The sequence below is a fragment of the Rattus norvegicus genome, chromosome 8 (genome assembly GCF_036323735.1).
Source record: "Rattus norvegicus strain BN/NHsdMcwi chromosome 8, GRCr8, whole genome shotgun sequence".
Taxonomy (NCBI): Eukaryota; Metazoa; Chordata; class Mammalia; order Rodentia; family Muridae; genus Rattus; species Rattus norvegicus.
In genome coordinates, this window is record NC_086026.1 from 96,811,210 (window position 1) to 96,955,388 (window position 144,179).

The 144,179-nt window shown below is 42.1% G+C and overlaps 2 protein-coding genes across 9 annotated transcripts; both read left to right on the top strand.

Annotated features, from left to right (window-relative positions):
- The first annotated feature begins 43,183 nt into the window (after positions 1-43,183).
- On the top strand, positions 43,184-47,754 carry Ripply2 (ripply transcriptional repressor 2). Of its 3 annotated transcripts, none has more exons than XM_343444.9 (4): positions 43,184-43,613; positions 43,851-43,929; positions 44,260-44,324; positions 47,475-47,746. In XM_343444.9, exons 1-4 carry the CDS (start codon positions 43,528-43,530, stop codon positions 47,629-47,631), a joined length of 387 nt encoding a protein of 128 aa, XP_343445.2. In that variant the 5' UTR covers positions 43,184-43,527; the 3' UTR covers positions 47,632-47,746. The 3 variants fall into 3 exon arrangements, with proteins under 3 accessions (XP_343445.2, XP_063121861.1, NP_001385671.1); XM_063265791.1 differs by having other exon boundaries at positions 46,859-47,618; NM_001398742.1 differs by having other exon boundaries at positions 43,299-43,929; positions 47,475-47,754.
- A 1,451-nt stretch (positions 47,755-49,205) lies between these two features.
- On the top strand, positions 49,206-114,580 carry Cyb5r4 (cytochrome b5 reductase 4). Of its 6 annotated transcripts, none has more exons than XM_039080740.2 (16): positions 49,206-50,499; positions 54,394-54,547; positions 64,348-64,448; positions 67,169-67,250; positions 74,711-74,740; positions 82,058-82,118; positions 83,644-83,701; positions 84,973-85,066; positions 86,133-86,165; positions 87,200-87,322; positions 98,667-98,807; positions 99,950-100,102; positions 101,687-101,837; positions 102,141-102,227; positions 110,594-110,758; positions 113,998-114,580. In XM_039080740.2, the coding sequence occupies exons 2-16, from the start codon at positions 54,421-54,423 to the stop codon at positions 114,050-114,052; spliced, it is 1,461 nt and encodes a 486-aa protein (XP_038936668.1). In that variant the 5' UTR covers positions 49,206-50,499; positions 54,394-54,420; the 3' UTR covers positions 114,053-114,580. The 6 variants fall into 6 exon arrangements, with proteins under 6 accessions (XP_038936668.1, XP_063120880.1, XP_017450917.1 ...); NM_133427.3 differs by having other exon boundaries at positions 49,880-50,093; XM_017595428.3 differs by lacking the exon at positions 99,950-100,102 and having other exon boundaries at positions 49,864-50,093.
- Positions 114,581-144,179: the final 29,599 nt, after the last annotated feature.

Below are 144,179 nucleotides of genomic sequence, written 5' to 3' on the forward strand. Positions count from 1 at the left end.
TCTGTGACAGACCTGGCCAAATGATTTTTCCCTTAGAAAAATGTTAACAATAATAGTCCGTAGACAGAAGTTACTGGTGCAGAATGCTACATACTTAGCAAACATAAATCATGAGATCTTGTTCTTAAGAAGATTCCAAGTCATTATTTTGCAATGTACATGTTTATTTAATCTTCAGAAGTTGCTCCTTGATCACCGGGGTTATTATTAATGACTTCCTCTTGAGATTTTTTTTGAAGACCTGTTGTATTGGCTTTTGGGGTTACATGGTGCACTCTAGTGGGGTCTACTTGAATTACAAATAGTCTTTGTTCCAACTCTTTCCCACCATTTTTCGGAGGTTGGAGCATGACTTACAGAAACAAGAATTGATTAAAAATACACTATCCCAAAACGTCCGGAAAACTTTTGTTGAGTAAAAGAAGCACAATTTATAGAAGAGACGGAGCCAGCTCCTTCTATTGCATCTAAATATTGCTTTGCTTGTGTTAGTCCAGAGGAGAGATTTCCCATCATACATCGGTGTCTGAAAGAGAGAAATAGATTATGCAATGCAATCGTGTTTGTGTTTGCTTGGGTTTCAAACAGATGTCAAACATCATTATCACCAAACATTTATGGAGTGTGGCTTGTGTATTTGAAATTGTACTTGCTGTTATAATTTTCCTGGGTAATTACATTTGTTATAATTACTGACTACTGTATATAATTATCTCTGTATGCGTGTGCACTTGTACCTAGAAAGGGGGAAGAGATTGACATGGAGTTACTTCTGTCTCGCTATTTTTTTCATGCAGGATCTCTCACCTGAGTCTGAAGCTCACTGATTCAGATTGACTGACCAATGAGCTTCAGGAATGAACTTGTCTCCACCCCTAGTGCTGGGGTTATAGCAATTCACTGTCACATTTGGTTTTTACATGGATCCTATAGCTCTGAACTCAGTCACGCTTGCAAAGCAAATGCTTCCCCTACCAAGCCATCCCACTGAGCCATCTTCCCAGCTCTATAAATTTATTTTTTAAGTTGAATTGAGCAGCTATACTAGAACTATTACAACCTGGGCAACACCACAATATTGTAAGAAATAGTCAAATTTTTCTGCTAATGCTCAGGGATTAGAGATGTTCAGCGTGGATGTAAAGTGCTGCACATCTGGTGAGGAAGATGATTCTAGGGACCTGACCTTTATCTTGTGTTGTTGGGAGTCTGGGCAAGCAAGCCAACAAACCGTCTGGGCCTCCCTTTTCTCATTTGCAAAATTACAGGGCAGCCAAGCATTTCTTCATTGTTTGGTTTCCTTACTCAATACTATCTGTGATTCTGCATTGTTCATAAGTACAAAAAGTAATCATCAAAATCCCTGAAAATCCACAAAAATTTAACATAGTCTAACATTCATATTAAAGTCCCATCTGTATTTTGTCATTTTAACCCTACAAGCACTAGATATTTATTGATCAAACTCAGAAAATAAGGATGGCCAAATAGTATTCTTTGAGCATTTCTATCTATTTTCCATTGTTTTGGATCATGGGAATGTAGTGGTCATGGGAGGATGGCAGAGCTCTTACTATGTACTTGGAATGGGCATGAGAAACCATTGTTTATGACCCTTTCTTCATTATTAATATTAAATATATAAACGTGTGGAATAACAAGCACTTCATACATGCCCATGGTTTTGTATAGATCCATACTAAAATATATACAGATTCTGAATAATAACTCCCAGTCCACGCAAGACTCCTATAAAAAATATTTCCTGTTAACTGAGACAAGGCTCAGGTAAGAGTTGATAACGTGGGAGTTTCCTTGAGAAAGATGAAGTCCACTTTCTACTCGGCACTAAGTTTCTATATTACACTATTGGGCTCGTTAGAGAATGCTGATCCAATTTTAAAATGCCCATCCATGCAGGTTCCTCAGTCCTGCAAAGTAGTGCCTGCATCCCTGTGTCTAACTGCATCTGCAGACTCCACTCTCCTCTCTAGGGTACAATGTTCAAGAACGTAATTGAAGGATGAGGAATTAAGTGCCATTTGGTACATAATTTATGCTATAAAGGAATTCACATTCCATGCACATGCTTCCGTTATTCTCCATCTCCCTCTTAGCTGGCCATGCTCATCAAATGGCTGCAGCACCAAGAGTCAGCCCTTGGTTTAAATAATAGTTATTAGCATCTCGTGGGTGCTGGAGAGTGTATAAATGCCAGGGCTAGAATCTAGTGATTTGTAAGCTTTTAAGTGTAAGAGAATTGGTCATTTCTTTTCCTACAAACAGTTTTAAATGGCTGTGTACCTGCGTCTCCTCCTGTTTTCTCTTCCCTAAAATTCTTTTTTGCTTAGTCCTTTGTCCGATATGCTTGTGTGACCAGGTGCAACCAGCTACTGGAATTCTAAGCATCTAGATGTAGCTAATTCGAAATTCTCCTCTGACCCTCTGTTCTTGCCAGTCAGTTGGGAACAGATGGTGAGGATGAACCTTAGCCAATGAGGAGCATCCAAGCCTCCCCTTGCCTTAGGGATAAAAGAAAGGGACCTCCCGTAGCCAAGTGTTCTGCCTCCTGGTAACTCTGGGTGGAACACTCATTTTTGTGAAAAGATTGCCTTGCTGGGTAACTGGCACTTCGATCGTATGCTTCTTTGTACAACACTAATAATATTTACTTCTAACACAAGACCTAAACCTATCCATTTTTTAAATTTATAAAACGAATTCTAATTATAATCAGTGGCTTGATATTAAACAGCTGATTCAGCCATATAGTTTCTGAAAATATGTGACCAAAATTTAAATAGAAACCAATTTGAGAACAAAACCAATTAAGGAATGATAGATAAAATACTATCAAAACTATTTGGACTCACACCAAACCAAGTATATTGTTTTGGTGCAATGTAACTTGTTTTCATATATATATATATATATATATATATATATATATATATATATATATACATACATATATATATATATATTTGTGTCTAGAAGACCTTTTCAAGATCAAAGGCTGCTTTTGCTGAGGGCCTTTTGCCATCATACATGGCAGAGGGCATTATATATAAGCAGAGGAAACATGAGCAGCTGCATTTTGTCTTACAGCAACCTGCTCTCCCCAAAACAAACCAAATCCCTTGACAATGGCATTAAGAATCCATTTATTACAACAGAGCACTCAATAGCTAATCACCTACAGAAGTTCCAATTTCTACCCCGCTACAAGTTTTGATAATTTCATATAATATACAATGTATTTCAATCATAGTTGCTCTCTCATATACCCTCCCAACTCCAGTGGCCCCTTCTTCTTCCCAGCCGGTTCCGACTTGTCATCATTTCCTTTTCGCCCCTGCAGGTATTATGCAGATATCGCAGCTGCTTTGTGTGTCCGTGGTGGCAATGGTCACAACATATCCAAGAGATAGTGCTTCATGACATTCGTCCCCATTTTCCAGCTCTTGGAGTCTTTGCATTCTTTGCTCTGAATTGCTCCCTGGGTTTTGGAGGGCGTTATATCGAGTTCTATCTAGGGCTAAGTACCTGACAGTCAACTTATTCTCCTCACTTGACCAGTTACGAATCTCCATATCAACCACATCACTGCAACAAGCTTTTCCAACCAAGGCTGTGAGTAAAAATAGACTTTGCATACAAATGTAAATAAATACTTAGAAGGTAGTGCGACAACATGCCCTTCTAAGCAATGCCATCTAGCAAACCCCAACAGTGGCTTCACCCTTTAGAGCCTGTGCCCTCTCTGTCTTAGGCTTTAACAAGGTTACACTACAAGGTATGTACTTTCTCTCATTGAGAAGAGATGTGATTGGTTATCACCATGAGAGCACATGCCACTATGACACGAGCGGGTATATCCTGCTAGGCAGTTCAGTGTTGTAACATGCAAGAACCACAGCTAGATAAGACTGTTGGTGGCTTTTCTCCCCCAGCGACATTCATAGTATTTTACCAAAGTGAATCAGCTGGAAGGGTGCTTCTAGTTCTGTGCTAGCTTAATTTCTTTGTGCTCTGTATCCAAAGTGAATAATGCTTTCAGTCACAAAGTCTTTCCATCTAGTTCTGATGGGAGCCAAGAGCAATAACAATACACTATTTAGGTTGGATGACCTCAGACATCTTCTTGGACAATAACTTATAAAGAAGTACCCCGGGGTTGGGGATTTAGCTCAGTGGTAGAGTCCTTGCCTAGCAAGCGCAAGGCCCTGGGTTCAGTCCCCAGCTCTGGGAAAAAAAAAAAAGAAGTACCCCATACCCCGCACTGGGATTTTCATTTTAAATCCTATGATTTCTGAGAGGAGCATTAGCCAACCAAATAGGATACTGTGGTGGCTTCAATGCTAAATGCCCCCTATAATCTTTAGCATTTGAATAACTGGTCCCCAGTTAGTGTTATTTGGGGAGGCTTGGGAGGCATGTCCTTTAGAAGAAGTATATCACTGGGGGTAGGGGGTGGGCCTTGAGAATTCAAAGACTCATTCCAGGTTTGCTGTCTTCATGGTGCTTTTGGTTCCAGATGTGACCTTTCAGATGTTCCTGCCATCATGCTTGCTTACTGCCACACTTCCCTGCTGGATGACAAGGAGCTCTTGTCCCTCTGGAACCATAAACACAAATAAGTTCTCCCTTCTATAAGTTGCTATGGTCATGGTGTTTTATCACAGCAATAGAAAAATTATGAAGACAGCTGCCTTGGTTGAAACTTTTTTCTCTTAATACTGTTATGATAGTGGTTAAAATTTAACATGAGTTTGGAGATAGTGTTCAAGCATAGTAATATTCAATGTCAACCCACTCCAGAAGCTTAACAAGCTAGGCTGCAGTACTATATGAAGGAACAAGCCAAGTGTAATTGAAGAATTTCCCATGTAGACACTCAGAACAAGTTTCTAAATTTAATTAACTCTAAAAAGACACTATATTTAGTTCTCATCTCTCAGGGTTCTTCAATTATTATCTGTCTACTAAAAATATTGGTGGAAATGAATAATTTTGATAATCTTTCAAAAATAGCCTAACTTGGCACATGCCTTCTAAAAATGGATAATATGTAGGCTTGCAGAGGAATTATAAAATACTAGAAGAGAACTTAAGTACCCAGAAATTCACGTGCAGTCCATCTCAGGAGAGAATTGTTCTAAGCCCAATAGTAATTACCTCCAATGGAGTTCTTGTCTACCACAATTTACTTCCTGTCCTTGAGGTACATTCAGATTTTGTAAATAAAATCCTGCTTACAAATGTCACAGTGAGGCAACCTCACTGGCATTTCACCTTACTCAAGCAATGAAATATAATCCCAGACATTTCACAAGAAGGATAAAGTCACAGCCATCATCGAGAAATACTCTACTGACAAACATATAGGATGTCTTTATGGTGGTGGAGGCGATTACAATAAGGAAGGCCTTGGGGGAGAAAGAACTTATATATGGCAGGAGTTCACATTGCACTGGAGCATGCATTTGCCGACTTGTTTTCTTCCTCTTACATAAGGACATGGGAGTCAGCCAATGGACATCTTGACACAGAGAATTGACAGATGTCTGTTGAGTAAAACTGGAAACAAGTCAGCAGTCCAAACTGGCACACTTCACATTGACTATGGACCAAACATTTGCTTTAGTGAAAGATATTTCACTAGGTTTCCAGTTTTGTTGTAGGTCTTAAGACTTTATGAATGCATTTAATTGACCATAACTTTGAGATTTCTTAGTAGTAATTCATACACTTGATTTCAGAAGTACAACGCTGCATTGGTTATATATAAAAACCAACTGCATTATGGTTTGTGGGCCAAAACACTCAGTATCTTTGGATTATAGGCAAATACCGTCACTCTTTATATATGTGTGTTCTCATGAGAATAACGGGTAAGCAAAATTAGCAAAAAACCCCATATTTTTTGCAAATAATCTATCCCTCAGTGTTACATTTCATTGGAGGAGCGTGAGCTTACAGTCTTCACCTTGTCCCCATCAGTAGCATATTTCCAGCTGCACATAGGGTGTGGCAAGAGGGTCCAAGCTCTGAAAGGTGGCAAATTTCATCAGACCCACCTCTTCTACTTACCATATGAGTGACCTTGGAAAGTGGCTGTCAATTCCATCATTATACAACAAGTATAATGAGGATGAAAATCAAAATAAACTTGTCGCATTTAAGGGATAAGTGTTCAGTAGTCATTATTTCTCTTCATATCCCTCTTCTGCCTTCATGAAACCAAACAGTGAAACCGGGACTTGTTAGAGTGTGTCCTACTGTTGGGAGGTATACTGCTCAAGAATACGAAACCAGCTTTTTAAATGCTGATGTTTAAAGATATCCATTAATGCTGTGTGTTAGAAATATGGTCCATAATGCAATGGACTTAGAGCTGTGTGGATGTTTCAAGGAGGAGTTAGCCCTGAGGCTCGTATCCTATTCATGGGTTCATCAGTTCCTAGATTAGTGAACATAGTAGTGACTATTGAGAAAGTGGCTTTGTTACAGACAAGAGTTCTCTTCGGTGCTCTTGCTTCATCACCCCATGCCCTCTACCATGTCAAAGTGTATCAGAAAGGTTCTCTCTAGACATAAACATAATGCTCTTGGGGTCCACAGCTTACAAACTGGGAGCCAAACTTCTGCTGTTTATAAACTCCCTGGCCTGTGATATTCAGTTGCAGCAAGAATAAATGGAGTCATACAAACAAGGCTTGTCCGTTTAGGAAGAAAACATTAATCATGTTAAAGTTTTTTAACTAATTAAAAAATCTAGAAGAAATATTAGGTGTTTGGAACATACAACCTGTCATCATTATAATAACATATTACACACTACTAGGGTGAAGTTCACAGGGAAGGAGAATGGTCCTATAGACCGCTACAGTTAAGCTACTTCTTGAGTTCTTATTATAGTTTGGATATTAGCCCTCTGTCAGATATAGGGTAAAGATATTTTCTAAATCTGCAGGCTTCCATTTTGTCCTACTGATTATATTCTTTGCCTTACTGAAGCTTTTCGGTTTCATGAGGTCCCATTTATCAATGTTTATCTCAGTTTAGTTCCTGAGCTGTTCCCCTAACTGGGCTGTCTTGTCTGGCCTCTGAGGGAGAGGATGTGCTTAGTCCTGCTGTGACTTGATGTACCAGGGTTGGGTTAATGCCTAGGGGGCTTTCCCCTTCCCCTAGAAGAGAAGGGGAGGAAGAAGGGGCTGTGTGAGGAGGGGACTGGGAGAAGAGGGGGGTCTGCTATAGGGATACAAAGTGAATAAATAAATTAACCAAAATGTACAGGGGAAAATAGACAATAAAAAAATCTAACCAGGGGGGGAAAAAAGATGTTTTCCTAAGACAAAGCTGATAAGCATGTGCGTACAGAGCTGGGTTCCTTCCTGAGCTTTGCATAGGTCTTTGAGTACCAGGGGCCCTTAACTACATGAGAGTCACCTAAAACTCACCTTTGCTGAGGATTTGTAGTCAACCCTCCTTCCCTTCCTTCCTCAGATTCTGGCCACCACTTTGGTTTAGTTACTGTGCTCCCTCTATTCAGACCTTTCAGTCTATCACAGTCAGAGCTTGACGCTTTGAATGCGAGTCCAAGCAGCTTTCTCACCAGATTTGACCCGTTGTCCTGTTCTAGGCTAATCTGGGCGCGCTTCTGCCGTCCCTGCAGTCCTACTGACCCGTTGTCCTGTTCTAGGCTAATCTGGGCGCGCTTCTGCCGTCCCTGCAGTCCTACTGACCCGTTGTCCTGTTCTAGGCTAATCTGGGCGCGCTTCTGCCGTCCCTGCAGTCCTACTGACACGTTGTCCTGTTCTAGCCTAATCTGGGCGCGCTTCTGCCGTCCCTGCAGTCCTACTGACCCGTTGTCCTGTTCTAGGCTAATCTGGGCGCGCTTCTGCCGTCCCTGCAGTCCTATTGACCCGTTGTCCTGTTCTAGGCTAATCTGGGCACGCTTCTGCCGTCCCTGCAGTCCTATTGACCCGTTGTCCTGTTCTAGGCTAATCTGGGCGCGCTTCTGCCGTCCCTGCAGTCCTATTGACCCGTTGTCCTGTTCTAGGCTAATCTGGGCGCGCTTCTGCCGTCCCTGCAGTCCTACTGACCCGTTGTCCTGTTCTAGGCTAATCTGGGCGCGCTTCTGCCGTCCCTGCAGTCCTACTGACCCGTTGTCCTGTTCTAGGCTAATCTGGGCGCGCTTCTGCCGTCCCTGCAGTCCTACTGACCCGTTGTCCTGTTCTAGGCTAATCTGGGCGCGCTTCTGCCATCCCTGCAGTCCTATTGGCCTTCTCCTTGCTCTGCCCTGTGAGTTCTGAGCTCTTTCAGCTCTCGTCCCGACCCAGGCCTGGGCTGTCTCTAAGCCTTAGGCCCCATCCTTCCCTTTCATCCTGGCCTGATTTCATTTTCCCATTCTCCTTAGCCAATCAACAAACAACACGCACCAGGGCTCTTCTTAAATTTACCCCGATTTGTGCCGACCTATTTGTAAGACCTAGTTATCTACTGACATGAAATTGTGTTTCTCTCAAAAGACTATAAGCTTATGTTCCTCTTCTATTTCATCCTCTTCATTCTCCTATAATCTCCTAAACTGAGCTGATCACATAAATTGGTGCCTTTAAAATACTTTATTGAGAAAAAAGAAAAAATTTTAAAAAATAATTCAAGGATTTCTTTTAGATGATTAGGGTGGCACTGTAGTCCGTTCCTGATAGCTTCGCTCTTCTTCCTTTGCCTAATTTGACTTTGCAAGCTTAATATTTATTAAATTTTCAGGAAATCCTGACACATGGGGGCGTTACCACTAAAAATCATAATGGCTTCGGCCCAATACTCTAACCGAATGGTTCTTCATTAAATGGTAAATCTGTGAAATGCGTCCCTCTGCCTTCCAAAGAATTGTAAAATTAAAAACACAGTTAAGGCGGTTCAATTGATGACTCAGAGCAAGGCAACAACAACAAATTATGTGGTGAGCAATGCAGCCTGAAACCACAGCACAGCTGGGGATGGGGGAGGGGGAGGGGGAGGGAAGGGGGAGGAGGGGAAGGGAAGGGAACGGAGGAGGGGGAGGACAAGGAAAGGAGGGGGAGAGAAAAGAGGGGAGGAGGAGAGGACAAGGAGGGGAGGAGGGGAGGACAAGGAGGGGAGGGGGAGGACAAGGACGAGAGGAGGGGGAGGTGAACGACGGGGTGGGGGATAAAGAGAGGAGGAAAAGGAAATGGGAGGAAGAAGGTTGAGAAAGAAAGAGAGGGTAGGAAAGAGGAAGAGAGAAAGTGAAAAACAAAGAGGAGGAGGGGACAAAGGAGGGTGGTTGATGACTACCCAGTTGCCAAGTACAGAGCTAGCAGCCAAGAAGATGAAGGAGGGAAGGATGACTAAATTAGGCCTCATCATTAGCAACCTAGTGCTATTTACGCTTCAAGGAGTATTTACGCTTCAAGGAGTACTCTTGGTTCTGTGTGCTTCTGTGCCATCGGGTTTCAGTCCTTGGCAACATCTGTGATCCAGGGCAGAGAGGGGTGGGGGGAAAAAGATGAAGCCTGGAGGAGCTCTGAAGTCCTGTAGGAATAAGCTCTGCCCTTCCAGGCCCTTCTGATCCGTGGCTGACCCAGCTCTGGACACTGATGTAATTGACCAGAGTTTCTTCGCACAGAAAGAACCCATGAACCAGAAACAGTTATGCGATGACCGACTTCACAGCTGAGACATCAAGGCCCACGGAGGCTAAATAATTTACCCAAGGTTTAAACAATTTGAAAAGCTAAGGCCCAGGGTCTGAAGCCAGGCAGTCTGCTTTCAGACTTCCTGCCGTGGTGAAACCATCTTCATCCTCGTTCTGTAATGTAGTGTGGTCTGTTGTCGTACGCTTTAGTCCATTTAGTTAGCTAAGAGGCATAATGTGAGCCAGTTTTACTGTTAAATATCCAGAAAACCGAAGGTTCAGAGAAAGTGGGCACAGCTGTCACATAGTTGCCCCCCTCTCCGTGAGTGTGTGTGTGTGTGTGTGTGTGTATGTGTGTGTGTGTGTGTGTGTGTGCGCGTGCTCGCGCGCATGCGAGTGATTCCTGTGTGTCATATATCTGACTGTTCACCTCCGAAGGTGCTAGTACAGGCCAGAGGATCAGAATGTCTTCCTCAGTTCCCTCTTTATATGTGTTTGAGACAGAATCTCTCATCGAATTCAGCAATGGCTGTTTTGGTTAGATTGACTGGCTGGCCAGTGAGTCCCCCTGACTCACCTCTCTCTGGCCCCCCACCCCAGTTTTTATGTGAGTGCTGGGGATCTGAACTCAAGTCCCCATGTTTGCAAAGCAAACTCTTTACCACTGAGCTATTTCCCCACCCATACCCCCCACTTCAGGGGTTACAAAATATTAACTATAGCTGAAGGTTTGTGTAAAGTATTAGCAGACTTAAATATTAATATTTTAATCTCCCAAGTTATCTCAAATTTCATGGAATTTTACAGTTAATTTGAAAATCTTAGCACGTACTTACAGGTTTTTTGTTGTTTTTTTATTTTATTTTAATGCTTTGTTGAAGGTGAAAACAATACTCTGCTCCTGAAGAGAATTAAAATAGGCAAATTTCATTTAGCCCTGACCTCAGAGGGTTTGGAAAGGATTTTTGAGATGTACGTGGTTGAGAGTACCTGGCACCAACCACATTTAAAAGATTTCTTTTCAAATGGAATGTAATAAGCCAAATTTCTAATAAAGCCTGATCTCGTGGGACCACCCACAGACAACCAGCCTTCCACGATGATTCAAGTACAGAAGTGGGAGACGATCATGAACAGAAGAAAGGAGAAAGCGGGGAGGGGAAAACATCCAAGAGGGATGCTATGGAACCACACCCCCAAATCCTGTGAGCCAGGACGACCAGCCAGGCTGGAAGGAGGGGCCACTTCCACATTTACCATTCCCTCCTCTAGATCATCTGTTCCATGGCAGTTCTGTGAGGGATAACAAGCCTGCCCCTTGTCATACCTGTCATAAAGGGGTTGGAAGAGCTCGACAGCCAAAGAGTAGGCACTGTTACCAGAAGCCCAACCACATCAGGGAGTGAGCCAGGAAGGACTTCCCCCAATCCCTTTCAAGCCAAAAGGCATCGGTGTTCTGTTTGCCTAGATGTTTCCATACGAACAGCATGTATTCTCGGAAATGAAAAAAAAAATCAAGGTATGCAGTGATTAGAACCCCTCAGCTAATGGCTGCGACGCTTTCTCACCTCTATATGGACTCCGACCCTCTAAAGCTGTCAGCTAGATTGAATGCTTGCTTTAATAAGTTGCCTTGGCTGTGGTGTTTGGTCACAGAGACAGAAAAGCAGCTAATATATCACCTACGTTTAATTCCAGAACCCATGGTGAAAGGAGAGAACAAATTGTCAAACACTGTTCTATGTCATACACACTGGACTGCGACACACGTGCACCCCGCCCCCACATCATATATACAGCAATAATAAAATAAAAATTAAAAATCAGAGAGAAAGTGGAGAACAATAAAGGAAGATATCGGATGCTAATCCCTGCCTCCACGTTGTCTATGCATGTGCATAAACATGGAACCCTCTCCATACACCTATGTGCAAACATACAAACATATGTAACACCACACACATAAAGAATATATTTTTTATTTGTCCTAAAATGTTCCCAACTCCTTGTTGGGAGCAAATATTCTCCCTATATTGGGAGCAAAAGCATCATTCAAGAAAGTAATGCCATGATTTCTACTCTTCTCCTCCTCAAAAAGGACTAAAGGTAGGAAATCATTTGTTCAACTGAATGTGACTTTTTAACCCTTCTTCGGTGCTGACGAGATCTCTTGGAAGAAGGGGTCAGTTAAGCATTTTATTTATATCTCTGTACTTTGAAATTGTTTCCTAGCCTGAAATTAGATCTCTGTGTTCATGCAGACAGGAGAAAGGGTCATAGTACTCACAGGAGACACTGGATATTCTTAAAAAATAAACAATAAGTATGGTGTCCACCTTCTGGGTATCCTGAAACACTGGGTGCTAAGGGGAAGGTGCAAAATGCCTTCCTTGTGGTCCTCTTGAAGGCAGAAATGCTGACCAAACACTGAAAGGTTGAAAGGAGGGTGTTACCGCTTTCCATGAGCCTCACCTTCAGGTTGGTTGTGCCTGTGCGCATGCGTGGACCTTCGAGAGAGAAGACCACCACAACGGTATTAGAGAGTTGTAAATAGATTCGTGTTTATTTCTCTTTTATATATTTAGAGAGGGAACCCACAAAGGTATGAAGAATATGAACAGAAATGACGTGGAACAAAAGAGCAAAAGACAGCAACCCAAGGGTTCCGTTAAACCATCCCTTTTTCAGATAGCGTGCTTTCCCGTACAAACTTTCCCGGGGCACCATTGATATGTACTGCTGTGTTTTAGATGACGAGAGCATGGGTGTCAGTGAGCACTGATTTAGGATTGCCGAGAGCATCCTGCTAGTCTTGGGCTTGTTTACTTTTGCTTGGTTGAAAAAGTATTTCGTTTATTTATTTAACGGTCTTTGAAATTTGCACTGTAACACATGTCTGTGTTTATTCTCGAGTGCCAACACTGCCTTGGAGGCATGTATTTAGGACAGAAACTTTATTCATAACTATGCAACATGCTGTCTGCATAATAGACATAAATGCTTAAGGTAAGCAAACAAAACAAATGCCAAGGCTCGCTTTCCCCAGAACTACGCCTGGCTTTCTTTCATATCATAAGCAGGCACTTGGGATTTGAGGGATCTAGATCCTTAAATATGAATAAAATATTATGAAAAGATAATAGCACATTTATAGACATTTATAATTGTCAGAAACATCTGAGAATAGTGGTGAATTACCATAGCTATTTCCAGCAATAATTAACGGAGGTGAAAATTTGAACAGGAACAAAAGAATCAAGGTGTAAGATTATTTAGGCATTCCAGAGAGTCATTACAATCAGCAGGCAGAAGACTTCTGCCCACAGTTTCTGTTCTGTGAAAACATACCCCAAATCTGCAGAGCTGAAGGCTCCATTTGCTGTGACCTTCACACACAGTAGCCTTTGGCCTCATGCAGCCTGTGGAATGCAGGCAGTGCAAAAGAGAGACAAATCTTTAAACTTTGACTCATCCTAGGAAACTTAAAACATCCACATGCAGTTACCATGGTTACCATATTGGGTACTATAATTCTCCGCCCCCTCAAAAAGCTACAATGGTGTGGTAGAAGGGATATAAAAATCAGAGAGTTGAAAACCAATGAGTATGGTCTGGAAATATATATTAAATTTAAATCAGGAGCCAATGTCAAAAGTTCAGAGATTCTATTGTTGAGAAAATACGAGGGTGTTTTTTTTGTTTGTTCATTCGTTTGTTCTGTTTTGTTTGAGCTTCTGTTTTTAGGGAAATAAACATTCTCTAACCCCCTTGTCTCTTCCACAAACTTGGAAAACACTGTCTTAGGATTTCTTGGCATCTGGCTTTTACTCAGGTTCAGGTGGTTCAAATTCAGACCCTAATGCTTGCACAGCAAGTGGTCTTACCCATTGAAGCATCTCTTCAGTGCCAAGGAAAGACTCTTGAGTAGGGATCTCAGGTAGTGTCTGCCCATCTTCTATGTTCTTTCTCTGAAACTGTGGCTTCCTTGAAGAGAAAAACCACATCAGGGTACAGCAGAGCATGCAGTAGTCTGAAGGACAGCAGCCATTCAGTGAGAACTCATTTGATGCGTGCACCTGATCCTTACCCCTGGCGTGGGCATTCCCATAACCTCCTCTGTGTCTTTATTGTGGGTCCGTTTCAGAGTCAGAACAAGCTACTGTTTTGTACGTGAGAAAGCTCACAGCACACTGTGAAGTAGAAAGATACGAATGTAACAGACTTTGCTTGGATTCCCACAAAAGCCTGGATACAAATTTTTGAGAAGTGGATTTGTTTTTCATGACTTTTCTGCCCAATACAAACATTGTGCCTAAAGGGAGAGTCCCTTAATTATCTTTTCAGGAATCCTTGATGAATGGGTAGATTCTAAAGTTACCAGCCAGAGCAGCCCCCTGACAGCCCATGCATCTTCTAAACACAAGTTAACTGCAAATCACAGGTCTCCTCCCTATACATAGTACTTTTCTCAACACAAAGTAATTAACGTCTCCATCAAGTAAAATCTCCAGTTGTATCATATGGTCCACCTTACTCTCAGGCCACTCACCCATCTGGCTCCATTATTCCTGCCATTTGCCAGCATGTGGGTCTGTATGTGCCTGAGGGGCGAGGGGCGACAGAGGCAGCTGGGTGTCTGGAGTGACACGTTGCCACATGTGCATGGTCAGGTTTTAACTTGTAGCCAGTCACTTTGTCCTTGTAATGAAGCAGGGCAGCTAGCCTTGATCACAGTACTCTGGGATCTCAACTCTGATCCATGCCCTGCTCAGGGTCTCTGGAGGACGTCACAGTGTGGAAGAAGTAAATGTTTGTGATTAACTAGGTGGCAAGTTAGAGCCTGGAATTTTCTCAACTGTGAACGTAAATTCTACAGATCAAGGAACTCTTGGTGATTCTGGACGAAAGGCAGAAGTTTTTGAGCCATTGAAGAAAAACATATATAGAAAACTAAATGTGAAATTTCAGTCTTAATTTATGTGTCTTCCAAATACATATGAGGTTAACTTGTACATAGTCAATATAGTTAGGTCAATGTACTACTCAATATAATTAGGTCAATGTAGTACTCAATATAGTTAGGTCAATGTACTACTCAATATACTTAGGCCAAAGGTTGAACTCTACCCTGACCTCTCAAGGTGATTTAGTCCTATGGCATTCTACATATAGGTATTTCTACCTAACTTTTCATTTTTCTTTAAATTGCTTTGAAAATGCATAAATATAATAAAGAGAAAAGTAAAGCTGTAAGGAGAAAGAGTTGAATTTATGCACCACTTGGCACTGTATCTAGGGAATATTAAACCTAGAGTCTTGATTATCTATAGTTACTATTTATCAAGCTGTCCATAGAAGTCACTGGAGAATGCCGGGAGCATAGCACAGTTACTATGATTTGTGAACAACCATTATTATGTACTGAAAGAAAGAAAGGAGGAAGAGAGAAAGAAAGAAAGAAAGAAAGAAAGAAAGAAAGAAAGAAGATAGGTAGCCATTCTAATGCATGCTAATTATAACACTTTGATGGATGTCAGTCAGCCCCAGAAAGGGCCTTCCTGGTTACACATTCTACATGTTCTTGTTTCAATGTACCACTTACATTATTTTTCATTAAGGGAAAAATAAGAACCCAAACTGAAGTAAACATTGGATATAGTCTCCTCATGGAGTCCAGTGACCTTGTGAACTGTCAGTTATGGCTGCTGAGTTGGGGTGGGAGGTGCTGTGACGAGAGGCCTAAAGGAGAATGGTCAGTGGGCCCTAACACAACATGGAGCTCAGCTCACCATGTGCTGCTGTTGGCTCTGACTCATTTGGTCCCATCTAACCAGATATCTGTTCACTGAGAGAGATGTGGGACATTAGAACAGGCTGTGAAGGCAATATGGTGACTCCACTAATGGAATCCGGTCCATCAGTCTGGGTAGCTTGACCACATCATTTAATCCCTTGTTTTTTCTTATCTTTTATTTGCAAATTGTGAACAATAATTGAAAGTGTCTGACAGGCTTGTGGGCACATTGAACACAATCATCATAGGACATACTGGGCCCGTAGGTGTGTTGGCAGGAGATAGAGGAATGGGAACGGAATTGCTGAGCCTACAGAGGACACCAGCAACCATTCATTTCTTCACTGATTGCCACACCCTGAGTGCCTGTTCCCTTAGATGCACATAACTGCTTTGGGCAATTGTAAAATTCTCAGGCAGGTGAAACTGGCTTTGGTTTTTTTTCACTTCCTGTTCAGCTGTCCTTGTCTAGTTTATTTCTCTTCTGCTGCTCTCGTGGGTCAGAGCCACTTAAGTCCACAGGTACAGCCTAAGCTGTTACTTGAACTATTTCATCAAAAATCTGCTGTGGGAAGCCCTGTCCACTGAGAAAGAATGACAGGGATGGTAGGGGGAGACAGAGAGAGACAGAGAGACAGAGAGAGACAGAGAGAGACAGAGAGACAGAGAGACAGAGACAGAGGGAGACAGAGAGAGACAGAGAGACAGAGACAGAGGGAGACAGAGGGAGACAGAGGGAGACAGAGGGAGACAGAGGGAGACAGAGAGACAGAGAGACAGAAGCAGAGAGAATGCATGGTATTACTGAATGAATTCATATTGCTCTGGTAGCACACCGCATTAATATCATAAGCCTGAAGTTCTAAAGAGCTCCTTTGGAGACCCTGTGCCTGGTGCAAAGGAACTTTTAAATAAAAGAATATCAGACAAAAAGTAGGTTCACTGGGTAAAGAAAGACCTGGGACAGACCAGGTATCTGGCACGGTCCAGCCACTCCCTATAGGCAGTTCTAGCTACGTATAGGGAAGGTTCTGTGTAGGGATCCAATGCTGTGAGTGGTTTAGCTGGAGGGACAGATGCATCCATAATGACAGATAATGACAGTATGAAGCCAATGCTTAATGACGTTCTGAGAGCACATAAAAAGGCCACAAATCATTTATTAAGAATAATTGACAGTTGCTGAATGCATATGATGTGGTGGAGTATCTTGTGATTAAATATAAACACTGTAAGACAGCATTAGCATCTTTGAATGTACTTGTCATGTCACAATTACAACTATTCAGAATCTTTACATCAAACCCAAAGGAATCGCCATTATAGTCCCCATTCTTCCCTCTACTTTAGCACCTGAGAACTACTCTCTCAATAGAAGCTGACTTGTACAATATGTTCTTTAGCCAACGTCTTTTGTTTAGAATAGAATTTGTAAGGGCCATCCATGTTGGAGCATATATAAGTATCTCATTTATTTTATGGATGAATAATATTACACTTTATGGATGTACTTCAATTTGTTTATCTGGTCATCAGTGGTGGACATTAGGATTGGTTCTGGGGATTTTGTTGGTTTATTCTGGCTTTTTGTTTGTTGTTGTTCTTGCTGTTTCGAAAAGTGTTTCTATGGACATTCACGTGGCACTTCACGTGAGTACCTGTTTTTGCTTCTTTGGGCTGTACGTTCAGAACTAGAATTGCTGGATTAGGTGCAATTATTTAATTTAACTGAACCACCAAGGGTTAAGTTTCCATTGACTCATCATTACCAATGAACGAGGGCTTTAATTTATCTAGTTCCCCTCAAAACTGGCTCCTTTTCATTTTTTCAAGAACATTCTAGCCCTCGTAGGTGGTACGGAGTGATGTCTGATTATCATTTTTATTTTTCAAATGACTTGGGACATCAAACGTCTTTTTGTGCATTTGTTGGTCATTGTATGGTCTTGTGCTACAGTTTTTAAAGATCTTTATCACTTAATTCGTATATAGACTTGGTGAGTGTTTTATAGATAAGTGACCAGAGGCTTTGTATGTAAGATTGAGTGTCAGGGACCATGACAGAATCAGGGTCACACTCTGAAAATAGGGAAGCTTGCCTAGAAAGTGAGGAAGTGGGGATAGAAGAATATTTGACCCTCTCAGGTAAAGACAGATCTCCAGGGGCCATAATATAGCTCTAACGATGAGTGACTGCAGGAGGCCTCTTCCCTATAGTCAGGCCCTAGCCACAGAAGCCAAGAGCTGGGCACTGCATCCCTGCTTAAACAGGTTGGCCTGAGACAATCAGCTTTCATAGTGAGGCTTTTGAAAACCTCTATGGGACACCAGAAACCTGTATCTTTATTTGTAAAAGGAACTAGCTTGTCCTAATTACACTCTGTCCAAGATCTACTCTCTTTCGGAGAAATGCCTTTTTATTTGATTAGCTAGCGCTCTGTGATCAGAAATATAAAAAGATGAAGTTAGACATGAATAACCTAACAGGAACAGAATCCAAGGAGTTTCAAAGAGTTTCTACCCTGGTATGAACCATGAGATAAAGCAGGTGAACAGAGACCACAGGCTCGAGAGCTTTTCTATCCATTACCTGGTCCAGCAGCCCATGAGAAAGGTGCATGAGCACACACCCATGTCACCTGAATTACATGTGTGCATATTATACTGAGGCACATCATGGCCATATTACACTCATCATTAACCACTAAGACACCACATGTACCTTGAGATTATTCTCCCATTGACTGGGGAAATCAACAAGGCACAGAAACAAGAGCTCCCATGGAGAGTCTGAGAATTCCAGAGAATTTCCCATAAAAGATGATCAAAGTTACACATGCGCTGGGTAATGTCTGAGTTTGTTTTCAGCTTCAAAACTCTTGTATCCCCCAACACTGCATGATCTTTGGTGGATGGAGGGACACTGTAAGTCAGGAGTGAAGAGAGTCAGCGCTCACTGGGATCAGACAAGGAAAGCAAAAGTTAAGATTTAGGTTAAAGTGTTTGGGGAAGCCAATTTCCTGGTCTGTAGCTTGTTGCCTCTGCTCTGCATTTTCTTGGGGACCCTGCGAGTAACACTGGCCTGTCACATTGCCCTGGGCCTGGTGGGTGTTTTCCTTAGCACACAGAGGCAAACCTCCAGCAACCCTGGGCCTTGCTGTTTACTTTAAAGGAAGTGCAAAGTACAGATGTTTACCAAACTTACCTTGTCTCTGCTTTCGGTTGTGTACTTAAATGTGTTTCCCTACTAATCGAACAATTGGGAGCAGAACTGCCTGAGGATCCCTCCCCCCACACCCCCAGGATCTCCAAGTCCCAAAGAATGAAGAAATCGGTGAGAAATGTTCAACTAGACACAGCGACGGTAAGACGACCTGTCTGTAGTGTAGACTGGTGCTCTTAAGAAATGTATTTCAAAGAACATGGGCTTTTTGCTGTCCTTTACTTTTTTTTCAGACAACTGTGTTTTTAAAAAACATTTGCTCCAAGAATCTTCTTTCCTCTTATTTAAAAAAAATAAAGTCCCACAGCAAAAGCCACATCTGCACAGAGACAGGCCCTTGTGGAGACAACTGGGCAGCATTTGCTGAAGTCCTGACTGTATCTGTAGCATTTGTTTCCTGGAGAGCAGCGTGAGATAAGGTGAGATCTTCTAGACACGGCTAAACCCTGCCCAGGGCTCTGCCAGACATGGGGCTGAATCCCAAGGGCATGAGCATTTCAGAACACGATCTTTTTATTTAAGACTGATTGGGATGTAAGAAATGTTCTCAGATGACCCCACCTCCTGAACTGTGTGGATATTGGAGTGTGTGTGTGTGTGTGTGTGTGTGTGTGTGTGTGTGTGTACAAATCCAAGTTCATAGGAAGATGCAAGCTATCCCACACGAGTGCATAGAGGAAGCTATAAAATGTGGACATTACTGATTTATCTGCATCTTCTTTCCCCTAAAGCATAGAACACTTAGGGGAGCAGCACACAGTGGAAATGAGCCAAGTGCTTGGCTGCCTGAGGCCAGATGCTGAGGTTTTGTGTGTGTGTGTGTGTGTGTGTGTGTGTGTGTGTGTGTGTGTGTGTGATGAGGATTGGTCTCAGGTTCTCACCCACACAATGCAGGACTTCCCCCAGACTTATGCCCTCAGGATCTGACTTTTTATATTTTAGTTTAACTTCATTACTGTTTTTGTTCTTGAGAGAAAATACTATTGTTGAAAAATAGACAATTTTAAATTAAAAAAAAATCTATTGGTGATTGCAACCCTAGCCACAGCAAAGTTTTAATATTTTGTCCTTAAAAAATAATCTCTTGTCTATGGTTGTATAAATGCACTGCATCATATCTAGATATTGATTTATGTACAGAACTGAATTCATACCACATATATTTCTTGTTTCTATTTTCATTAAATGTTATAAAATGAAATCTCTCACTCAATATTCTTTGAGCCTATGACCTACTTTTTTGTTTGTTTCCCGTTTGGGTTTTGGTTGCACTTGTGCAATACGATCATGTGTGAGCGTGAGTAGGGTTGTGTTTACCTGAGCGTGCACATATGGATACTAGGGGTCAACTTTTAGCATCTCCCTGTATCACATTTCATTGTACTTTTTGAGATAGGGTGGCTTTCTTAAGCCAATTTGGCTGGACTGGGTAGCTGCCAGGAAGTTCCAGAGATTCATGTCCCCACCGTCGCTTCTGTGATTTCAGATGTGCACTGCCACGCCTGACTTTTACATGGACACTTGGGATCTGAACTCAGGTCATCATGCTTGCATGGTAGCTATTAGCCAACTCCCCAACCCCTGACCACGGAGCTTTAAATGACTTGGGAGCATTGGGTGAGCATTGGTTATATGACTACTGAGTATTTTAATGCATACCCTTTGCCATAGGTCTTTGATTATTGTCTTTATATAGTTACTGGAATAAGAAATGATGAATAAAATATAAATGTACAACTCATAAAGGTTCCCAGTAAATTCTGCCCTTACTGCTCTGAGTGAACCTGCCATTGACACCTGTGAAGAGTCCTATATTGTTCTGTGCTTCATACTGTGTAGTCATTTAGCACCCTAAATGGTCTCCAAAGGTATGTGCAAAAATAAAAGAGCAATTCAATATCCCTTTAATTTGCTCTTTTCATGTCTAAGTAATTACACTGTAGAATTGGTTTTTTTTCTTTATCTGTAAATGGAACTGTAAATAAGTCAACTGAGATGTTCCAGTGTGGGCTTCGTGGGACTGCCAAAAACAAAAGAACAAACCAAAAAGTACACTCTTTATTCATTTGTCATCTCCTTGATGATCCTCACTCATAAGCCCTCAGTTCTGAAACTGATGTGGTTCATTTCACTGTTTATCTGTGCACGCCCTTGTCTTCGTATGTTATGCTTGCCATGCATGAGGCTTTGATCTATTCCTGTGAATCTGATTCAATGTAGAATATGGATATAAAATTTACTCTTCTTCTGAGGGCAAGACCTTCTGCACTGCAGCCCGGGAACATAGTTCTCACCAATAAGAAGAGCTAAGGGTACAGTTGTCCTACTCTCTACATTTTTGCCATGACATCACGATTCCTAAAAAAACATGTGTGTGTACACAACTTCGAGTGTTGGGAGGAAGAGATGGGAGGGAAGGGGAGGGGGAGGAGGAGAGAAAGAGAGAAAGAGGAGTGACTTTTTTAGTCTCTTCCCACCAGAGCCATAAGTAGTGTTGCCACAGAGCAGGGGAAAGAGAGCTGAGGCTGTATGCTGCAGCCTGTCCACTGCTGAGTTCAGAGGGCTGTTACAGACTGTGTGGCCACACATGGGGCCCCTTTCTTGCATAAGAAAGCCTAAAACTCAACATAACTAATAGGCTCTTGGTTTCTGCTTCCAGGAATATCTCCAAACCAAAAATCCTCCAGAGCCCAGAGGAGACAGAAGCTGCTAAGCCAGTCCTATAACATCTCCTACTCTATACACACCAGTTTGGTCTGCCTCCAGGGAGAGAGATACATGAACACATCCACGAATACACCTACTCATTCATAACTTCCGATGGAATGAGCATTAAAATAGCACTAACTCATCTGGAGATGGGCACCTCTGGGTGTAAAGATAGGGGAGTAGAGGGCCTTCAAGGACGAACCAAAAGTCCCTAGACATTTTGGTAGTCAGGTCTGTATACTGGTACCTTAAAAACAAATGAAGGGTTTAAGAAAATCCACCAAAAAATTCTAATTTGAAATGTAAGTTTGATGAAATACGCACCACAGATTCAACTACAAGATGGTGCACAGATGCGTATAGAATTAATATATTCCTGTAAATAGACATAATGACTTTCTATCAAATCTCAAGAAACTTAGAGTATTCAAAAATCTCTCTGTAGCAGTTACTTGGAGAGACAGAGCATGTGAGCAAGAGAGGGCATGGGGAACAAACATGCAGGTTGAGAGGCTCTGAGAGGAGTTGGGGGAGAGGAAAGAATATGATTAAAATATTTTGTATCGAAAACATTTCATTTAAAATTTTCAAAAAGAAGTAGAAGAAACGAAACAGCTAGCTCCATACTCATCTCTGTGGCATGCCCACCCCACATAAACAAGCCTGAAGGTCTGGGATGTAGTGGGGTAGAGTATCTACAGTGTAGACTTTTGACCCTTTGTGAATAGAGGCAGAGGTAGTGAGAGAAAAAGGGAGGATGAGGGAAAAGAAGCAAGAGAGAGAAAGAATGAGAGATGATTTTTAATTGTTTTTTTAAAGATTTATTTTATTTCTTATATATATGAGTGTTTTACTCATCAGTCTAAGTAACAGGATGAATTAATAATCTATTGATAGAAGAAAATGGTAAGCCTTTGTCTTAACTCTAGGCATTTTTTTTTAAGTTACAAAGTATGCTTGCTCAATATTCATACCCAGGTATGTCATGATATACTAATTCAGTGTGCATATGAGTGTTTATGTATATGAGATTTTAATTCTTTTTTTTTCCTTTTCTTTTTTTCAGAGCTGGGGACTGAACCCAGGGCCTTGCTCTTGCTAGGCAAGTGCTCTACCACTGAGCTAAATCCCCAACCCCTAATTCTTTTGTTAAAGATTTATTTATTCTATTTTTATGTATATGAGTGTTTTGCATGCACCTATCGGTGTGTACCACAGACAGGTAGTGCCTAAGGAAGTCAGAGGAGGGCATCAAATACCCTAGAACTGCTTTCTTAAAATTTCCACAATTGCCTGATACTCTAGGGTACTTTAGTGCATAGGCCCGTGGGTGGGAGGATTGTATAACAGTTTCTTCCAAGTTGGAAACTTTCATCAAGGAGGGAAGCTCATTAAGATGCAGAATGTTAGGACAGGGGTGGGAGGTTAGGAGTGTGGGGTGTGGGTGTGTGTGTGAAACAATAGGGTGTGCTGAGAGGAAGCAAAACATCCCATCCTACAGGGAAGCTCATTAACACAGGAAGTGAACAACTCAAAGGCTTCAGGAAATCCCTGAAACTAACAAAATTCACTAGCTTCCTCCCTTCACAAGCAAAAGGATTGAAGCTGCCTAGAAGAGGCTCTGATAAACTAAGTTACCTGAAAGAAGCAGAAACCAGTAAAATTGCCTGGAAGAATCAGAAACCAGTTGAATTCCCTGGAAGAGTCTCAGACCAACTGAGTTATCTAGAAAGGACACCTTCCAACCTGTAAAGCTGTCTGGTAGATTGTGCAGTAGCTCAGAGTTTACAGATTTCATGAGCTATCAGCTGTACTGAGGTGGGTTTAAGAGATGCAGCTGTCTTTGAGACATTTCTACTCCTGTAAGTAACTCTGTCAGTCATTGGTTCACCAAATTGAACTTTGCTGTCATCCATGCTTTGGTGTGTAATCACTTCCATGCCTGGGGTCAGTAGACATTTGTTCAAGTATCCCCAAGTGTCATACAACAGAGGGGCATGCAAAAAAATCCATAACTCCTCCAACAAAAATGTTAATAATCTGTAACATGAAAAACATTATTGATAACTTTTTAAAGACTTTCGTTAGAATTTACATCTGTATGAGAAAAATTCCTCTTGGTTTCGTTTATCTTTTTTTTAAATTTCATATGCATTGGTGTTTTTGTTTTCATGTATATTTGTATGAGGGTAGCATATCCCATGGAACAAGAGTTATAGCTGTGATCTGCCATATGGGTGCTGGGAATTGAACCCGGGTCCCCTGGATGAACAGTTGGTACTCTTAACTACTGAACCATCTCTCCAGCCCCTCCCCTTATGATTTTAGTAATAGATAATTTCTGGAAAATGAGAACAAAATAAGTATATATAGACATGCCGTTGTCTAAATGTACTTTTAATGGAGTAGCTTTACTTTAGTTTATGACTCCTTCCACACTTCAGTACAGCACTTATTTCTATTATCACATCTCCTACTTTCAGCCCCCTGCTTATCTCTTTCAAGAATCTCTAATTATTAACCTGTCCCGATGACCCAGAGTAACCTTCCAGCTGGACACTCTTCATCACATCTGCACAGCCCGTTTGAACATGTATGTAAATACAGCCATAGGTTTTAGAGAATTTGGATTTGTATATTATTATTGCTAAGCATGGGTACCATGCTGGTGAGGATTCCTGGATTACAGATTTCTAAATGATGAAGCACTTGAATCAGTTTTCTGTTTTATCACATTACCTCTGCAGAATGAAAGACTGGACTTGGAATAGTCCAGACGAAGACGGTAGGGATCTTGGTCTGTTAGAAGACAATGGGGATGAGGAATAATGGCATTAAATTTTCGGCAGAGTGTGGATAGTTGGTCATTTTGGCTATGAAATATTTTATTCTTTCTCCTTTCTTTGCTGACTTAGAGGGCTGGAGTGTAATTATTTCCTCACTCTCTGGAAGTTTTCAAAGACTGAACCCTCCATGCCCTTGAAGAAAGGGAACTGTCTATTCCTGCAGCTTTGATCTATGCTCCAGACTTAATGAGCCACTGAAGTCTGCTGGGAGTGTGCAAAAAGAGGGATAAAAAGGTTGTGGGGTGAAGGAAGACTAAGGGAAGAAAAAAACCAAACAAGGACAATACCAGACAGGACCCGAGGTGCTGAGAAACCGATCTGGGGGAGTTCTAAGAGAGTGGGTCTGGGGAGCAGAGTTCTCTTCTGTGATGGCTCTGTGATCACCTAGGGGAATCCTCCCAGCACACAACACACTTATCCCTGGGCTTGCCCAGACATAGTGTTTTTCTTCTGTGCACACGGGAGCTTTCAGACCCAGAGCTCTCTGATGGTATGAATGACATTACCAACAGCCACAGGTTGAAGACATGAGAGCCACTTCCGGAGCAGGAACACGGAACACTGTTTGTCCCTGGTTTCGCTCTGGCTCTGCATTTGCCCCGAGTCAAATCGACTTGGGATACATCAAGCTGCTGAAGCTGCGGATTTATTTGTGAGCGTGGCCCAGCTTAGCTCGTCATGACTAATACCCAGATGTCAGGGCCAAAGCTGAAGGCAGAGCTCAGGCTGGGTGCTCGTGAGTCACGGCCCTGCAGGTGTAGAATACACAGCCTCCCCCTGACAGCCGCCCAATCTCACCCAGAAGAATTCTTGGAGGTCAGAATTCCTAGCTCTGCTCTCCCCATGTCCCAGAAGCCAAAGCCTGAGGCTGCAGATCTGCCTGACCTAAGCCCATCTGCTTAGTGAGTGGCTAATGCTGTATATACCTCTGAAGGCACACACACGACTGGATACAATCCAGTCTCTATGTGTGTTTCTCACCTTTGCAGTGTCTGTGATAAAATGATCTGGCAAAAGCAACCTTAGGGAGGAAAAGTCTGCTTTGGTTCACAGTTTGAGGGTACAGTCCACCATAGTGAAGAAGTCACAGCAGCAGGAGGATTAGCCTGGTGGCCATGACAGGTAGAAAGCAAGAACCATGAATAACAATGCTGAAGGGCTTTCTCCATTTTTACACAGCCCAGTGTGTCCACTCCAGGCAGTTGCGATGTCTTCCAACACAATTAACTTACTTTTGATAATTCCCAACATAGGTCCAGAAACACATCTCCCAGGTGATTCCAGATTTTACCAAGATGATAATTAGCAGTAACCATCACACCACCCAGGAGGACATGAATGCAGTTGCCCTTGGAGACCAGAGACATAGGAGTCCTGGTCTTACAGGTAGAGGTCTGGGTGATTGTGAGCCACCTGATGTGGGTGTGTGGAACTGAATTTGGGTTCCCTAAAAGAACAGTATGTGCTCTAAACTGCTGAGCCATCCTTTTTAGTCCCTGGATTTGGTAATAGAGCCTTTCAGTGGCTGAGTTGAGATGTAGGATAGCTACAGGTCTTAAATCTTGAGACTCTAGTGACAACAGGCCATCTGACAATGGGCCTTTCACAACAGTGCCTTCAGCTGCAGCACTCTGACCTTTTGTGTAGACTGATATCCTTGCTCCAGCTTTTCAAGTCTCCTTGGGTCTCACCATTCCCTAACTAATGCTTTTCAGTCACCTTCAGTTTGTGCTTCTAGCAAATTCCCCTCTGGTAAGCAGTAACTAAACTTTGAAGGGGCAATTGGTGGCAAGATAGAAGAAAAAGCTAGAAGTGGGGCATGGAGAAGCAATGTCCCCACCCTATTAAAAGATATGGTTTTCAGGTGGCTGGGGATGGAGGAAGAGAATGGTGGGAGAGATGACTGGAATTGGGTGGGGGGTGAATTTCAGGAGCAATGGAAACTCTATGGAATCTAGAAGGGGTAACACCAGCAAGGTCTCCTAGTAATGGTAAGCATGGCATCTGAACCAGCCATCCTCTGCAATTAGGTAAGACCTCCAGTGGAGGAATTGGGACACCAAAGCAGACTCTTCTACCTACAATTTATCCTGCCTGCATGATGTGCTGGGACCAGAGCCTAGCATAACCATCATTAAAGACACCAGACAGATTTCATCCAGCAGCTGGTGGGAGCAGATGCAAGGTCCCACAGCCAAATATTATGTGAAGCTCAGGGAGTCCTGGGGAAGAGTGGGACGAAGGATTGGAGGACCTAGGAAGATCAAGGACACCACAAGAACACAGCCCACAAAATAACTGACCAGGGCTGAACGTGGGTTCACAGATCTCAGGGAGCTTGTATGGGTCTCTGCATATTTGTTAATGGTTGTGTAGCTCTGTGTTCTTGTGGGACTCCTAACAGTGGAAACAGGACCTGTCTCTGACTCTTTTGCCTGCCTTTGGGATATTTTTCCTATTAATGGGTCACCTTGTCCAGCCTTGATGTGAGAATATGTGCCTGGTCTCATTGAAGATTGTTATGCTGTATTTAGTTGATGTCCCTGGAAGGCCTGCTCTTTTCTGAGGGGAGGGGAAGTAGATTGGATCTGGTAAGGATGGGGAATAGGGAAAGGGGAAGTCTGGAGGAGAGACTAGGGGGAGGGGAGGGTGGGTAGAAAATATGAGAGAAGAATAAATAAAAATAAAAAAGGAAAAATTCAGTTTTTATATCCACTTGTGATTCCTACCAATTTGTATAAGAGCCTACTATATTCAACCCCCAGGAGGCATTGCGTGTGACGTGTGCCTGCATATAGTAAACTTGTGATGTTCTTAAACAGACTTCTATATAAATCCAGCTCTTGTGCTATCTTACTAGAACTAACATTATTAAGGAGGAAAAAAAATCCTCTCTAATTTCCTCTTTGGCAATATGATCAAATGATCAGATTAGAAAGAGCATCCAATTCTGATCTAGATGGACTGATCTAGAAATTCTCTTGATTCAGCTTTAACATGACTTGAGTTTAATGATATTTTGAAAAGGGAGTCTAGAAATGCAGACTGAACAGACATGCTTTTCCCAGTCCCCTAATAAATGCTGCTCAAAGGGTGGTAAGGAAGCCAAAATAGGCCGTGTGCACAGACACAAAGGGAAGAGGAGGGGATGGCGGGCCGTGACTGACTCATCACTGTGAGGAAAACTGACACCTGAGCCAGCAGTGGGAGACAGAAACAAGCTGACTCATGCTGCAGAACTCTGGGGAGACTCAAGAAGGGAGCTGTGGGGCTCCTGGGAGAATGAGAATTTCGGGAGACATTTAAACAGAATGAGATGAAAGTGTATTTGCCATGGTTAGATACTGTTCCCCACAAAACAGGAAAATTCCCCCACTGTTCACCACAGCAGCACACTGAGAAGGTCAACACTGATAGCTCTCTGGGTCAGAGCATAGCAGGCACAGCTGAGGTACTGTCCTGAGATAATGGGGGCATTAGTTAACCCCCTATCTTGAAACGATGGGGGCACTAGTTAACCCATCCCAAGCAAGCATCGTACATTCAAATTCAGCTGTACTGTGGGCAATCAGTTGTCATAAACATCTCAGAAATTTCAGAACCTAAATGCTACTATTGTTGAGGCCAAAGACATCCCCTGAGGATTCATACTTTGAAGGCTTGGTCACCAGCTTTTGGTGCAAAGGGATGTGGTAGAATGTTAAGAGATGACGCCCAATGACAAGAAGTTAGGTCCTTAGGGGTATGCACTTAAAGGTGTCAAGATCTTAGTCCTCCTCCTCCTCCTCCTCTTCCTCCTCTTTCTCTTCCTCCCCCCTCTTCCCCCCTCCCCTCCTTGCTTTCTGGCTTCCATGCAATGTGTTTCTTCCCACATGCCCAGAAGTCACAGGACCTCCTGGACACGGAGTGAAACCTTTGGGGTTATAAGCCAAAGCAACCTTCCTCTATATCAGTTTATTATCTCAGTTTGTAATGACAATGAAGCCTGACAATGGGCACATTATCTGCTCCAGTATCCTTGTCCTTAGATGACAGCTACAAATACAACTTCAGGGTCTTTAGAACCAAGAGCAACCCTTCTCTCTGAGACCCAGAAGAGTGAATGGCCATAAACTGTCGGAAAGGAGCCAGGCTCTCTGCAGACCAGCCATCTGGAAGCTGGGTCTTCCAGGGTACGTATTACAGGGCCCCACACTGGCTGTTGGGTACTTACAACACGGTGGCTGTAAAATACAGTCCTGGAGTCATGTTGCTTGAGACCAAACCTAGCTCTATCAGTTGTCTGCTAGGACAACCTACTTCCCTAGATGTTGACTTCAGTGTATAAAGCAAAGTTTTATAAGTCTCAGACATCTTTGGTGCAAATACCTAGAATTACTTCATTTTTTAAAAAATCCATAAGCACCGTGTCTCTCTCTGTGGTGGCTAGTCACTCTTGAGTATCAACTTGGCAGGGGCTGGAATCACTGAGGAGACACTGCTCTTAGATATTCCTGTGAGGCTGTTTCTAGGAAGAATGAGCTGAGGGGAGAAGATCCTCCTTCAGAATGGACAGCACCTTCCAATGGGTAGGCTGGGTACTAAAAGGTATGGAGAACTTTCTTTTGTCTGCCTTCACTTGTTCATGAGTGAGAATGTTTATCTCTGCTGCTGCTGCTGCTGCTGGTGGTGGTGGTGATGGTGATGATGATAATGATGATGATGTTAGCTCCATCCTCTACAGGCTTGAGATACCAGCTTCTTCTGCCTTCCCATGTGGAGCATCGGTAATTCTCAGGAACAAGGATTTCAGCATCAGATTTAGACTGCTGAGGCACCCAGCTTCATGCACTGAGCAGCCACAGAGGTTTCTGACTCCACAGCATATAGATGGCCATTTTTGGAGGATCTAGTCCTTGTTACATAAAGACAATCTTTAGTGTGTGTGTGTGTGTGTGTGTGTGTGTGTGTGTGTGTGTGTGTGTGTGTGTGTGTGTTTGAATATGCTTGGCCCAGGGAGTGGCACTACTAGGAGGGTGTGCCCTTGTTGAAGTAGGTATGGTCTTGTTGGAGGAAGTGTGTCACTGTGGGAGTGGGCTTTGAGACCCTCCTCCTACCCACATGGGAGTCAATCTTTTCCGAGATGCCTTTGGAATAAGAGGTAGAACTATCAGCTCCTCCAAGGCCATGCCTTCCTGGAGGCTCCCATACTTTCTGCCATAATGATAATGGATGGAGCCTATGAGCTGTACGCCAGCCCCAATTAAAAGTTGTACTTTATAAGACTTGCCATGGCCACAGTGTCTCTTCACAGAAATCATAAGACACACACATACACACACACACACACACACACACACACACACACACACACACACACACACACGTTGTACATATATATCAATTGAATAAACACATATCGAATCTGCTCCTATGAGAACTCTATGATAGACCCCCAGGTAGAATTTCAAGGGATTAATTCAACTAATACCACCATGTTAATTACTTCTCTCATTATCATGAGCAAAAGTGTTTGCCAAAACAACAACAACAACTTACAGTGGAAAAGATTTATCTTGGCCCATGGTCTCAGGGAAAACAGTCCCTTGCACTAGAGTGGCCCAGTCCAGACAAGAGGAACTTGGCTCAGCCCCTCATATCACGACAGGTAGGAAGCAGAGGTCAGTTGGAACTAGAGCTGTACCAGTTTCAAGGCCCACTCCCAACCACTCACTTGCTAGCTAGGCCATGGTCCTATCCTTCCCAAACAACACCAACAAGGGCACTGGGTGGTCAAGAGCATGAGTCTGCAGGGGACATTACACCTTCAAACACAATGCTGTGACTCAGAAAACTGGGATTCGGAGTATGGTCACTAGAATGTTTTTGAACCTAAACACTAGAGGCCCATAGTACCTTCTAATGTCCTAGGAGGAGTCATGGAGCTAGAAAGCATAATTTTGAAAACAAATAGTATTGAACATGGCCATCTCCACCTGATCCCTTATTGATCACTAATGGAAAGCAACTGAACCAGTTCATGGTTCCAGATCGACCCGAGAACAGGAAGAGAAGAGGTATAAAGACAGCATGTGACCACTGGTGAATATTTGAATATTGGCTGAGAATTAGGTAAGTCATTATTTTGTATGAAAGAGATTGTCCTTAATTTTAGAATACAGATTGTTTTAGTCAGGGTTCTCCAAAAGGACAGGACTCAGAGAGTGAATGAGTGTCTGAGTGTGTGTCTGAGTGTGTGTGTGTGTGTGTGTGTGTGATTAAACTGGCTTACAGGATGCAGTTCCTGTAGTCCATCTGTAGTTGTCTTACACTGAACAGGCTGAGTATCCAATAATTGCTCAGCACACAAGCTGGACGTCTCAGCAATCCTGGTCTGGCATTGAAGGCCTGGAGAGCTGCTGGCCTTAAGTCTACATGAGAATACCAAAGACATTAACTTCCATATCAGTGACAGAATACAACAGCAACAGGATAGAGGGACGTGCCTGTAGAGGGACTCTTTTGTGCAAAGTGTGGAAGCTTTACCTGTCCCCCCCCAAAAAATGCCTATGGCCAATTAGATGAGGCAGGATTAGAAGGTGGGACATCTGGCAGTGTGTGTGTGTGTGTGTGTGTGTGTGTGTGTGTGTGTGTGTGTGTGTGTTGGAGTTTATGGGATAGAGACAGACATGGAAAAGGAGATTCCACTGAGTTATGCTGGAGGAGATGGTCACATAAACCTGAGGACCAGGTAACCTGCTACATGGCAGAACTTAGAATAAATAACAGATGGTTAAGTTATGAGCTCGTCAGGGGACAGAGCCAAGGCTTTTGACCTAAGCAGTTATTTATACATAAGAAGTCTCAGAGTCATTATTTCAGGAACCATGGCATAGGTGGCAAAGCCAGATGAGGGCAAGCAGGCAAAATCACTTCCTTTTATCTGGGCTGTCACCAGAGGTGCCATCTACATTTAGGGTAGCCTCCCCCCCCCTGCTTTGAATAATGTGATCAAGATCTCTTATAGAAATGCCAGCCCTTGGAATTTTAGTTGATTCTAAATGTAGTCATTTAGTCTTGTGTTGACACACAAGATTAGCCTAGACAATGGAGTATTTAGAAATAAAGCAATATGAATTCTGTAACTTACTATCAAGTAGATGAAGGGGAAAGTGAACATTAAGATAGAATTCATCTAGGTGTCAGGAATGTTTAAGAATGAATGAACCCAGGGGAAAGATAGACTTTGTTGTGGTATTTTCACACATACATGTCTTATTTTGTTCTAATTCTTCTCCCTACCTGTCTCATGCTCCTTCTCTGCTCTGACTGGTCCCTATCCTTCCCCCACTCTGTCCACTTTTCTTTTCTCCTCATCCCTTAAGACTTAAGACCTGTCCCTCCCCTTTCTGTCTGTCTGCCTGCCTGTCTGTCTCTCTCTTCTCTGTCTCTCTCTGTCTCTCTGTCTCTCTCTCTCTCACACACACACACAGACACACACACAGACACACACACACACACACACACACACACACTTATGCAATATTAAATCTAGCTTCTACATTGTTGTCTTCCTGAGTCCAGTTCCCTGTAGATGTGTAATGATTAATTTATATAAGAGAAAAATAGACAACTTTTCTTAAGTCCCTCTAAGTTTTAGTTATACAGTTTGTCACCAAACAACACTAAGGAAACCAGGCCCCAGCTTCCATCACAATCTCTCTGACATTCGGGAGCTGGTTCACTCCTAGACACCAGGTGCCATCAGTGTGTCCTCCTGAACCTCATTGTCTTCACAGAGTTTCAATTTAGGAACATCGTTTTGGAACCAACAAGGATTCTTTTTTATAAAAATGACTTCAAGATGCTAACCTGTAACAGCTATGGAAGTTCAATCCAAAGTTGTGTTCATTGTTCTTTGCCTTTAGAAATATTACAGTAAATGTAATATTTGATATTTTTCTGGTCTTCCAGTTTGCTTAAATTGTAAACCCTCCCATTAAACTTTTACTTCCACAGTATGCTTAAGTAAAGGGTGATGACTTAACATGACTCAGCAGGTGATGACGTAACACGGCTCAGCAGGACGGGCTGAGCTGGTCCCAGATGTAAAAATCCCCAAGTCCCACTGCCTCATAGAAGCAGAGATTTGTGGCAAGAGCGATGGCTCAGTTAATACAGTGCTTGCTGGGCAAGCATGATGGCCTGAGTGCACTCCCCAGCACCCACGTGAAAGGTGAGCACACTGTGACTCATGCCTGCTCAACAGAGAAGAGGGAGAGCTAGGACGCTCCCTGGAGTTCTCTGGATAGATGCCTAGACCTGGTTGGTAAGCTCCAGATTCACCGAGGGACCCTGTCTCAGAAAATGAGGTGAATAATGAGAAGACACCTGACCTGGCATTGACTACGAGGTTTATTCCAATTTAGTAGGTGCATCTGTTCCACATCATCTTTATTGAAACTGATACCATCTCCTCTATGCAGACAGGGAAGGAAACATGGCAAATTGCCCACTGTTGCCCTCCCCCCTCCTTCTCCTCCCTCCTCCTCCTCCTCCTTCTCCTCCCTCCTCCTCCTCCTCCTCCTCCTTCTTCTTCTTCCTCTCTCTCTCTCTCTCTCTCTCTCTCTCTCTCTCTCTCTCTCTCTCTCTCTCTCTCTCTCTCTGCCCGCCCCCCAGTGCATGTGCCTGTGCCCATGCATGGGCGTGCGCATGCGCACATGTGGATGGCCATCACTGAATCAGAAGCTCACTGTTCCACCTAGGCTGACTGAATCACAGGCACACGTAGCTTTACCTACATTTTTACATGAGTGCTGATGATTCAGGTCCGGTGTCTTCTCAATCACTCCCCACCTCACATTTTTAAGACAGAGTCTCTTAGTGCTCACTAAAACATTAAGTCCAACCCTTTATCACCTCCAGAAAAATGCTCGTCATCCTAGCCCGACAAGCACTCTCACCCAGTTACTATCTCTCTGGCCCCATGCCCGTGAGTTCTTAACACTTCTAGCCAGGAGTGAGACATCCCACTTCTGTTTATATTTTGTTAGCTATAATTAGATGGCTACATGCCTAACCCAGGAGGTCAAGAAGTAAAACCCCATCCTATACACAGAGTGAAGACGTCAGAATGTGGAGAACGCCTCTCACCTCCAGGTACAGATCTTTCTGAACTCGTGACTTCCCACATCAGCCTTCTTCTGGGTTTGCTCTCAGTTGTTTTTAAAGCTGCAGAATCATTGATTAATAGAATTAGCCAGATGTGTTTTGTTATGGTTCTAGGAAGGGCATTTTTCTTGAGGTGATAGCAGATTGGACCAAAAGCTCCTGTTCAGCTACATTTGCTTGTGAATATTTGATGATAAAGTCAAGTCACCTTGATGCTTCAAAGTCTCACTGGTGTAGTCTGATGTGATACCTTAGATCGTGGGAGAAGTAGGCAGGACTCTTGGGGATTCTCCAGAACACAATTAAAGAGGCCACGAAAACCTTCCTTTCTCGGCCATACTCATTTGAGAACAGATTTTCTCCATCCTTTAAGCAAGATGACATATTGTAACAGGCCAAATACAAAAACGTCATAAGAAACTAGGAGTCTTTTTTTAATCCAAAAGTTAAAGAGATTTGCAAAAGAAGTTAGTTCTAAAAATATTTTTGTAATATATAAAACATTTAATGCCGATCTATAAAAATACTTATTATTTTGCAGAAATTAGAAAGTAAATATAATTTTAAACTCTTCTCTATTTTGATTAAATAATCCATATTAATCCTTGGAGTTTGGATATCCTCAGTAGATTAATTTTTACGTTAGAAATAATTATTCTCAATATATTTTTTAAAGAATTTAAAAGGTTTGGAAACCATTTTCTCAGGTAATAACTTCTTTGGTCATTTCTGGCTTAATCTAGCAAAGGAGAAAATGGTGGATAACATTATCTCTGTGGACATTACAAAGATAAGTGAGGGGGGGGAAAAACCTTGTGTTTCTAAAGACAGACTCATTGTGAAGACACACCCCATTGGTGGGAAAGACAGTTTGACCATCTGTGTTGCAATACCAAAATCAATTGCTTTGTTCTATTATAAGACGCATGTTCAGTTAATCTTCTGAATAACATTTGGCTAAAACTAACTGCTGACTGGGATATATAACACAACAAGTAGGAAATTCACTGAAGTTGAAAAATTAAAATAAGCAAGTTCGTATTTTCATCTACAGAGAAGCACAGGTACCAGATATGGCAAGTCCATGGGCTCAAGGGTGTCAACAGAGTCTGGAGACTTTTACTTCTTCCCAATATATTACTCACAGTATATCAGCCCTGGAAACTGGCTTCTCCCCTGAGCCCTACTCCTGGGTATCAAAAGTGTCCCAACCGCACCTCCTTTTCTGTAGCTGGGGAAGCAGCCCTCCCAAAGGCACTTGATTCCTTGACATTCACACAAAATCGGGGTTCGTCTAGCAAGAATGAAGGTTGGGGGATATAAATTGGGTAGCTGAATAATATCTTATTCTACTGTTGTCACAGATGGGATGTCTCATTGCAGTGACTAACACTACCACAAAACACTGGGCGAGATCCTCAGTGTTAGCAAGATGGACGCTCCCTGTGGCTCAGAAGTCCCTGAGAGCCCGAAGTGTGCCTCAGAGCATCATAGCATGCAGTCATGTTTCCTTAAATGCTCATAGCTCATTGACCGTCAATTCCTAACATATTGTTCAACAATAAAGCACAGTTCCATTTTAAATATAAATAAAAATAAAGTGTAGTTAAGTCATCCTGTAGTTGTCACTGCTGAAACACCCCATTCCTTTAAACATACCGCTTTCAACTAAAACCTGGGAGTCACTTACTAATTTAAGGAATAAAAATTGTATTCTATAACCCAAACAATTCCCTAGATTAGGTCACTAATAAAAGTCAGAAACAAACACAGACATATATTATTCAATACAGCCTTGTTTTTTTTTTTTTCTGCGACAACCCACACACCATCTGTCTTATCTACTAATATGAGCCAACCAGAAAAGGAACGTATTTTCTATGATGATTTTTGCAATAGTGTATAGATCATTTAGGAAATGGTCCTTGGTCAGTTTCCTTCAGGTCTCGATTTAAATCTCTTTGGGAATCTTCCCTGATGACTCTGTATAGAATAAGGTATTATTCTCTGGTTACTTCCTACCAAATCTTGTCTAATTCTGTCCATAGAACTCTCGTGGATCTGTAATTGCTGGTGTGCAGTTATAGACTTCCCATCTACTAGAGAAGTGATTCTCAACATGTGGGGATTGACCTCTTTGGGGGATCACATATCAGATATCATGCATATCCTATATCTACATTATAATTCATAACAGCATCATAATTACAGTTATGAAATGGCGGCCAAATAGTTTTATGGTTGGCAGGGTCAAACACAGCATGAGGATCTGTTTTAAAGGGTCACAACAGTAGGAAGGTTGAGAACCACTGGACTAGAGGGATGTAAGGGCCGGATGACATGTTGACTTTTTCCTCGGCCATTCATTCCACACTTACTTGGTGCCACACTCATCATGGCTGGTCAATAAGTATCTGGTAATTGGATCTACTTTTCTGAAACGTCTCTTAGTAAAATGTCTTATGTTGTGTGCTGAAAGCAAACTTTAAAATACAAATATCCTGGTATGTATGCTGTTTTGGTTAACGATGCTTAGTGGCATTGGGTTTTAAATTTGTACCATTAATAAACATTTAATAGAAAATATCAGGTGTATCAAAACCAATCAAGCATAGTTTCATAGGGGAAAGACAAGTTTCTTTTAATGTCTGTGGGTAGATTTTCAAAGATATGGTGTTTTATATAAATAATTTATTATGTATGGAAAATTAATCTGAGACTAACAGAGAAGTTGAAAACTGTCTAGAAGTAAAGCCTTCGAGAACCCACAGTTATTTTTCTGTTCAAAACTGAACTTCTAAAAGTTGTTTTACGCTCATAAACTTTGGATTGTAACCCTGCTCGTGGACAGTCTCTTTGCCTTAGAGGTCTGGACAACACACACTTAATCGTAACTATAAAATAAAGCATTAGATATTCCATGTCCTCAAATATTACTCCTTCTTGTAGTTATAAGTAAGAACTCCCACCCCCCCCCCCCAGAAGAGAGCCCAGGGAACCGTGGCTGTCTCTGGTGGAGGTGTTCCCATGCATGAGTGTGATTAACACAGACTTGCTAAATCTCTCTCTGAGCCATCTGTGAGAACCTTCTTGCTTTAAAACAACACACGCCAGCTCTGCTCAGTTCTAAGTCAGTTTCTGTCACAACTGCTATCTTCATCTTAAACCTGGGAACATTCTTCAGTGTCTAATGACTTGTAAATGATACCTTCGGTGAAGAAAATGGTCCCCGCAAGTGAAAGAGGATTTTTTTATTAAGCCGATTATCTCAAATGAAGTGTTATTGCCATAAAATGCTGATCACGAAAACCCATCTCGTTTGTGAAAGGGGAAGAGAAGGGAACGTTTTTGTGTGTTTAATCCCTTGGCAGTCTAACCAGAAATCCCACATCACTTGGGCTTACTGCTTGCTCTTTAACTCCAGCTCTGGACTGATATAAATGCTTCTTTCACGAGGGTAGCCTTGGCGTGAGGTCCTGGCCTAGCAAGTCAGCAGTAATCAGACTTGATGGACAAGACTTGGCAGTGACTAATGGGCTGCTGGATTGGAGACCAAGTTCTTTGCTGCAGATCCAATACTCTCAGCGGGAAGTACTTGCTCTGATTACCATGACAAACCCGGCCATTCATGTAGAGACTCCAGACGGTTGCTACAGTGAAGGCACCTAGAACAGCCTGGAGACCAGCACGAACACAGACTATACTTTGAAACAAATACTAATGTCATCACAGGTGTTATAGCCATGTTCTCTACTATAGATGTGGGTTCGAACTCTGATCTTTTAAAATAAAAAAGGGTTATTTTCGCTTTTATTCATGTGTATATTTGTGGGTGTGCTCAGATGCTTGAAGAGGCCAGAAAGGGACCTGACTCCCTGGAGCTAGAGTTATAGGTGATTGTGAGCCATCAGTCATGGGTGTTGGGAACTGGTGCTCAAGTCTTCTGGAAGAGCAGAAAGTGCTCTAACCATTGGGATATCCCTCCAACTCCCAAAATGTGTGTGTTTAAAAAAAACTTGCAAATCTGCAATATTTAAAACAGGTTTAATAGTTTAGTTCGTCAGGCCCAACTTGAGAATAGCCAAGGAAGAATCTATCCTTTAAAGTTTATCATTTTGCATATAATTATATAATGATACAAGTTAACAACATTGAATTAATTCACAGAACTGTGCACCCCTCACTACAGTTCAGTTTTACAACATCCCACTCATCCCACACATTAGGTTTAGGGTTTGAATTCAATTTCTCATAAGTTTTTTGGGGGCAAACAATAATTATGTAATTAAAACAGAGTATCAAAAATGTTAATAAATTTGCTCAATTAGCGTTCAGATAGAAATAAGTAATTTGCCTGGCAAGACACACATTTTCTATGTGCAGTGTTCAAACAATGTCAAGTTCTTTTAGACAGGTGTGCATTCGTGCTCAACTGTACAATCTTCATAAAATCACTGAAGGGATGATATGAACTGACCTCTGACCCCAAGTGAAGCTGGCATTGTGTGGCGGTGCACGGTGGCAAGCAGCAGTGAGTAGTAGTGATTTCCCAGCCCTTCACATGTCTCTTTTCAGCTCCATTTCTAAGTGGGGAATCAGTCACATCCTGTGAGGTCATCTTGTCCCTTGGGAAGTGTTGTGCCACAGCAGGACATGATCAAAATGGCCAGTTAGTTCAGATTCCATTTTTATCGTTTTGTTTGTATTTTTCAGACATTCTTGATGCTCAATCTGTTTAAAGCGTGGTCTTGCTTTCTTCCTGGCTTTCTCCTTGGGGACCATCACCCAGCACTTCCCCTCTGGGGTATACTCTCTTTCTCATATTAGTCTTGCAATAATAAACAAGAAAACAGGTTTGGCACACATGCGTAAGGTAAATTTATAATTTTCCTCTAGTAGAATGTAGAGTTCAGTGGCTTGGACATATGCAAAAATATTGCTTCCTGAAGTATGGCCATGGTGACCTTTTGTTCATGAATGGAGCCCAAGGTGTGGGAAATGCATCTGATACACAGTGGGTGTCCAGTAAATGCTTGGAGAAGTGAACTTTTTAATATTTTAGTCCTAACGGTTTATGGAAGTTGGCCTCTAGATCGTGAGTATGTTTTGAAGAGTATGTTTGATATGTTATGGAAGGCATGTACTGCAATTGTACTGCTGGGATCAACATGGAATTCTAAAACCTAACTGTAACATATTTTGTTAGACCATAGACAATATTATAAATCTGTATTTCTTTCTAATTTATTTGAAATTTTATGGCATTTAATTTTGTGTGTGTGTGTGTGTGTGGTGTGTGTGTATGTGTGTGTGGTGTATGTGTGGTGTGTGTGTGGTGTGTGTGTATGTGTGTGTGTGGTATGTGGTGTGTGTATGTGTGTGTGTGTGTGGTGTGTGTGGTGTGTGTGTGTGTGGCGTGTGTGTGATGTGTGTGTGGTGTGTGTGTGGTGTGTGGTGTGTGTGGTGTATGTGTATGTGTGTGGTGTGTGTGTGGTGTGTGTGTGTGGTGTATGTGTGTGTGTGTGGTGTGTGGTGTGTGTGTGTGGTGTGTGTGTGGTGTGTGGTGTGTGTGTGGTGTGTGTGGTGTATGTGTATGTGTGTGGTGTGTGTGTGGTGTGTGTGGTGTGTGGTGTGTGTGGTGTATGTGTGTGTGTGTGTGGTGTGTGGTGTGTGTGTGTGGTGTGTGTGTGTGTGTGGTGTGTGTGGTGTGTGTGGTGTGTGGTGTGTGTGTGTATGGTGTGTGTGTGTGGTGTGTGTGTGGTATGTGTGTGTGTGTGGTGTGTGTGTATGTGTGGTGTGTGTGTGTGTGTGTGTGCATGCGCACTCGTGCCCATGATTCATGCATCTGTGTGCCACAGTGCACCTTGTGAAGGTCAGAGGACAACTCGCTTGCAGAAGTGGGTTCTCAGCTTCTATCATGTGAGTCTCAGGGATCGAAGTCACTGATCACAGCCTCTACCTGTGCCATCTCCGTCTGGCTGTTTTCTAAGACTCTTCATCCCATGCCGAGTTTTGATGTTCTGGTAATCTATATTTTTACCTCTCAGTTTAAAACAAGCTTGATCAAATATTATTCTCACTATATTCTTTTTAGCCAGCTCTCACCTTTCCTTCTGAGGATGCAGCGTTCTGTCCGGGTTAAATATGTCATTAGCACACGATGCCTCTCCTTCTCCATGCCAGATGGAGTCCCCTGGACTGCACCTCCTCAGGTATTTGATTGTGCTCAGCCTCCCACTTCGTGAGGATCTCCCCCCAGAGTTTCTGAGCTCATTTCAACCTTCCTCTTTGCCATAATGCAGTCCTTCCTCCCCAGAGGACCCTCCTCTCCTGAGCTGCATTCCCCTTTCACTCTTTCTTCTCAAGAGAGCATCCTCAACGTTCTGCTCCTCTGAGGCTATAAACCAACTTGCAGGGGAAAGCTTCTGTCCATATGTGTCCAAATGAAGATTTCTAAAGTCATGTAGAACCCTTTAGTTGCTGAATCCGATGAAAATCTGTCATATTTTGTTTGGCTCTCTTCTCCCTTACTATGAGAAGTCCTTACCTCATCTTCCGTGACTCTTGCACTGATCACATTTACCTGCCACAGGTCCTCCTCATTGAGAGTTCTTGTATTCTGGGTCATCTAAGAAATGTCAGCCTGCATAGCTCTGGCCTTGGTTTGCTCCTACCAGCTACAACATTTCCTTAGGAAACTAATTAGTTCCTACTGTTGATCATGTTTTTTGGCTGATGCTCCCACATTTCAATTAATTTTAAGTTTTCTGCTGCATCCATGCACTCATATCTCCAGTTGCTCTCTGGTTATTTCCATCTGTGTTCATCAAGACTACTCAGAAGCCACCAGATCCATCTGAGGTCTTGTCTTTAGTATCACCGTTTCCCCATGCTCCCAGGAAGGACAGTGAACTGAGTATCAGTTCAGCAGCAGCAGGGAGAGATGCTACTCCTACCCTCCGATGCTGTTTGTTTCTCATTGGGAGAATACAATGGAAATGTATTTCCCTTCTCCTTTGAGATGAATGTGTTATCTCACTGGTGAAGAGAAATGTTTTGGAGGTGACATTTGTCACTTTAGACACACAGTTTTACTTGTGTCTCCCTGTTGTAATAACTGGCAACAGTCCAGAATTATCAAACATCATCATCTCCTTCGAGAGCCAAGCTTAAAAGCCAACTGTCCACTAGACGAACCAGGGTGCATGCAGAGTGCCTGGGAAAATCACTTCTGCTATGTTAGTCCTGTGAAGTTTTGGAGAGATTTCTTACTGCCAATATTGCCCAGACTCTCCTGATTGATTGACAGACCAATATAAAATTACTTTTTTCTTTTCTGGGTCATTTGAAAAACTGAATTATAGGAGTATCTCTTGTGCTCTGGCTTTGTTGTGACCTTGACTTTGCCTGATCCAGCACCACCCACCTCTAATACATGGGTTCCGTATCTCAGCTCCACTTTCACGAACACTTTGTCTTTATGACCCAGACAGTCCTGTGGATGCTAGTTCCTAACTATCCTTCAAACCCACCCTTTGTGAGTATATGCCTTGTCATGGCCTGCATAGACTATCATTGAGCCTTTCAGGGGATTCCCTGTTCTCACCGCCAGCTTCAGTGACTCTAATCTTACACTGTTGTGTCAAAAAGACTTTTTAAAAAATAAGATACAAACTGTAGTCACCCCACTCTCCTGCTTACCCTTAGTCTTCTGCCAGTACTTACAGAACGAAGTCAAAATGTCTGAGCACAGCATACTCCATGCAACCCAAGACTGCCCTGTCTCTTTCGCCACATCTCTGTGTCAGCAATAACCTCACCCCATCTCCTCTTAGCCAGTTTCCACACAGAGACGATAGCATCCCTTAACCCACCCTCTAGAATCCCTGTGTAGGTTTCATTTACTCTAAGTGGGTTTTCCTCATTGTACCTAAAAGACACACCAAATCCTCCCTACCATCATTTCTAAATGTAAACTGCTCTTTAGCAATTTAATATGTTCTTTTTAAAGAATCATTGGTTTTGTGGTCACTGTAATGATCATAGATTGCAGTCTTCCTGGGTAAGGAGGGAACATTTATTTCATCATTTGTAAAAATTCAGGATTTAGTACACTGCAGATACATTAAAGATATTTATGCAATTAGAATAGGTCTCTTCAGCCAATAGGTCACATCTGTAAGGCCATAGTATTTTTATTATACTTATCTAGTAGTAGTAGTAGTAGTAGGTGGTTGTGGTGGTGGTGGTGGTGGTGGTTGGTGGTGGTGGTTGTGGTGATGGTGGTGGTGGTTGTGGTAGTGGTGGTTGGTGGTGGTGATGGTGGTGATGGTGGTGGTTGTGGTGGTGGTGGTTGTGGTGGTGATGGTGGTGGTTGTGGTGGTGGTGGTTGTGGTGCTTGTGGTGGTGCTTGTGGTGGTGATGGTGGTGGTGATGGTGGTGGTTGTGGTGGTGGTGGTTGTGGTGGTTGTGGTGGTGATGGTGGTGGTTGGTGGTGGTTGTGGTGGTGGTGGTTGTGGTGGTGGTGGTGGTGATGGTGGTGGTTGGTGGTGGTTGGTGGTGGTGGTGGGTGTTGGTGGTGGTTGTGGTGGTGGTGGTGGTGGTAGTGGTGGTGGTGGTGGTGGTGATGGTGGTGGTGGTTTGTGTGTGCTCGCACATGTGCATTCACAGTACTATGCTTGGGTGTGGATGTGGTGGGTTCTCATGCCCCTATTGTGTGTGGTCAGAGGACAACTTGTGGGAGTCAGTTTTTTCCTTCTACCATGCAGGCTCTGGGAATCGAACTCGGATGGCCAGCCTGGCAGCAGGCATCTTAACCTGCTGAGCCAGCTGGCCATGATATTCTTAAAATAATTTTTATCATCTGTTAGGGAAGGGCTTACTGTGTGCCAGACATGCTACACGCATTTAATAAACATTGTTACTCTGAGCCATCAAGAAAGGCAATAGGCATCTATCTTCACTGATTTCATTATCTGAAGAAAATCATATCTCATCCTTCTGGTAGTTACATCATTGTAGCTCCCTGGGTAATAATTAAATGGATTCTTTTCTTATGAAGTAACAGAGTATTCACAGAAGAGGTATTAAGGCTTATGTTCAAGATTTTCAATCTGCAGTGTTTGAGGAAACTCATTTCCATCTTTTAAAATATCTTGGAAAGAAATTATAAAATTTACAGATCATATTTGCTTTGAAACAGAACATATTGTGGGGCAGGTTTAATGAACCTCTACAGGTAAACAAGGGGGTAACTCCCAAGAGAAGAAACTAGTATAGAGAGAATAAATAATTTATCTCATATCAAACCTTCCAAGATTCATTATCATCCTCATCTTCCCCAACCACAAAAGTATTTTCTAACTACGATCTACTGATAAAATACCAAGTGATGGCAGAGATGCAGAGATGATACGCCCACCCAGGGCTTACTGGAGAGAGATACTGACCAAATTTTGAGAGAAAATCACCACGAGACTGTGAGAAGGCACTGAGACCACATGACAACCGTCTCAGTCCCCCTTGGCTGTAACAATCAGGTTTTCAGGATTCATCTCTTCTTGCCCAAGATTTTCTATCCCTTTCAAATAATAGGGAGCTTGTGAACAGAACTTATCAATAAGTTTAAAAAACATACATTTATTATTGATCCATATTTCTACACATATTTCCTATGTGTCTTTGCTTGATGTTCGGGGGAGAGGGGGTGGATTAAGGCTATTGTTTTTTCTTCTCATTCCATATCCAGTTTGTAGGACACAGGCTGCGGCAGAACCAGCTGCATTTGCTGTTGGCCAAAAAGCCAAGCCAAGTGTCAGGCCCTGGGCATTTTTGCAGAAATACACAAAAACGTGTAGAATCGTTTAATTCTATCCCCTCCTAACCTCTTCACATGGAAATTGGCTGCTTTGGGCGCATGCTGTTTTTCTCCCAGGCCGTGTGTCAGGGGGCTATTAACACTTGCTCCTGCAGCCGGTCCCTGGGCCATTTGGAAGGTTGCACGCGTTCACACCGGCGCGCGGCCCGCGGCGCCTTCACGCGCTGCCGTTTTGTTTATGCGGAGCGAGGGCGGCTGGGGTGCGAAGGTCTGCAAGGGCTAGATAAAGCCGAGCTGCGACGCTGAAGCGGTCGTCCGGCCATGGATACCACGGAGAGCGCCGAGAGCGCGCACAGCCCAGCACGTTCGCCCTCGCGCAGCCGCTGCCCGCCGCCCGCGCAGCCCGGGTACCTATCAGCCTGGATCCATCCCCGCGCATTCTCCACCCTCGCCCTGTGCCTGCCGACCACGGAGCCCGAGGACCGCCTGGCCCCGGCTCAGCCCCGTGCACCCTCTACCTCCGCCCTCGCCCCGTACCCGTCGCCCTTGCCTTTGCCCGTGCCCAGTGCCCTAGCTAAGTTCGAGTTGAGTCGGGTGGCTCGGCTCACGTTCTTTGTGCGCGGCTTGCGCTTGCTATCCTGCAGGTCCGAGGGCTTCTGGAGACCGTGGGTTAGAACTCCTGGCGAGAAAGAGGAGCTGGCGGAACCTCGTGCTGCAGAGGTGGTGAGTGACAGTGTGGTCCGCTGTGGTTCAGGCTGCAGAGCATTCCCACTCCAGAACACCAATCCAGGCCTGGGGAGTGAGGGCCCAAGTGGCTTGTGCTCCCAATCTGCCCTGTGCTTAACAGTGTGCCAGCCCCAGGCCCTGTGGGTATGAACACGGGCTGGGACATTCGCTTCAGTGCTGCAGCCATTTACTTGCAGTGGAAGAGTTGGGTTGTAGAGAGAGGCTCAGGGTCACAACCCCTACCTGAACCAGAAGCACTGGGTCACACACCTTACCAATTTCTACAAAGAGATGCGTGGTGACTGCGATTACTCCTTTTCTTCCTAGTTGCCCAGCGGCCCGGGAATGATTGAAGCTTCCAGGAAGCTTTTGCAATACCAACACCCTGTCAGGTGAGTGACAGGCCTTAATGGAGGTCTCCTTCAACTCCAGCCCTAAGGAGGAGGGAAATGGGGCATGATCACACAGCTTGGTTTAATAGCTGGCACCCCAGCTTCTCTCTCTTGGAAAACCTGCCTTTAATTATTATGCGTTCCCACCCTGAGGATTCTCTTACTCACAGAATGGGAAAATACAGGACTTACCACGTAAAAGACATCCAGTTGGTGGATGGTGAGTAAATGCTAACAGAATTGGCTAAAAAGAAAGAAAGCAGGCTGATTAGAAAAAAGAAACGTTGGGGCTGGGAATGTAGCTCCCTGGTAAGGGCGTTTACCTGCCCCGAAGGAAGCTCTGGGTTGTAAGACCAGAGACCTCTTATACCTGAAAAGTTGTTTTGCGTTTTTATTTTATTATTTTTAATCCTAAAGGGGCACTCTAAAACTGGCTTCACTGCATGCAGAGTGCACCTATTACTTTCTTGCAAACCAAAAGGAGACATGGGATGGACAATAACGGGTCTGTAGCAGAACATGCTTGACACTTAGAATACCCAGGGCTGGTTCAGCTGTTCACAATTCTGGTTTGTTTTTTACTATTTTTTTGTTCATTTTACTTCTTCTCCTCCATTCCCTACAGGAAGCCAGCATTTCTATAAGATTCTTTGTAGCTTTTATTTGAGACAAAATGTTTCTGATTGTGCCGTGTTCTCAGGACTGTTAAAAGAAGCCCTGTGTGCCTGTGTTAAAGAAAGCCTGGCCTACGCCTGTGTTTATAAGTGGTGTACAATAGTTGATATATGTTGGTTACCTACATATGCTAAAAGTAATTGAAGGACACAGGGGAAAGCAAATGATAAGTGGAATTGAGTTTACTGTGGTCCCCTCTTATTTTTATGTGTCTGAGTATTTTGCTCATGTATGTGTATTTGCACCATGTGCATGCCTTGTGTCCACAGAGGTCGGAAGAGGGAGTAGGATCCCCCAGAACTGGAGTTGCTAATGGTTATAAGCCATTATAAGGATGCTGGGTCCAGAACCCAGATCCCTGGATGAACAGCCAGTGCTCGTAACCACTAAGCCTTACTTCGATTAGTTTTGAAGTGAGGTCAGGGCATAAAATATGTTACTTTTGAAGGGTTGGGGAAAGCTCACATAGGGTGTGTTATAAGTTAGTTATGGTTACTACTGATGAGTCTCCAAGAATCAAATGAGTGGGCTTTTTTTTTTAATCCAAAGAAATGTCATCGGAAAAGAGATATCAGGTCTTGGAGCAGCGTGGTTCCTGCTGGAGCTCCAGGGACCAGGAACTTGGATATGTGTAACTGCAGTGGTGGCTGTAAGATAGTAAAAGGCCAGATCTTGTACATCTGCATACAGAGTTTTGTCCAGAAACCCATGGGCTCTACACTGTAGAATGTGTTGATGGTTATAGATTTTTTAGCCAGAATAGTGGTATGATAAGGTCAGAGTTTCAGAAAATCACTGAGGGACTGAATAAAGACTCAAAGCAAAACTGGAAGAAGTTACAAGTGAGACACGAAGGAGAGGTTCAAAGACATCAGGAAAGGAGGTGGGACTTAGTGAATGTAGGAAGTATGTGGGAGACAAAGCAGGGCTTTATAACGTACTGGGAAGGTGGGTGCAGAACTGCTAAAAAGCCAGATGACTCCTAAATATGGGGCTGCTCACCAGGTGAGCGCTGTGCTGTGACGGTGCAGATGTGGGGAATGAAGAAATGGGTGAGGAAGTGTGGATGGAAGTGGCGAGAGTTCTCAAGGAGGCAGAGAGGAAGAGCAAGCCAGCTTCCACCTGGTAATGGAGGAAGGGAAGGCCTCAGAGTCACAACAGGGGGACCTCAGAGAACTGTCCACAGTGAGGCAGTCTGACCATTCGTGATGATACCAACCGATTGGGGGCATTGGCAGTTCCAACAACATATTAGAAAATACCTTGGTGACTTTGTAAAGAATTCCTTTCTCTGCTGAACCATTTAATTGTGGTTTCCTCAGTTCACTTTTATCAATTTCTATCTTGACTTGTATCCTGTGTCTTACACTTTTTGTTCAGAGGTCTCTTCTTTGAGGGTAGGATTAGTGATTTATTCTGTTTGATTGGTAGATTAGGTTGGTAGAACCTCACTATCACGTTTATTGCATGCATAATTGACAGCTACTTGCGTAAGTATCTAGATTATATGCTTTTAATGCTAATTATATGCTTTATGCTTTTTTAATGTGTTTTACTAGGAATATATGTAAAATCTGTTGCCTAACTTTCTGTCTGTTAAAATTGGGCACACTGAGCACAGTATAATCTATCTTTGGTTAGAGTGACTCAGTTATATGTAGACAGAGTTCTTTGACCTACACTGAAGTGACTTCATGATAGTCGTCAGCTCAGCCTTGTCTATTTTTGTTTGTGTGAGAAATAAAATAAGGCCACCAGGTCAGATTAAATAATGGTGAAATTTTTAAATTATGAGATAAGGATGCTTACTTGTCAATTAACTGTATTAAACCTACGTCACTCTCAATACATTGATATAGTGTTCCCAGATTGTTTGGATGGGAGAGAAAGATGAATTGGAAAGAAAGATTGGTGTTGGAGCAGCTTTTCCACCTAGCAAGTTGTGAAGGTCTAGACTTTAAAACTACTATCCTTGTACATTTCTGATCAAGCATATTGGCTATATCTGTAACTAAGGACTGCATTTCTGCTGGACGGTGGGTACTTGAAGCCTGTTCAGAGTCCAGACATCCTGCCCTCCTTGTGTAGTTGGCTATCATCCCCGTGTGTGATGGGAGTGGTGGGATTCATTTGCCTTCTGAAGAAATTTAGAGAGTGGAAGTCTAACCTTCCGAATTTTATAAGAATAAACACTTACATAATAAATGGAGAAAGATAAGCATTGATTTTCCTCTTATAGAGTGCCAGCCAGTTTTTAAATCTAATTTTTATCGTGGATAAAGATGTCAGAGAATCGACCTTTGTACATTGGCAAGCAGGCTCCATGAAAGCCGTAACAGTGCAGCTCTCAACCCTGTCTCCAAAGTGTGAAAACTAATTATTAAGCAGAGAGAGCTAGTGGACATCAATTGTTTGGTGACAATTAGGATCCCGACCGTGAGGACATATGGAAAGTATGTTGTCTGCTTCTTTCAGACTATTCTGGCCCAAGTCCAAGTGTTACGACTACTTATACCAAGAAGCAGAAACTCTTCTGAAAAATTTTCCAATTCAAGCTACAATTTCGTTTTATGAAGACTCTGATAGTGAAGATGACGTAGAGGGGCTGGCCTGTGAAAACCAATCTAATTAGTTCCTTCTGTTGACAATTGAGCTGGGTAGAATCTGAATTTTGTACATAAATGTACCATAACTTTTTAAAACTAATTTATTTGTATATACGTTATTAATAAAATATTTTGTAATAACTATAGTATTTGGGCTTCTCTTTGTCCCTACACTAGAATTAAATCTTGGGATTTAAGATAGACATCATGTACAAATGTCCCAATTGTGTTATAAATATTTGTGGTTCCCAAAGGATACTTTTTTGGTTTCTTTATTAAATTGCAAGTTTATCTTAAAATAGTTATAATTTCTCAAGAAACAATACTATATGGGTTTTTGAAAGGCTGGCTCTTGTAATGTCTGGTGTTTTCTATTGATCACAGTTGGATGTTTAGTTACAGATGGCAGTTAGTGAAGAAAATTGGGTGTTGCTGCTACTCTCACATATATTAGAATCTGTTTGCTAGCTCATAGTGAAGATGCTTTAAGTAATTATCTATAGTTGAGAGAGAAAAACAATCTTGGGTCTCTTAAATCTTAAGGTCTGTGATTAAGTATGGAGGGGCATGACTCTCACTCTGACATTCTGCTGTTGTCTTTAATCTGGTGTCCAGTACTTTCTGTATATGTTGAGAGATCCAACATAATTGTAACTATAATTTTAAAAAAGGTTTAAATTTGAATTATTTGTATGGAGTCTAAAATCATTGAGAACATGAAAATTATTATTTTTTGTCCTGGATAAAGCTAAGATTTGAAGGACGTAAAATCCAACGCTATCCACTGTCTTTTGCTCTAGTCCCCTTCTCACAATATTCTCACATAAACATTTTCTTATGGGGAGTAAAATAAATTCTTGGTGACTGTTTTTTCTTATGTAGCCATCACAAAAGAAAACTTAATCCATCCTTTAATGAGATGGACAATGGACAGTTTGCATGGTTAGGGTGACATTGTAAAGTATGATCATGAAGTCCTTTTAGTTTATACTTAACCATCTGGTCAACAGTTCAATTGCAAACAAACATATTTTATTAACCTATAATCTGAGCTACTTGTGAGGATAAGGCAGGAGAACTGCAAGTCCAATACTTGTTTGGCAATATACTAAAAATATTTTTCCACAGTATTTCAGAATAAAAATGGGTAGAGGTGGAGACGAGAGGCAATTAGGCCGCTAAGAAATGCCTTGGGCTTGAGTGACTTAGCATATCCCCAGACTTTCCCTCGTAATATTAAACCACATTATCACAACTTTGACTTTAGGAACTCTGGAGCTAATTGAAATAAACAATGTGTCCAGAGTCAGGAAAAATTAGTATCCTGCAGGGAATGGATAGGTTATGTAGAACTGTTCTTTGGGAAAATGTTCTCCTTCTATTGGATTCTATCTCTGCATTTGTGTATTCTAGAGACATGCAAAAGAAAGCCCAATGTATCACCAACATGGGCCCACAACATTAGGTGCTTCTCTTGTTAACAAATTAGGATAGTATAAAGTGGCCTGTCTTTTGTTATATGCCCATTAATGTGTGTGTGTATACACACACACAGACACACACACACACACACACACACACAGTATATGGTTTAGATATGGTCATTTATTTCTTACAGAAATCCAAGCCTATTTAAACAGACAAAATGTTCCTTTAATGAACTAAAATGAACTTGCATAAACCATTAAGAACAAGGATGACACCAAAACCAAATCAGTTTAGGACTGAGCTCCTCGACGATTTCAGGGAAAGTGAAAAGCTATGGGAGGAGGAAGAGTGTGCGAATGTGTGAATAGAGCAGGAGACTGGAAACGTCTTTTACTCGTTTTCCAGATAGGTTCCCCAAAGGCGAAGTTTTCTTCTTAAGGCACAGCAGAGTCTGCTTGCGTTCAGCCTCTTAGCTCATGAAGTTGTGAAGTCCTCTTTCCTAGAGCTTAGTATTTTTTTTACAGGAGCATGGACGTTTTGATAGTGTTGTTTTCTTCCACATTTTAAGCAGTCCGATGGTGTTGTTTATCAAGAGGCAGGCCCTGGCATTCTTGTTCTACCAGAAATGATTTTCGGATTTTCGGCCTCTATCAGCACTAGGCTGGGGAACAGCTTCACTCTCTGATCTTTCGGCAGAAAGCTGTCATTTCCTTGTGGTGCTGAAGTTTAGGACCAAACTGAGCATGCGCTGCCTCCAATTCCCCACACAGCCACCCCTCCCATCCTCTGACTCCGCCCCCACCCCGTCTCCCGTGAGCGTGATTGCGTCACCACGCTCCTGACCCCTGGCGACCCCGGAAGTGGGTCGGGGGCTTGGCCTCGGCCAGGCCAAGGAGCCGGCACAGATAGTGGTGGCCGCTGGAGTCCGGCCAACCGAGCCTGTCCGGTGGCGGAGGCCGGATGCGGCCCGAGCCGGGGGCCCAGGATGCTGAACGTCCCTTCCCAGGCTTTCCCGGCCCCCGGCTCCCAGCAGCGCGTTGCCTCCCAGGGGCGTAGCAAGGTAAGTGGCGACGGCCGTTCGCCTACTGACTCAAACACCCCGAGTTTGTTCAAGTTGCTGAAGTTGTCCTCTGTAGGTCTACTCAGTACCCTGCTTCCGGCGTGGTTGCTTTTCTGCCTCAAGCTGTCCTCTCCAGTCTTTTGTTCTTTATAGTCAGAAGGAAAAGGCTGAGCAGTGGCAGCCAGAGAGACTTATCTGAAAGACTGGTGGCTAGGGAAGACTGGAGTCTGCAAACCTCCCATCAAATTTGGTGTCACCTTTCCACGTCACACTCCTCTGTGTATAAGAGAACCAATTGTTCCAGCTCTGCCTCATCTGTGGACACCCCTGGTTGACTCTGAGTCCGGTACCGTGCTCTTGACTATTTGTTGAATATGGTTACTGTGAGCAGCAGGTGGAAATACAGGTATATAGTTACAAGATTCTACAAAAATTGTGCAGTGTATTCATTGCAAGGCCAGTGCTGTTTGCTGAATGTTATTTTGGTAGTCCTTAAGTTTGTGACCACATCTTGTGTTTTCTTTTGAGACTTCTGTCTTCTTGGGCTACTCGATTTCTTTTTTGAGTTTTACTTTATATGACTTTAAGACTTTCACTGAATGTTTTACTTTTTCTCCACTTAGATCTGGGGTTTTGACCTTTGATCAGAAAATGGGTGGAGGTTTTTCATTTGTTTTTTGAAAGTGTCTGTTCCAGCTTTATTCATACATAGTACTCGGATGTTTTGTGGGCTCACTATGGCTGCGTGTATCTTGAGTCCTTTTCCTGTGTCCATTGAATCTTCACAGTTACCCTGAAGATGGGGGTGTTTACTATCTCCATTCTGGGTAAAAAGAAATAGGTTAATGAAAGTCTGCATCAGTCACGTAAGCTTGTGATAGGATTACACCGTTTCCTTCAAGGCTGTGTGTGTGTGGCTGCTCACCCGCCATCGACTGTGAATCTTGCTCTCCTTAAGTTAAATGCTTGGCTCCATAGTCAAAGCTTGCCCTGTGCAGAATGAGAAAGCCAATCTGCCTTTCTTCATTAAAATGGGTATGTTCTCAGCCTTCAGTTAAAGGAGAAAACTTCTAGGCAAAGGTAACAAGTTCCTTAGATGTGGTAGCAGAAAAGAGGGCAAAGTAAAATCTTTGTGTAATTTACTAGGAACCTCAGGTGGGATTAATTTTTTTGTTATAAAATGAGACAATCTTGATCCCTCGAGAGACTGAGTTAGGACTGGATGAAACAGTCTGATAAAGTTTTCAAAAACGGAACACAGACGGAGAGGTTGACAAATTGTTAAGAGAATAGACTTGAAGTAGGAGAGAGATGTCTTTCCAAAACCCACCACTTCATCGTATTCACTGTTTGGCTCAGGTGTTGTAGGGATGACCAGTTTTTTTTTTTGTTGTTGTTGTTTGTTTTTTTTTTTCTTTTGTTGTTGGTGGTGGTGTTGATGTCCTGTTCATAGGACTAAGTGAGATGATTTTTTTCCATAGCACAGCATTGTTATGCGCTCAGCAAATATCACTTACCCTCCGCCTTTCATTCAAGTCTCACCAATTTGAATCTTACAGGGAAACAGATTCCTCATGCAATAGCTGTTCAGTGTTTATTGAGAAACTGTATAATGCCCTACATAGGCTAAAGCATATGATCATGGGATACCCATTTGATGGAGCTGTCTGGGAACATTATGAAACCTTCAGGAGGTTTGGCTTGGCGGGAAACAGTATTCACTTTGGGCAGGCTTTGAAGGTTGACAGCCTCACCCACCTCCAGTGTGTTCTCTCTGATTCATCTCTGTGTGCAATTTCTATATGATTAATCAGCTCCCTGCTCTGGCTGCCTGGCACCACACCTTCCTTGCCATCTGGAATCCCCCTTCTGGAACCATAAGTCACAACTCTCTCCTCTTCTTTTTTTTTTTTTTTCCCAGAGCTGGGGACTGAACCCAGGGCCTTGCGCTTGCTAGGCAAGCGCTCTACCACTGAGCTAAATCCCCAACCCTCAACTCTCTCTTCTATAGGTTGATTTTAGTCATGGTGTTTTATGATAGCAACAGAAGGAAATAAGACAGTGTGGTGTATTGAACGGTGGTCTCAGATTTCAAGGAACTTTGTCTCACAGGCAGCACAGATCAGAAAACAGACAATTATACTCTATACTTCAGTAGGGTATTATCACCAAAAAAGGGTTGGAGTTAGATGGGAGGAAAATACTGTGAGCAAGTGCTTGACACCAGTGGGGAACCCGTTGACCACCCATTTGGTCAAAGAATTTGATAGAGAGTTGAGGCTAAAACATGGAGCTAGTAAACCGTGACCAGATTATGGAGGGTCTGACTACCATAGTTGAGGGACAAGAGTGTTGAGTTAGATGATGGAGTATACCCCAGAAGTACTGACCTATTTATTTTGGGGTAAATTTTGCCTAAATTAGATTTGACTCCAGAAAGTGAGTTATGCAAGCTTCCTTGAGTGCTGTGTGTTTGCAGTACCATTCTCCCGGCACTTTGTAATGAGCTGGTTGGACAAGTAAAGAGTGGCCCTGTGCAATACAGGTGCTTGAAATTTCCCACTAGATCATCCTAACTAATTAAAATACTAATATACCTGTGTTAATACACTTGGGACCACTGTAAGAGAATATTTGAGAGTGGATAATGGATAAAGGACAGATTTATTTATTAGACGGGGACTGTTCATATCTAGCCAAGGCCTTATTGCTTTGTTAGGATGTGGTGGAAGGCATCACAGGGCAATAGAGAACACAGGAGAACTTGTAGCTTCAAAGCCATTTTTTATTTAAACACCTCCCAGTGTGCCCCCACCTTGCATAACAGGTTTATTATGTATGTTTTTTTTGGGGGGGGGCATTCTGACCATTCAGTCTTTCACCTTAAAACCTTGAAAATGTGTTTTGTAAAAGAAAACAGAACTCTGAGTGTTGTGTTACTAAATCATGTAGGCAGGGGTTGATAGATATTTTCTGCAAAGGGCACCGTTATAAACACAACAATCTTCCCCAGTTCATGACTCCATGTCCTATCTTTTCTGCTATCTATAGTCAACAGCATGAGTAGTCTTGTTGTCCTGTGTCTAAGGTTCATGTACTGCCCATCTCTCAGTCACCTGGTAGCCATCTTGTTTATTACCAGTTAGATAGTTGAAAATGGAAGTGCATATCTTTAAGTCACCATTAATTTACTTAGTAATGGCCCAAGTGTCAGACTAACAATAGTGGAGATTCTTCTATGCCAAAGAGAAGCCATGAAATGTTTCCTGTGAGTGGAAATGTGAGAGTTCTTAGTAAGAAAAAAAAAATCATGCCGAGGTCACTAGTACCCATGGTAAAAACAAGTTTCCATGAACTGCGAAGGAAAAAAGAGAATGTATGGGGAAAACAGGTGTCCATAGGGTGTTGGTGCTGTCCTTGGTTTCAGGCAATCTCTGAGCTTATCTTAGTGAAAGGTCTCTGTAGGCAAGCAGTCATCCAGAGGAGGATGCTATGATTAATAGCTTCCACATACACTGTCAACATTCACACTCAAGACTGTGCCAATCCCCTTGTGTCTAGTCATGGAAATCCTTGACATGGCTGAACCGTGCTCATATCGATGACACACATTCATTGAGGGCTTCCTCTCCTCCCCACATCCTTCCTTACAGTATTTTCCTGTGCTTGATATACTTTGTCAGTGGGTTTGTAGAACACACTATTGCACAGTAATTTTTTGATTTTTCTGTTTAAAGTTCCACTTCAGCCAGTCTTTTGTATATCTTTTGTGATTGTTAAGGTCACAAATTTTAGTTCAAAATGGCAACAATAACATAATTAGTAACAGAGCTAGGACCTGGACATTCTGAATTTCTCATTTTAGATTCAATACTGTGTCTATTATACTTTACTGCCATTATGAAGAAAATTTGTGAGACAGAATTTCTAAGTCCTATCTCATAGTCAGTACTTAAGATAAAGTAATATTTTGTTTAAAATTCCAGGCATCTGAATTTTCTGAGCATCTTGAACTAGACAAAGGGGCTCCCTTTGTGATAAAAAAAAACAAAAGTAAATAAATTATTTTTATTAGTTTTATTAGAATTGTTTTTAGTTTTTTCATTTTACTCATTTTTTTTTTTGAGATGGGATCTTATTTTGTAGTCCAGGATGTCCTCAAACTTGCCATGCTTCCCAGAATTTCTTTTAAAAGGCTAATAAGCAGACGGAAGTAGTCCAGAGGCAGATGGAGGAGGGGGAGAGGAAGCAGCCAACTTCGCCCCAGAACCAGATGTAACTTTTGTCTTCCGTTCCTTAGGTACCTTTAAAACAAGGCAGGAGTCTTATGGATTGGATCCGATTGACCAAAAGTGGAAAGGACTTCACGGGATTGAAGGGCGGGTTAATTGAAGTAACAGAAGAAGAACTTAAGAAGCACAACAAGAAAGACGACTGTTGGATATGCATAAGAGGTAGGCAGGCTTCCTAAACATTCCAGAAACTCGCCTGGGCTTTCAGACGTGGAAACACAAATTGCCTTACTGGACCGTAACAGCGTTGTTCTCACTTTGGACAGCATTTCCCTTCTATGACCTTTACATTTTGATGCAGGGATAGAACAAATAGGATGGAGTCTTTTGTAGATCCTTATGTTGTTCCCTTTGAAAGGAACCATGAGTTCACCAGGAAATTTAACACCAAGGCGATACAGTTAAAACTTTCATGGCACCCAGTATATGCAGTAACTGCCCATCCCAGAGCCTGGTGAGTGAATGCTGTTAGAAGAAAAGGTCTCTGAGTCTGTAAAGAAAACCATATATATGTATATATATATATATATAGGTGTCGTATGTGTTTATACATGTGCTTGTACACACATGCATACACACACACACACACTCATGAGAACACTGGAGACCAGAGGTTGATGGGCTTTAGATTCAATGAGAGACTGTCTTAAAGCATAATGAGGAGACAGCTGAAGTTAACTTCCAGCTTCCACATACATGTGCAGACATGTACATGTACATAAGTGTACATGCTCCTATGTACACACTCACACCTACACATACATAATCAGCTCTTCATTACAACCATATTGATGTATGGTAACAAAGCTTCAAAGCATATAGCAGACATTAGAAGAACCGGGGAGTAGAATTAAAATTTCCATTCAGAGTTGTAGATTTTAATCCCTTTCAGCAGTTAGAAGTAGATAAGCATCTGTCTGTAGACATGATAATGAAATTGGTGATGCAGTTTCTTTATTGAACACAAGAGGGCAAAGTCATCACAGTACTTAGACTAAGGCTTAGAGAAACTCCTGTATAGTTGAAAAATGGTGAATTACTCCATGTTTTTACCTTATGAACATATCTTTTCCTAATATCTATTTGAGGGTTAACGTTATTAACAATGGTAAAAATTTTAAGTAAAAATGCTGTTTCATAATGGCGTATAATACTTTCTCCAAACATGATAGACATTAAATTCATTTATTAAATGTAGTCTAGAACTTTAATATTGTTTGAATGTTAAAACCAAAAATTCATTTTTAATATGTTTACTTTAATTACCTGAATGCTTTCAGACTTTTTTTGGGATCTTGACATAACCCCTAATCTTTTAACAATTATTGAGAATATTAAAAGGCTTTTGTTTACATGATGTCTCTTAACATTACCATTAATTAAAATTAAGAAATGTAAACAATATTTAAAATTAATTTAATGTCCCGCGCGCGACTTTTCGCCGGCAAGGAGCACGCGGACATTAGAAATCCTTACTGTGACCACTTTATTAATTTTAGAAGAGGAAAGGCCACGCCGCGCCAACATGGGGCGCTTATAAAACCCTCGTGCAGCGCACCCACACCTGATTGGTTGTTACCCATGATCTCATAAGGCACGCCCCGGAGCGGGCAAAGACCTGGCTCGAAGGCACTCTTGCACATGCGCACAGTTAACTACCTGAAAGGGGGGCCAGCTGGCGCGGCGAAGGTTGGCGCCATCTTGTAATGGCGGAGTCTATCCTGACCTACCACGTGGGGCGCAGTGGAAGACAGCGCCATCTAGTGGTGGCGAACGTATTGCGGCCCTCTACATCTCACCCTTATAATTTATATAATTTTATAGCAGAAATGATCACCCTATCGCGTGCAATGAGGAAACCTCAGCGATGTGCAAGGGCTGATCAAAGGAATGCTGAGTCTCTCTCAATCCCAGTGCAATGGATCCACAGATCCATGGGGTGCAGGAGCAGAGAACTCAGATACAGAGAGTATCCCTCTCCTCCCAGTGCAATGGACCCACAGATCCATGGGGTGCAGGACCAGGGAACTCAGATACAGAGTAAATCCTGAACAAGATAACCAAATTCCAGGTGAGGCCCTTTGTACAATGGCCACAAGTGCTTGAGTGATAACGGCCTTATCACGTTACTGTTGAGATCTGAGTTTGTAAACCAACCATGGTATGAATACTGATCCACAGCATAGGGCTGCATCAAACAGAGCCACTCCCGATAAGTAGTGAGCACCTCATATGGTCCTCCTCAGCTGTTACCACCAAGGACCGTGGTCAAGCCGCTCTTATAATAAAATTTTGAATTCCCAATTGTTAGTAACTACTCCAGAAAGTTCACCTGCATTCCACAGCTTCTGGATTTCTTCCGTGAAACGGAGGCTTCCTCTTGGCACCGGCGATGTTGTAGCTTTCTGTGTCCCGGATTCTCGGCACCGAATGTCCCGCGCGCGACTTTTCGCCGGCAAGGAGCACGCGGACATTAGAAATCCTTACTGTGACCACTTTATTATAATCTTAGATGAGGAAAAGCCACGCCGCGCCAACATGGCGCGCTTATAAAACCCTAGTGTGGCGCACCCACACCTGATTGGTTGTTACCCATGATCTCATAGGGCACGCCCCGGAGTGGGCAAAGACCTGGCACGAAGGCACTCTTGCACATGCGCACAGTTAACTTCCTGAAAGGGGGGCCGGCTGGCGCGGCGAAGGCTGGCGCCATCTTGCAATGGCGGAGTCTATCCTGACCTACCACGTGGGGCGCAGTGGAAGACAGCGCCATCTAGTGGTGGTGAACGTATTGCGGCCCTCTACAATTTAATAAAACTGCTATATGTTGTACATAGTACCTATGTTTATGAAAATAACTTTCTAAATGGAAAAATACAGGAGTACATAATTTTTGATTTTGATAAATAGATAAATAGATAAATAGATGACAGCTCATGTGTATTGCTGTGTTACTGTCTCTAGTCTCATATCGCATGTCCATGTAGCTTCTAGAAAAAAACCCACATATATGAAAGAACAAGAATTTTAAACAAACATAGCATTTTAGTTTTATTGGAAAAAATTTTTACTTCGCACCACCAGAAGTGTCTTTCGTGAGCTTCCTCTGGCGTCCTTGGGCTCTACTGAGAGACTCTGTAACTTACAGAAGAGAATAAAAAAGAAATGAAAACTTCTCAGTCAGTGAACATGTGGCCCAAAGCGTGGGGATCCCCTTAATTCTGGTGGTGAGCCATGGTGGTTCTCATACGTAGTTAGTTACCTTGCTGGAGGTACTGTGGTACCTTCACCTGGGAGATAGACAGACAGACATAGGTCTTCAGCACCAGCCCATGGTCACCATCTCAGATGGGACTGTCTGGAGGCACCGTCACATAGATCTGGCTTGAGATTACAGTGGAGTGTACTGCAGGTCTGAATCTAGTCATCTTTAGCTGGGGTGGCCTGATTCAGGTCCTGCAGGTTGGTAAAGGCTTTTCTTGTCTCTAGAGCAAGATATAACTAAAAAACAAGCTTTCAACAATTAGGATATTCAAAATTACCATTGAGAGGGGAAAACTGGCATAATTGTTGGTACATATGATAGACAGTAAATATTGATGAATATAATTTATTTGAATATGAAAACCAAAATTCAATTGTTAATATGTTTCCTTTTAATTATGTGAGTGCTGCCAGACTTTTGGGTCTTGAAGTTCTCCTATTCTTCAAATCACCAAGCCTAGAAAACTGCGAATGAATAACTTCTTTCATGAACAAAAAACCCCAAATAAACAACTTTTACAAAGGTTTTATTTGGCTAATGCTTTCAAAGATGTCAGTCCATGGTCATCTGGCTGCAAGGCTTTGGTGCCAGTGACAAGGTGTTACATGATGGTGAGAATACATGGCAGAGGAAACTGCTAGGCTCATGGCCAAGAGCTAGAAAGACTGACAGGAGAGGCTAGATCTTCCTTAATGAGCTAGTTCCTTCCCCTAGGCCCAGCCAACTGGAAGAGCACCTAAAATGTCAGTAGCACCATGGCTAGTATCCAAACATCAACACAGATCTTTAAGGGACAACACCATCTGACTGTTTATTATATTTCCTCCTAGATGTGTATACCGATGATTAGTGAAATCACGTGTGTCCATACAACTCATACATAAGAACACAACATAAAAGCCCATATAGTGAAGAGTGAATGAACTTATCCACATGGCATATTACCTAGCCATAAAACCAGAACATCCTTAGGGCTGCAAAAGACTGTGTTTTGTATGATTGCATTTATATGAAATGTTTAGAATAAGTAAACCTATCCAGACAGAATGGTTTCTTGTGTCCGTGGAGAAAAGGGGAATGCTACTGAGAGGATGTTTCAGTGTGCTGTTAAATTATGACTCCCATTATGTAGACAGCGCCCTCTTTCGAAGGTTCCCGATTCTTGACAGAATCGAAAGAGCTTCTTCCTTTTAAAGAATTATGCCTCCTGATTTTAGTTTATCTCTTTTTAATTGAAAATATTGTTTTCCATGTAATATATTAATCCTTCCTTCCCTAACTTCTCTCAGACTCTCCCTATTTCCCCACCCACCTAAATGCACACTCTTTCTTTCTCTCATTAGAATGCAGATAGGCATCTAACTTCATCATCATAGTAATAATAATTTTAGTGTAGTGAAAGATAAAATAAAAGCAGAATAGGACAAAACACACACACACACACACACAGAGAGAGAGAGAGAGAGAGAGAGAGAGAGAGAGAGAGAGAGAGAGAGAGAAAGAGAGAGAAGAGCCAAAGGAAAGCATTAAGAAACACTTACAAACCCCGAGACACACACATCCCCACATTCCCACATAAACACATTGTAAACCATAATATATAAGCAAAATATTGTAAAGTTTAAAAACATGCCCAGACAAAACTCCAAAAATACTATTGAGTTCATTTTTTATTGGCTGTCTGCTGCTGACCATGGGCTTGCCCATAAGCATGGTCTGTAAACCCACTGAGTTGCTATTGGAGAAAACGAATTTTTTCTTTGTGAGCAGTTGTCAATTGGAAGTAGCCTGAGGATTAGGGGTGGAGGGTTTAGTGTTAACTTCTTTTTCAGCATTGAGACCCCATTTAGCTTAGTCCTATGCAGGTCCTGTGGGTACTGTCACCATCTCTGTGAGTTCACATGTGTGTCAGTGCTGTTGTGTCTAGAAGGCCTTTTTCCTTGGTGTCTTCCACCCCACTGGCTCTTATATCAATCATTTTGCCTCCTTTTCTTCTGTGTTCCGTAAGCCGTGAGAGGAGGGATTTGATGGAGACATCCCATTTGAGGCCAAGTGTCCCAAGACCTATTATTCTCTGCACATTGTCTAGTTGTGGGTCTATTTGTGAGTTTATTTCTCCTGCAGGAGAAAGCTTCTCTGATGATGGTTGAACAAGATTGTGAGTATAACAGAATGTCATTAGGAGTCACTTTATTGCTGTGTTCCCTTAGCAGAACAATAGTATTTGGTTTTCTGCTAGATCCATGGCCTATCTAGTCTTGGTTCTTGGTTACCTGGGCAGTGTTAAGGATGGTTTGCTTCTCTGAACCTGGGTCCCCTGCAAGAGCACTGTGGGCTCTTAACTGATAAGTCATCTTTCCAGACTCTTGATGGTTTTGATTGTTGACCCAATATAGAATTCCTGGGAAGGGAGTCTCAATGATGAATTGTCTTGATTAGGGGTGTGTGTGTGTGTGTGTGTGTGTGTGTGTGTGTGTCTTAATTGGGTTACTTGAGTTGAGAACAACTGTCCTGAATGTGGGAAATGTCATTTCATGGACTGAGCTCTGAACTGAATTACAGCAGAGAGCAACTGAGCACACATGTATGTCCATGCATTAACTCATTGCTCTCTGTTCTCGACTGTGTTGTGATTTGACCAGTTGCATCAGGTTCCTGCTTCCTTGACTTCCAGCAGTGATGAGCTGTAACTTGGAATTGTGAGCCAAATCAAACTGTTTGTCTTGAGTTGCCTTTGTCAGGATATTTTATCACAGCAACAGGGAAAGAGACTTTGGCTGTCCACAAATAGCATTTAATTCTGTGTACTGGGCAGTGAGGTCCAGATCTGCTGCTGATTTCTCACGTCACAGCCAAGGGCTTTTGTTCTGTTTTGTTTTGTTTTTGTTAGGAAATGCTTTTCTAAAGAACTCAAGACAGGTTGGGTATAAGTCTCTATATCAAAGGGAATCAACTGGTTTTCTTCATAATGAGTGACAGCCTTCTCTTCCCTCCAAGATTAGTACAGCAAATGAACATTTTAGGTTATTTGGGGTTAAAGGTTTGAAAGTCTTCCTAAATGAGGAATCAGTTTACATATTAAAAAACAACAAAACAACAATAAAAGTCAATGCTGGACACACCTTTGAGTTGTTTTCACAGAAAGTGTGAATTGATGAAGGAAGCCTCCAGCCAGTGCTTCCTGCTTTTGTCCTTGGTCTTCTTTTTAAAAGATAAAATGTAGTTGATTGCATGAACAGATTAAATAAATGTCTGGGGAAGCCCAAACAATGAAGTTCTGGAAACCTCTATTCCTTGTGTAAGTGCAGAGATGAGGCGGGCCTTCTACAGAGCCTGCCTAGGTGCTCATCCTTGCTTACTTACTGGAAATCTGACGCAGGAAGAAGGAATTCATCTTTTTCAGAAGATTTTTTATCAGGGTAATAGGCTGCAGTGGAATGAGATTTATTTCTCGTCTTTATGCGTGTTCATGTGCGCACACATTCATGCACATATATGTATATATTTTATTATATAAATTTCTTCATGTTGGAAGGCAAGTCGTGTGGTCTTTTGTATTTCTTTATGTTTTATGAGCAGAGACACTGTTCTCAACAATAAGTTTACTCCTGGGTCAGCTTAATAAAGAGCATGACTCTCCGAAGCAGAGAGCTGGGACTTTCACTGGCCTTTGGGACAGACCTGAGTTTCTCTCTTTCTTTCTTTTTTTATAATTAGATGTTTTTTAAATTTACATTTCAAATGTTATCCCCTGTCCTGGTTTCCTAACCATAAAACCCCTAACCCATTCCCCTCCCCTTCTTCTATAAGGGTGTTCCCCCTCCACAACCATTCCCTCTTCCCGCCCAACCTCACATTCCCCTACACTGTGGGGGGTTGGGGGGGTGGTCAAGCCTTGGCAGGACCAAAGGCTTCTCCTCCCATTGGTGCCCAACAAGGCTATCCTTTGCTACATATGCAGCTGGAGCCATGGGTCTGTCCATGTGTACTCTTTGGATGGTGGTTTAGTCCCTGGGAACTCTGGTTGGTTGGTATTGTTGTTCTTATGGGATTGCAGACCCCTTCAGCTCCTACAATCCTTTCTGTAACTCCTCCAATGGAAACCCTGTTCTCAGTTCAATGGTTGGCTGCTAGCATTTGCCTCTGTATTTGTCATGCTCTGACAGAGCCTCTCAGGAGACAGCTATATCAGGCTCCTGTCAGCATGCACTTCTTGGCATTAGCAATATTGTCTGGGTTTGGTGGCCTTATGTGTATGGGCTAGATCCCCAGGTGGGGCAGTCTCTGGATGGCCTTTCCTTCAGTCTCTGCTCCAAACGTTGTCTCCATATTTCCTCCTTTTATTATTTTTGTTCTTCCTTCTAAGAAGGAATGAAGCATCCATACTTTGGTCATCCTTCTTGAGCTTCATGGGTCTGTGGATTGTGTCTTGGGTAATTCGAGCTTTTGGGCTAATACCTACTTATCAGTGACTGCATACCATGTGTGCTTTTCTGTAATTGGGTTACCTCACTCAGGATGATATTTTCTAGTTCCATCCATTTGCCTATGAATTTCATGAAGTCATTTTTAATAGCTGAGTAGTATTCCATTGTGTAGATATACTATATTTTCTGTATCCATTCCTCTGTTGAGGGACATCTGGGTTCTTTCCAGCTTCTGGCTATTATAAACAAGGCTGCTGTGAACATAGTGGAGTACGTGTCCTTGTTATATGTTGGAGCATCCTTTGAGTATATGCCCAGGAGTGGTACAGCTGGGTCCTCAAGTAGTACTATGTTCAATTTTCTGAGGAACCTCCAGACTGATTTCCTCAGACTGATTTCTGGGTTGTACTAGCTTGCAATCCCACCAGCAGTGGAGGAGTGTTCTTCTTTCTCCACATCCTCACCACTATCTGTTGTCACCTGAGTTTTTGATCTTAGTCATTCTGACTGGTGTGAGGTAGAATCTCAGGATTGTTTTGATTTGCATTATTCTGATAACTAGGGATGTTGGACATTTCTTTAGGTACTTCTCAGCCATTCTATATTCCTCAGTTGAGAATTGTTGCTTGAAGCAATCCCACTAAAATCAGGGACTAGACAAGGCTGCCCACTCTCTCCCTACCTATTCAATATAGTACTTGAAGTTCTAGCCAGAGCAATCAGACAACAAAAGAAGGTCTAAGGGATACAAATTGGAAAGGAAGAACTCACAGTATCATTATTTGCAGATGATGTGATAGTGTACTTAAGTGACTCCAAAAGTTCCACCAGAGAACTACTAAGCCTGGTAAACAACTTCAGCAAGTGGATGAGTATAAAATCAACTCAAATCAGTAGCCTTCCTCTACTCAAAAAATAAACAGGCTGAGAAAGAACATAGAGAAATAATACCTTTCACAATAGTAACAAATAATACTATTTGTGACTCTAACCAAGCAAGATCTGTATGATAAGAACTTCAAGTCTCTGAAGAAAGAAATTGAAGAAGACTCCAGAAGATGGAAAGATCTTCCATGCTTATGGATTGGCAAGATTAATATAGGAAAGATGGCCATCTGGCCAAAAGTAATGTACAGATTCAATGCAATCCCCATCAAAATTCCTACTCAATGTTTCATAGACTTAGAAAGAGCAATTTGCAAATTCATTTGGAATAACGAAAAACCCAGGATAGCAAAAAGTAACCTCGACAATAAAAGAAATTCTGGGGGAATCCCAATCTCTGACCTCAAGCTGTATTACAGAGCAATTGTGATAAAAACTGTATGGTATTGGTACAGAGACAGGCAGGTAGATCAATGGAATAGACTCAAAGATCCAGAAATGAACCCATACAACTATGGTCACTTGATCTTTGACAAAGGAGCTAAAAACATTCAGTGGAAAAAAGATAGCATTTTCAACAAATGTGTTGGTTCAACTAGAGGTCAGCATGTAGAAGAATGGAAATTGATCCATTCTTATCACCCTGTACAAACCTCAAGTCCAAGTGGACAAGGACCTCCACATCAAACCAGATACACTCAAACTAACAGAAGAAAAAGTGGTTAAAGCCTCGAACATGGGGGCACTGGGGAAAATTTCCTGAACAGAATACCAGTGGCTTATGCTCTAAGATCAAGAATCGACAAATGGGACTTCATAAAATTGCAAAGCTTCTGTAAGGCAAAGGACACTGTCATTAGGACCAAATGGCAACCAACAGATTGGGAAAAGATCTTTACCAATCCTACATCTGATAGAGAGCTAATATCCACTGTATACAAAGAACTCAATAAGTTAGACTCCAGAGAATCAAATAACCCTATTAAAAATGGGGTACAGTACTTGAGTTTCTTAATCCAGTTTCCTCTCCTGGGGGAATAGAAGTGTGCAGGTCTCATTGGCCCCCCCCCCCCCTTCACATAGCTCTGTGGGAAGTAGGAAAAGGAGCTGATGCCAGTGTTGCTTTTCTAGTTGCAGGTATTGATATAAGTATTAAACTTTCTTGCCTTAACCAACAAGTCCCATGTTATTTAAGAGAAGCATGACATAGGTTAATTAGCTAGCTCATAAGATCAGTGGAATTTTAGACTTTACAGCTCTTACTACTTTGGAAAAAAATGAATTCCTAAATGAAATGTTGGGAGAGATTTATTAGAACGTATATTTATAGGCCTTACCATTTGTAAGAAGCTCATTTGACATGATTTCTCCTTGCTTTGATGCAGGGTTTGTTTACAATGTCAGCCCATATATGGAGTATCATCCTGGTGGGGAGGATGAGCTTATGAGAGCCGCAGGAGCAGATGGAACGGATCTTTTTAATGAGGTGAGTTGCTTCAGATAATCAGGACGTTGTGTGCATGGATACACTCAAACTAGGAAGAAAATGCTTGCATTCATTTTAGATAGGTGGGCTTGAACTCTGAAATGTAGGCAGGTGTTCACAGGTGGCAGCTGTTCATGAGATTTCACAAATCACTTTATTAAAATTCTAGAGACGGTTTCAAGTACCTGGTGTGAACTTTATCTCCACCACTGGCAAGACTTGCACTCACCTTGATTTCTTTTAGTAATGATGATAATTGGTTTATAGAAAACATCATCAATGGGAGAAAAGACAGGTGGATCTGCTGTTACAAATTACTGTAGATTTTTAATTTAATTAAATTTTTTTAGTTAGCATGCAGCATTCTTATTTTCTTCATAGGGAGATAGTTGTACATCCAATCTGTTACTATGTGTTCCCCATACATCTTGGAGAAAGTTAGATAATGTTGATTAATGATGGGAAACTTAATTTTCCTAAATTAATAGGAGAGAATCTACATGCATTTCAAAAGTCATTTACATCAGTATCCTTTCCTCCAAATTTACAATCAAATATTAGTTCCCTTGCTATTTAAAAGTTCCACAGAATGTGTTAATTACTATCAATTTTGTTAATAGTTATTCTGACATCATAGTCATTAGAAGTTTAGTAATTTGCCTTTGCTTCATATTTCATTTTGTATTTTAATGATAACTAACTGTGTTATATAATACTAGGTTTTTACTATTTAAGATACCTGAATCACATTGGGGTATTTTATGGTTGTTTTGATCAAATGTAATTTGATTTCTGCTTCTCCTGTTTTCTGTTATGCTGGGTTTTTTTTTTTTTCTTAATACTTTTCTTTATTTCTGAGATTATAGGTGGTTATTTTTTGATCAAGTTGTCAGAAATGTAGTTTGTTTTATGTTTAAAAATACTTAGGTACATCTGCTTTAATAGTGCAACATGTTTGCTCTGATGCAAAGTCCCATTGGCTCATTGGTTGCATTAGCCTTCTCTTGGTAGAGTCTTCTTGCTTCTTTAAGACATGCTCCTTTTGCTGTTTGTTCATTTTTAGCAATGTAAACCAAGTCACTTGTCTAGTGTAGATTCTCTTGGATCTCCCTGTGTGCTCAGGTTGAATGTGCCTACTCATCAGAAGGTTTCTCAATTTAAAACTAAAACCTCATAGTTTATGTTCCTCAGCACCAGCTTTCTATGGGTTGTGTGCGAGGAAGGCGATGCTGTGCTTAACACATTGCTGTAGCCCACGACTTTGATGAATCAGCAAAGTCTGTTGTTTGTGACTATTACTTACTGTGGAAATAAACAATTTTGTGTTTTAGAAGCTTCTGGTGTATTCTAGAAACTTCATTCTAGAAACTATCTTTCACTACAAAGCTTTCTCTATGCCCCGTATTTGAGTTGCACAAAGTATGTATTGGTTCATGTCTTTATTGTCTTTGTTTCCAGTTTTGATTGCACTGCTGACCCCTTATTTTATCATTCCACATAACTGGTGGGCTGAGATGGTCTGTTTGTATTTCAGCTCAGTCTCCTGTGATCATACTGCCTTACCTCCTCTCTGTGTTTCCAGGTGCCAGTTTCCAGAGAAAGGGACTGAGCTGCTAAGTAGTCTTTGTCTTTTCCCTTCATGCCCAGATAGTTTCCTGTTCAGGTGTAGTTTGGGTAACACAACAACTATACTCACCTTCTTAAGGATGATCGTCTAAGCAGCATCCTGCTGTTAGCTCTAAGTTGTCATTAGTAACAGTGAGATGAATTTAGTCATCCGACTTGTCTTTTGAGACCCTGTCAGAGTAAATATTCTCCTTTGAACATACTTAAGGGCCTGCTGTTTAGAGTCCTGTAATTGGCACAGCCTGTACCCTGGACTCCTTGAGTCTCTGTCTTTTTTATCTGTTTGCTTAAATTACCCGAATTCTTACACTCCAAAGGCAGGTTTTACACAGTAGTAGATGCGTTGCGAGTAATTGCAAATAAAATTCACTTTCTATTAATATTAAGTGCATGCCCATTTTGTAATGTTTGCTATTTAATATTATTCATTTCTTCAGGATTATTAGAATCCTGTTAGCAATATTGCTTGACTGTTTTTTTAAATGTTTGAACAATGGATTCTGACTGATGCTGAATAATGAAAATGACTTTTCTTTACTGATGTTTTTGAATGTTGTGTTCTTTCTAATTTTTTCACAATTGGACATTTAATTCTTAGGATTTTGTTAATTTAAACAGTGTTATGCTTCTAGCACAGTAATGGACACCTGTAATCCTAATACTCAGGAGGTTGAGACAGGAGGATGTCTGTGAGTTAGAGGGTAGCTTGGGTTACATAGTTTGTTCCAGACCAGCCCAAGTTCAAATTTTCTGTTTTATCATACAAGAGGAATATGGCAGTAATTTTCCTACATCGTGAAGGATATTCTTAAACACTAGTGCCTACCCCCAGCCTGTTGCACTGCAAATGGCAAAGAGATAAAAAGGATAAAGAGTGTTCTTTTGAGACTGTTGGGACCTCATGGACGCCTGACAGTACCAGAGGTCTGTGGACAACACGTTGAGATCCTGTTCGAAGCAGTCCGTGTCTGTTGCTGGCTGATTGAGTCTGCTTCAGGGCAGCGTGTGCAGGTTTAGCTCTGCTCATGGTGAAGTAAGGATATCCTGTGGAGGTGGAGTCACGTTGCCTATCGGCCATTCATTTCCCATGCTAGGTGCATCGTTGGGTCAATTATGAATCCATGCTGAAAGAGTGCCTGGTTGGCAGGATGGCTGTGAAGCCCGCTGTTCCGAAAGGTAAGTAAAGGGACAGTGGTTTTTGAAAATAAAATAGGATTTCAATGAATAGGAATAAATAAGTCACAGTACTTTCCCCAGTTTTACTGTCCTTCTACTGTATCTGCTCTAAAGGCCGTACTCAACTTGGGCCTCCACATGCATGCGCATACACATGCCCTACCCACAGATGTAAGAACATGCATACATACACACACTGTATGTCTTTCTCTTTAAAAAAAAAAAAGTGTTGTATTTTGTAGAAAGTTGTGAGGAGTAAAGAGCATAGAAAGGAAACCTTTGTTTGCTTCCTGGATGTCAGTAATCTCACATTCGGTCACTAACTAAGCACATGAGTGACCATGTGGTCATTAATAAGCACATAAGTGACAGCACTGGTTGCAGATGTTGGCTGAGATCTTTTACTCTTGAGGTTGTACATTTAATTTTATAAATTAATTTTTGAGTTGGCATCTCACTTTGCTAGTCCAGGCAAACACATGATCCTTTTCCTTAACTTCTGAAAAGTTTGGATTACATGTGTGGTAGGTGTGTGGCCCCATTCGCAGCTTATAATGTAACTGTTTTGATTGCTTGACTCAAAAACAAACAAACAAACAAACAAACAAACTGTAAGAAGTGCTGCAGTCCCGTGTCACCGTCTACTTTTATTTTGACTCTTCCTTCTCTCCTCGCCTATGTGGACTCATTCTAGGTTAAGCTTCTTTTAGAGTGTAACTGCCTCTGAGCTGGAGCTCTCCTGTCTGACAGCTGCTTCTGAACTTCCTTTATAAGAGCGCCCCTTTGGAGTCTGGATGGAATTGCAGTTCAGAGAACCCCTTTCTGTGAAGGGATATAGCCATTTCCGTTCAGTCATGACTCTGGCTCTTACTCAGAATGAATCAGTTCAGACAGAATCTTTGACTACTTAGTTCTATGAGTTTTGTAGTTCAAGGCTTTATTGCTGGAAGCTTCTCTCAGTATACCTCTATGTAGGGATTTTAGATCTGCAGAGGAATGTCCATAGTCACATAGAGGTAGAGAACAGGGGCTTGGATCTATAAAAGGCAGGAAGTTGGAACCAAGCCCCTGTTTATGGCCTTGACGTGTTAGAACTATCTGTTTAATGGAAAAGTACATAAGAGTAATGGGAGATACTGGACTTTGATGTCTGTCTCAACCTTTTTATAAGGTGATGAAGGAGAAGAAAGGATTCCGTGTGAGAGTCTGACACAGTGCTCATAGTAGAGAGGGTGTGCTTCCTGGTGTAGTTGAAGGTAATGCTGTGGAGCTTGGTTTTCATTAACTTCATTGTACTTCCAGCTCAGCAAGGAGGCCAAGAGCTCCTCAACTCAGATTCGTCTCCCACTTAAGTGGTAGTGGGGGATTCATAGGAAGAGAAGGGAAAAGCAAGCTGTTGATTGGTCAGAAAGGAGAGTTTGGGGGTTCTCAGTATAAGTGTAGAAGAGCAATGCACCGCTTCACGGAGAACATAGGTCTTTTGTTCCTTCTTTTCTTTTTATATTTGAGACCAGCTTCCATGCAGGCCAGGCTTACCTCAGATTTACTGCTATCCTTTAGACTCTGCTTCCTAAGTGCTGGGATTGCAAGTGTGTACCACCACGAGTGCCTATGCAGACTACCTTGAATTTTACTGCAGTGCTGGGGATTGAACCCGGGACCTTTTGTATGCTAGACAAGCATTCTCCTACCACTCTGCAGCACTTGCGTGGTTATATTTGCAGGTAGTTAGTATATTATCCATTGGGGATTATGCGGTCATTAAAAGAGCATTGACTAGTGGGACCTGCTGCTTCTATGCATGTTCACTCTTGGAAGCCAGCCTCAGACCATGTTTGCATGGGTGCCGATAGCAGCTTTTCCTGGAACAGCTTGGGTTCTCTCAACTGAATAACATATTTAGTTATGGATCAGTGCTGCCTTTCCTAACCAACTTCGGTCTGACCTACCTGGGAATTTGGATAGGCCACAAATCAGTTTGAAGCAAGGTTGAAATTTAAGCATATCACCTATGTGATCCCAGAAACCTCAGAGCTAGTCTCTCATTACTGATTTCCCAGTGTACCTAGCAACTGCCCATGAGGATTTGTATCAGAGGAACATGGATTCAGCCTGACACCCTCTTTCCACAGACACAGGTCAGTAGTTAGAACCCAAGGAAGTAAGTCAGGTACAGGGCTTACTGTTGAGCCTTGTTACGCCTGTCCGAAGTTGTGGTAATTGTGCCTTAAATTTTTAGGGGAGTGAAATTGAATTGATAACCTAAGTTTAAAGTGAGACTATTAAAAGCAGCCACTCAGAACTGAGGATGAACCAGGGAGAACTGCATTTTAGAAAGGAAAAGATGAGACACCCAAAATTAAAAGCTCGTCCTGTAAAGACACAGTAAGAAGCTGCAGGGAACCGAAGATGGAGGAGCAGAACTTCACAGAGTAAACATGGTGCTGGGGATGAGAAGACGGGAAGACGTGCAGGAGACATGGGTCTGCTCAGCCTCAGTTGCAGTCAGGCTTTTAGAAGGAGGTCACAGTGAGAACGGGAAGAGGCAATGCATGAAGGGGACACAGGCTGGAATTTTTCCGAATGAAAGTCAGGTATCTAAAGTTTAGCAGTCCCCAGACAAGCCCAGTCAGCAGCATAGCATGGGATAGTGGGAAGTGTGTACAAGCAGAGGCGGGAAGGTGAAGGAAGTCAGAGGAAGACCCACCGACACAGCAGGGACTCACACGGCAGCTGGCTTGGTGCTGGCTACTACAGCTGAATTCCCAAACCACAGCAGAGGCTCAAAGCAGAATGGATAGTGCTTTGAAAATGTTAAGGAAAAACAACTGACCACTTAAATCGCTCTGTAGAAAAGTTAAAACAGATGTACATTAGACCATCACAAAACCAAAGCCCCTCCCCATGAGGGTAGAACCAGGGGCATGAGGAAATGGAGATTTCAGGCTAAGCCCTAATCATAAAGAACTAAACTATGAACTCTGCTCTTTCTCTCTGCTGTTTCAGGGAAGGGCAGCATCTTTCTCAGGAAAAGAAGGTATGAGCTTTTAAAAACAAAATAAAAGCCCCCTTTAGTAGTCCATCTTTATTCCTGACGCCAGTGACTGAGGCAGCATGACCTTTGGAAAGAGCAGAGTTTCATAGACAGATTTGGGTCCGAGTCTCATCTCTGCTACTTAGACCTTGTTTTCTTAGGTGCCAGTCATAGATGGTACCTAATGGTAATGTTTTTTTCATTAATTAAATGAAGTATGAGAAGAAGATGGGAAAATAGCTCCATGAATAAATGTGCTTGCCACACAAGGTCAGACTTCCAGAACTCAAGTAAAAGCTGCACATGGTAGAATAGCATCTGTAATCCCAGTATCCCTAATAACTGTACTGATGCTACAGAGAGATGGGAGGCAGGGACAAGAATGAGGCTCACGAGTCTGCGCCCAGATATGCTGGCTTTACAGTAAGACCAATGCCCGAAGGTTGTCCTCTGTCCTCTACCTTTGTGCCATGACCACAGGTCAACAAGCACACACATGTGTCAACAAGCATACACGTGGATGCATTTACACACATGGATGAGCATTTTAAAGCAATTGAGGAATTAACTGAAGCAAAATTTGCCAGCCAACTGGAATCTAAGCAACTCGTGCGTGCGTGTGTGTGTGTGTGTGTGTGTGTGTGTGTGTGTGTGTGTGCGTGTGTGTGTGTGTGTGTATGTGTGTGTGTGTGTGTGTGTGTGTGTGTGCATGTGTATGTGTTGGGGGAGAGTGACTAGAAAAGCCACGGGTGTTTCTGTGCTTCACTACTTATAACACTGAGGCTATCTTTTTTTTTTTTTTCAGTTTATGTCTACAGTTATTAGGAATAAACTAGCATGTGATGCTAAGTTCACCATGAAAAGATGGTTCTGTTCCAGGAAAAGAGACATTCTTGTTAATTGACAGGACCTGTGAGAGTTTGGACAGAGTCAACCAGTTTGGTTCATGAGTATTTTGTGGATTAGTGGCAGTGATTTCAAATGACTTGAGAGGCATTAGGAAGCAGAACAAGAGTTTTACAAAGCAAAAAAGCAATGTTTGCAAGCAACAGGACCTTTTCTTTATAAAAATATTTTTATACAACATATTTTGATCATGTTTTTTCCTCTTCCCAACATTCATCCCACTACCTGCCCACTCATTTTTGTGTGTTCTTCCATTTCTGTTTCTCTTAAGTAAAACAAACCTCAAACAAACAAAAACACAATAAAACAAAAAATATGTATAAGAGAAAAAAGTCAGCAAAACAAATAAACAAAACATGAAGATCGTCTTGTGTTGGCCAACTACTCCTGGGCATGGGACCTGGCCTGGAGTGTGATTGATAAACCCAGTGACACTGCATTGGAGAAAACTGGTTTTTCCTTAGTCTGTGTCTATCAGTTGCAAATCGTTTCTTGGTAAGGGGTAGGATCCTGTGTCTACTTCTCCCTCAGTGCTGATGCCCAGTCTGGCCTGAACTTGTGCAGGTCCTTTGTGTTCTGCCACAGTCTCTGTGAGTTCATGTGTACCTGTCTCATTGTGTCAGGAAGAGTTGTCCTAGGAGTCATCAATCACCTTTGGTTCTTACGATCTATGCTCCTCTTCTGCATAGGTCATGAGCCCTTAGGGGAGGGGCTTTACATTAAGACATCCATTCAGGACCGAGTGCTCCTAAGTCCCTCACTCTCTGCACATTGACTGGTTGTGGGTCTCTGGGTCAGAAGCTTCTCTGATGACTGTTCTATAGGGATAGTAATATATCACTAGGGGGCCATTTTATTGCTATGTTCTTTTAACAGAATAGTAGCAGTGGGTTTTTGTTTAGTCTTATGTCAGATTCTTGGTCACTTTAGCTGGGGCAAGTGTGAGCCTTAATTTCTTTTTAAAAAAGTGGCTGGTTACGTTTGTGACACCTGTGCAGTTACTGCAGCTGTGCATCTTACAGGCAGGTCACTGTTGTAGACTGCAGGGCTTGTGGCTAGGAGATACTGATAAGTTCCTTTTCCTGCTGTGGTAGGCATAGTACTTCTCAGTACCATGAATGTCAGTCAGCGAGGGTGAAACTTTTAGTGGGCACCATCTCACCTTTTTGAATTTAATGACGTAAGTTAGTGTTGTATTCATCAATAAGACTTTACCATCAGATTGTGGAGAGTAACCAATAATACTGGCAATAGCCTGCAGTATTTGGTGGATTCCATGGGACCCTGTTGGCATATGTGTGTGTGTGTGTGTGTGTGTGTGTGTGTGTGTGTGTGTGTGTGTGTGTGTGCCACAAGTTTGAGGAATCCTTAGGCTAGTGGGAAGGGGAACCCTACCTTGTGGCATCTTTCAGTTTGGAAATTTGGATGTTATTTTAGTTTATTATTCTTTAAAAATCTCCTAACAACTTGCCGAGGGGGTTATTTTGATCATAACTGTGTAGCATTGTGTGGTTATTAAAATATATTAGACGTTTGTGAATTGGCTGCTGTCATTGCAACCTAGACTTAAGATCCACTCTACTTCCCCCACCCCGCCCCACCCCCGCAGAACTGAGTGCAGCTGAGCAGCAGGGCAGTCTCTGACTGCTGAGCTTTCCCAGAAGAGAGGCCTTAGCAAGGCAGAATATTGATATTTAGCCAATGTTAGGAAAAGATATCAGTTTGGTTTTTCATAGAGTCTTTCAAATGATGCTATCCACAAAGAATACTGGATTTTTTCTTAGGGAAAAAGTTTCTCTTGCAAATGTGAATGCGTTTAACTTGGAAATATTTATATGACTCAGTTTTTTAAAACTTAGACTGCTATAATTGTGAAGATAATTTAAATAATTTAAGGAGAAGTTTTCTTCATACTGGAATTTCTTATATTAAAAAAATGGGCAGCAGGGGGTTACTTTTGAAAAATCCAGTAAGTTCTGGCAGATTGAAGTCAGTGCACATTAGGCAAAATAGTCCTCTGATGTAATATATTTTCCTAGAAACAAATTACCTAGAGTAATTTTTCAAAATCTATGAGTGCCTTGGGTAAAAACAGATTTTTTTTCATGACACATGAAATTTATTAGACTGTGGCTCTAAAATACACTGAGGTGGCTTTAATTTGCAGTACTGTGAGCTCACTGTTTCTTTTCAGGTGTGGTAGCTATAGCAGATGACACTGGTGGAGGACAGTTAGGACCAGGCCGTGGACATCAGTGCTCCCTTACAAATGGCAGTGGTGTTCTTTGGCAGTGATAAGCAATAGCTGTTTGAGGTTCAGCTTTTATCAGGTTTTAAGTCCTGTACGTTTTTTACGAAGTATTAAGCAACAGCATGTCAAGAAAAGTAGGGTTTCAGGGGAGAGGGATTAAGTCTTGACTTTGTCAAGCTGTGGATCAGTTTAGGCCTTGGCCTCTTATTTTTCTTCTTGAGGAAGAGAAAGGCAATAGTTTGTTGCATATTGTATGAGTTCTTTCAGTTATAGAATTATTTTGATTAAAAAGGGGAAAAGATGGCAATCTGGTTTTGTTTTTTAGTTATGCTCACTTTGTTGGATGAGTGAATTAGAGATATTTATGGGAATTTGGATTATTAGAAATTAGAAGACAGAAAATTTGAAAGCAGAACATTGTCTACACCTGTAACTCCATTGGGAGGTAAAGAAAGAAGGACCGTGTGTGAAGGGATCCTGGGCTAGTGGGAAGGGGAATACCACTTTGTGACATCTTTGACATTTTGATATGTTATTTTAGTTATTATTCTTTAAAACTTTTTAAAGCTACTAACAACTTGCTGAGGGGATTATTTTGACTGTAATCGTATGGCACTTGTGTGGTTATTAAAATATATTAACTTTTATGAGTTGGCTGCTATCCTGAAAAATATAACTGAAAAGATTTTTCTGAGTTTTAACTAATAATTGTATTATATGTACATATGAAAATCTTAACGTATTTGACTCATTTTGGTGAGTTTATGCTTATTAAATAGACTGACAGACTCATAATAGAAAATAGACTCTAGTTGGAGTGCTAATATTTGTATTTTATAGAATATAATTAGTAAATTATGTTTTCTTTATACTAATTAAAATATGACATCTCAGACAAAACTTGGGCTATAAGTGCTCTTAGGATGTGTATGAGTCAGTGGTAGAACCTGTGCTATGCATTCTCAGAGTCTACAGACTGATTGCCAACACTTGGGATTAGGGGGCAAGAAATAAATATAACAAACACCCCCCACCCACCCACCCACCCACACACACACACACACACACACACACACGCACACACGCACAAACGCACCCTATCTGGAGAAATAGGCTGATGGCCTCCACTAAAATGACTTATGTGAAGGAAAGGCCTTCCGTGTCATAGCCCCGTTTCTACTCTCGGGCATAGTGTAACTAATAAAGATGACTTCATGTTCTCTTTCATGTTACGCGATTCTTATCTGACTTTTTCCTCTCCAAATACAGACTGTCATGAAGGAAAGAGAGTCTTAAATGGTAAGTCAAATAAGTTAGTAATACAAATTATTCATACTTGTGTGTGATATTGCTACATACAATTGTCTGGGGATTCAGATTTTTTTTTTTAATGCAAAAGCTGCTCTTGCTTAGCCAAACTTAAGGGATTTACTAGAACTTTATAGGCCCCTAATTTTAACTATTCCTCTTAAAATAATTGCTTCCATGAAATCTCTTAGCCCAGAGTGTAAATGCTTATATTGATTAAAACAGGACTGAGGTAGTCAGTCTCTTAGGCATGTGAGTTCACCTGTGGGGTGAGGCAGGTTCCAGTAGCTTACTACTCTAGGCTGCTCCTGACTGGTCAGTACAGACATCCTCATGGTTGGCATTGCCCCATTAGCACCCAAGTATGGTGTGGTGGTCAATAATTATCATGAAATGCATGCGGCTCCTCTGAGTTATGTGATTGTACCTGTAGATTAAGATATTTTCCCCTCCCTGTTTACAAAACAAAGTTATAAAAATAAGAGTTAGCGGTCTAGGTTTTCAGTAGAACTGCCTTCTTCTTAAGTGAGAAATAGTCTGTAATTTGCCATTTATGATATGTGCGGTTGTTATGGGATAGCACTGCAGTACAGTCAGGGCTGATCAGGGCTTCATCTGATGGCTGCCTCTTCTGTGATGCTCTAGAAACAATCATCCCTCTTGCCTCCCACATGTGGCTCTCAGCATCTTCACTCTGGGAGCACTGTGTTTAATGTTTCAATTAAAGATGGCCTTAAATGTGAAACATAGCATGTTGCACTGCAGAGCCATTCCCTGTGTATATATGTTTCTGTGTACATATCTATGTATATGTGTATATTTTTGTATTTTGTAACTGTTTCTACATTTGACCCAGCTAAGTCTGTATGGTAATTCTATATTTGCAAATGTAATATGCTGTCCCACGCGACCTATCACCAGCAAGAATACACGGGGACACACGAATCCTTCTGTATCCAAAATGCATATTATTTATTAATAATAGAGGGCGCTGGGACGCCAGCATGGCGCGGCTTATATACACCCTAGCAGGGCGCATCCACACCTGATTGGTTGCTTACCCATGATCTCATTAGGCACGCCCCGGAGTGGGCAAAGACCTGGCACGAAGGCACTCTTGCACATGCGCACACAGTTAACTTCCTGAAAGGAAGTCGGCTGGCGCAGCGGAGGCCAGCGCCATCTTGTAATGGCAAAACTATCTCGGCCTTCCACGTGGGGTGCAGTGGAAGCCAGCGCCATCTTGTGGTGGCGAATGTTATTGCGGCCCTCTACATCTCCCCCTTATTATTTTATTAATTAATAATAAATTATTGTCTAGGCTGGTCTAGGTCCCTGCAGTTACGTCCATCTGTTGTGGCTCCTGTCTTAGGTCGTTCCTCTATGTCACAGCCTTATTGAAGGGTAACCCTATCGCCACCGGGCCCCGTGTACTGTGCATGAGGAAAGTTGCCCGTCTCTGGATACCACAGTGCTGTGTGACAGTAACTGTTAAATGACCTAGGGCGAACTCTAAAAAGAGGCCAGCCAGAAAATGAGTTAGTGGGGAAATCATGATCACCCTATCGCATGCAATGAGGAAACCTTAGCGATGTGGAAGGGCTGATCAAAGAATCATTGAGTCTCTCTCATCCCAGTGCAATGGATCCACAGATCCATGGGGTGCAAGAGCAGAGAACTCAGATACCGACTAATTTTTGAAGATAGATAACCAAATTTGGGGGGTGGGGCCCTTGTTCAATGGCCCTTGAGTGACAACGGCCTTGTCACGTTTCTGTTGAGATCTGAGTTTGCAAACCATCCATAGCATGAACACTAATCCACAGCATAGGGCTGCACCAAACAGAGCCACTCCTGATAAGTAGTGGGCACCTCATTTGGTTCACCTCAGCTGTTACCACCAAGGGCCGTAGTCAAGCCGCTCCTATAATAAAATTTAGAATTCCCAATTGTTAGCAACTACTCCAGAAAGTTCACCCACTGTGCTTGTCTAACCATAGATTGGGGTAGGGTAACTCCAGACACTGTAGACACAATGGCTATAGCAGTAAATGGCTGCTACAATAGCAGTGAAAGTAACAAGGTCTTTCCCAGGACAGTTCAGGATCAGTCATTCTTCTCTGGAACAACCAGCAGGCAATGGAACCATGTCTGAGATCTGTATAACCAGGACAGAGTTCTCCAGTCCACAGCAGTTTTACGCAGGTGGCATTCCTGTGAAGCTACAGACTGCAAGATGACAGCACCAGTTAAGGCAGCAAGAGTCACCAGAGAAATGGGGGGGAGCAGCAACGGCTGGAGTCCAGTCTTCTCCAGCAAGCAGCAGTGCACAGAGGGTCAAAGAGCAGGCCACAGTGGGACAGGACACACGCAGCGGTAACACTGACTGCAACAACGGCAAAATCTCTGTGATGAAAAATGATGAGGGGGAATCTTCCATCTTCCTCTCAGGGCAGGAATGACTCCAGGGACCCGAACCACGAGAGCTGAATCTTCATGCTCCCAGGATCAGCAAGTCTCACCCGCCACTCAGGCAGCTGGCACACTCTTGTAGCATCCTGTAGAAAAAACACAAACATTCCCTCTTCCCCATATAAAATATCTGAACAGGATCATGCCAATATGTGAATCTTTCTATTTCACCTAGGCAGAAGTATGCCTAGTTGTAGGGTGCCATAAACTTTGGCATCCAAATTTTAAAATTGAAATAAAAGGAGCATTATTTAGCATACAGGTATAACTCCCCCTTTTTATTTATTAAGATATAGTAAAGATGTTATTTATTAAGGTAAGTCCTCGAGGATTAAATTGAGGACACTGAGCACTTGTATTTATAAATTGACTTGTATACCAAATTATTGTCTCTAGCATTATTGTTTTGGATATATAAAGAATGAGATTTTTTGACTAATTGTTCCTATGTAAGACCTATAATCTGTCTGGTATCATTGTCCTCCCTTGTTAAGGAGCCCAGGCAATCCAGTTTGAGTTCTTAAATGGTCTATTAAGGAACAGTACTTAGTGCTCTTAACCACTAAGCCATTTCTCTAGCACCTCACAAACTTTATTTATCTAAACATAAGCATTAATTAGAAATGTCAAATCCTGTACATATTGTCCAATTTCAGTCTTACTAGAAATCCCTGAGCTGGCAGGGCGAGGCTGGGAATTTAAAGTAAGCAAATGGAGTCTTCTTTTCATATCAACTCTATTACCATTTTCAAAGTTAGGTATGAGTCTAAGGTTTAATTTAGTTGTCTGAGCCAGAGCACTGAAAGGACTGTGAGTTGTCAGACATTCACACTGAAATCACTCATTGATTTTAAGTAGAAAACCTGTCTCTAATAAAGCATTAAGTAATTGAAATCAGTTGTAAACCACAAGCCACACATTGGCTATCAGTATGTGAATTGAAAGCTTGATTTAAAAACAGTGGCTAAACCACAGAATTTAATAATCTGTGTTGAAGCAATAGAAACTCAAGAGAATAAACAAGTGATCCAATCATATATGTAGCCTTTTCATTAGATGAACCACCTATAAATACAGTAAGCGCATTTCCTATGGGTTGCATGTACAAATTTACAGTAAATACAAAAGCATGTAAAGAGTAAAATTATCAATTTTGCCTGAAAAATTTGTATATGTAATAGGCCAAATATCAGTATTTTGTAATAACCAATTAACTGTTGTTTCGAATAAGATATGTTTTACCAGGTTTCTTTTTAAAATACTTCCATGACTCTAGCCTACAATTTTGTATTAACACAACTGAAGCTTTATCTCCAATGTGGATAACAAAGACCTAAGTCCTCTGGCAAGGTGAGGTACTTAGCCAATTAACATATCCTTAGGAGCTTAAAATTAGTTTCAAATATTCTTTTCTGGAGTAGTGCAACAGCTACTCCCCAAATATTAAAGCTCATTTTGAGAGCAAAGGTTTGTAGTAAAAATTTCCGTATACACTGAAAGATTCAAAGTTCTAACTCCTTACATTGAAGAAGCAACAAAATTACATAATATAAGGCTATTTGCCATTCTTAATGATATCACTTTATGGGCTCTCTAAAATTATAAGCAAGCTCACGAAATGAAAACTCAAAATCAATCCTCTAAATCTATCTTGAAATGGCAGTTGGAGTAAACAAACTGGCTGTAATGTTCTCACAAGTTCCTAAACCTCATCAATCTTTCATAAATCTTGTAACAATCTCTACCTGTTTGATTTTTCTTAATTACAAATAAGTTTGAGTTAGTCAGTGTAACACTGGCAATCCTTAATCACAATCTTTAAGTTCTCCTTGTAACACCAGAGCACAGCCACAATTTTGGAAAGTCACCTGAGTTCTGAGTACTGACTAGGCAGCTGTTCTTGGGGCAGTGGAATTAGCATCAAAATACAGATAGTTTCAGGGCAAACCACAACTTTGGAAAGCAAAACTCAACGTCCAACAAACGATCTAGTCTCCAAAATCTGGTCTCCAGTCTATCCTTCATGTTACTAAGTTTGACTGCCAATTCCTACATATGAACGCACGATGGTGCGGTCTCCAGTACCTCAACAAAGAGACATTGTCCTAAATTCTTTTAGAAGCCTGGTTTCCAGAATAAGAATTCCATAAAAATATTATCTCAATTTAGACCTGTTTCCCTAGGTTGGCTCATGTCACATGTTGTCTAGAATGACTCTATCCAAATTATCAGCTTTATTTCAACTTTCTGTTACCAATATTATACCTTTTTAACCATATCAAATAACTTAAAAGCCAATAGTCCATAACCAAGGCATGTAGAGCATATTTATACATTTAAAACCAATGAGAAACAAAATTGAATTGACTGCACATATCTTTAATATTTAGACCAAGCACCATTTTTACCTTTTTAGCTATGATTTTAAGAGAAGCACCTTGTCACCTGATGAGTCAAATAATAAGTCAGGGATTTTTCTAAGAGAAACAGCTGTCAGCTCTTGTACCAAAGAAGTTGAGGAGCTGTTGGCGCCTTTAAGATCAGCTCGTGTAGACGCTTAGCCCCTGGGCAGCTTCTCCAGCTGACCTAGACTCCTGACTGCAGGTACAGGGCTCTAAAGGCCTGATTGAAACTGCTTTTTATTCATTTGTTCCTTTTTTGAAACGAGTTAAAACCAAATCAGGATGTGAACGATTGACAGATAAAGTTTTTACCATTTTTTCTTTTGAACATGAAACATAAAACATTTAAGCAACAAGAAACAAAAACCACAGACATAAACTGACATACAGGGACAGCTTGGTGCACCAAGGACAGACAATAGACAAAGAGGGAAAAAACCAGATGGTGTCAGCAGAGAGGTAGGATTTTCCCTTTCCCACCACTTCCATGGTGACTATCCACTCGAGTGGAGTTGATATGGATGATGGATTGTCTCAATTCCTGGACTAGTCCACCAACGTGTTGAAACCCAATTCCTGTAAGATACTGAGATATATTATCTGAGCAGCACGACTGACATTCACAAATGGTATGGAAGTGAAACACAGTCCTGAATATTTTTACTTACAACCCAATTACATTAACTCCATCAAGCTGTGTATGGGCATTGAGATATCCTTTTGTTTGATTCTCCTGAATAAATTTTTAGGCGGTCTACCTCTATCAAGTCTGATCAGTATGACTCTGTGAAGCTTCCAGAGCCTAATCACACCTTTTACAAGCACAAAGACAAAATTTTTCTCCCAAAATACTGTGTTCCTTTTATCTCCTCCCTTTTTTTCTCCCGGGGCGTTTTTTCCCCAATCTCTCGCCTCCGCAGATCTGAAGTCGTTGGAGGGGACTGTCTGCTTGTTATCTTTTTTCCTTGAGCTCTTTAATTTTTTATCCCACCCTGTTTCTGACATGCTGCCTTGCACCTCCCCCAGCGCTCTCTGTTTTGCTATTACAGCTGGGCGGCTCCCATGCGACCTCTGACGCTGTCTGGCAGTAGCTAGAAATTCAAAGGCCAATAGAGAAAGCACGAGGGCTGCCAAAACGATAATAAAAACTTCCGCCGCATCTAGCAGGGGAGTGAAGTGGAACAAATCAAGACGCATGTCTCTCAGGGCCTACCTTTTAAACACTACAGTTCTGGATTCCTTCTGCAGATGGAAGACCCCCTCTTGGCGCCTGGCGATGGCGTGGCACCCCGGGTTCTCGCCACCAAATGTCTCGCGCGACCTCTTGCCAGCAAGAATACACGGGGACACACGAATCCTTCTGTAGCCAAAATGCTTATTATTTATTAATAATAGAGAGGGCCGCGGGACGCCAGCATGGCGCGGCTTATATACACCCTAGCAGGGCGCATCCACACCTGATTGGTTGCTTACCCATGATCTCATTAGGCATGCCCTGGAGTGGGCAAAGACCTGGCACGAAGGCACTCTTGCACATGCGCACACAGTTAACTTCCTGAAAGGAAGTCGGCTGGCACGGCCGAGGCCAGCCCCATCTTGTAATGGCGAAACTATCTCGGCCTTCCACGTGGGGCGCAGTGGAAGCCAGCGCCATCTTGTGGTGGCGAATGTTATTGCGGCCCTCTACAATATTGCCTGCTTTTTGTGTCATTATTCCAACAGCTGATTAAAATCCTGAGTGGGATAGATGAGTTTTGCTGTGCAGTAGGGCCCAGATCCCTTAAGCTGATGCCATTTTGTCCGCTAGCACTGTTGAGAGGGATAGTATTCTTTTGGACCACCTTACTTATTTACTGCTCTAACTTGGGCTTACCCCGTGTTCCCAGAAGTATAGCATGTAAGATTGTTTTATGGTTTCTTTTTGCACATGTTGAACTCAGGATAGATTCTGTTAGTTTAGCATTGCTCTCTTCTCATAAGCTGTATCCCTGTGCTGCTGTCTTGATTTTATCTGGAATTGATCTCCTTTGTGCTGTGGCAGGTCTGACTCATTAGAACTGGAATGTGTATAAGGGTAGACAAAGAAGCCTGACCAAAGGACACCGTGTCTTAGGGTCCCTTCTCTGTATAGTAAATAGTGCCATTGATACATGTCCATCAATGTAAAACTAGTCTGGTGTCATAAGTCGTAGGAGTGGCTACCATTGGGAGAGGGCAAGCTTTTAGAAAGCACATTAAAGAACATGCTGGTGACAAGGGACTCTCTGCCTTAGGAAAATGCATTTAGTTGCACATTTGTTACTTATATCCCGTATGTATGTATGTATGTATGTATGTATGTATGTTTGTATGTATGTATGTATGTTTGTATGTATGTATGTAAAGAATCAAGTGTGATGTAGATAAATTACTGTTTTGTTTTGTTTTTGTGAAGGCATGCTTCCCAAGAGCCAAGTGACAGACACACTGCCCAGGGAAGGCCCCAGTTCTCCAAGGTACGCACTCTTTTTACATTTCAGAGTGAGAGCAGTTCTACACAAGCGCACAAGCATAGGAAGATAACCAAAGGGCCGGTTTACTGCACACTGCCAGTCAGTCTTGCTGAGTGAGCAAACTGCTGCACCTCATAGATGTCATAGATGCAGGGGCAGAGGGAGCTGCTCCATAAACAGATTTTAGGTAGCCAAAGTTGGATCCATTTTAACCACTTTAAAACACTATCTTAATTGTTTTTTCTGATGATAAAATATATATTCAGAGTAGAAAGTTTAGAAAACATAGAAACAGGAAAAGCAGTTGTAACCCCATTAGCCTTAGACATAGATGCCTAACATTGCGCTTTACTGATTTATGCACTACCTTTCCACACTATTTGAATTACCGTTATGGTCTTGCCTATGAGCAGTATCTGTTGTCAGTATTCTGTGAAAGCATTTTTTGCTTTTTTTGTATTTGATTACATAACCATGCCACCATTTATCTTAGTATTCAAACCTATTTTGGAGTTTTTTAAAAAAATTTAATGGAAATACTTTAAAATGTTTTAAACACTAATTTTCCTGACCGATTGATACCAAATGTTTGTTCGTGGTGCCTAGAGGCACTCAAGCTTCTCTTTTGTTATCCTTTTTCCCCTCCACTGGTCTTTGTTGCTCCAACAGAAGCACCCTGCTGTATATGGTGTTAAATAAGTTTGTGGACAGTTTTGTTCAGGGACTAAGAATGCCTCCACGTGACTCTGTACATAGGTAATCAGTATTGACTGGGTCAGCTTTACCCTAACTTTCATTACTGACCCATTGCAGTGACGAAGGATTTCTTTTTAAAAATTGTGTGTGTACACATGTGCCATGGTGTATGTGTGAAGGTTTTGACAACCTTGACATGGGTCCCCACCTTCTACCTTGTTTGAAACAGGATCTTTTTTCCGGTCCTTTGCTGCCACATATGCCAAAGGCAGCTGGTGGTGAGCTTTCAGGGATTCTTCTGCCTCTGTCTTGCTTTGTCACAGGAGCACTGGGATTACAGATGTGCAGTCCTGCATCAGGCTTTATGGGGCTGTTTCGATTTGAACTCATGTCCTCACGTTTATTCAGCAAGCATTTTTTACTACTGAGCCATCTTCCCAGCTCAAGAATGAATTTCTTTCTTTTTGTTCTTTTAAAGAATGAATTTCTTTAGTAGTGATATTTTCTTTATAGAGAAAAACGGTGATAAGCATACAGATTTCTTCATGCTCCTTAACAACACATGTATGTATTCTGTTAATTACTCTGAAAGATTTTAGTAGAAAAATATATAACCTTTATTTTGCCCATTATTCAGATATGCGGACATATAGATATTTAAAGTTGGAAGTAGATATCAGCTATATTGTGATAACTGCAACATGTTAAGACCACCATTTAGACAAGAGTTTTACCTGGAGAAATACATCTCTCAGTGTGGACTTTAAACATTGATTGACTTCATGTGTTCTTGCACATCATTCTGAGTATTTTCCCTCCTGCTGTCTTACAGCTATGATTGGTTCCAAACAGAGTCTTCAGTGACCATTGTTATATACACCAAGCAGAAGGTAAGTAGTAAGAATTAGTTGGGTTTATTTATATGAGCTCCTTTTCTACTATCTTTTCTTATATTAACCTATTTATTCTCCACAACAACCCCAAGGTAGAAAGCACTGTTCTCCCCATTTTACAAAGAAGGATTAATGTGCGTTTGGAACTTAGGCTCCTGCCAGCGGATATGCTGTGTAACCTTTAAACCTATTTAGCATTGTTTGTGCTTTCTAGTTAACTTAAGATTACATCTTGTGAGAGTAGAGAGATTATACCGCTGAGACCTGCTATGTTTGAACTGTTTGTGGCCCTCAGGAGCCCCTGTGTAACAAAGGTTAGGAGCTCATTCATTTATGGGGTCTTTGAGTGGCACCTCTTCCGTACGAGGCACTGTTAGATGTTTTCAGCCACATAGTCCAATGCCTGATGAGCTTCCACATTTGAGCCTTGTGGATCTAAAGGCAATCTAAAGAAAATCCCTGGGATTTTCAAGAGTTCAGACTACTTTTATGGAAGTACAGAGCCTCATCTGAGCAAGGGCCTCCTCTCTCCTGTAGTGGTGATTTGGACACTGCTGGAGTGACCAACCTCTGCCTGATAACAGCCGAGTTGGCCCAGGACACCACTAGTCCTGCCTGCTCTTACCTCTAGCTCTTGTTTCCTCATCCAACAGTCTAAAACCAAGAGAGTAGGCCCAGAGAAGCTGGGATCTACTCTGTATTCCCGTGGGGTTTAAAGTGCAGTGACCAAGGAAAGGGGAGACTACTTCAGGATAGTGTAGTCAATGCAGGGTGTAAGTAGTAAGTGCCACACACTTTACTAAGTCTACGTAGACACTAAAGATGTCTAAGACGCTCCCTGAGTAACCCATAGCTGAGGTTAGTGGGTTATGCACTTCTACAGCATCACAGAGTGGAAAACTAAAATGAAGATAACTAAAGATTTTGATTTCTCGGTCATATTTTTATCTTTTACTGCATTATTTTTCAAAAAATACTCTTGAGCAACTAATAGATGTTGTACATATAGTCTCAGGGTTCATGACTTCAAGAGAAGGGCCGTGGTAGATACTGAACAGAGCACATGTACCTTTGTAGAATTACAGTGATGTTCATAGAAGGGTAGGAATTGCCTTGGATGAGAGAAATGAGAACCAGGAGTAATAGTTATGTTGCTTGGAGATCTGTAAAGCAGTACATGAAAACATCACTCACCACCCCACAAATGGGGTTGTGCAAGGTCAGTTCTCATGCTTTAATTAAACTTCCTGTTTTTACTTCCTTTTAAGAATATCAATTTAGACTCAGTAATCGTTGACCTCCAGGATGACTCCTTGAGAGCAGAAGCAGTCATCAAGGATCATTCTTATCTTATACATATTGGTGAGGACCTCATTCTCATGAATGGGAACAGCTTGCTTCCTTTCATTAAGGCAATAGCATGCTCTGCAGTTGAGAATGCTGTAATATTTTGTTTGCTGTTGTTGCTTTGGGGTGTCATTTCTGGTTCTTTTATAGATACTGCTTTCCTTTGTGCTAATAAAAATTGCAGCATGATCCCTTTTCCAAGTTTAAGCAATTAGAAGTCTACTGTGCTGTCCATTGCATGACAGAGCCCCGACTTTAAGCAATCAGATGTGGTCAGAATGAATCATAAAACACTAGCCTGCCTTTATAAGATTCTCATACTTGATATCTATAAACCTCTGGTCACCATCTGAACATTCTTACTGGGATGCCCCATCCTTACCAGCTCTGCCACAGGAGGTAAAAGGCAGAGACCAAAGAACCTGGGCTACAAGTTCATATTGTGTCCCTCAGTTGCCCATCTCCTCACAGCCCAGAGATAAGCCCTGTTGGTTTCGGTCTGTCAGAACTCAGCACTGAAGTCTGGAACCAAAGATATGAAATGTTGAATCTGCTCCTCAGTTACAACGAATTTGAGTCTAGGATTTCATTGTTTCTCCGCTTCTGACTATGACCTATTTGTAGTTAGAAAATAGACATGACACACACAGATATCCCCAAACAATAGCAAGCACATATTAATGTTTTAAAACAAATTGTTGTGTGTGTGCCTGATGTGTGTGTGTAAGTGCTATGACATAGCATGTATGGAAGTTAGAGTGTTGCTGATCCTGTCCTCTCCTTTCTACCCTTACCTGTATGGATTCCAGGGGAGGAGTTTGGGGTGTCGGGTTGCAGGGCAAGCACTAGTGCAGGCTGCAGGCTTGCGATGTTGATTTTCACCCCTCAGTTAACAGGAACAGATAGGGAAAATGGAAGAACTTTTAAGTAATTTAGAGCATTCATTTTCTTTTAGTCTCTCATTTTTCTAGTCCTTTGCATTTTGGAAGAGTACATTTAAAATGTTCTTACAGGTGTAGACTGATTTTTGTGAATTGAATTTTAGTGGTAATGATAAACTTTTTTTTGTCAATAATCTTAGGGTTAAGCCATGAAGTTCAAGAAAATTTTTCTGGTAAGTACTAAAAACCAGAAACAAATTATGCATATGTAGATGCATAGATACACACACACACACACACTCACTCACTCACTCATAGGAAGAAAGAAGAAAGAAAATCCAGGCCTTTATGTGATTTTTCTTACTATTTTCATGTCAGAAAATACATTAATTTTAAAGGACACGCTGGTTTCTGCTTTTTCCTATTCTTTTCCCTTGCTCTTCTTATCTCTTTATTTTTCTCTTTTTTTCTCCCTTAGAAGTATTCCTGTCTTCTTTCTATGATTCCTTTCTGCCCTGCTCCTCACATGCAACTCGTAGGCACACAGTCAGGAACACTCTTCATCGAATCATAGTCCAGTGGATGCTGGGTTCACAGTGTGGAAGAATACACACCGAGCGGCTGAGCAAAAGTACTTTGTGTGTTACAACTTTAAAAGCACAGTCACCTCGACAGACTTAAGTTAGGGCCCAGAAGTCCACGTTTTAGTATTGGCCCCACACATGGAGCTGCTCTAGTCACTAAGAAAGGAAGAAAAACGTCTAGAAGGTTGTCAGCTCTCAGAGATTCCCATGGACTCTCATGTCCCTCCTAGGTGCTGACTGCTGAGTCTGCTCTTCTGTTTTTAGGCTCAGCGTTGTTCTAAATTCATGTATATAGACTTCTGAGCTTTAACTAAAGATAGGAGAAGGGAATACATCAAATTTGGCTTTATGGGTTTATTCAGTGTGACATGTGTTTCAAGCTGTTGGCTAGATCAGTGTCCATGACTATATCTATGTTCCTTTGAAAGCTACACATACAGTATCTGGCCTTGATAAGTTGGTTTGAAAGAAACCAATCTAAATCTAAAACAAACTGATTTAACATCAAATAAAATAAAAGCCAATTTTACTAAGTGAACAAAATCTTATTTTTCTACTAATTATCAGCATCATTATGTAATAGTACTAGATTATACAGTGTGACTGTATGAAAATGGTTGGTTTTAAAATAAAATCTCACATTTAAATGCTTATGAAACAAATGGAATTTCTCTTCATTTCAGTACGGGTTATTGAGAATGTTGGAAAAATAGAGATTGTCCTACAAAAGAAAGAAACTGTTTCTTGGAAATGTCTTGGTGATCCCCTGGAGAAACATGATTCTTTTATTCCAAAGAAAGATACAGGTATGCAGTACTCTCATTCCTCGTGTTTTCTTTTAAAGGTGTGTGTGTTTGTGTGAGTATGTGAGTATGTGTGTGTATGTGTGTGTGTGTGTGAGTGTGTGTGTTTGTGTGAGTGTGTATGTGTGTGTTGTGAGTGTGTGTGAGTGTGTGTGTGTGAGTGTGTGTGTGAGTGTGTGTGAGTGTGTGTGAGTGTGTGTGTGTGTGTGTGTGTGTGTGTGTGTGTGTGTGTGTGTGTTGTGAGATTCATACACGATGGCCTGCATGTGGACGTCAGGGGACAGTTTGCAGGAGCTGGTTCTCTTCTACCATTAAGTCCTCGGGATCAAATACAGGTTGTCAGGTTTGGCTGCAAGTGCGTTTAACCACTGAGCTATCCCACTAGTCCATCTTTGTAAAGAGTAACAGATGGCGTTCCAGTGGTTTCTTTTTGCCCCTCTGTGACCTGTCCGTCTCACAGTCTTGTTTGTCCTTTGGGTTGATGTTTCATACCAGATGCTGTCTTTGATATTTCTGATTCTCAAGGGTCTGCTCATGTCTCAGCTGATTAACAGCTGTATGTGAAGGGCTGGGCTTGCTCCAGTGTGTTCCCTGTACAGCTGAGTTTTTCTCTGAGGGTAAGTCTGATGCCAGGATTTGTGAGCCACTGGAGGGAACAGTATTGTCTCTTACACACTGTCTTCTGGAAGCTTTGTGTGCAAAGAAAGCTGCAATTCTCTAATTGTGCCTTAGCCTCATCCCTTTCTTACCCCTGTTTTTGTTTTTTGTTTTCTGTTTTCTATTTCTTTTCTTTTCCTAGAATACTATTTTAGTTACTTAAGATACTGTAATGACTGCTCACCATGTGGCTTAAGATCAGAAATTCGTTTTCTCTTAGTTGTGGGATTTTTTTTGAGTCAGTTCACACACAGTATTGGCAGAATTAGACAAATCTGAGGCCTACTTGACCCTTGTGTCTGTGTGTATTTTAGCTTTTCTTTTCTTCAAAGGGCCTCACTCTTAGAAAGTGCTAAGGTGGGGCTGGGAATTTAGCTCAGTGGTAGAGGGGCTGGGGATTTAGCTCAGTGGTAGAGCGCTTACCTAGGAAGCGCAAGGCCCTGGGTTCGGTCCCCAGCTCCGGAAAAAAAGAACCAAAAAAAAAAAAAAAAAAAAAAAAAGAAAGTGCTAAGGTAGGTTTAGAAGACTTAGAAAGAAAGGGACACCTATTGCCCTTACTTTAACTTAAGTACTTTTAAAAGACTCCATCTCCAAATGTAGTCACCTTACAAGGTAGTGGGTGTTATACTTCCATTGCTGTAAGTGAGAGGACACAGTTTGGTCTAGAGTATGCCTGATTCACAGACCCCATGCAGCTTCTCTGGAGAGCTAGTGTGTGTGGTTTTATTCAGATTAGAGAGGGCCCATTGCATGGTTGTGCTAACTAGTAAAGAGCTTACTGGGGTGACAGAGCATCTTAGTCTCTTAAACACACTTAACAAGAAACTTTTTATTCTGCCTTGACTCTAATACTAGAGGTGACAGAGTCTGCTAACCTCAAGGTATTAGAGGTTTTCTATTTTAAAAAAGTGCCAGTCTAGAGGGGACTGGAGAGATGGCTCAGTGGTTAGGAGCACTGACTGCTCTCCCACAGGTCCTGAGTTCAATTCCCAGCAACCACCATCTGTAAATGGGATCCAGTGTCGTCTTCTGGTGTATCCAAAGGCATCTATAATGTACTTATATACACAAAATAAAAAAATACTTCTTTTGAAAAAACATGCCAGTCTGCCGCTGCTTAGATTTCTGGCTTAGGATTCCACTTTCTCAGGTCTGCTTGGTGAGTCATCTTCTTGCTTCATGGGTTCCCATCACTTAATATTTTATCTCTCCTTTCTGTCCTGTGGATTTATGCAACAAACAACCAAGCATACCTATGTAGCCTATTGCAGCCATTTAGTGGGGTCAGATAGTAGGTCCTTGTATTCACCTAACCATCTTTTTTAATATTTGAAGTTATTGCAAGCTATGGAAAGCCAAATTAATTTTTCTACTCTAATGATTCAATACAGAGTACTTCTCTGGTCATTAAAAATATGTGGAGATAGGGGTTGGGGATTTAGCTCAGTGGTAGAGTGCTTGCCTAGGAAGCGCAAGGCCCTGGGTTCGGTCCCCAGCTCCGAAAAAAAAAAAAAATATGTGGAGATTTCTCCCCATCAACAACCACTTACCTAGAGACCCCAACTGGGTATCAATTCCGATACTAAGTGAAGCTCGTGCAGGCCCCACAGTTTAAGGGCTCTGTTCCACAAAACTCTCCCAGACTTCAGGTGCGCATTGTAGATCCCAGGTTCTGTACCTTTAACAAACTGACATCAGAGTTCATTTGGGTTTTTTGAAAAAAGTGCTAGAGTGATTCACAGAATTCAGACAAGCATTTCTATTCATGCATTTATTTTAAAGGGTACAGAGTCTTGTAAGAAGAGGGGTGGAGCTTCTATACCTTCTGTAGTTCTGCCCCCATCTCCAAGCACCATATGTGTCCAACAGTCTTTTTAGGCTTGCTAAGCTCTACCTTAGGGGGTTCCTGTAGAGACTTCTTTACATAAGCATGACATACAATGTCATTGGCCATTGTTGATCAGTTCAACATTCAGGCCCCATCCAGAGTCAGTACAGAATCGAGTAAGAGTTGTCCCTTTAGAACAAAAGATTCTATCTCCCAGGACATTCCAAGAGATTTGGTGTTCTGTTTCAGATATACCCATCACGAGAAAATTACAAAGACTTCCAGAATTAGAGTTGAAGTCCAACTTCTTATGGCTCTTATGGCTGTAGGGGCTCTGTATCAGAAATTAGAGGCAAAGGCCAGTGTCTTTTTTATTGTTGTTGTTGTTATTATTATATTATTATTCCTCAATTTTAAATATAATTTATATTAATTTGTATTTGTATCAGATAGTCTGATTTTGAATGATGTCATATGTTGAAGGCTGATTTAGCCACCATGCTATGAAACAGAAGCAGAAATGATATTCCAAGGAAGGAACGAGAATATATACAAGAGTAAGATGAACTTTTATGAAGAAATAAGCCAACAAGAATGAGTTATGTAGACTAAACACAACACATTTTAAGGGAGCCTCAAGTGAACACATGGATGAATTTGACCTTAAATGACTGAAGAAAGTAGACTTAAGTGTTTTGACAGCAGGATCCATAGCTTTCACAAAAGCAACAGTCTTCGGAGGATGGAGAGGTGTACATCCATCACTGGCTGTTCTGTACCAGCTATTTTACAGGATGTAGAGGGGATATTTAAACCGATTGATTTTGCCACAGCAGGAGGTGTGATGTGAGCCTTGTGGTGTGGGGTGGGAAGAGCACATAACATGGTGACATGACCTGATCCAGCAAACCAACCGTGTCCAGGAACTAGTCACTACAAGTGAAAAGAGCTACTAAGAGGATGAAGCCTGGTGCTCAGAATTATCCGGCTACCTAGCAATCGAAAAGGCCTAGCCAGCCAGATACAAGCCTAGTCAAAATCAGTGGTACTGAAAGTGGAGGCTGTCCTGTTTAGAGATGAATGACTGTCATTGAACTGTTTTTCCCTGTAATTTCCTGAGGTGTTCTGTGAGCTTTTATCCCTGCTGTAAGTTTCCTTTAGTCCTGAGCTGTAGCATGAAATATAAAAAGGCAACCCATGTTGGTGCTGGCTTGGCAGCGGCAGACAGACTGGCCAGTGATCTCGGTCTTTCCAGCCCAGCAGACAAGCCAAGACCGCATTATTTCTTTTAGCCAAAGCCTGACCCACCCAAGCTGGCCCTCTGGCTCAGAGCTCCAAAATCGCTCTCTCCACCCCACTCACTAAGTTCCCACGGCTGGCTATTGCCACATCTGCCCCACACTCCCAAATTCCTGAGGCTGGCTGGGGTGTACTTCTTGCACACCCACACCCTGCCACAGTTACCTTTCCCTGGAACCCAGTGAGATGCTGCATGAAGGAAAACACCACATAATCTTAGTTTAGAATCACAGTTAGCATAATCCCTGGGTGCAGAATCTAGCATCCTAATTTTATAAACTATTCTATGTTAGAAATTATCTGGTGGCAGATCCTAGTGGATCTGCCACTTGAACTAACAGCTTTTGGCTTCCTACATTGTGTCTGCCTTGCTCCCGTAATCCAAAAGCACATTTCTTTCTCCTGTGTTCCCTTTTCCTCACCCTGACCCAGAAGTCCCACCTCCTTGCCCAATGATTGGTTTCTTGTAATCTTTATTTATTAGGGGGAAATTCCGCTATACTGAGGCACCATTAAAAAAAAATAAAGCTTCCCCACTTTTTCTTCTATTAGTTTACATATGGGCACTGGGGCAAATTTTCTGAACTGAACACAAATGGCGTATGCTCTAAGATCAAGAATTGACAAATGGAACTTCATAAAATTGCTAGGCAAAGGACACTGTCATTAGGACAAAATGATATCCAACAGATTGTGAAAAGATCTTTACCAATACTACATCTGATAGAGGGCTAATATTCAATATATACAAAGAACTCAAGAAGTTAGACTCCAGAGGCTCAAATAACCCTATTAAAAATGGGGTACAGAACTAAACAAAGAATTCTCAACTGATGAATATCGAATGGTCGTGAAGCACCTAAAGAAATGTTCAATATCCTTAGTCATGAGGGAAATGCAAATCAAACAACCCCAAGATTCCACCTCACACCAGTCAGAATGGCTAAGATTAAAAAACTCAGGTGACAACAGATGCTTGTGAGAATGTGGAGAAAGAGGAACACTCCTCCATTGTTGGTGGGATTGCAAGCTGGTACGACCACTCTGGAAATCAGTCTGGAGGTTCCTCAGAAAATTGGACATTGAACTACCTGAGGACCCAGCTATACCACTCCTGGGCATATACCCAAAAGATGCTCCAACAAATAACAAGGACACACGCTCCACTATGTTCATAGCAGCCTTATTTATAATAGCCAAAAGCTGGAAAGAAACCAGATGTCCCTCAACAGGAATGGATACAGAAAATGTGGTACATCTACACAATGAAGTACTACTCAGCTATTAAAAACAATGACTTCATGAAATTCATAGGCAAATGGATGGAACTGGAAAATATCCTGAGTGAGGTAACCCAATCAAAGAAAAACACACTTGGTGTGCAATCATTAAGTGGATATTAGCCCAAATGCTTGAATTACCCAAGATACAATCCACAGACTACATGAAGCTCAAGAAGGATGACCGAAGTGCAGATGCTTCAGTCTTTCTTAGAAGGGGGAACAAAAAAAATTCACAAGAGGAAATATGGAGACAAAGTTTTGAGCAGAAACTGAAGGAAAGGCCATCCAGAGATTGCCTTACCTGGGGATCTAGCCCATATACATACAGCCACCAAACCCAGACAATAAGCAATGATGCCAAGAAGTGCATGCTGATAGGAGCCTGATAGAGCTATCTTCTGAGAGGCTCTGCCAGAGCATGACAAATACAGAGGTGGATGCTTGCAGCCAATCACTGAACTGAGTGCAGGGTCCCTAATGGAGGAGTTAGAGAAAGGATTGAAGGAGCTGAAGGGGTTTGAAATCCCATAAGAACAATAATACCAACCAGCCAGAGCTCCCAGGGACTAAACCACCATCCAAAGTGTGCACAGGACAGGCCCCTGGCTCCAGCTGCATATGTAGCATATCCTGCCAAGGCTCAGTGCCCTAATGTAGGGGAATGTCAGGGCGGCAAGGGGTGGGTGGTTGGGGAACATTCTCACAGAAGCAAGTGAAGGGATGGGATAGGGGGTTTGTGGGTGGAAAACTGTGATGGGATAACATTTGAAATGTAAATTTTAAAAATCCAATAAAAAATAAACAGAATCTGCTTTCAAAAGAGAAGCTTGAGTTTTAAAAAAGGAAGAAAGGAAGTGAGAGAAAGGGAAAGGCAGGGGAAAGGAGAGGGAAATCAAGTGGGGAAAGTTTCAGCCATGTTCCTGCATGACATTGGAGCTGGGTGAGGTGCACAGTAGATTTATTGCTGTGGAAATAGCTCAGTGTTTAGTGACAAATGAGCAAAGACAGTCTCTGCTTTGCTTTTCCTTTTCTTAAATCATGATCTAGACTGTAGTGCCGCTGAATTCTCATCTTGCCAATGTATTACTGACTTGCTGTCAGTCCACCTTGCATTTACAAGGCAATCACCATATGGTTCTAAGTTTTTGTTATGTGTTAATTAAAATTACTGACTTTTTAAGATTAGAATGTTTCTTAGGTAAAAGAATTTTAGTCTGAAAACAATCATGTAAGTTAAAAATCTCTAGTACAATGTGTTCTCATGTCAAATATTTATGGCCATCAAAGATTCAGATGTAGTCAAACGCATGAATCAGAGAAGGAAAAATATTCGATTGTTCACCTTTACTCCAAATGCAGTTGCTAATGGTTTCAATTATGTGGTACTTCTGACTGCAATTTCTTCCCCAGAATGAGGATTATGAATGAATAGTAGTACGTATGTGCATGTACATGTATATGGACATTCATCTAATCTCAAATTTTATTTACTTGCTTAGATAATGTAGAGACTTTGATCACCAGATAAGGGAAGATTTAAAGATCTGTCAATAAATAACCCAGAAAACTGGTATTAGGCAAAAATATTTTTAATCATGTCATAATTTTGATATGTCAACAGCAGTGTGAGAGCCTTTAGATTAACCTGTGCATGTATACACAAACATACACACCTTAAATTCCGGTTGAACTATATGAAATTGCTGATATTTTGTGCTAGTTTCACTGGGGCTTCTTAGCGGCTGAAATGTATGTACCATGGAGTGTACACCTGTCAAGATGCTTGTTAGAACATGGTGAGCAGACATTTCTCTCAGGCATGGGCCCTGCAGCCCCCAGCCCGGGCCTGTTCATCCATGTTTTTCTGCCACCTTGAAAACATTCATAGTTACTGGAAATGAGTAAATTCTGTGATACATGTCCCGTGTTTTCATCTCTTAGCTGGTGAAAGCTGTTCTTTGTAAGGTAAATTGGCTATGTTTTGTATCTTGCTAGCCTGTTTCCCTTTCTATGAGAATTGCCTGAATATGAAATCAGCACAATACAAATTGATGAGACAATGTGTAAGTTAGAAACTCCTGCTGTGTTACAGTGTGAAACAAGACTGACTTCCAGTCAGGACTGAAAGGACTTAAGCACTTTAGTACAGAGCTGTTAACATGGGAGGGCATAGACGGACTCAGATTAGTGACAGTCTTGTTACAGAGTTCTGTTTCTGAGGTTCTGTTAAATTGAGCCTTCAAGAAAGCCTCCCCCATCATAGTTTAAGGCCAGTATTTAAATATAAAGCCATAACTGAAGGAATCAGTTCTCGTTTACTATTTGCAATAGTAAAACATTTAGTAGGCTTTGGGAGTATTTTTTAAGACCCAGTTTGTCACTGCCATTTAGAAAACCAGACAGGTATATATTTTTAAACAATACTAGTTAAAGAGGAATCAATTTAATAGTGCTAATTTTTAAATCATATATGAAAATTTTCAGTCTTGAACATTCTTTTTCATCATGTTTTACCCTAATGTGTTAATTGGTATGTGCCAATAACACTTGTATTCTTTGTGTTTAAAGATTCATTGTGATTATTTTCCTGTTATGTGTGAAAGACTTGATGTAATGTACTGACACTATACTACTATGAGAAGTTAAATGAAGCCTTTTCAAAATTAACGGAAAAGCTGAATAATTAGCAGCAGAATATATTCGGTAACTGAATTCTTGTTAAAGTGTACATAAAGACTTTATCCTTTGTTGCTTCAGTATGTGCTGATGACCTTGTAAATGAGTTATTTTATCAGTCTCCAAATTCTAATAAGCATTTATGACGTGTGAATAATTTGTTCTCATCTCTTCAGGACACTGTGCCCTGCAGTCAGGCTCACTTCTCATTGGTCACTTCCTTAGACACAGACACAGAAGGTGAAGCTGGCCTGACCACTGCTATAGGACAGGTCAAGTTCTGACAGCAGTGTTTTGTGCTGCATACTTTAGGATATGGGTGTTTTGGGCATGGGCACATTTAGGTATTTCTATATTTTAAATAGTTTGTGTTAGTATATTTTGAGTTATTTTCTATAAACTTCATTTTTAAATGTGTAACAATTGGAAGTCCTACATTGGTTCAAGATGTTATTGTTAGGAATGAATGATCAAAGATTATAAATTAGGAGATGAGAAAATATTTAGGTAACTGGATAAAGAATGCTTTGGGACTGTGTGGTCAGAGTAGGATGAAGTCACAGACTGGAGGACAATCTGTAAATCTTTACCTTTTCACACTTGGGAAGGCACTAAACCATGTGCTCTGGTCACAGACGTCTTGCGAAGGCCTATCACGGTTGGATAGCTAATAACTTCACGGTCCATCTCGTGTCTCCCATCTTGGCCAACTGCCTTGTGACTTTAGGCAAACTTTTAAACTTATGTTGGGCTCTGTTCCCACCAGGGAAAATAAGATTGACTTAGCGGTTTAAAAGTTTGTTAAGGGTAAGAAGTAGCCTTGACTGAGGTAGTACAGACCCTTAATACAGAGTTGCTTCTGTTTGCCCTCTCTTGGAGACTTGCTGGTGTTTTCTGTTTTAGCTTTGTGAAATCCTACTTTTAAGAATGAAAAATATAACTTATTTTTAATGTTAGGTGAAAAAATCGTTAGTTATCATTTAATTTTTGTACTTTAGTATAACCTTGAATATGCCAACATTATATATACTTTATAAAAAACATTATATATACTTTATAAAAAAAGGTTAGGTACCTGGATCAGAAGTTTTTGTTTTACTATCTTATATTAGTCTCACCTGCACATTTCCTTCAGTCATCATCAGTTCTTAGGAAGCCAAGAGCTTGACAGGTGAGACACACTGTTGTCCACAGAAGTAGTCTGTACCATCGGCTCTGCCCTGCAGCTCGCTGCTCCAGACTCCATGCACTTCATCCTATCTGCCCGACCTCACAGGACTACTGCAAGATGAAGTCTTAGTTTCCTTTATAAGTTGTAGGACCTATATTGAAGAAGTACATGTGAAACTGTGCCTGCTGTTTGTAAGTTTAATGGTGAAATTATTTCAGTAGGGTTGAATGGCAAGAACACTGTCTCCATACTCTTCACATGAAAGTCTGGAAGTCACAGTAACCACATTCCCTAGTGCGTTTCATAGTTGAAGAGAGGTACACTTACTATGGTAAATCCACGTGGCCAGTGTAGAAATTGGCAAGTCAGTGATGAACAGTTTTCATCAAACTGTCCCTTAGGCCTGGGCAAGAAGGCACCTCACTTGGAAGGGAAGAAAGGAAGGGTTTCTCACTTGGGGAGCACATAAGGCTGGTCTTCCATTTAGTCATACCATTCCCTCACAGCAGGAATAGACATGGCTAAGAACTGGATGCCTGGACTTTGCCTTCTGTTCTTCAACACCATCCTCCCAGGATCTGAAACCTCAAGATTCCCTGCCTAGAGGTCCCACATCCAGTTATAGCCCAAGCGTACCCAGGACTGCTGATGGAAGAACTTGGGTGAACTTGAACACCTAGGTTCATGTATATATCTCTGTGTAAACCTACTTGGTGACAGGTGACGATGAAGAAAGAAAAGAGGGCAGACTAGGGCTGCAGGCCCCAGCTATCGCACTGTGTCATGGTCTAAGAAAAAGTCATGTGTTTTCAAGATGCAACACAGAACATATTACATGTGGCAGTTTTTGTCTGCTGTATAATTGTTGACTATTTAGGCATTCAGCATCTGAGCCTTTCACTGCATTCTCTATTTGAGGTCCAAGAAAGGTCTAGAGCAGCGGCTCTCAACCTTCTCAGTGCTGTTACCCTTTAATACAGCTTCTTATGTTGTGGTGGCCCCAATCATAAAATTACTTTCTTTTCTACTTAATAACTAATTTTGCTGCCATTATGAATTGTAGTCTAAATAACTGTTTTCTGATCATCTTAGGTAGCCTTTATGAAGAAAGGATCTTTCGAATCCCGAAAGGGTTGATACCCATAGGTTGAGAGCCACTGGTTTAGAGAAAGGGATAAAGAGACAGTTTGAACTTTCATTTCACCTGTTGGGAGCTTTGTCATTTGAGCCTGTCATTGGTTCAGAACGAGTTAGGCCTTCCAGGATGATTTTAGAATGATATTCCTAGCTGTAACCAGATCTCAGCATTAGTGAGGATCAGTGAGGAGACCACCGTATGCATGCACACTCCTGAGTTACCAGGGTAACCGGTGGAAAGATTGGATGACAGGGTCTTTGGGAGCCACAGGAAAATGAGAATTGATTTAATTTTGGCCAAAAGTATTTCTGAAAGTTGTTCATGAATTCTAGTTTTCTATTAAACATTGATTGCTAGATTTGGTGGCTTTTGCGTCCTATGATCTGGAGTAAATCTTTCCATACCTAGTTAAATACTGAGATGAGAGAGAGAGCGAGAAAGAAGATACTGAGTAGGCTGACTGTTACTGATCAGTTCTCTTTCTGTATGTACTGTTTTCTGAGAAAGGAAATAGATGATGATCAATCTTTAGGGGTAAACTATAATCAAAAGAGAATTTATAAATGACAGTGCTTTTAGAATTCCTATAGCCAAGTCTTTAATGTTAATTGTTTTGTGTAGTATAAAGTATTTTAGAAGCATGGCTATTAAAGTATTTTCAGTATTTATAGAAATACTTGATTTTTTTTACTGAAGTCAGTGTATGGCATAAATCTATTGCCTTCATCTATTTTTGTTTAATAATTTAGACAGGTAAGATGTTTTATTATTCATATGTAAATACGATTCATGTATACAAGCATAGACGTAATACACATTTTCTTTCTTTTATCAGAGTGTGTCGCTAACCCTGTTGAACAGTGATAATTCTGTTAAGTCCAAATACTCAGCTTTCCAAATTTCTTCACTGGAAAGGAAAAAGCTTGAGAATGTAGAGATCTGTATCGGATATTTTTCACATGTAAAACTGCCATCATTGTAAATATAAAGCCTAAAATAGAGTTACTTACAAACTAAGTTTAAGAAGAAGTTAGATATTAGTGTCTTGAGACATTTTTTAAACAGGTATGAAGAAAAGTAATACTCATTTTAGTATTAAATTATGATAGTATTCTTTTTTCAAATTATAGGTGTGTTTATATGTTTATAAAATATCTTAGAAAATGAAATAGAAAGTAGCCTTGTAACGTTAGTGGGTTTTAGAACTGTTGGGCATTTTAGTGAGGTTGGAGTTCTCAAAGAGCAGAGATGGAGTGTGGGCTTTCCCTTAGTGACCTTCTTGCACTGCTTTGCAGGCTTGTACTATAGACAGTGCCAGTTAATTTCCAAGGAAGACGTTACTCATGACACAAGGCTCTTCTGTCTGATGCTGCCTCCCAGTACTCACCTTCAGGTGCCAGTTGGGCAACATGTTTACCTCAAGCTCAGTGTCACAGGTAAGGAAATGGAGGCTCAGGTGGGGCTGGGCCGTTACTGGCTTTCTGGCACCAGGCTTTAATGTCAGGAAACTTCCGGGTTTGTGGATGGAGCAAATGTCCAACTGTGTCTGTGCTGCTGAGCAGCGGGTGCAGCCTGCTCCAGTGGGAAGGAGGGAGTCCACTAGAAACAGGCATGTGCTATCGGTAGCTCCCAGGCTGCCACCATTTGTGAGATTGAACCGATACAATTCAGAACAAGGGGGTGATGGTACTTAGTTTCCTTATGTGCTACTAGTACACGAAGCTCACAACTGTGCTCCTCGTTGTGTGAATGGGTTTTCACTGTTAATTCATCCTAAATTTCATTTACTTGTCCAAATTGCTCCTATTCTTACTGATAGCCACCACTTTCTTGGCCTCTTGAAGCTGCAGAGTCCTTCCTTGAGCCTGTGTTTGCAGTGCTCCATCTTGCAGATTCCCTTCAGAGATTTGGCAGAGGTGGTGTTCTGTGATGGCTCTGTTAGCTATTTCTCTTCTTCACTGATAGCAGATCGCTGTGCATGAGTACTGTCTTTCTTGGCATGGTTTTTAACCAATAGTTTTAGGTTCCATATGAGCCAATTGGAGACAAGTATAAATTTCCTCTGGAATCTGGTAAAATCTGTATCATGTACTTTCATTTTGCTTTTAAAAAGTAATACATCCTATGAGATAATAGGATTATTGTTCCTTTCATTTAGCTGCCAAAATAATAATTTTAGAACATTAAAACAATTCAAAATATACTTTCTTTTCCTAGTGATCTTGTTGGTGACCACTTACTGTTACTAAATATGTGGCTTATATTGGAATTTTCTGTCTTTATTATTTCCATGGAAAAATTTGATGCCACTTTATTGTAGCCCATTACAAAGCTCATACACTTATCTAGATTCATTATTATAGACTCTACCTAGTAAACAATAAGAGACTTTATATAAGGGTTAACCACTGGCTTGTTAATTATGGCCTTGAGATTGTGTAAATGTAAGTATGGAATATCTCATTAGAGGTGTGTGTACATTACTTTTGTGCACATCCTGATAGCATCCTAAGATTGTATTTTTATCTTCATTAAGAGCTTTAAGTATTATGCTTTTCTTTGTTTTGATTTTTTCCAGGTGCAGAAATAGTAAAGCCATATACACCCGTGTCTGAGTCCTTACTCTCAGATTTTAAAGAACCAGTTCTTTCCCCAAATAAGTACATCTACTTTTTGATCAAAATCTATCCTGCTGGACTCTTCACGCCAGAACTTGATCGTCTTCAGATTGGTTAGTAATGCTGCCTTTGTAGCCTTGTGCTATGGACTGGATGGAGGCCCTGCAGTCTCATGTGGGGTCTGTTAAGTATGTCAGCAGTGGAAGTCGTCCTCTCTGTGTCTTGTGCTCCATGTCCTCCTTCTTTATTATTTGCAGCATCTCTGTTCATCTCTGACCTTCTCTTGAGACTTGCTCATTCTCTCCATCCAGTCAGCCACATTTGATGTCATCTTTCCTCCCCCCTTCTGAAAGCAAGCCTTCATCCTTTCTGTTTTGCCCTCTAACCAAACTCTCACACATGGCTTTAACTGGTGTCTTTCTCTTCATCTGCATTTTCCTGTAACTTCTCCAAGCTCCTCTGAAAATAGACTGACTTTTGTTGTTCCCCAGTTTTGAAGCCTCTGGTGGATCAGCTTTAGTTGTGCTGCCCATTCCCCTACAAGGCTGACAAGGACGTCCTTGAAACCCCAGTTTGTTATCCTCCTTCTTAGGTTCCTATTGGAGCCTCATCTGGTTGCCTATCAGCCCTTCCTTTGCTATTTCCTTCCTTTAAAGACTCAACAAAGTGGCCCTTCAACTATGAAGCCACCCTTCTCCTCTGAATCAGTAACAGTTACTCGTGCTTTGTGATAAGGGTTGTAAGCACACACCTTATTTGTACGATTGACACTTACAGATAGAAGCTGTCTCAGGACCTAGCATGACAGTTGGCACACACTAGGCTGCCAGGAAGTGGACCTTGAAAGGCTGGGTAACACATTGTAATGTCTCCGAAGAGTCAAAATCTTTCCTTCTTGTTTCTAATCCTTTCTCTGTGTTTTATCGTTTTCTCCATCTCATTTTGATTTTTTTCCTCCCTTAATGGCAGAAATGTCCTTTCTCTCTGCATCAGCTCACACAGGGCAGCCTGTCACTGAGGTCTTTATGTTACTTCTGAAAGTCGACTTAGAAATCCACCTATAGTATGGTTGCCCCTTAAACTACTGTTATTATCCTGTGGTGGAAATTATAAGCACCCAAACATTTTAAAATACAGTATTTAAAATAAGTCAAAATAATGAACAGGTTTGGTTATTTTTATTTTTCAAATTGCATTGGAGATTTCTGAATGGCAGTGTTTTTATGAGAGAGGTATGTATGAACTGTCTGTCAGCCAGATACCACAGAGACTGGACACTCAGTTTACCACTGCCCACACACAGTTGGTTTCTGATCTTGCTGTTTTCCTAGGAATTAAACTCATAATGGCTCATCTTGTTTCAGTTGGTCCATCTGTCCAAAGCTTACTAGAGAGATTCACGACACTTTGAATGTAAGGCCTTAGAATACATTTGCTTCGAATTTCTCTCCTGCTAAGCTTGATCCTGTGGTTACTAACCAGTGTGTATAGCAAATATCTATACTCTGTCAACCTTGTATTAATTACTCCTTAATCTGATGTAGTTGGGTATCTGGTGACTGCCTCTGCAGCTCCTCTCCTTCAGTAGAGGTGGCAGTCACAGGTCAACCCTGTCACTTCCAGTGCTCTGTCCCTGTTTCCCTTCCAGGTTTCTTGTTTCATTTTTCTGATTTTGTTTCTTTTGTTGATTTCTTTAGGAGATTTTGTTTCTGTAAGTGGTCCTGAGGGCAATTTTAAAGTTTCCAAACTCCAGGAAGTGGAAGATCTCTTTTTATTGGCAGCCGGAACAGGCTTCACACCAATGGTTACTGTACTGAATCACGCTTTAACTCACATGTCCAGTCTCAGGTATGTTCCCTTACTGTTATTGTCACTGTTATTCGGGAGGTTTTGAGGGCAGGGCATCCATCGTATGTACATGGGCAGTTCACTGAGGTTGGCAGTTACTAGAATGGCCCGAGTGATCGATCATCTGCCATTCTCCTCCTCCTCGCCTACTCAGTACATTAGTACTTCACTCTCATTTCATGGTTTTATAATGTGCATTACCTAAAACATTCGCCAGGTTCACTTCGAATGTTCCTACTTGTACATTTCTTAAATGTCATAGTGACTTATGTAATATGAGCTTTCCTTTTTCTCCCTTTTAAGGAAGGTGAAGTTAATGTTCTTCAATAAAACAGAGGATGACATAATTTGGAGATGCCAGCTAGAGAAATTGGCATTAAAAGATAAAAGGTATTGCACCTGTTAACTCCAGTTTAAGTGTTTGTATGTAATGTAATGCGATGGCTGAAGCACTGTTGACTGTCGTGGGGCTTCTCAGGTCCTCTAGTACCCGAGTGCTGATCAGGAGAGGCATGTCTCACATTGTCGGCAGACTGACTTCAGTTTGAGTTGATTGAATTAGTGCGTATTAATAGCCTTATTGCTAGTTTTCTTCTTACGCTGGTATTATCCATAGAAAACAAATCTTGTCAACATGAACTCAGGGAGAAAGAATAGCACAGCAGGACCTTATGTCATTGAAAGAACAACAGCGTAGCAGACAACTGAAAGCAGTACAGATTCAAGAATATTGAGCTAGATGGACTACTGTACTTTCTAGAACATTTTGATGTTGTCTGTTTCTAAGATTGCCAGGACTTTCTAAGTTGCATAGAATATCTGAGGTGATTACTTATGTTGATATAGTCTCATCAAAATAAAATTTCCAGTCCTTGAAAAGCCTGAACACTCTTAGATGCCACCATCCCTAAGGGCTCACTCATGGTCCTGGGCTGTCAGTAATAAAGGGGGTCTTTGCTCTGCTCTCTGTTACTTCCTACATCCTGTCTCCTTCAGTGAGTAGCTCATAAGTCAAGACTGTGACCTGAGCATGCTTACCCTTGGAGCACTACTGTTTTTAACCTGGCTAAAGCCTTCACTTGGGCATATTTATTCTGCTGAGGCAGCTGAGAATGAGTTCAAGAAATACAGATGGCCTAGTTCCAAGCTCTTGCACTGGGAAACATTGGCCAAGAGTAGTGTAGAACAAACACTAGTTCCATGTCCTCGGCTTTAAACCATACTGCTTCAGGGGCAGGAGAGATGATTCAGTGAGTAAGAGCCTTGTGGCTGCTGCAGAGATTAACATGGTGGCTTGCAGCCATCCATAATTCTGGTTCAGGGTATCCAGTGTCCTCTACTGATCTTCACAGGCACCACATGATAGATATATGTGCACACAGGTAAAACACTCATTTATAGAAAATAAAAATATTAATTTTCTTAATTAAAAAAAAGGCTATCACTTGAACTCTTCTTTAAAAATTGCTCACCTTCATGGTTTGGTGTTTATATTCAGAGTCAAAGAGGTGCTTATTCTGCTTGCTTTGCTAAACAGCGGGGAGGTTTGGGGAAGACCATGTAAATGCTTTGGGAACTGGGAAGCCGTCTCTGGTGTGTTTAGAATGGGTTAGAGCCCCACCCCCGGAAGGAGAGAATGGTTTGTCTTACTAGAACTCACATTTTACAAACATTTAAAAGACTTTAAACAGATATAGGTAGGTATAGTGACAATTTGGAGTTTTGGTGTCTTTAAAACAGAAATAAAAGAATGTGGTTTCATTTTAATCCCAGGTATGAAGTACGGGGCTGCTTCAGGCTGTCCCCAGCAGCTGATGATGACGTACCTCTCGCCTTAGCAGGGGTGTGATTTTTGCCAGCTACAGATAGTTTCTGCAATTGTATGATATTTGGAATTCTGGAGACTTTTCAGAGGGTATATAACTTCTATGGCCACAAAAGTGGGGTGGGTTTTTGGTTGTGGTTGTTAAGTAGCCATTCTTAAAGAGAAAACAAGAAATTAGATATCCTGATGGTGAAGACTAAATTTGTCTCAAGGGAACTCAATGCCCCTAATCAGCAGGAAATAGTCTAATGATACTGTCACCCCCATCTCTGACCCCTGACTTTATTCAGGGACTCTTTCCTTTCTCTCCTCTCTACCCTCTTTTCTCTAGTGTAAGGGGTTAAATGGGTGGAAGACAGAAAACCCAAAAAGTAGCAAAAGACTGGCTACAGGTAGGCATTAACATTAATAAATGTTTCTAGTAAATTTTTGGCAGAAGTATTAAATCCTTAAAGAGAAGTTTTATAAAATTTAAGAGATTTCAACAGTTAAGCACTAACTTTGTTACAGGAGTTAATTTTGATCAACTGCTATTAGGAAGGAACATTGTACCTGTGCAAATGGAGTGCCTTTTAGTCTGGCCTTCCTGACTGGGTTGTTGGTTGCTTAGACTACAGTACTGAGGATTTGGGGTTTTCCTGCCATAGCTACTCAGCAGCTGAGTGATCCTCGCAATGTGCTCAGAACAGTGTTGTGGCAGGTGCCGCTTTGACCCCCTCTGTCCCTTTTCTGCCTCTCTGCACCCCTTTTGCCAAGGCGCTTATTTCTCTAAGGCTTCAGCTTCCTCTGATAGTTGGCCTTCTCTGCCTCTGTGCCATCTCATTCTCCCCCACCCTCTCTCCCCTCCCCGTGTGTGTGTGTGTGTCTGTGTCTGTGTGTCTGTGTCTGTATGTGTGTGTGTCTGTGTCTGTGTCTGTGTGTCTGTGTCTGTGTCTCTGTGTCTGTGTGTGTGTGTCTGTGTGTGTGTGTCTGTGTGTGTGTGTCTGTGTTTGTGTGTGTGTGTGTGTGTGTGTGTGTGTGTGTGTGTGTGTCTTGACTTCTAACTGTGTTTTAGGATGGTCTTTTATAAACATGTGCTCAGGTCAGAGCCCTCCCTATGATCACAGTCTGTAGTTGGATATGGAATGTTTGTCAGCAGCTTCCCTATAGTCTGAGACTTTCCAGAAAAGAAGACCCCTCACCCTCAGGGCTTCTGGGTGGCCTGGGTGATAGTGTCCTATATAGAAAATGGGAGCTCAGATGCAGTGTAGTGGATGTCTGTTATTTCCTCCCACAGTGCTTCCTTGGGTCACCTGTATTAGTCATGGTTTTGGAGGCTGAATGTATTCCCTTTGCTTAAATTGTTGCAATTTGAAAAACTTTAAATTTCTGAAATTATGTAGTTCAGAGTTAAGTATCCTGTAGAATTAGGTTGTAGATTTCCATTCAGTCTTCTGTGGAACAAGAAAGGATGGGAAGGCTGGACACCAGGGCTGGCATGGGATCTAATAGTGTCACCTTCAGGGGTCATGCTATTGTGCTCAGGGTTTCTCTAGATGGTATCACTAATGAAATGAACATATTCACCTTGTGACCTCTGGCATGTTACTCAGTCCACCAAGGCTTCTGCTTTCTATCTGCAGAATAGAACAGAGGTGGTTTATTCTCCACAGAGTAGGTGCAGCCTTGAATTGAGGTGCCTTCCCCAGAATGATCATGTTTACTCAATGTATATATGTGAGCATCTTATCTGCTAAATGCCTACACCAGGCCACACCAGAACAAGGCCTTGTATGAGCTTATTTTGGCATGCAGTCTAGAAAATAAGCCTCTTTAATTTCATCACTTAGAATTTCTCTTTTCTATTTCAATCCAGTTTTCATGCTAAGAATGAGATTTGAACAAAAATTATGTCTTCTTACTTGGGTGCTACCCAGATGTGTGATTGCACCTAATTACAAGCTCCAAGAAATAGGGATTTAATTAGTAACATTATGAATCTTGCACCTCTCTCTCTGCCTCTGCCTCTGCCTCTGCCTCTGCCTCTGCCTGTCTGTCTGTCTGTCTGTCTGTCTGTCTCTTTCTCTCTCTCTCTGTGTGTGTGTGTGTGTGTGTGTGTGTGTGTGTGTGTGTGTCTGTGTGTCTGTGTCTGTATCTTGTGGAGGGGCTGGAGAAAAGGAGAACAACAGTGGGCAAATGACAGAGGTGAATCAGCTGATTGCTGTGTAGAACTGAACTCTGAGTTGAATTTTACTGTTTCTCTAGTGTGTATCATTGTGAACTGTGTGCCTCTGCTGTAGCACAGCCCCACCCTCCCCATCAGTAGCAGAGTGCAGTGGCTCTGGGTTCTTCCATAGTATGAGATTATCAGGAGTGGGGCAGTCCTGGTGACAGGTTCAAAGCACTCATTTTTCATGTCAACACTCTTCTTTAGAACAGTAGTTCTTAACCTCTTTGGAAGTCATACCATCCTGCATATCATTTATTTACATTATGATTCATAACAGTAGCAAAATTACAGATATGAGGTAGCCATGAAAATAATTTCATGGTTGGGGGTCACCAACTGCTGCTTTAGATAGAAGGGTAAGTGGTACATTCTTTCCATGAGCACCACTTGTTGGTGTGATTTTTTTTCCTTATACTTATGAAGTTGGTACATGCTTACATAGAAAATGTAGCAGATAATAACAAAAAAAATTGCTGAAGTTTCTACTTCCCAAAGAGCAATAAATTTTATAACCTATATCTTTACACTCTGTCATATGTATATGTATGTACACACACACACCCTTTTTTTACTTTTATTTTGAAGGCACTATAGTCATACTGACTGTACGTTTGGCAACTTCTGCTTAGTGTATCTGATCATAGAATATATTCTATCAACCTGGCTCTCCCCCATCAATTGTCTTCAAGGACACTTCTGTTTGGAGATGGATTTTGTTGTTACATTTTTAAAGATTTATTTATTTTTATTTTATATGTATAAGTGCTTTTCTTTTATATATATGTGTACCACATACATTGCCTGGTGCCCAAAGAGGCCAGAAGGCATTAGATTCCCTAGGATTGGAGTAACAGATGGTTGTGAACCGCTGTGTAGGTACTGGGAAAAGAATGGGGTTCTCTGTAAAAGCAGGAAGCAGTTCTTAACTGCTGAACCATTTCTCTAGCCCCTGGAGGGTTCGTTTGCTTGATTTTTGGTTGTTGTTTTTCTTGTTGTTGTTGTTTGGGTTTTTTTGTTTGGTTGGTTTTTTTGGTGGTTACAATTGGAGGAGTGACTACTGACATGTAGTTATTAAAGGCCAGGAATGACTTTAAAATGCCAGAAGTGTGGGCTGGAAAGCCATGTATTTTGCCATGGTTTTTAATAATAATAGCACTATGTTCATGTGAATATACCATGGTTTATTTAACCAGCCCGTGTGGTATGGCATGGTGAGAATTTCTTCTCTACTCAGGAATAAAGAGCTGAAGAGTCAGGTGGGGAAAGTGTTCTTGGGCTGTGAAGACTTTTTGACAAAAGTACCTAGCCCAGAGTGTGTCCCAGCCAGCAACATCATTTGATATTGATAATGCCCTTAGTCTTCCACTGTAGTAGAGAAAAAAAACTATAATAGAGAAAAAAAAATAATCTGGCAGCTCAGAACTGGGTTGCAGGTGAAGGAGAACATCTGCCTTACTGCACTGCTGTGCTGTCTGAAAATTGCTCCAGCACTCTGGGCTACTGAGCCCATTTTTATGAGAAGGGAAGCCAGGGCTTCCTAGAACAAGGAATTATGACCTGGATTTTAGGAAACAAATTAGTATTTCTGTGAATGGGAAAAGAAACTTATAGTTAGATTCTTCAAGGCCAGAATGTTCTGGTACTTCAATGAAGAAGCATATTTTTCTGTATGACACATACAGAAAAACCAAATACCTGGGACACCAATGACTTTGAATTGCTAATCTGTAGGCAATAGAGACCCTCCGGGTTTTAGGAGAGTTAATATGACTGTGATGTATCACACAGATCTAAGATCTGAGGGTCCCAGCTGAGGCTATGTTTTAGAATAGGGAAGTGTCGTGGACAAGTGTGAGAAATGGGAAGGAAGAGGTATGTTTTGAAAGCTGTTTTGAAAGCAAGAGGGAGAAATTAATTGCTAGATAGACAGACTCTGTATATGTTAAAGTGAACACTGACTACTTTAAATTTTTTCAATAGATTTATTTATTCTTAGTGACTTTTAGTCCACTGTTAATCCTACTGGCTGACAATAAGACTGCTACTACAATCTTAAGCCAAGTTTGAAGCAAGCTTTATTTAATACTGGAAGGATGGATCTCTGGGTTCCCAAAAAATGGCCACAAGTTAGTTTTTGCAGGAACTTATAAAGGCAAAACTGACAATTCACCACATTTCCCGGGTCCAGTCTGGAGCAGGCATACAGCCTGACATATTTCCTGCCTGTGTACCTCCAGCCCATATGTCATCAAGCACATCCAGCACATCTGGGTCCAACAGCACAAGCGGGAACTTACTCCAAACTGCAAACAGAAATCAACCTGTAAGGGATGGTCTTCCTATTTTCGTCTCACACCACATGATATACATTCTTAAGGAGCAAGTCCAGGTCCCTATCCCATCCTTTTCTTTCCTTGTCACTTTGCATTTTGTGGGTTGTCTGAACTTGTCTTCAGGTAAACCTTTCAAGAATCCTAATTTTTTTTTTCTAGCTCCTTGGATATAAGGGTTTAAAGACGACCTCTTAGGTCTCCAGTGGCTTAGTGCTGTAATTATGTGAAACAGAAGATTCCCAGAGAAGACACTACAGTGATTTGAGACATGACATCATTCATCCTGTCTTAACGTGGACTTGCTCCACTGTGGCTAAAACACTTTTCTCATCTAGGAGGGCAGCATCTTCACAGTAACCTTAAATGATCTGTGCTGCCTTTTCAGTGTATCCATTGAGTACCAGACTGTAGGCGAGGAACCATTGTGTAACTGAGTACAAAAGGCATGAAAGTGCTGTTTCCGTCACAAGCTCGGTGTCTCATTGTTCTCTAAGTAGATGCTTGTGGAAATGGTTAGCCTTCTTTAAAAAACCATACTCGTAAGCTGCACTGCAGGGCTTTCTCCCCCCCCCCCCCCCCCCCCGGGGACCGAACCCAGGGCCTTGCGCTTCCTAGGCAAGCGCTCTACCACTGAGCTAAATCCCCAACCCCCATCTTTGGCTTTTGATTCTCCATAATAGAAAAGCATTTGGATAAAAGATAGTAACAGTGATTTAGTGAAACAAGGTGCAGGTTGAGTGTCCCTTGTTCAGAATACCTGGAACCTGAAGTTCTTCTAGTGTTGGAGTTTGAGAGTTTCCCAGCGTTTGCATAGACTTCACCAGCTGACTGTCTCTAATCTGAAATCCTAAGTGCTCCAGAGTCCAGGAGAATGATTAGTGTAGTAAGGGCACTCAAAATGTTTATGGTGTTTGAATGTTTTGAGTTGCAGTTTTCAGGTTTTCATCCTTACCCCCTGCATTTGGGTTAGAATTGCTCTGTGGACTAAGTGAGAACCTTGATGGAAAAAACTACCCAATTGATTCTCAGGTATTTTGGGAATTCTGATTGGTCTGGAAGTTTCCTCACCAAATCTAATGAATGCCCTAGGAAACCTGTGAGGCAGGCCCTGTGTGGACAGCGGGGCTAGCTGTCCGTCCGCTGACTGGTGCTCTTACTTGGTCTGCAGCTGCACCTGGCCTGTCAGTTCTTGGAAATGTCAGCCAGCCAACACAGCCACTTGCAGCACAGGCTGTAGTCTATTCTCACACTCAATTTCTTTATCTCTCACCCAAGAATCCTCTCAGAGCATCTCCCATGCCAGGTTTAGGCTGATGTGTGAGCAGGGCCTGTTGCTGTTCAGAAAGGCATTGGCTGTATAAACGTCCAGTGACCTGGTGCTGTCCAGGTGGCAGTGTGGCAGGTGAAAGGACTTTGGACAGCAGCTCAGTAGTAGTTCATTAAATTCTGTACTCTTTCCTTAGTTTCTGTTTCCATAATGTTTTAGTGCTCTTGTGTTTTGGCCCCTAGGGATACAGTAGCCAAGCCTTGCATCATCCCTGCTTTCATGGAGTTTAGAGTTTGAAGGGGAAATTCACAGTGAAATAGTTCCCTTGGTGACCACATGCTTGCAACCTGAAGCAAGGCCTATGAAGAAAAGGCAAAGGCCACCATTTTTACAGCCACAGAGTAAAGGAGCCAAGACCAGTGGTGCTGGTCATAGAATTTGCTGATGGACATGAAGCTTGAGCTAAGATCAGAAGAGTGGGGCCCCTAGAGCATCATGGAAGGAAGACTGAGTAGCCAGTGTCATGTCGTGGAGACTGAAGGTTGGAGCCAGGGCTGCTCATAGGCTGTATATGAAGGGTGGAAGGAGAGGCATCCAAGAGGAATGCTAAGTAAGGTTCTGACTCATACAACCAAGTGGACCTGTGTCATTCCCAGGGTTAGTACTAGGCTCTGGCCATAGAGACTACAGGTCTCCCTGATTTGGAACTACAGGGGTAAGAAGTCACGTAGGCTTCTTAACCATATTGTCCCAGAGTCCCAGGAATTTGTGGTGCAGATTTGAGCATTCTGAGACTCACTCCCACACACTGTTATTAATGCCAGTGTGACAGCCTCTGAGATCCCATGGAGGTCTCTTGCTGATGAGTTCAAGAAAACAAAACAAAAACACAAAACAATCACATCACTGTCCTATTCATAGAAGGCTAATCCTTATGTTGCCCTTCCCCACAGCAAACCCAATCCTTAGGGAATTCACATTCATGTGTGTGTCTTTGTTAAGTGTTTACCTAGACCCTATCCAGTTTTCATAAGCTGTCCTTTGGGAAAGGAGTCTTACTGATTTGAAATGTGACAATAGTGGGTTTGAAATGACAGACTTTGATAACTCTTCTTGTCCTAGATTTCATGTTGAATATGTTCTCTCGGCACCTTCCCCAGAATGGAATGGCAAACAGGGACACGTGTCACGAGCTCTTCTCTCTGAATTTTTGCAACGAAGTTTAGAAAATTCTAAAGTCTTCCTTTGCATCTGTGGACCAACCCCATTTACAGATGAGGGGATAAGGTGAGTGGCAGGGGAGAGCTGGAACCCTGGAATGGAAGCTCACATAGAGAGAGCTCTTCCTGCCATGTCTCACACACTTAGATCTACGGTTGCTATGAAGGTAGTGAAGCTGCTGGTCTCCATCTGGGGGCAGAGGTTGGGGCCTGGGTTGTGCTTAGCATTGGATGCAGCAGGTGATGTCCTCTGCCTGCGGCTGTCAAGAACAGTTACACGGTCAGTGCTGCATCTTCTTTGGGATGTTGGGCTCTGGACCTCATCTTCACCACCTTCAATGTGAACAGTTATGAACAAGCCACTTTCCTTTAGTACGGCTCTACCTTTATTCTCTGCAGCTGTATAGGAGTCGGTAAATAAAGCATTGATCCCAAGTCAGGCAGCAAGTCAAAGGAGGATGCGAGATTGCACTGCATAAGTAAGCGAGACCCATGGCCAGACGACACGATGAAAACCACTTTGTGTGATACCTTAAAGTATTTGCTTAGATGTAGCCAGTACAGGATTTCTAGATTAGAAACTCCTTAAGTTTGTTTGTATAAACCTAACATTTTCTAAATAGTTTGAGTTGAATTTTATTGTAAAACTTATTTACAAAAAGCCCAGACTCCAAGTTTTAAAGAAGCATTCGCTTTTACTGGGAATCAAGGCTAAGTGGTGTACTGCTTTACACTGCTGGCCACGTGTCTGAGCCTCTTTAGGCTGCAGTGATACTGTTAGGCAGTGGAAACTTCGAACCTTCAGCATGGAAAGACGGGCTACAGAGGGATCTGCACACTGACCCTAGCAGAGCTCTGCTCCTCCCCCTGACTGGTGGTCTGCTGGAGCCGGGGCCATGTCTCTTTCACACATTTGGCTCTGCACATCTTAGCACCTCCGACACAGACGGGGGCACTCGAAACGCTCATTAAATAGTAGGCTGTCATGACTGTAGGATTTTCATATGCTATAAAGCAACCGTAATCTCTACAGCTTTTTCTCAATTTTGCCTCAAAACTAATCTTCTAATACTGAGCTGGCTTGGCTAGGAAGCTCAGTGGGGCTATTACCATTCCCCATGGCTCCTGAGATTATCTCCCCTCCACAAGCTGATGGAACTGCCTGTCATGGTGGCTTGACCCAGATCAGTATTTGCACTTAGTAGCTTCTCCCTTGTGGCTTTAGTTCAGATTCACTTCCCTGACTTCTCGTCATTACCATCTTAATGGAATGGGTCTCTTTCTGTTTAGGACCAGGTCTCAGTGTGTACCCCTGACTGACCTCAGACTTAAGAGCTCTGCCTGCCTCTGCCCTCTGGGTGCTGTGGTTAGGGCATGCAGCTTCATGCCCAGTGATGTGCCTTTCGTATCAAGGGTGACAAGAGGTTCTTAGGTATCATAGTTTTGTTCTGTAAAATAAAGGCCTTTGGCATCCTTATTACTAAGACCTCAATAGTTAACCTCATGTCTGCTGCATGTCTCATCCATTTTCACATCAAGTTGTGGATCAAGAATGCGCTAAGACATTGCCCTGACACTGAACATTCGCACACTTGCCGTCATCACTTCCCAGGCATCACCGCATAGCCACACGGCAGTTCTGTTGTGTGATGTACTGCAACTAGTCTAGAGGTAATTCAGAGTGTCTTAGGAGATGTCCGTACATAGGACACATAGACACTGCCACTCTGTGAGGGTCATAAGGGTCTGTAGACTTCGTAAGCCTAGATCCACGCCCTCGCAGTAGAAGCTACATAGCTAGCTGTATTCCAGGCATACCTCCTAGGCCATGTCAGGAGCACTTGCCAATTTGTATAGTAAAGGTTTACAAGCCTGTACTTTAAAAACAAACGACCAATAGTAATACTTTGATCCACTCACTACCTTACACCAAGGATAAGTAGGCTTTGCCTCAGAGGTTCACACTGTCCTGTGATGACACAAATGTGACTGAAATATAGCTTGTAACGCCATAGATAGTCAGGTACTGTCACCTAGGGGTGTGTTTGGAGGAGACCAGAACTCTGTGATCATAAAGGACTATGAAGTTATGAATGCAGACTGCCATGGTTCCAGAGCTTTTTGTGATGTGCACACCAGGATTCTGGAGGCAGAGGCAGGAAGATGGGGAGTTCCAGGACAGCCTGAGCTATATGTACAAACAGAAGCAGGGGTAGGGATTTGGCTCACTGTTGGAATGTCTACCTCTTGTATATATCAACCCTGGGTTCACTCAAAGCAACACACACAGTCCAGTCAGATAGTAAGACAAGGGCAGAGAGGAAATAGGTGTGTTAAAGATGAGTAGACTGGGGTTACAGTGAAGCCCTTCTCAGGGGAAGACAGTGTACATGTCTACAAAAGTAGGATAGGCCCCTGAGTAAGAGGCTTGCCTGCTGTGTCCTAACACTGCCATGCCGCATGAGCCCTTGCTGTGAATGTTTCTGCTCTGGACAGACAGTGCGGAATGATTATTTTCAGTAGCCAACTCTGTGGTCTCAGGCTCTGTTTGTATGATTTGCCAGCAGAAGTGTATTTCAGCAGTGTGTTCTCCTACCCCTCACTTTGAAAGCCGGTGAATAAAGGTGGGGAAATAAAGCATTTATTCTGCATTTTTTTCTATATGAGCTGGTTGCTGGATAGCCACATAACCACAGAGCAGGTTTTCTTTGTAGAACCCTTCAGTTCTTCAGTGAAGAAGGAATGATGGAAGTAGAATCTTAGATTTCACAGGTTGCCAATGGTTGCGAGCATCTAAGAGAGGCAGCCATGTATAATCTTACAGTAGTAGCATTCTGTATGAAGTAGACAGAATTAAGTCTACATGTAATACAGTCCTAGGAATAGAGGTCACAGGGCCATGCCGTTGAGGGATGTCGTAAGAGTGCAGCAGAGAAAACTGTGGAATAGTCCACAGGAAAAACATGATTTTCAGCAGATAAACTGCAGAACATGGCAGAGGTGGGAGCAAACGGGAAAGAAGGACCTTAGAGATCAAAAGTATCCAAGAGCGTCTGCCGTCTACAAGGAGTGAATTATAATTGGATCTTGACTCATCATTTAAAATTAATGGCATTTGTGAAACTGTTAAAAAAATTTGAACACTGATTACATAAGTGATGCTGTTCAGTAAGTTTCCGGTGTGATCTTTGCGTTCTTATAAAACAAGCATGACTTGAGAAAATGGAGGGTATGTCGGCAAGCTTTGAACTCATGACTTCATTTGTAAACTCTTTCCCTAAAAGTCATACGTGTTTTGTTTTTCAGGTTGCTGCATGATCTTAACTTTTCCGATGATGAGATTCATGGTTTTACAGCATAATAAAAAGATGCCATTGTCTTTTATTCCACTAGTTTATACTTGTGATTGCCTAGGGTTTTTTAAAAGAATTTTTGTATGTACGAAAGGTTAATCAGAATCCAGGCTTCCGTTTCTGCAATGAAGTCATGTGTCTTCAGTACAGGTAACTTCTTGGTTTAATGTTTGTACCGTGACTTACTTTTCTGCTGATGCCTGACCTGAAACTTCAGTCATGACAGCAGGTGCATACAAGAGCCTTTGTTATGAGCTGCAAGTTTCCTTACCACTGAAATTGTATCACTGTTCTGCAGTAAACACTTGTATTTTATGACATGATAAACTAAGCAATCATTTTGGTCACTTTTTATGCTGCAAGATATCTTCTGAGCAATACAGATTAAGTTTTACACTGCACTGTTCACTCAGGAATCGATGGTGTATATCCTTATTAGTCTTAACACACAGAATGCTGTAACTATTTGTGGTCAGGTTTTGTGGGTGTCCATGGCATTGTTACAGATAGAATAAAACTATACTTCATACTTTTTACTCCCTGTGGTGGATGTGTGGCTGAGGTAACAAATACTTGAGAGTGGCTGTCTTAAAGGGAATTTTATTTATGTACTAATTATTTTCTGAGACTTACTTTATAGCTTTGGTTGGACTGAAATTAGCTGTGTATAGCAGATTGGCCTAAAACTCCTGCTTCCGATTCCGGGTGCTGGATTACAGGTGTGTGCTACCACACCTGAGCTTAAAGGGAATTTAAAGACACCAGTAGAGTTCAGTTCCAATCCCCAGATGGTGGAAGAAGAGAACTGACTGCAAGATATTCACCAACATCCCCAGCTCCGAAAAAAAAGAAAAAAAAAAAAGATATTCACCAACACACAAACATGGGCGCTACATAAATATAACCTCTAAAACTTTTAAGGTACCAATAAAAATTATTAGAAGTTCTTCACACTTGCAGTTTGGGACTAGGCGTGTTTAAAAAGTTTACAAGAACACTGACAACCATCAGCCCAGAACACAGGTATTAGCAAAGGTTGAAATGTGGCATCCAGCCCACGGCCTGAGACCATTAATCCTTCTGCAGAACTTCCCACACCAGCTGGGAAGAGGAACATTCTGTCCTGATGGTTTCTTCCCAGACTGCTGCCCCAGAAGCAGATCAGAGGGGAGCACTGCTGTAGGCAGCCTTCAAATCCCTTTAAACCTAGAACTCAGCAGAGCTGTCAAGAGCTTTTCTGAAGGATATGTTAATTGTGTAGGTTGCTCAAGGAATTACTCTGTCCTAATCCATCCAGCAGCAGTGTTTGCACAGAGTGGGGAGGGGTCCCTGGTTGTCTCTGAATGGTTTTGTAAGCAGCTACCATGTCTGAATGAATGGCCTGACTAACAACAGTGAACCATTAGCACTTCCCAGAGGACCAGCACAGAGCTTCTGAAGCCACTGCCTGCAAATGGCTGGATGAACACCCAGTATTCTGTGTGTCCCTTTTCTCAAGTAGGAAAGCAGCCCTGCCACTCACAGGGACTTCAGCTCCATGCTTCTCTGCCATCCTTTCCTACTGGGAGGAGGTGTGTGCATCTTTTTAATTATTTTCAGTAACTCATTGATTAACGCACATGAATAGCTTTATTTTTCATCTTTTGAAGCCGTTTCCTTTCTCCTCCAATCCTGTTCTGGTTACTTCAAGCAAACAGTTTCCCTATGTTCCTATCTCTCTTCTTTGCTCCTCCTCTTCTGTATTTGAGAGCAAAAGGAAGCCCAGAAGCACCCTTTGGATAATTTCCACACTCATCTTAGTTTAGATCTTAGTTCCCAAGTTGCAGTCTAATTTGAAAATCAGTCCAGTGTCAGATTTTGATAACTATTAGAGATTTTGCCTACTTGGTGACTGGATAATTTGTTCTTCAGGTGCTTTTTAAAAAAAATTCTTTGTGCTAGACATTCATTCCCTGTCAGTTAAGTAGCTGGCAAACATTCTGTAGGGTACGCTGTTGAAGAATGATACCCCAGATTCAAATAGTACGCAAAAGCTGCCATGCTGCCCTGCCGTGATGGACTCCAGCTGTCGGGACCACCAGCCAAAATAACCCTTCCTTCCTTCCTTCAACGGCCTCTGGGGGTGGTGTCATCACAGCAACTGAAAAGTAGCCAATACTTTGGGTACCTGTTGTGGTACCTTATGGATTTAGGGTTGTTTTCTCTACATCTGTGAAAAATATCATTGAATGCCTGATTTCTTTTTAAAAACACATTTTTGTTTTTATTTCTGTTGCTGTCAGAAAAAAAAAATTCACCACAGGCTTGATGACTTTAAACAGCGTGCTTGTGTTGTTTCCTGCCCTCTGCAGAAGCCCAAGTAAGGATTGAGTCAGACTGGGCTGTTCTGTGGAGGCTCTGGGACACTTGTTCTCCCAGCCTCCCTCGGGTGTCAACATGAGAGCAGAACATCTGTCCCCTGGCCTCCAGGGGACCTGTTCCTTTCAGTTGCGGTAGGACTGCCCTCCTCTCCCGTCACCAGTCTGCTTCCAGAAGTTACGTACATTCCTCCTGCTTTCTACACAGCCTGCTCCCAGCACTGCTGGACTATGTCCTTCTCAGACACCGAAGCTCGAAGTTCTTCCTGCCACAGCTTCCTTGTCCCAGCCAGAGAAAGCCCATTGCATTGAACAAGCGCTCATATTTAGAACAGACCCACTGTTCTCCTGCCATGTGGCACAGTATAATCAAAGGTTGCAGTTGCAAAGGTAGGTGTTGAAAGCTTTTGGAGCCATCCTGTCCATCTATTTATGAAGAAGCATATTTGTCTACAGTAATATCTGTGTAGCTATCACTACAGACTGTCACATGCATGCATGAGTTCTAATGCTTATACAGACTGACTGCCATCGTCTGTGGCCTGCCCTCACATGCCTATAAAAGCATGTCCCAGAACAACTTGGCACCCAGACTATTGATGGCTACCGACCACTCTGAGCAGATGAACCAGACCCTGTGTGGTTCATCACACAGACATTATTGATAGTTTATAAAAAGTTAGAAAGTGACGTCTCAACCAGTCCAGTCTCGTGTTGTCTTTTAGATCTCCAAACAAAATGTGAGATTGATTATTTAAAATGCAAAAATGTCTTGGTTAAAATTCCTTTACACTTTTGAACTTGGCATGGGCCATGTGTTGTACATGTGTGTGTCAGCACTGCTTATAGATAGGGACATTTACAAGTGCGTGTGGTGGCCAGAAGTCGACTTTGCCTGACTTTCTCCATCACTCACCACCTCAGTTTTGTTTTTGTTGAGCCAAAGTCCTTGGATGAACCTGGAGCTCAGTGTTTTGGCTTCACTGACTGGCTAGCGACCCTGCAGATACACCTGCCTCTGCTTTTCCACCCAGCACTGAGGTTCCAAACATGCCCCCACGTCCAGATTATATGTGTGCTGGCAATCCGAACTTAGACCCCCTTGCTTGCACTACAAGTACTTCATTGGCTGAGGCATCTCTCCGAACCCCTTGAAATTCCTTTCTTTTCTTTTTTTTTTTTTTTTTTTTTTTTTTTTTTTTTTTTTTTTTTTGGTTCTTTTTTTCGGAGCTGGGGACCGAACCCAGGGCCTTGCGCTTCCTAGGTAAGCGCTCTACCACTGAGCTAAATCCCCAGCCCCTTGAAATTCCTTTCTGATGTTCATTCCCCATCATGGAGTGGAGCCTCTAGCTTGAGTCCAGCATTGTTCATAAAGACAAATGGTGGAGACAACCCAAATATTCATCTGCGGTTATATTGATAAGCAAAAAGATAATGTACGTATAATGAAACATATTCAGCCATGAAAAGGAATAAAGTATTGGATGAGCCTTAAAACATGCTGAGTGCAGGGTAAGAAAACAGTTTTTACAACTTGCCACATTTATGATTCTTTTATATGAAACTCGAGGAAGGCATATCTATAGAAATGGAAGGGTATTATGACTTATGGGGTACAAGAGCAGAAGATGAAAGATATAAAGTTTTCTAAAGTTGACATATTAGTAAATATGTGCTCAAATTTAAGTAGACAAATTGGTATAAGAACTATATCTCAAAAAGGAATGCTTCTAGTAGACTAAACTAGAAAAGAGTGGGCAAAGCTTACGCTTTCTTAAGGAGAAAATGAAGAAAGTCTTTAAGATCTAAAAGGTCAAAGACACTGAAGGCAGTGAAAAATGTCTCCCAGAGAGAAACAGTTATCATTTAAAGACAATAAGTACTAAAAACTGTATACTGCAAGAAAAAAACTTCCTTAAATTACCCACCAAAATAATGAAGTGAAGGTTGAAGGAGCAACACCACGGTAACCTCAGCAGAATGACGAAAACTGGAAAAGCTTTATTCATCTAGGAAATAAAATGAGCCTAAAGCTCATTACTTGAGGCAAAAGAAATGGGATCACAGCCGGGCTTTTCAGTAGCTGGAGCTCTGCAGAGAGTATTCACGTAGCATGGACAAGGCATTGCTTGGGTTGACCCCCCGCACCACATAGCCACACAGGAAGACAGGAACAGAAAACAGTTTTTGAAAAAAGGAAATGTACCCATCAGAACCACAGGAAAACACTTTTTGCTGGAAAAGCTGACGTGAGGGAAACATGAATTAACCCCATGTCTTAGGATTTTACTGCTGTGAACAGACACCGTGACCAAGGCAACTCATAAAAACATTTAATCCGGGCTGACTTACAGGTTCAGAGATTCAGTCCATTATCATCAAGGCAGGAGCATGGCAGCATCCAGACAGCCATGGTGCAGGAGGAGCTGAGAGTTCTGCATCTTCATCTGAAGACTGCTGGTGGAAGACTGACTTCCAGGCAGCTAGGGTGAGGGTCTTAAAACCCACTCCCATGGTGACACATATACTCCAACAGGGCAACACCTCCACATAGTGCCACTCCCTGGGCCAAGCATTTATAAACCATCACACCCTTTTTCCAGAAGCCTCCCCTAAGGCATTTACAAAAGGACAGGATTAGATAAAGACTAAGGCATTCATACACAGGTTGTGGTGCATTAACTCTGTGGAACTGAGACTAGACAGTGGTTCTAGATGTGGAGTTAGGGATGTAGCTCAGTTGGTAAAATGGCAGCCTAGCATATACAGGGCCTGGGTTCTCTCCTCAGCAGCACAGAAACTGCATGCATGGAGACACATGCCCATTGTCTCAGCACACAGGAGCTGAGAACATAAGCTCATTATTAACTCCACAGAGAGCTCAAGGCCAATCTGGACTAGACATTCAGTCAAACAAGGAATAACACCTTCAAAAAAACTCTCTCAGCAATCCCTGTGGAAGTTGTTTTGATACTCTGATTTTGAACATGTGGAATGAAGCAAATTAGGTTTTGAAAATATCATTTAGTCTTAGCCTCTATTTCCCATAATACCTTTGTATTGCAGTAGATTAAAACTAATTCTGCTCATTAAATTATTGTTCAACTGAGAGTTTTTATTAAAATCTGAGAAGACTATAATCAAGGGCCCACATTATTGCTTCATTCAAACTGTGTGTGTGTGTGTGTGTGTGTGTGTGTGTGTGTGTGTGCGCGCGCACTCATACAGGTAGATGCATGATGCATGGAGCTAAGAGGATAACTCACAGGAGTCTGTATCACCTTTCAACATGTGGGGCTGGGGTTTGAACTCAGGCTTGGTGGCAAGTGCTTTACTCACTGGGATATTTCCCTAGCCTGACACTGGCTCTTGGGGGCAATCACTTCTTCACCTAAGAATTGTTAACTCTCAGAACAGTATATATGGACCAAGAGGAGATAATCAGGGCAAAGGGCATCTGTATACAGGGGTCCCTGAGAGAGGCCCTGGAGGGCAGGAGCAGAGTGTCATGGCTTCCAGTGTATATGCCTTCATCTTTAACCAGTGTCAGAGGCCTGAGAGGAAATGTTCAAAAATAAGCATTTTTGAACTAAGTGGGACAGGACTATAATTCTAGCTCTGGGAGGCCTCTGAGTACAAGGCCATCTTGGAATGCATAGTGAGTTTCAGGCCAGCCTGGGCTACACAGACCTTGCCTAAGGTGCTGCCACTGCTGCTTCTGCTGATGGCGACTGAGGATGATGGTGGTGATCTGCGCTAAACAAGACTGAACCCCCAGTGAACTAGATTGTTGGGGGGAGGGCGGCAATTGGGGAAGGATGGGGAAGGGAACACCCGTAAAGAAGGGGAGGGGGAGGGATTAGGGGGATGTTCGCCCGAAAACCGGGAAAGGGAATAACACTCGAAATGTAAATAAGAAATACTCAAGTTAATAAAAAAAAGAAAGAAAGAAAGAAAGAAAGCCAAAGCATTACAGTTGGTTTTAATGCCACCTTGCTACAAATTAGAATCTCCTGAGTTGGCCCCTCACCAGAAGACCTATCCTGATTACATCAGCTCTTGCCCAAGGCCCTCGGAGTGGGTGGCACCTTTCCACAGTCCCTCATGTTGAATTGATTTGCCCTGATGCTGCAATGAGCATCAGAATAATGTCAGAACCAGCCTGCCGAAACTCAAGTTTAGTGGCTCTCCAGGAAACTCCCAGGTTTTTAGTGCGAGACTGAGACTGCTGAGACACCCAGCCTTGTGAGTCTTGGCCTTCTCTGCTGTGACAGACGGCTGCTGTGGGACAACTCCAGTGCTGGGGACCAGCTCCAAGGACCAAGCAGCTACTGGCCTCTCAGGTATAACTCAGCTGTTACTTTTACTTAAACTGACTTAGTAAGCTCTTTATTATCCTGTGTGTGTGTGTGTGTGTGTGTGTGTGTGTGTGTGTGTGTGTGTGTATGTGTTCATGTGTGTTCATGTACGTATTTGTGTGCTGGTGCATGCGTGTGTGTCCCATTGGTTCTCTTCCTTTAAAGAACCTCGATTAATATATCAAGTAAGTTCTGGAAGTGGGGTCAGGAGGCATGAGTATGAATCTCCAGGTGTTACTCTGAGAAAGCATTTGACCAATTTTCAAATAAAGAACAGGCACAGTAGCAGTTCAGGTACTGCATCTGTTCCTAAGGACCAGTCTGGGCTAGCTGTTCCTCTTTCAAAACTAAGTAAACTTAAAAATATAGGACTTACCCAAAATCTTCTTCAAGACAGAGTCCTCTATTCCCCAGTTGAAGCCTGCTCTGCTAAATTAGTTCATAAATCACCTGTGTAAGTGCCGACAGGAAAAGTATCAGCTCGGGACTCCCAAGACCCAAGATCTCAGCACAAAAAAGATTTATTTGCCCCAGAGGGACAAGGAGGAAGTGGCCAAATAAGGGAGTAGATTTTAGGGGCTAGCTTTAGAAATGTAATTTAAAGGTTTTTAGAAAGGCAAGGGGAATGGGAGAGAAGGCAATGTGGGTTGATGCCTGCCAGAGCCTTGCTCACCACATTTGAGCAGGCCAGAGTCTCTTCATTAGTCAGTCTTCCCCCTCGTCCTCCTCCCCCCTCCTCCTCTTCCTCTTCCTCCTCTTCCTCTTTTTCCTCTTCCTCCTTTTCTTCCTCTTCCTCCTCTTTTTCCTCTTCCTCCTCTTCCCCTTCCTCTTCCTCCTCTTTTTCTTCCTCCTCCTCTTCTTCCTCCTCCCCCCTCTTCCTCCTCCTCCTCCTTCCCTTTTTTTATTGTATATTTTTTATTTATATTTCAAATGTTATACCCTGTCCTGGTTTCTCATCTATAAACCTCCTATCCCATTCCCCCTCCCCCTGCTTCTCTGAGGGTGTTTCCCCACCCACCCCCCTTCCCACCTCCCTGCCCCGACATTCTCCTACACTGGGGGGGTTTCAGCCTTGGCAGGACCAAGAGCTTCTCCTCCCATTGGTTCCCAACAAGGCCATCCTCTGCTACATATGCAGCTGGAGCCATGTGTCTGTCCGTGTGTAGTCTTTGGATGGTAGTTTAGTCCTTGTGAGCTCTGGTTGGTTGGTATTATTGTTCTTATGGGATTGCAAACTCCTTCAGCTCCTTCAATCCTTTCTCTAACTCCTCCATTGGGGACCCCATTCTCAGTTCAGTGGTTGGCTTCAAGCATCCACCTTTGTATTTGTCATACTCTGGAAGAGCCTCTCAGGAGACAGATACATCAGGCAGCCTTATGTATAATAGACAGAAGCTGGAAAGAACCCAGATGTCCCTCAACAGAGGAATGGATACAGAAAACTTGGTGCATTTACACAATGGAGTACTACTCAGCTATTAAAAACGATGATTTCATGAAATTTGTAGGCAAATGGATGGAACTAGAAAATGTCATCCCGAGTGAGGTAACCCAATCACAGAAAAACACACATGGCTCGTTGTCTTCTAAAGGTGTGTCTTGAGGACTACATGTAGTGTCCTCAGAGGTGTTTCTCCTGCCCTTCCTCAACATCACTGGGACAGATGAGAACTGGGTACTTGCCAAGCACGGGTGAGTCACACACCCTCACCCCTGCTTCCTGATAAGATGATTGACTTCCACCCGTGTGTACCCTGTGTCCATGACACTTACCACTAGCCAATGCTCACACAATGGCAATAAGCTCTGGAGAGGACCGGACTTGTTTCTTACTCCAGTGTCCCAACTCTGACTTGGGTCACCAGTAGAAACGAAGTGTTCTTTCTCTGTTAGTTTAACCATACGACAGAGAAGCCAGCTGGAGTGTGTGGCAGGGAGAAGGTCCACTGGTTAGCAGAGGTGTGCCTTAAACAGCTACACTTCTAGAAGGCTGCCCTGAAAGTGAGTTGTCTCTTGGATGGCAGGCAGACTGCATACTCTACCCTTTTAATCACAATCTTGTCTGAAAAACTGCAGTCACTTGTGGATTTGGTTTAACGCTTGCATTATGTTAGGTGGGTCCCCCAAATCGCTCGAGAATCTGTATGTAAGGTTACCCAGTTGGTTCTGATTGGTAAATACAGTTGCTGACGGCCAATATCTAGACAGGGAGACAGAGGAGGGACTTCAGGATCCTCCGGTAAGGGGGCTGAGGAAGAAGGAGAATCACCATGTAAGGAAAGTAATAAGATCCAGGCTTGAGAGCTGCAGAAGAGAGAGATGCCAATCATGTAAGAGCTGGGGAACAGTGGCCCCAAAGGGGGAGGGCGCCCCTGATTGGGTCTAGGGCAGCAAAGATGGAATGTAGATTTTGGTAATAACTCAGGAGTATCAGAGGGTAGGTGTTAGCAACATGGAAGTTTGGGAGTGGCCCAGCAATTGAGCTGTTTAAGGCATGTTAAATATAAGTGTGTGTGTGTGTGTGTGTGTGTGTGTGTGTGTGTGTGTGTGAGAGAGAGAGAGAGAGAGAGAGAGAGGGAGAGAGAGAGAGAGAGAGAGAGAGAGAGAGAGAGAGAGAGAGAGAGAGAGAGGGAGAGAGAGAGAGACTTTCACTGGGGAATCCAGAACATTGGGATGGTTAACAAGAAACTCTTGCTGTCACTGACAGGGAAATTAGAGTAGATTGATCAACTCACTCGTTGTTAAAGGTTTATCTTAAAGATGGCATTATAAACCCATACTTGAACTGTCCAGCAGAATACATGAGAACCTTTGCAGAAACAGTTAGTTAGAGAAAAATAGAAGCCAAAATCACAGATGTCCCCAGCCCAGAGGAGACTCAAAAACAAGGACTTCTACAAATTAAACAACAAAATAATACACAGGTGTAAAAAGAGCATGCATGCATGCACAGAGGGACGACGGCATGTTTCACTCCCTTCCTTCATAGCCCAGGCTGCATTCAAACACTGTATCGTCACACCCTGTGTCCAGAGGGCTGAGATTGCAGGCGTGTACCACACTAGGAAAGTGTATCTTCTCACAAAGCAGAGCTTCCTAACAACTCCATTTTGATTATCTATGCCCTAAAGTAAATTTTCTAACATGGCTCCTGGTAGATTTGTGGCTTTAATACAATTTTCTAGCATTCAAGTAGAACAAAATATGACTTGTGAACATTCAAATCCATAGTTTTGATCATTAAGCTAGCTGCCTGTGCCTGTCCCTACTTCTGTTACAGTAGACAGTATACCTACCATAGCTCATGCTCATACCCATGAAGACATAAACAAACTCAGAAAATAGCAGGCCATAAAGTCTAGCCACCTGAACTCTTATATGAACCAAAATAGCAAACTGTGAATTTATACACCATGTATTCCTCATCCTTTTCATCACGTTGCTTTAGAGTGGTTAAGCAGGTGCTAATGACACAAACAGGGTTATGAAAGCGTAGACACTTTCATGTGGTTTAGTGAAATACAGGCAAAGTAGTAGAAGTTATCGTTCTCAGCATGAAAGCAAATTAAAACCCCGCGGTTTTGTGAGCGCTTGGCTCTGAAGGAGGAACAGACCACATCAACACTGTACTTTCTGTCCGTTATTTTGGAATAGCTGGGGACTTGGAGGCGAGCCTGAGAAAGAGCTAGCACTTTTGTCTCCATCGCGGAGTTGTGCTCTGATTCTAGATGCTGTCACTGACCGTGCTAGTCCATGGGGACTAGACAGTGAGGGAGTGTGTTCGCTCTCCTGTCTCTATTGTGTCTTCAGAGGTGGCCTACGTGGACCCCTTGCAAGTCTGTTTCCTCCCATTTAGAACATGCTGTGAAGAGCAGCTCTTTGTGTTTCACAATGGCTGTTTAAATGAGTCTGCAGGAAAGGCCTTCTGAATTTTTCAGTGAAGCACATTCAGGTGCTTGTTATGATAAAGGCTCCCCCACGTTCTGAGCAAGTTAATATTTTATTGTACAAAGCCTTCAACAGGCAATTTGAAGACTAGCCTTGAGAAACAAATCAGAAAATCCCAGCAGAGCACCTAGGCTTGTTTGCGCTGTTACATTTCATGTTTTATTAATACAGACACTTACGTTTTAAAACCTAGAATTTATTATTCCAAGCTTCATGTGAGATGGGGGCCTCTGTACACAATTCGTCAGAAGAAGCTGCAATGGCTCACGGCCAGACCAGAGGGAACAAAGAATCCTACAGCCGGGGCTCCTAGCACTCATGGGGGTCTGGGGAAGCACACTGAAGGGACACTAGCCCACATGAACTAGCCCTCTGGCAGGCCTTCCCTTTTCCCCTTCCCTCTGCCTTGATAAAAATCCTTAGATTCCATTCCTGAAGCTAGCCACCAAGGTCTAGTCCCTCATTTGGCCACTGAGTTTCTGGGGGGCTGTAGCTCAGTGGGTAGAGTGGCCCTCTGCCCCAAGCAAACAATAATGACAGGAAAGGCACAAGGTCTTCCAGAGATGCAGTGTACCATTCCTGTGGGACCAGGGTTCAGACTAAACATTCCAGTCGTGTTCCTCTTGTCTGTAGAATATTTAATAATAACGGCTATTGTTTATGTAAGGCTTTTTGATTAGGAAAACAGTTTTCAACAGCCCTTCAGCAGGTGGGGAGATGGACAGGCCTTGGCAAGCAACTATTTAACAGCATAGACAGGCACACAAGTGCTCTACTAACCATACACCATCTCCAACCTAGTAAGGAGGGTTTTAGTGTGTGTGTGTGTGTGTGTGTGTGTGTGTGTGTGTGTGTGTGTGTGTGTGTGTGTAATATATATTGGATTGTTTTTAGCATTTGAGCCTTAATGTACATAAAATTTGCCTGCATACTATTTTCTTTCTTTTATCACCCTAATCTGATTTTGATTCCAAAGTCATATCAGCTACACGACATGTATTTTGAGGTAACTGTGTATTTCTATTTATGATATAGTTCCTCCACCAGAGATCTACTTGTTCCTCAGGAGCTAGTGGATATCATCTAAATAACTACTTTATCAAAGTTTTCCTGATGTTAAGGGCAGATTCTTTAAACCTTGATTTGTTTTCTTTAACATTTTGAAGTCCATCTGGCTTAGTGTTTTCCACCTTTGAGTTAATTTTGCTAATGTATTATTTATTTTAAAATGGTTTGCTTCTTTTAAACTTTCTAGTGAACTGAGAGTATTTTCTTATTTTTAAGGGCCAAGAATGTAACTCAGTAGTAGAGTTCTTGACTACAAGGCAAAAGACCCAGGATTCAGCCCCCAGAGTGACAGAAACACATGTGTGTACACAAACACAGACACAGACACACACACACACAAACACACAGACACACACACACAGACACACACACACAGACACACACACAGACACAAACACACAGAGACACACAGACACAAACACACACACACAGAGATACACACACAGACACTCACAGACATACACAGACATAGACACACACATACATGCATGGGCAAACACACACTGACACACACGCACACACACAGACACACACAGATACACACACAGACACAGAGACACAGACACAGAGATACACACACACACACACACACACACACACACACACACACCACACACACACACACGCAGAGACGGACAAATAGTGAACAGCTGTGTTGTTGCTACTGTTGTGCCTGGCTGCTGATGTTTTAGCTGTAGTATGGCCTCCACACAGCTGAGGCCATTTTGACCCACCCTCTTTCTCGTCTGTACTGTTCTCTTTCAAGTTTTAGCTATTTTAGTGGCTTTTGAGGACCGAATCTCTGGCTTTGTCAGTATGTCTCAGTTTTACTCTCTTTCCGTTGCTTTTATTCTCTATTAACTGTGGCTGCTCAATGGACTGCTGTTCTCCCGGAGAAGGGTGGGAGGGGGAGGAAGAGTGTGTAATATTTTCAAATGAAGATTAAGCCAAGGAAAACAGAGGCTGTCGTTTCCTCTGAGAAGGGCTAGACTCAAACTGTTTTGTTACTGTTTTGTTCTTTTCTATTTTTTTCTCATTTTAGTTTATTTTCTGTATGTGGGCCTTTTGCCTGTGTGTATTTCAGTGTACTGTGTCCTTATGGTATCCACAGAGGCCAGAAGAGGGTGTCAGATCCCCTGGGACTGGAGTTAGGTGGCCATGAGCTGCCAGGTGGGTGCTGGGGATCAAACCCTGTCCTCTGGAAGAGCATCCAGTGCTCTTAACCTCTGAGCTGTCTCTCCTACCCCTCAAGAAAAGGTTTTTTAATTGTCTTTTGTGCTGTGTGGAAAATCTTACAACCTATGCTCTAGGGAATGTCTTAAGGGAGATTCCTTTTTTATTGCACAGCGATTTCTATGCAACATCATGGACAAGAGGAAAAAGATTTTCTGTTTGCTTTAAATGCCCTGACTTACCGAAAAGCTTATAGATGCTATGTCATGGCATAGCAGGTGAGGGAGAAGGAAGGGACTGAGTCGCTTCTGTATACCTCACTTTCTGAAGGTCGTTTTTCATCTACCGTGCTCCCGTTTCCTAACTAACAAGCTGCTACGTGCTGTTGCCACACCTCACACAAGTGAGAGCAGGGTTTCCCTGTCTCCAGCGTCTGCGAGCACAAACAGACCAGAAGGATTTAGGAGACTGCTTTGTCTTTACCATCACCCACCAATTTGGTCCCTTTAGTGACCAAACTGAGCTGATGTTGCTATCCCTGGGGAATGGAGCTTCTCTGTTTTAATCAAGACTGTGGTTAACATACATGATATGCCAGTATGAAGATGTCCTTGTGAAAGCCATCCCCATGTCAATGTCAGTTCTGTTTTAAAGAAGCTCCTGGGCCAACCAGGCACATAAGTAGAGTGGCAGCTTGAATGCACGATAACAAATATTAAATTAGATCCACAGCGAGAGGGCCGCGGAGGTGGAGCAGAGCCTGCACGCAGCATGTCTGCCGAGCCCCCGGAGGAGCAACTGAAGCTTGGATGATGAGGCAAATGGAAAACTTTCAGAATGTGCCAGAATGGGTAAGTGAAGCTTAGCCGGAGGGGAAGGGTGCTGGTTCCGGTTCTGTGAAGGCAGTGAGGCCGGGCCCACGCACGAGCTTGAGTTCTCATTTGTAGAACACTCTGGTGCAGGAAAGGATGGGAAGGAATGCCATGGTGAGTATTTAATTGGATGTCAGTGGTGCTCTCCAGCTTAGAGATACACAGCCAGCTCTTAGCTCTTACCTCCAGGCAAAATCCCATAGCCTCCCTCAGTCAGACCTGAAGCAAGCGTTAGCACCTGCTCTCTCCCCTGCCTGGCCTCCTGCCCACCTGTGCTCACAAAGCAGTGATTTTGATTTCTCTCCACATCCAAACCGTTTCCTTGGCTGACCTCTTCTCTTCATCATTTTTTAATGGGAACCCAACTGGGATAGAGCAGGAGGTTGCAGATGGACCCGGGCTGAGTGAGTCAGAGAAGGACCGTCTTTAGGGCAGTGGTTCTCAACCTTCTTAACACTGCAACTCTTTAGTGCAGTTCCTTATGTTGTGGTAACCTCCAAACACAAAATGATTTTCATTGCTACTTTATAACTGTACTTGTGTTAGTTATGAATCTTAGTGGTTGAGAACCATAACTCTAAGGCATGAAAGCCATGGTAGCTGATTAGCTAGATGCTGGGGAACTTCAAAGAAGGAAACCTACACGTTCTACTGAAAGAATGTTCTATTTCAAAAGTAGCCCCTACTCTAGGAAAAAGAAAAACCCTATGTATATGGTGAGACCAGCTCCCTCATCCTGTGTGACTCTGAGGCATTTTGGCTGCAGTGGCAGACAGGTGACATAGTCTCAAAAACCCCTGAGAGCTAAACGAAGCCTCAGCTGCAAAACAATTGTGACCTATCACCCACTAACACCTACTGTGTTAGCAGTGTGTTAGCAATTCACACTCTGAGCAGGTGAACAGATGCTTCAAGAGGCCGCAGGGAAGTTTTGGGGCTCACATGGTGTTGGCAGTCAGAACTCACAGCAGATCTTTGGATGTGAGAGTCCACACTGCTTTCTTCCCCTACCCCTTACTGACAGCCCTTTATTTTGCAGTATAGGAGTGAGAGGGAAAGTTGGCCCTCTAAGGTCTGCCCCACCTACTAAGGGGCTCTGTCAGGGACAAATGCTTTTTAAATAAGATTTATTCTCCAAGCTGTTTGATGGCTCTGAGAACGCCTGCTTTTCAGTTCCTGGGCTGTGACATTAGGAAGTCTTTGGCCTGCACTGAGGATGTCCTAACGGTGTTCTCATCTGGAAGGCAGAGAGTGCCAGTGAGAGCTGTCTGTCAGGAGCTTTTAAAGGTAGTGAGGAAAATAGACTTGGGGGTGGGGTAGAAGGAGTTCATTTTAGGTTATGAGCATTGAAAAATATTTCTAGTGGGTTTAATATTTGAGACGATCTTTGTCAGAATGGTTTGATGGTCAGAGCTACAGGGAAGCCACAGAGCCCAGAGGAGTCAGGTGAACAGTTTGGTGTGTGAATGAAGAATGTCTCTCTGTCTGTCTTTGTCTCTGCCCTTTCTCTCTCTCTCTCTCTCTCTCTCTCTCTCTCTCTCTCTCTCTCTCTCTCTCTCTCTCTCTCTCCCTCCCTCCCTCCCTCCCTCCCTCCGTCCCTCCCTCCACGCCTTTCATCCTCCCTGTCATACATGCAGTCCTCCACTGACTACATTTTGGATAAACCTAATTCAGACCCGAGCTGTTTCCAAGAGCTGTGGCTACATTTTGTAGACTTAAGCAATTATTTAATTTTGGGGCAGGAGGGGCAACAAATAGAACTAAGAGTATCTATGTTCATTTCTTTCCAATGGTGAACTTTACAGCAAGGACATCAAGAGACTAGAAGTACAGTTGGGATGTAGCTCAGTGGACACAGTGCCTCCTGGCATGCACAATGTCCTGAGCTCAAACTTGGTACACGTGCATGATCCTAGCACTTGTGATGTGGAAGCAGGAAGAGAGGAAATTAAAGGTCATCTTCAGTGACACAGCTGGCTGCATGCAGAGAATCTGTTTCAGAAAAGAAAGGATTCAACAACAGATCAGCAGTGACTGTACACAAGAATCTGGAAATGAGATTTTTCCCCCCTGAAATGGACACTAATAAGCACAGGCACAGATGAACCTCTGCCCTGAGACTTAGATGTCACGTGTCATGGAAGAATGAGATGGCATTGCAGAAGGAAGCAGGGATCTTACCTCGCCTGGGTAAGAGCAGGCTGGATCCTGTGGTGAGATGCTCACAGCAGGGTATGATGAGATGGCCATTGTCATCTGCCAAGGTCAGGTCTCTTAAAAGTTCAACCTTATTCTGTCTCCCAGAGGGCTCTCTGCATGCACACATACACACACACACACACACACACACACACACACACACACACACACAGAGGGGGACAGGTATGAACACATAACACATACATACTATCTGTCTGTCTCTCTGTCTCTGTTTCTCTCTCTCTCTCTCTCTCTCTCTCTCTCACACACACACACACACAGGGAGGCAGGTATGAATATATAACACATACCCACACATACTCTCTCTCTGTCTCTCTCTCTCTGTCTCTCTCTCTCTCTCTCTGTCTCTCTCTCTCTCTCTCTGTCTCTCTCTCTCTCTCTCTCTCTCTCTCTCACACACACACACACACACACACACACACACACACACACACACACACAGTTTTTAGTTTCCACATGACCTATGAGACAAACCTCCTCACAGGCCTGGAGTCGATTTTTCCGTCTACATGACAGGGCTGAGCCAGTATAATCTTTATACTTGCTTCAGCTCTGGCCTTCTATTCATCTGTAATTGCTTTACTCAAATTGTCTCTGTGATTTGCAAGAGAATTCGATGATATTCCAGTGGACTATTATGGTTCTTTCAGAAAATTAAATTGAAATAGTCGTGCTTGGGCATTCATATCTGTCTTTGCAAGTTCTGATTAGTATGGGTAAGTTCTCCCTCCCCAAAGACTTGCAGACAAGTTTATCCCATCTGCCTGGTCCTACTCACCCTCACTATATCACACCAAGGTGCGACTTGCCTTGGTGTGGAAATGACATTCCCTGTTTGGGGAGGGGGGTTGCACACATGCTGACCCTTGGGAATATCTTCTGCTCCTGCCATAAACAAAAAAAAAAGGTTTTAAATTCTATCAACAATATATGATAAAAGTCACACAAAACACAAAAGTATAAAAACAAAAGTAGAAATGGACACAAATTTTTTCACACAGAGATGACCATGTTTAAGATGTCAGTGATAATTTCTAACATATTTCCTGTATAGATACTCATATACATTTAATTTTGTGAGGTAATATTACAAGATTTACTCCATGTAGCATTAAAACATATAAGATAATTCTTCTATAATTTATAAAATGTCTATTTTAAGTTTTTATTTAAATTCATTTTAGAGAATTTTAATGTGAAATAATTTTTTAACATTTATTGATTCTTTGTGAATTTCACATCATGTACCCCACCGAATCCCACTCATCTCCCCCTCCCTTCATATCTTCCCTCTCCTCTTGCAACCTCCATCCCCCCAAAAAGAAAAAGGAAATCTCAGTGTGGAAGCTGTAGTGTGTCACAGTATATCTTATAGTATGTCCTTGCATATACTCCTCTTTAGTTGCAAATGTTCATTGCAATGAGTCATTGGTCTCTTCTTACATTTAAGACTTATTGTCATAAAAAGGTAGATTGGAAGATTAACTTTCTATTTTTAAAGTTGTATTTGGGGGAAGGAGGTGTCTCAGTTGGCATTTACAAGGGCCCGAGTTCAATCCCAAGAATCCATTTTTAAGAAGCCATTCATGATGATATGCTCTTGTAAGCCCAGCACTGGGAAATGGAAACACAGATACCTGAGGCCTGCTAGCAGCTAGACGAGCCTGGGTAGTGTTCCAAGCTCTAAGACCTGCCTCTCTCTTAAAAACATAAGTGGACAATACCCAAGGAACAAATACCCAATGTTCTCCTCTGGTCTCTATATGCAGAGACAAATATGTGATATTCACCACAGATATACACAGAATATGAAATTGTTTGAAGGGGAGATTTTTGGTATATACAAAAAATGAGATGATGATGTCATATTTATTAATAAGAAATAAATAAATCAAATGAGCTAATATATATATATATATATTACTTTTACCACTTTCGTTTTGAAAACAGTTGAAACTTACTCTCAACAATTTCCATATTTGAGGGTGTGTAGGGGTGTGTGTGTATGTGTACACGCAGGCATGTGCATATGTTCACATAGATTCTTAGAAAGGCCAAAGGTTGTCAGTGGGTGTGGTTCTCTATTGCTCTTCACCTCAATCATTCAGCATCCCCCACTCAACCTCTTAACTTCTGATTTGGATTCAATTGGTTCCTTTCCTCAGCAGAGAAACCTATCAACAAACAAACAATAGAAGGAAAAAAATTGTAATAATTGCCCAGACCAATGTCACATAATTTCTCTTTATGTTTTCTTATAGTAATGATGGTTTCCAGTCTGGGAACCCTTTAGTCCATTTTGAGTTAATGTTTTTGATAATGTTTTGATAATGTTTGTGATGATAGTAAGGTAGCAGTTTCATTCCCAAAGTATGTTTCCCAACTCTACTTATTGAAGGAACTGTGCTTTTGTAGTAGAGTGTTTTGGGCACCCTTGTCAAAAGTCAATAGACCACACATCTGTATGTGTTGGTTCATTTCTGATTTCTGGTTTTAGTTTTGACATCATGAACTTGTGTGTGTGTGTGTGTGTGTGTGTGTGTGTGTGTGTGTGTAAGTAAAGTTTATGTGTAGTAGAGTTTGAAGCTAGAGAATACCTCCATTTGTTTTCCTTGTGATTTTTGCTTGTTTTGTTTTGTTGGGGTTTTTTTGCCATGTGGATAGGGGCAAGGTAGGGAGTTGTGAATGTCTCCATATGAATTTTAGAATTTTGTGTGTGTGTGTGTGTGTGTGTGTGTGTGTGTGTGTGTGTGTGTGCGCGCGCGCGCGCGCACTGTGTTTTGAATCCAGAGCTTCCCATTCCAGTCACTGCCTTCTCTATTTTCTATGAAATGTGACACCGGGATTTTGAAAGGGATTGTATGGACTCTGTAGATCACAATGGATCCTATGAACATTTTAACAACATTAATTCTTCCAGACCATGATCACAGAACATCTTTTATTTGTTCTTCAGTGCATTTTATAGTTTTTAATATTTAAGTCTTTCAACTCTGTGGTTAATGTATTCCTAATTATATTCTTATATTTAGAGTTCTTGTAAATAAAATTCTTCTTCAGAGAGATATCCATTCACTTCTGTGGATCACACGATGTGATGGGTAATCTTGGCTGTCAACTTGACTAGATCTGGAATCAACTAAAACCTAAGAAGTTAGGTACACCCTTGATGACTTTTTTCTTTATTGGATCGTTTGAGGTGGGAAGACCTCCTTAAATCTAAACCACGCCTTCTGAGGGCAGGCTATATAAAAAGATGGAGAAGAAGGACATCTTGGCTTTTTGCCTGTTGCCCTCATTCTCACTGGCCAGATTATCAATCCTTCTGCTGATATATCCTTTCACTGGCATTAGAGCCTACTTCTTTGGGATTCAACATATACGGAAGACAAGCTAAGACATCTAGATTTGTGAACTGAACCGCTAGTGGATTCTTGGATGTTCCACTGGGAGACAGGAATTTTGGGGCTAGCCATGCCATAGCCTGCAAGCTACACTAACAAATCCCCAGTATATAGAGTCATTCTGTATGTTTTGTTCCACTGGAGAACCATGACAAATATACATTGGTGTCTCAGCCTTGTTCCTAAGTATGGGGGCTTCAAAAAATAATCCAACATGTGGCTAGTAGCTAGGTAAACTTTGAGTTGGGAATAGAGCCTGAGATTTCCCATTCTGGTATCTTACTTACATTCATTTTCCTTGGTGTAACAAAGTAACTTCAGAAAAGAAGTTTAACAGCTGAAAAAATAACTCAACTGTTAAGACCAGAGTCGGGTTCCTAACACCCACTACAGGTGACATAACTGCCTATTACTCCAGCTTCAGGGAAGTCAACATACTCTTCTAGCTTCTGTGGGCCCCTGCAGTCCTGTGCACATATCTACACACATAATTAAAATAAGTCTTTTCAAACCCAATTTAAAGGAAAAAAGTGTTTGTTTGACTTACAGTTTAAGGAGAAGACCATAGTGGTATGGCAGGAGCATTAGGCTGCTGGTCACATTGTACTTGCAGTCAGGATGTAGAACAGTGAACTCTAATGCTTTCCATCTCCCTTTTGTACAGTCCCTGTTGAATGGTACTTGCCATGGACCACTTAGATAACAACAGGACAGCCAGCTGTAAGGAATCTTTAGTCTTTTACTCTCTCTTAGCCAAAATTCATGTAATTGTCTTTTTAAAGATAGGATAGTTCCTTTTGATAATAGGCAAGCACAGGGACGTGATCTGGCCAAGCTTTCTATAAAATTTAAAGACTAATATAATACTCTCCTTCCATCAATATTAACCCATCTGTCACCTTCTTCATCACTTGTCCCTGTATAGGGCAATGGCTCTGCAGTAGTCCTGTATCTACTCATGCTGTTTCTTCCTAAAGGAGCGGCCTGCCACCTTCCTCTAATTTAATAATGTTTTCTTCCATGTAACTACTTGATAGGAAGTGTTTGGATTTTTTATAACTATCGGGACTTTCCCCTCTAATAGCTAGCGCCTTAATTCTTTCACTATCTACGAGGTCTGGATTTTCCACAGTTAATTCTTCTGTTGTTATGTTATTGATCACAACTATTAGAGTTTCATTCTGTTTCTACTTAATTTTTGCTAGTGCTTTCAAAAGAGGCATGGTCCATAAAGACCAAATCAGGTCTCCGTGTTCCTGTTAGTGGAGAAAGAAACAAAAGAGCCAGTACGTAGCTCCCGATGGTACCTATTTGAATCAACTAGGCAGAAAGTCTATTCGAGTCAGTTAGGCAGAAAGTTGAGGAGGAAGTGGTCAAGTGTCTCCAGGAGACCAAGTTCCGAGGAACACATATCTCTGGCCTGCTGACCACGATGGTCTCCTGTCAGACAGGCTCCACTGGAGCTGGCGCAGCAGGTATTCCCCACACTTAAGTGGGTCTTCCTACCTCAACTAATGTAATCTAGGACATTCCTCACAGGGACGCTTGGAGGCTTATGTCCTAGAAGACTCTAGATCTTGTTGACAGTATTGACTGTTGGGGGGCACGCAAGAGGAACAACAAAACAGCTTTAGAACTCATGGGATGTGGCCAGGCCCACCAGTTAGCAAAATCATCACAGCCCCAAGGACCATGCATTTTGAGGACTACATGCAGTTATGGAGTTTTGCTCTGTTTCTTGTCCTCACAGTCATTGCATCCCTCCTAATCTATGGGCTGTCTGAAAGCTCTAAGGGGGTTTTCACCCCTCCCTGGGCAGTGTCATTGGCGCTGACAATAGGGATTGGTCTTTTTCAAGCATCGCTTCTGGAGCAAAGGAATGATTCAACCACAATGCTCAGAAAGAACTTAGAGATGTAGATTGTTAAAAACTTAGACTAGGATTCTTTTTTAATGGCTTTGATGTAGAAAAGCTTGGGGAGCAATTTAAAATTCAGAAAGGCACGCTTTTGATAACTGAGTAAGGGGGTTTTTGAGGTCAGGGAACAAGAGCAAGGGCAGCCCGACTAGTATAAGCTGTGTGCCTTTCTTGCTTAAGCTGGGCTGGGGGTCAAATGACAATTTATTGTGCCTATTTTTGCCCTTGGCTTCTTGATATGATTTAATAAAAAGTTGTTAAAGAGTAAATGTGCACTCTGAGACTTTAAAGCAAAAATAACTTTTTTGCATGGAAGTTTAGATTTGTGATTTCCTTAAGATTGGATTGTTTATAATATTACATTTAAGATAAATAATAAAATAAATGATCCTTCTTTACAACTGCAAATAGCAGCCTGCTAGTAAGAGAAGTGGCTGAGAAAGAAGAATACCTTGCTTTCTTACACTTTTAAATCAACAGCAAGTTATGTAAACATGAATGTTCACAGATTCTTGGGAATAATTTGTTTTTCAGTTGTGATATGTAAAATGTTTAATCATGTAAGGGTATTGAGAACATGCAAATACACACACACACACACACATATATATATATATATGTGTGTGTGTGTGTGTGTGTGTGTGTGTGTGATTATTCACTTAAAGAAAAATGGAATGTAACCACATTGTAGTTTTTAAATTGCTTAAAAGATTTTGGTGGGATAGGATAGCTACAGGAGAAAAAATAAAGTTGTTAGGGCTTGTTGGAGCCTTGCTTCATCCACCAAATGTGTGTGTATGTATGTGTGTATATGTGTTTTGTGTGCGTATGTATGTGTGTGTATATATGAGTGTGTATGTATGTGTGATGTGTGCTATGCATATGTATATGTGTATGTATGTATGTGTGTATGTGTGTATATATATGTGTATATGTGTGTACGTACATATATATGTGTGTATGTATGTGTGTATGTATGTGTGTATATGTGTTTGTTTGTGTATGTGTGCATATGTATGTGCATGTGTGTATGTATGTGTGTATGTATATATGTATGTATGTATGCATGTATGTATATGTGCTTTCTCCTTTTTCAATGGCCCCAGAGAATTAAGTTTTACTCCTTCAGGGAAAGTCTGCTGAGTTGATGAATGGCTGTCTCCATGCCCCTCCTCAGTTTACTAGTGGAAGGTGGCTTCAACAACTGACCATCATAATTCCACACAGTTTCATTTCTCATGAATGCTGAAGTGCATGATAACTGGTGAAATAGCATTTTCTAACTTACAAGAACAGAAAAGTCCCCACCAAAATGCAAACAAGATGAAGAAGTGGTAGAAGCCATGTTCCCACTTTTAAAGTTATAAACAATGCTAAGGGCTGATGCAGTCTGCTATGTTGGGTCTTATGTACGTGAACATTTTCAAATAATCTTTAATATGTTATGGCCAATTATTATTATTATTATAATTATGGAAAACATGGTCAAACTGAATTATATAAAATTAATTTAAAAATATATAAATGTTGAACAACTAACTGACAGTACACATGAACAATAAGCAAGAATTGAATTCTTTACTTAAAAGAACAAATTTTGCTATATACTTATTAAATGATAAGTAAAAAATAAAGACACTTCTAGCATGTACCGTGTCAGGAGCCACGTCTGGTTCAGTACATCGTTCCTGATGTGACACCTGGTTGCCTGCAGCCTACTCTTGGTTCCCTCCCACGTACTCTTTCTTCTGCCCATCTTGACCTTCTGTGTCTAATCTTCCCAGACTCTGCTATATAGCCCATGGTATGGTCCATCACACCTTGAGGACTTGTCCTGGGAGCAGCATGAGAAAGAGAGGAGGCTCATGGCTACGGCCTCCTACGTGGGTGAACTTAAGGAAGGTTCTGAAGCTGTCTGTACAAACAGGTTATTAGAGAACTATGCCAGGGAGTCGTAGGAAAGTGATTAGAATGATACCTGCACATAGCAATGTCCTTATTAACGTCCATTAAATCCATAGATAAATTAGCACAGTGTGGCTGGCTGACCTTTAGAGGCCTTTCAGACCCACAGTAGGTGGGAGTCCAAGGCTGTAGCCTCTCTGTCAGGAATTGACTGTGCCAGTGAGTAGCCCTGGAACTGGATGCCCACCTGTCGGCCTCATCCCTCCCTACGGAGTCTCATCTGCCTGCATCTTGACACAGACAGCCTACCTAGAAAACAATGTCTTCCACATCTGTATAAACAAAACAGCTACCTTACAAACAACCATTTGGCAATTGGTAGGCTAAAAAAGCATTCTCCCAAGGACAGTATTTACAAAAACAAAACTGAGAAAGGAAAAAAAAAAGTTAATACTGGGAATAAACATCTCTGAATTACACTGTAAAGCATGTACTCCTGGGTAATTTTTACCCTGTCTAAAATGACCAACTAATCCTTTTTGCAGCCTCACACATACTCTCTCAGCACTGTGAAGGCTGTACGACTGGGCTGTCTGTTACCGGTCTATAATCTTTGGCTAACATCTGTGCATGAGATACAGGTGATCATTACACATTTGAGCTAGTTGAATTATCTCGGCAGACATGTCAAATCATTCCTAATTTGGTTATTTGAAAACCCTTTCCCCCTTGAAGCTACAGAACCTGGAGTACAGATGTGCTTAATTTCTTGGGGGATGCTAATGAGGACAATGTTCTTCTTCAGAGCAGGGAATAAAGGAACAATCATCTTATGTAAGCATCGGAGGCCTAGGAAATCTCCAGAATTATTATGCCCTACAGATAGGGCCCAGGCACTGTGGGGAAAAAAAATCAGTAAGTTTCCTATGTGTTTTTCATCATATTTAATGCACCACTGCCTCAAAGTCACTAGGAATGGGCAATCCTTAGCAAGACGGGGAAAGGATTTCTACTTTTGCCAATAAATGGTGCACTGAGCAGCCTGCTCATCCAAGCAACTGGCCCTGTCGCTCTTCCTGGTGTAGTAGCTACACAGAAGCACTTGGCAATGTGTATACAGAGGGGCACACCGCTGAGAGGAGTCTCTGTGGGCAGAGCAAAGAGCCAACGAATTTACCAACAGGAGCCTGGGTGGTCAGCTTCTGGCAAGCTCTGTTAGACGCTCATCTGGTGTCCGACATCTTTTACTTATTAGCAAGCATGCTTGGAGTGTTAGGACACGTCATTGGAGGGAACAATCACGGCACGGTTGGGATCCCACAAACACGAGTCATAGAAAGGTTGGCAGCACTGACAACTCTACTTTGTATGACATCATCTTGGCAGAGTATTCTTCCGAGGAGCGTGCTGTGTAATACAGAAAGGACACACATGCACTGAACACATGAAGAGGCCAGTAGCTATTAGCAGCACTCCACAGCAAAACCGCACTGAAGGCCTTTACTTAGCTTTTACTTTTGATGCAAAAAAAAAGTGAGTCTTTGACTCAGTCTAACAATGAGAAACAAGTGGCTTCAAAGCTATGGCGCTAGTTACCATGAAGAGACTCGTTTCCGAACACAAGTACATCTCGTGTGCACAATAACAAGGTACGTCTTCAATCACAGTGACTAGACAGAGCAGGGTTTCACCCAGTGGGGCTGCCCACACACCAGGCTTCTCATCTAAATGATGAATGACGCTGATTACAGACAGTGGAAAAATGTCAAGAGAATTTCCTTGGGCATTTTATATGTCAAGAGTCCTGGGTTTTATATGTCAAGCGTATTGGGTCGAAGAGACCTCTTTGGGTTACTTTGCATGTGTTGAAATCACATGCCTTTAGCTCTACAACTTTTGCATAATATGTAAAGTTTAGACACACACACACACACACACACACACACACACACACACACACACACTTGAAACCACAATAGGAGTTTAAGTGTTCTAAAAATGTATCTTACAATAATTGTTTACAAAGACTCTGACATAGGCAGAGGTATGTAAAGAACCTTGAGTTAAAACAATTTTCTAAATAAACAAAGGTGTGACAAAAATTAGAAGAAAACATAATCAACTGCCCCCCTGCTTCTACCACATGCTTTGCATTGATACCAGCTTACTCTAACTAGACCCAGCATTCCAAGAAGTACCTAATCCAGAGAGGCATCAGGTCTCAGAAGACATGGCTGACCACCTGAGCAGAGGCTGAAGCTGGGCTCCAGATCAAACTGTCTTTAACCTCTCCCTGAAGAGCCTGATGGTTGGGGAGATGAGAGGGAAGGCTGTACTTTTGTCGCTGTCTTGTATTTTAGACGCCTTCTGTAATTGGCTGCTCTCGCTTTAAGGTACACCTTGATGATCCAACCCTGTGTCCCTTGCTGAGTTTGTGGTACAAGCAGCGTGAGCCCGAGCTTTCCAGATCTGCGTCTGCCCTTTCTTAGAAGCCATGTCAGGCATCGGCTTCCATAGAGTTCCAGTGCGAAGCCCTGTAGCTCTCCAAATGCTCCTCCAATGAGAATCTGGCAAACGCTCATCTCTGCAACTGCTCCTTTTAACTCGTGAGACAGACAACAGGTAGCCCGGCCTCACCTCCCGAGCATGCTCCCTGGGAGCTAAGATAAAGGACGTGGATTCAGATGCACTGCAGGGTTGCCTCTTTCCAGTTCTCACTGGGAGCATCCCAGATGTTCACACCAGTCACTACCCGTGTGTCCCTGTGATCCAGAGCCAGACAGTGGGTGGGTCGTGTTCACACAGCCCTTGTTGGAAATAGAGATTGATTTGCCTTTCCATGGCTCCGTGGGGATCCTACTTACTAAATAACAAAAGAGGGAAGGTCATTTACGTGTTCAGTTGTAGGCAATACTGGAGATATTCAGAGTGCGCGAGTCTTCCTGCAGAAGTGGTAGGAGTCATAGTTCACTAAATTAAGGTGCTATTCGGCTGCTGTTTATTTTCTTCAGTCACCTTGGTAGACAGCAGTAAACAAGAAATCTCATTAGAATCCTCTCCTCTCCCCTCAGTCCTTCTCCCAATAGCTTGGAAGCCAAGGAGAGGTTCATCTCCTCTGTTTCACAGGAAGGGAGCTAGCCGAAGTTGAAACTGTGAATCGGTTTGACAAAAGACACCATCAGACTGACGACATCATTAGTTATCATCAGATACTATGTTCTTTTTTTAAATTTTGTAATTATATTTATGTACAGAAAAAAGTGTATATTTAGCCCAGCTTAGTGGCGAGTTCTTTAGCCTTTGCCTTTTCCAGCTTGGCAATGCGAGCCAGACTTAGGACCCAGGATGTTGCCTCCCCGGTGGCAGCGGATCTCGTCATATCTGTGGTTATAATTGGTCCTAATAGCTTCCACCAGCTTAGCCAGAGCACCCTTGTCTTCCGAGTTAACCTGTGTGAAGGCAACAGTGGTGCACGTCTTCCTGTGGACCAGGCGCTCCAGCCTGGCTTTTCCCTTGATGATGCAGTAGGGCACCCCCATCTTTCAATACAGGGCAGGCAGGAAAACCACCAGCTCAATGGGGTCTGCATCATGGGCAGTCACCACCAGAAGAGCCTTCTTGTTCTCCACCAAGGTGGTGGCTGTATTGACCCCTGCTCGGAGGACAGGTGGTCTCTTAGTTGGGACGTCCCCTTTGCCAGCAGCTTTCTTCTCAGCAAGGGCCAGGAGCCTTTTCTTCTTCCCCTGCTTTATCTCTGGCCTGTACTTCTGGGCAAGCTTAAGCAGCTGAGTAGCTTTTTGCCTGTCCAGGACCTGGGAGAACTGCTTAATGGCAGGAGATACTATGAGCTGCTTGGCCACATGACGAAGTGTGTGAGATCTCTTTTGGGCCAGATGTCCTGCCCAATGCCGAAGTTCTTAGGCCTCTTCTCAAACAAAGAATTGACCACCCTTTTGGCCTCCTGTTTCTAGATAACAGTGGAGGCCGGAGCCACCTTCTTCCCCTTGGCCTTCTTTCCTTTGGGCATCTTGCTTGGCTGGAGGAGAGAGAGATTCTATGTTCTTATTTTACACAGCCGCTGTATCTGATAGATCTCCAGCTAATTCATCTGCTTCGTAGAATGTGTCCTTCCCAGTCTTCCACCTCTCTGGACCTCCCATTATGCCCATCAGCAGCATTGGTGGCCTCCAGTAGCAAGGCTCACGTATGAAGCTTAACTCAGGAAGGTACTTAGTGCTGACTTATCAAGGAGTCTCAGGATCCGTTATCATATCCTCTTCCTTACAGGCTTGGTCTGTCATCTTCTAGGTTGTCATGATAAGTTCGTGACACTTAGATCCCTGCATCCCATCCTTAGGTGACATCCAATGCCAGCACGCAGGAGTACAAGGGCTGGTGCTGGGGTTGGAGAAGGTTGGACACAGGAAGTGAAGAGACAGTCTAGCTCTTCAGAGAGGATCATGGTAGGAAATGAGGTGAAAACAAAGACCAGCAATACCACTGAATGCTTTGTGACACACAAGCTCTGTTACTGAGTACTTTGTGACAATAGCTAGTGCTTTCTACTGTCCCATTTAATCTTCACAACAGCGCTGTGAAGTTAGAAAGCCCATTTTATAGAAATAAAAAGATGTAGCAAGATTAGAAGTGTTTTTAAACAGGTTTTGGATGACACTGTATCCTGTTATTCTGTAAGTATCATTTGCATATTTATCTGCGATATGGACACACATGACTTAGCTATCTTCAAGAAAGGACCTGTGGCCTCAGCGACAGGAGCCTTGTCAGGTTTACCACTAGAGGGCAGCCCCTGCCAGAGGGCAGCTGACTCCTCTCCCTCTGTGGCTGCAGCCAGGGCCTGACTGACCTGCTTAACATTACTGTCCACGTGTTCCAGCCCCATAGGGAATGACCTGTGTGGCCCTTATTTCTCTTCCTCCCAACCAGGGATGTTACCTGGCCGTCTGACACCACTCTCTTGGAGTATGCTTCCTAGTTGAATCAGACTATGATCATTTTGGCTCACCTGGTGGGCCTAAAACTGTGGACCAGGCTGGCCTGGAACTCACAGAGATACTCTTGACTCTGCCTCTAAAGGGCTGGAATCAAAGATGTGTACCATGATATCTGGTGACATTTCTATTTTATATTATTGCAGACCCATAAAAGTATTACTTTTACTCTAGCTTTTTGAGTGTTACATGAACAGCTCTTCTCGTTAATAAATAACCTTTAAAAATCACCTTTTTAAAATTTTTTAACTAGGCTGGTAGAATAAAGCTTTGCACGTGCAAAGTCCTGTGTTCAAATCACATTATTATAAATAAATAAAATTGAAAGTAAAACTAATGTGACCACATTATACGATGTTTTCAAAAATAATAGAAAGTTACACGTAATTCTCTACAAAAGAGTTGATTTGTGTGTGTGTGTGTATGTGTGTTGTGTGTGTATTGTGTATGTGTGTGTGTGTTGTGTGTGTTGTGTGTGTGTGTTGTGTGTGTATTGTGTATGTGTGTTGTATGTGTGTGTTGTGTGTGTGTGTTGTGGGTGTGTGTGTTGTGTGTGTGTGTTGTGGGTGTGTGTGTGTGTGTATTGTGTATGTGTGTGCTGTGTGTGTGTGTGTTGTGGGTATGTGTGTGTGTGTTGTGTGTGTATTGTGTATGTGTGTGTTGTGTGTGTGTGTTGTGGGTGTGTGTGTGTTGTGGGTGTATTGTGTATGTGTGTGTTGTGTGTGTGTGTGTTGTGGGTGTGTGTGTGTTGTGGGTGTATTGTGTATGTGTGTGTTGTGTGTGTGTGTTGTGTGTGTGTTGTGTGTGTGTTGTGTGTGTATTGTGTATGTGTGTTGTGTGTGTGTGTTGTGTGTGTGTATTGTGTATGTGTGTTGTGTGTGTGTGTTGTGGGTATGTGTGTGTTGTGTGTGTGTGTGTTGTGGGTGTGTGTGTATGTGTGTTGTGTTGTATTGTGTATGTGTGTTGTGTGTGTGTGTTGTGGGTGTGTGTGTGTGTTGTGTGTGTGTTGTGTATGTGTGTGTTGTGTGTGTGTGTTGTGGGTATGTGTGTTGTGTGTGTGTGTGTTGTGGGTGTGTGTGTGTTGTGTGTGTATTGTGTATGTGTGTGTTGTGTGTGTGTGTGTTGTGGGTATGTGTGTGTTGTGTGTGTGTTGTGGGTGTGTGTGTATGTGTGTTGTGTTGTATTGTGTATGTGTGTTGTGTGTGTGTGTTGTGGGTGTGTGTGTGTTGTGTGTGTGTGTTGTGTGTGTGTTGTGGGTATGTGTGTGTGTGTGTATTGTGTATGTGTGTGTGTTGTGTGTGTGTGTTGTGGGGGTGTGTGTGTGTTGTCTCCTGTTGAATATTTTTATCACAATGTTTGGGGGGTGTCCTTTTCCACATTCCTTAACAATTATTTATTTTTTATGTTCTCACTTGGGGCAGAGAGGATTAAAGATGTCCTGATAAATGATATAAATCCAATAAAACATAAGCTGGACAACAGCTGGGGCCTCCTGCTCCTCCCTGATTTATGTAGACCTGTGTCAAACATTTGAACATGTGGGAAATGAGGCTCCAGAGGTGTCTAAGATTGGGAGCAATTCTACCAGATGTAACTTACTCAGTCTTCCCATCCCAGCTCCTTTGTGTCAGGCTGGAAACAAGCGCATCACTTCCTGAGCTTGCCAAAGATGAGTACACGTAAAACCCACAAAATCCATAAAAGAAAAAAATGACCCTCTTAATTGCAATCTTTTGTGACCACCCCTCCCTCCAGTAGTGTTCTGGAGACCTGGTCCTTCAGCCTCCCAACTTCCCCTCTTCCGATGAGGACAGACAAATTCTTCCCCTCCCATCGTGCAATAGCAGTTCCACACATGCTCAGGCCTCTGGGTGAGTCCATTCTACTATGTCTATATATC

Coding starts and splice junctions, on each gene's coding strand:
- Ripply2 (NM_001398742.1), top strand. CDS start 43,528: ATGGATACCACGGAGAGCGCCGAGAGCGCGCACAGCCCAGCACGTTCG. Junction 43,930..44,259: donor AACCTCGTGCTGCAGAGGTG/GTGAGTGACAGT, acceptor TTTTCTTCCTAG/TTGCCCAGCGGCCCGGGAAT. Junction 44,325..47,474: donor CAATACCAACACCCTGTCAG/GTGAGTGACAGG, acceptor TGCTTCTTTCAG/ACTATTCTGGCCCAAGTCCA.
- Cyb5r4 (NM_133427.3), top strand. CDS start 50,019: ATGCTGAACGTCCCTTCCCAGGCTTTCCCGGCCCCCGGCTCCCAGCAG. Junction 64,449..67,168: donor GAACGGATCTTTTTAATGAG/GTGAGTTGCTTC, acceptor TTCCCATGCTAG/GTGCATCGTTGGGTCAATTA. Junction 85,067..86,132: donor TTCTTATCTTATACATATTG/GTGAGGACCTCA, acceptor CAATAATCTTAG/GGTTAAGCCATGAAGTTCAA.